Here is a 144,179-nt window from a genome sequence, read left to right on the forward strand (position 1 = left end):
AGTGGCTTGGAAATTTAGCAGTCTCTTTGCAATTCTGAGTGTGAACAGTTCCGTGTCCGTGTGTGATCTCAGTTTTTAGAGGTTTGGGATACAAAGATAAATCCCTTTACTTATTCTTTTTACAACACATATGAACTAAGGTAGGTATTATTAAATTTTTTTGAATGATGTTATCACCCTGGAAGAATACTAATTCAAGAAATCAGTGTTCAGTGTTCCTACCCCAAACATTTAAATTAGAACAAAATCAGTTGCTTCCTCCTAGTTAGCTACATTGAAACATAATTAATGAATGGTAAAATCTAAATCTGAATGGAAACATCTCCTGTTCCTAGGTTCCAGTTGAACCATTTTGAATTGCAAAACTGAGGATGTGAGCCAAGAGCCTTTCTAGCAGCATTACAGTGTTATCTCACACTGTGCTCTATCGTTTACTGCCTGGTCTCCCTTTAAATACTTGCTCCTTCGTAATTATTATCTGTGGTTCACCACTGGACTTTGAAACTGCAAACTGCTTTCCGTATCTTTTGCTGCCTGCGGTATATACTTTGAAATCATATGATTTGTTTTCTATCACTAAGATTACAAGTGACTTGAATTGAAAGGAAAAAGGTAGACAAAACGGAATGAAAACAAGAAGCTTTTTAACTGTTGTAAAATGTGACAAAGTGTCACAGCTCTGCAACTGAAAAAAAAGAGCAGCTGTACTCAGAACCTGGTGCTGATTCAGTGGTGAAAAGTAAAAAATAAGTGGAAAAAGGAGTAAACAAATATTGTTATGAAGTAGAAATTTGGACTATAACAATATCGATGAATGTTTCAGGGAAAAATCCATAGCTACAGTTCACCCAAATAAGTCACATTTTTCTAACTACATTAGTAAGAAAAGAAACCCAAAGTCAATTACTGGCTAAGAATATGCATTTGTTAATGATGATAAAGAAATAAAATATTCATAAATATTTTGGAAGTTCCATGTTTGGAGAGGAGTCTGATCTGCTTACATTAAGTGTGGGTAAAGAATTCTGCAGTTTATTAATAGCTAAGTGGTATTAGACAATATCATAAAACTTAGAATTTTTGAATCTGATTTGAATCTATGTACTCACACCCTAGAGTTCTACAAGAACTGTCTGAACAGATCTTCAGTCTTTTCTGTCAATTTGTAACAAATCCGGGAAAATGTTACAAGACTTAAAGAATTTTAACATTATGTAAATATTAAAGAAAAAAAAAAGAGAGAAATGAGATAATCTAGGTAAATACTGTCTGGTCAGCTTGACAACAGTTCCAGGAAAAACACGAAAAATATTGATATGGGATTACAGTCATAAAAGCTTGATGGAGAGGAATATAATTAATGTGACAATAGTTTTACAGAAAGTATGGGTTGTCAGACAAACATATATAAAGAGATTACACATTTTTGTGAGGCATATGATTTACTAGCATACAAGATTCTGATTAAAAATGAACACTAGGACTCATTCAAATGAATGGCATTTTAGGTCAACTAAGTGTAAAATGATAATGCGGGCTGTGTCCACATTCTGTAGACTGGCTCCTGGATACCCTGACTCAGAAAGAGGATTTAATGTTTATACTGAACAGCAGCAGAACAAGAGCTCCAATGTCTGATTCAAGAGAAAAAAAACACCAAACAAACCTAATGTGAATAGTAAATTTTTTTCAAATAAAAAAGGAATTAGAACACAGAGGTGAAAAGAAGAGCTACACAGGAGAATTCTGGTGTCTGTATTTTTAATGTGGAAATGGGGAAATACAGTAAAAAACTGAAACCAAGATAACCTGGTCTCAACCCTCTAGTAAGTGTTAATGAGCTTGTCTTGATAGACTACACAGAGGTGACCAGACTAAAGTGAGTATATTAGAGAGAAAACGCAAAGCAATACAGGCTCTTCAGCCAAGGCAAACACACATAACATGAACCAGTGGCTGGACGTTAAAGTCGGATAAACTCAAATTAGAATTGGGTACCCATTAGTTAACACTGAAAGGTATTAACCACTGGAACAAACTGTCAAAGTAATGAATTCTTCATTTCTTGATGTCTTCAGGTCAGGGATTTCTGCAAAATATGCTGTAGCAAAACAGAATTTATTTTTTATTGATAGACAAATAATTAATACATGAGTAACTGTGTGAAATGTAATAGCTTGTGATATCGGAAGCCAGATTGCACTCTGAATATGTGATTTCATAGCTTTACCGGAACTGGGCATGTCAGCACTTTGTCATCTGGAGATATTTACACACTGATAAGCAAAACTTAGCAGAATGAATAAAAAACTGACTCTTCTTTTGCCATCATTTTACAGAAGCAGATGTGTTGTTGTCCCCCCCTGCCACTTGATCCTCATCAGTGCTTCCCCCTTCTCACGAGCTTCACAGATGAAAAGCCAGCACCTTTAAGCCAACACATGCTTGTGCTCTTTGAGTGAAAAACTGCTCAGGCTCACTATTTAGCTCATTCTCTCCATTTATTTTAAGCAGTAGAAGGTATTACGTCTTTCCCCGATTCAGTGCTTCTTTTTTAAACATTTAATTTGCAGGTAGCGGATTTAACATCTATCAGTTTCACTGACAAAAAGCCACTTCATTTAAATAGGTATAAGATGAAACTCATAAACCTTCAGAAATCTCACAAAATATTAAAGATCTGAAATTATTACAGCTAGCTAAAAAAATATTTATCATCTCCTTGCAGAGATGATCTTGCAGATTTTTCCTCTGAGCATCCTATCTTCATACTTGGATTTGAGTCTGGGTGTATCTTTAGTCCTGTTTCCTTCCTAAAGAAATAAAGGTCTATTTACATAGGAGTTTTGCCATGTCAGGGCCCTTGATTAGCATTTGCATTCTGTGTTTCAGAGAGATCCTATTTCATCCTTTATCTGTCTTTTCCTTTTAGCCTACTAGAGGAAAAAAACAACAACTCACTTCCCTTCTACTCTTCTATTGTCTGCAGGATTTCACTTTTGCACTTATTTTACTTCATCAGCAAGTCCTCGTCTTCACCACTTTTTATAATTCTTTACAGATTTTTTTTCCAGGGCTAGATCCTATTAGGGAAAAGAAAAGCTCTATGAGACTACACTAGTTTATTCTGTAATTTTTTTGTGTGCCCTTAATTATGCTGTATTTTTTATTATTTCTTCACTTCCCTGTTGACTGCGGTATTTTTAGTCCTTAGAAATGGCTTCCTACACCTTGGGTTTTCTTTGAAGAACTTGAAACTATCCTGTTGTAGTTTTATTGTCCTCTTCATGTATGCGTGAATTCTCATGGGCAGCCGTAATAGCCCCGTTTTACACATTTCAAGACATCTTACGTGTAATTTTGCACGTAAGAGTTTTATACCTGCCCTGTAGAAAAACTTGTGTACACATTTTCAGGTCCATGTGTTGATCTTTTAATTCCCCCCCAAAAAAAGCATGTATATTGTAAAGTCACATGTGTGAAGTGTGCACAGGACCAGCCTGCTACCCTATTAGCTGGTACAGCCAAGAAGCACAAATTGACACCTACAGACCATAAAACACACAAGGCCACTGAAACTACACTTTGGTCTGGATGTCAGTGGAAAGCGGGATCCAGCTGACATATTTTGCAATGTTTGCAGGACAGCATTTGCCAATGTAAACCTGACCTGCAAATATATGGAGTTGCTCACTGTAAATGGTTTCTCTTTGCTATAAATGGTCCCTTTACTGAAAATGGTCTCTCTTTACCTTTTCATCCTGGACTATTTATACTGCCTGACCATCCTTTTCCTTTTTATATCACATGACTTCAGCTGCAGGAAAAAAATGACAGGCAAATAATATTATTCCAGGAGAACTGGAATATTATTCCTTGTAATGAACTAGTTCCTTTTATAAGACACAGAGTTATTTCCAATTTTGTTATATATAAGCTTATACTTTAATGGTCAAATGCAGATACTTTTTGCTTACTCTTCTACTTCTGGAAAAAAATCAAACTTTTTTGAGAAAGTAACCTGGCAAGAAATAAAGATAGAAACAAGACCATGAGAGAGATGACTGCTGGCCAACCTTACAGCCCAACACAGGATGCAAAACAGGAAGCTCTGTTCTGTGAAAAAGCTGGGTGCTCCTGATCCCTTCAGTTGCCTACGTTGCTGTATGGACATTGCCTTCTCTTTCAGGACACCTTGGCAAGAACTGAGGTCTGGCTTAGAGAAGCATAAACGGACTCTAAATTGCCCCAAACTGAATACTCTAATATCCCACAGAACATTTCCTTCCTTATCATAATATTAAGTCCTGCATGCCCTCAACTGCTCTTTGCTGGCAGCAAGGTAGTAAAGAAAAAAGTGACTGATAAAGGAAATATGATCCTCTCACAATCTGAATTTCTCATCCCTCAAATGAGAGAAATAACCGTCAGTTCTGTGGCATGCACAGAGTCTTGCAGGTAGGATTGTACAGTTTAAAATAACTTGTATGTAATTCTGCTTTTATTTTTCCTACAACCTTAGCAACCTATGCAGTTCTGTTCATTGGACTCTCTCATTCAGAGTGCTGAAAGCTCTACATACAGTTGTTGAAATTTAACCTCTTAAAAAAATGTTGCTAGACATTAATGACAATTTACACATACAAGTTTCACAGTGTTCGGATGCTGAATTTTGTTTCAGGCTTGGTTTCTCCCAATATATACATTTTAAGGTGCTTAGAAAAGGTATATTGTATTTGAAAAAAATCAGTAACTGTATAACAAATAACAAGAAGGGTATTCAGATTTAGGAAGTACAAGAATAGTTGTTTGCAGTCTCACCCAGATTAAGTATTATACCAAATATATTTCAAAATGCCATTTCTCATTTGATGAAAGAGAATGTCAGAGACTCTGCTGCTTCTGAACTGCTGTCCTCTGAGTTCAAAGAGGAACTATTAAGATGCCGATACGTGCCTGAGCTTTTTTCCCCTGGTATCATCAAAGGGTGTGATCATTAATCCCGCTTAAACAAGAAGTCAGCATGTTCCACAAAATCAAAGGCTGAACCAGGATTCAGGAGAGAGGTGCCCTGCTCCTGCATCTGCTGGTGAGGTGCCATGTCACTTACAAAGGTCACATTGGCCGGGCTTCTCCTACTTTTCGTCCATCAATTTGATACTAGCTCGAGGGCTGTAACTATGTCTCCCTACAGATTTTTCAATATGCTGGGCCAATGTAGCAAACACCACAAGCAACAGATTTTTACAGAATAAAGAGTGTATTTATGTATGTTATAGCTATATATTTATCATCTTTTCATAGTAAAGTGAGTTATTGGGAGCTTCTGCACAAACTTAAACTTTAGATGTCTAGTAATAATAAAGGTTCTGAAGGTTCTGAAGATCAATATAAGGTCAGTTTAAGACAGAGATGGAACACAGATGGCTGGCATAAACCGCGCGATCCCCGCAAAAAGCACCTTTAATTGAAGAGGAAAGAACTGTGAGGTGGAAGTGGATGCCTTGGGACTAGTATATCAAGTAACATAATGCTACAGTGAGTGTTTCTAGATGATTGCATGGTACATCAATATGTGGCAAAGGGCAGTGCACAGGACACCATCAAAATACTACTACACATAGCAACAAAAATGGACTGACAGAGAGCAACAATTTCAGGAGTGCCTACACCATTAAAGGAGACAAAATCCCACTGATCTTGAACACGGATTATTAGATCATGCCACTATCTTCATCTGATTGTCTCAATCCTTTTACTTGAAGCTGGCTCTGTAAATGAGCGAGTCAGTTTGTGCAGAGAGTGGTCAGGTCAATATCCACATTTGTGCTGGAGTTAAATGTGAGCGCTCTGTCCCATGCTCCATTTCATTGTGGAGACATACCCTCGAACTCCTTTGTTACTTACACACTTTGCCATCAAATGAGTCGTAGGAATCTTCAGCGGAATCTGAACTGCTGATTAGCTCATACTATGCCTGACAGCAATGATGGAAGAAATAGGATATTTGCCCAGAAAACAACTAAGCAGACATATGGGAATAAACAAATGTCAACTATTCAATAAGGCTTTACCTGCTACGCGTAATTTTGCAGAGAGATATGGAAAGAATGGAAAGGTTGAAAGGAAGGGCAACAAATGTAAGCAGCTTAGTTCTTCAGTTCAGTTATGAATGGAAGCCATGAAAACTATGGAAAACCATGAGAAGTATCTATTACAAAACAGGAATTTGCAGGTCTGATTATGTTGTCCCTCATAAGTGTGAAATTCTAGAACAGATGTCCCACAGGAAAGCTGCTGCAGGAAAGGACTTAATAGAGGGCATGAATGAAGTACTGTGCTTCAAGGAGCAAGGGAGTGAACCCAGCCTCCTAGGAATGTTTTTTTTTTTTAAATGTGAGATTCTGCTTGAAGAAGAAAATGAGTTTCCAGTCAACTGGAGCAGAATCAGTGATGATTTATGGGAAAGTTTGTTTTTTCCCCATGTGGTTGAGCAATGATTCAAAGGGACTGACATTAATAAAACAACTGGTTTGTGTTTAAGAAGTGATTAGGGGATAAAACTTAACAACCTATAAATTCAGTTTGGTGTGGGAGATGAGTATATATATACAACTTCATGTCTCCTGCGACTAAAATTCACGTTAAAAAATCTGAGTATTCCGTTTGTACTGGTATCAGGTGCTCACTATATGAGGAAAAAGTCTATTTGCTTTCTGCCTCAATAAGCTGCACCACAGTTGTAGTTTGTTTGGGTAGTATATGTTTGTTTCAGCCATCACTAGTGAAGACAGTAACTATGGATCCTGAAGAAGGAAACTTGTGTTTCTGTGCTGATCTTGGAAAAAACGCAACCCAGTACATTCTACTTCTTTTGTCCTATTTTCTTTTCACCTTGCACACAGCTCATGAACCAGTGCTCTCTTGCTTCATTAATGGAGTTCCAGCTCAGTCCTTCTTCTCCTTCCATCTGACTTTTACACTGATGATAATTTCTACTCCCATGACAGCCCTGCACAGGAATCACAGGTACTACTGCTGAGCTGGGGAACACAGAAGCACAGTGAGGTCCACACCTATATCAAACCTTGTGAATCAACAGCACAGGACTGGGATATTGTCCTCTTGGGATACCACAATGCAGGGAGGTCTGGCCATTGTCTTTAAGGGGCCCAGGATGGTAAGCAAAGGGCACTTCCGCTGCCACTGTAGCAACTCTGTATGTCTGCCTCTGCTGCTGCTACTGGTTGTGGTCAGGGACTGCGGAATGTCAGTGCTGTGTTCCCATTCCTCTTGCTGTCACTGACGCAAGTGTTAGGGTCACTGCCTAGGGGAGATCCCTATTACAGAGGTCCCTTTTGTCTTTTTTTCCCTTGACAGAAGGAATATTCTCTAGGTCCATACACTGCTGTTGGCAAAGGAGAAGGATGAGTCCTTTCATATCCTCGAATTGAGGCACCCTCTTGCTTGGGAGAGAGTTTCCTCAAACCCTACAACCTGTATATTCTGCAGGAGGCTTTGAAGCCACACTCTTGGATGTGGCCTAAATGAAAGCATGACTGCACAGAGCATGGAGTCATCAACCCTCCTTCAGAACAGAAGGGATGGAGCAGGGCTCCCTGGATTTTTCAGAGGCTTCCTTCAGTGGCCTCCATCCCTCCACAGAACCATGGAATGGCTGAGGCTGGAAGGGACCTCTTCAGGTCACCTTGTCCCACCCCCCTGCTCAAGCAGGGCCACCCAGAGCGGGTTCCCCAGGACTGTGCCCGGACAGCTTTCGAATATCTCCATGGAGGGAGACTCCATGACCTCTCTGGGCAACCTGTGCCTGTGCTCGGTCACCCTCACAGTGAAAAAGTATTTCCTGATGTTCAGAGTGAACCTCCTGGGTTTCAGTTTGTGCCCATTGCCTCTGGTCCTGTCACTGGGCACCGCTGAGAGGAGCCTGGCTCCGTCCTCTTCACACCCTCCTTCGGGTATTTGCAAACGTTGGTGAGGTCCCCCGGAGCCTGCTCTTCTCCAGGCTGAACAGCCTCAGCCCTCCCAGCCTTTCCTCATGTGAGAGGTGCTCCAGTCCCTCCACCACCTTCATGGCCCTACGCTGGACTCTCTCCAGCAGCTCCCCATCTCTCTTGCACCGGGGAGCCCAGAGCCGGACGCAGCACCCCCGGCACGGCCTCACCGCGCTGAGCAGAGGGGCAGGGCCACCCCCCTTGACCTGCTGGCCACGCGGTGCCGAGCGCAGCCCACGACGTCGCTCCCCTTCTCTGCGGCAAGGGCAGGCTGCTGGCTCCTGTCCCGCCGGGACCCCCAGGTCCTTCCCCGCCATGCCGCCCTCCCGCCGGCCGGTGCCCCCCCGGGGCAGCGCTTCGCCCTTCCCCTCGGTGAAGCTGCTTTCCCCGGGTGCCCCCTGCGCCCAGCCCAGGGCGGGCAGCGGGAGCTGCGGGGACACCCACCCACCGGCGGGAGGGGAGCCGGGAAGCGAGGGCAGCGGGAAAGCCCGGTCCCCGGTCTCCCCCCGCCCCGCCCGCTGCCCCGCACCCTTCGCCCGCCCCGCCAGACGACGACACCCGCCGGGGGCGGAGGGAGAGCCGCGGAGCGCCGCCAGCCCGCCTCGCCCCCGCCCCGCCCTCACACACGCTGCCGCTCACCGCGCACCCCGCCCGGCCGACAGGAGCCGGGGCCGCTCGCAGGGCGCCTGCCCATGGCTGACGGGAGCCCGGTCGAGGGCGCCGAGCCCTTCCCGTGCCGGGAGGAGGCTCCGGAGTGGGGCTACGAGGAAGGTGAGGAGCGGGCGGCGGCTCCGGCGGGGGAGAAACTTTGGCCGCGGCCGGGAGAGGAGGGGGCGGTGGCGGTGAGGAGGTTTAAGCGGCGGGGCGGGGGGAAATCGCCCGCCGGTCGCCCCGAGCCGCGGGGAGCGCCGGCCCGCAGCGGGCGGCAGGGCGGTCGCCGCCGGCGGGAGAGCAGCGGGGGGTGCGCGGCCGCGGAGCCGCCCGGCGGCGGTGGCCGGGGCCGAGGTGCCGCGGGGCAGCGGGTGAGGGCGGGCAGGGTCTGAGGGCGGGCAGGGTCTCGCTGGGCGGGGAGGCCGCCGCGGGGTGCCGGGGGTCCCCGTAACGGCTTCCCCCCCGTGTCCCAGGAGTGGAGTGGGGGCTGATTTTTCCTGATGCTAACGGGGATTATCAGTCGCCCATCAACCTGAACTCGAGAGAAGCTAAGTACGACCCCTCGCTGCTGGAGGTGCGTTTGTCGCCCAACTACGTGGTGTGTCGCGACTGCGAGGTGACCAACGACGGGCACTCGATTCAGATCGCCCTGAAGTCCAAATCAGGTACGCCGAAACGCGGCCTGCGCCTTCCCCGCGACAGCCTGTCCCGGGAGCTGCTCCCGGCTGCCAGCGCTAAGCCCGTTCGGCCACGGCCGGAGCAGTGCTGTCGGCTTCGAGTGGGAAAAGAACGGAGCTTTGCGATGAGGGCTGCGAGCTCCAGCGCCAAACTGGATGGTCAGTCAGGTTGCCTCGGAGCGTGTCCAGAATTTCCTCTTGTGCTGGTGTCGTCTAATTCGCTGCCGTTAACAGTTGTACGCGTTCAGGAGCGGTCCAGACTATCGCTTAAGACAGTGTGATGCCTAACTGTTTCGTACAGCTGTCAAAAATTGTCCTTGGTCCAAAGACCATGTAAGTTAAAAGAGCTTTTTCCATTAATTTGAGTGGGTTCTGAATACTAACTGTGGAACTGGGCAGCTTAAGGTGGGTATTCCAGTTATAACTGCGTACAATAGTGATGAAGAGCATATAGCAAAGCACTCCTCATTTCCTAAAGGGTTTTTTTGGTGTCATTCATCAAATAAGAATTAGAAGCAAATAATAAAAGAAACAATTACAACTTAAGTGAAATCACAGTATCTCGTTCAGACCTTTCACCTGGATAAACTATTCTGTATGAAGGAGACAACTGTTGAGAAAGTAGGAAGAAAAAACATCCTTTGTGCCTTCCAGCACTGTGGTAGTTCTTACCATGTGTCTGGAAGAGCATCCAAGTTATCCTAACCAATCTTAGCTGGTAACAGCCTTTTGGGGGCATTTAAACAGCTGAACATTGTCAGACCATGAGACGTTCTAACTTGTGTTTCCTTCTGAGATCCCAGTAGTCCTGGGAGCTACAGTTGTGCTGGGAGTGAGGGAGTCAGTTCAGTTTTGCTCTGAAATTTTTAAAAAGGAAGGGTTTGTTATTTTAATAATGATGCTTTCCTTTATAATTTCTTTTTCTTGATAAATTCCATGTATTATTGTGACACAGAACATTTATTTCCACATAATTTTGCAGATATGCAATAGAACAGAAATTTTATACTTCCAGTCGGTTTTACTGCCCTCATCAGAGACAAAGCTCTTTTCCCAAGGAGGAAGGTTCTTGAATTCTCCTGTGCATGAAGTGGGAGTGACCTCAAACAATGTCATCGCTTGCATGCCAAAACGCAGCTCCTTCAACCCTGCCTTTCCCAAGGCTAGTTTGTAACTTAGTAGCAACAACTAGTAAGATGGTCCAAACACACCTAAATGCGTATGCAAAACTGTTGGAGACTTGTGAGAAGGAAAGACTTCTTTTTAAACTTGAATGCAGTGGGATGTCAGACTCATGAGTCTTGAAATATGAGAAAATGTGAAATAGAATAAAAGTTAATGACGGAGGGATGGAATTATAATTTAGGAAATCTTGTTTTAGTTTCAGCTTTTCCTTATATTTCATGTTACATAATTTCCCATTCTCCATTTTAAACTGGGGATAATTTTTCCACGTTTGGGAGGGGGAAGACAACGTTTGTTATCACTCCCAAGAGGAGAAAAGAGTTAATAAGCTGTGTTTGGCCTAGTATTCTGGCCAGTTTTCAGGGATTGTGGAAACTCCTGCAGCTTGCTTTTCTCACAGGGGATCTCTGATGACAAATCCATTTAACCAGATTATTTTAATGGGAAGTGTTGAGCACTAAATGCTTGTGAAACTCTGTCCGATTAATGTGCAAGAGATCCTCATCTACTGTAATGTTAACAGCCAAAGAAAAACTTCTTTGTGGAAAAAAGTAAACTGATTAAGATAGATATTAGAAATCAATTTGTCATTACTTGTGATTGATTTTGTCCTTTAACTCAGGACACACAATCCATCTGGAATTCCCAAATCCTTCTTATTATTTAATTGCAAACATTTTCACAGGCTGCTTCCAGTTTGATCATCGTACATGTGTTATGCGTAAAGTGGAAGAAGCGTGACCAACTGTGTAAGGGAATTGTATCTTGAAAAATGCTTTGGAGGATACGCTACTAACAGAGAGACTTCTCTTCAGCCAGTAGTGGATTGCACAGTGGATGGTAGTTTCAGAATAATTTCCTAATGAGAATCAGAAATTGCTGAAAGGCAAAGCGAAGTTAAACATGTTTCATGCATTGACAAGGATCAAGATTTGATGAAAGGCAAAGGAAAGATAAACATGCTTCATGCGTTGCAGTGCTTTTATCATGGGATCAATAACTTAAGCCTCAGAAATAAACTCTTTGAAGCTCCTGCAGATCCAGAACTACATCATACAGAGAACATTTGTTCTAGTTACACTTTCTCCAGGAGCAATATTTTAAAACAGAGAAAATGCTCCGTTTTCCTAAGAAATAGCACTGATAGCACTATTTATCCAGATTTCCCAAAATACTTCGGTTGGTTGTTTCCCCCAGTGTTAACCTGATTTGTAGATCTTCCCTGTAGGATATAGGTATAGAAAGAAGATTAACAAAGGAAGTTTAAGAAGCAAATGTGAATCTGTAACTACATTTGGGACATTTCATTTCAGAAACCCTAATGGCTGTTAGATTAGTTATGAAGAATTATTAAAGGAGGATTAATTGGAATATTTTACTTTTTTGTCCCATGTAATTGCTTATGAAAACCATAACTGATAACTTTTCTTTCAGTTTTTTATAGTTAGTACTTTTGTTCTTGTGTTTGTACAGTTGCCATATGATTCAATTGCTACATTATGTTTTAGTATTACACTATGTCTTATGCTCCAAAATAAGGCCATTTAATTTACGTGTCAAAATAATGTTGTATTATGGAACTTTAATTCCCTAAAGCTGTAGGTTATGCAATTAAATGATCCTTGTCAATTATCAGAGATTGTAAAAGATTCATTCAAAGTCTCTGAAATTTAAGCTAGAATTTAATGGATTCTGGGGAAGACAGTGAATGCCCTTAAGTATAATCCAGCCCTGCCTAGAAGCCAATATTCAGTGATTTCAGTGGGAAGTTACCTACAGCCTGTGGAGTAATATTTGATGTGGAGCAGATTCACACATCCCTGGGTGAAATGTTCCTATTGATTAATTCCAAAGCAGATTGAGCCTCACAAGGTACAATTGCTTATTTTTACTACTTATGGTAGTAAAGGTATTGAGCTATTATGTAATTTTTTTGCATGTGTTGCACTTGTGGGTAGATGTTTTTGTGAAATTGTGGATGTTTAAGAGAACGAGGTGAAAAATACCATGGCTTCCTAGAAGCTGTTTTTAACTAAATGAGGTGTGTTGTTGCTCCTGTGTGTAGGTTTGATTATGTTTGGACATGGAGGCATTCTGTGTCTTGGAAGCCTGACAGGTGGTATATGGCTGAACAACTTCACCTAGCAAAATATTGGTGATCAAAAATTTTCTATCAGTTTCTGTGACTCGTAGCAAATATAGGTGATGGAGATGAAGCATTTGGACAAGATGGAGGTAGTTATCAGTTCAATTCAGAACCCTCGCCATCTGTTTAGAGCACACAGCTGCTGTCTTTATTAGAGCAATAAACGTATTCACTCTTCTGAGTGATAAAGGTAGAGTGTTTTTATTTTGTGTTATGACCAGCTGTTCTACCTCATAAAACAAAGAGTGCAGCATGACAGCAATTTCATTGATTGTAACTGTCTAAATTCGCGTGCAGTACTTCAGAAGTAAACATGTCAAGTCTGCCAACTTTACTCTTCTCCTTTTTGGTACCACTGATAATAAAGAAGCTTGCAACCACCTCGCCGTTGTATTTGGAGATTATATTCAGTGGCTTGTCTGCTTGGAAAGCCAACTTCCTTACCATTTGTCTGCTTTCCCAGTGTTAATAGGGGGGCCATTGCCTCGAGGACATGAGTTTGAACTACACGATGTTCGATTTCACTGGGGGAGAGAAAACCAGCGTGGTTCTGAACACACGGTTAATTTTAAGGCCTTTCCCATGGAGGTAAGAGTGACACTGCATTGTGTAACACTTGCTAAATGCAAAATGTTTTATTTTGTAGCCTGAATTCCTGGTAGTTCAAAAGAGAGTTTCCTTTAGCTTAGCATTTTATTGCTTTATATTTCACCCCCAAAGCTATCTTGCTGAAGTGTGCTTTTGTGCAGGTGATATGCATGTGGAATAGAGTGCCTCCAGCACTCATCACATTGTACGATTAATTGGTCGTAAAGTTAACTTGCAGAATTATTAACTTTGGTCTTAATATTAGTATTGTGACAAAATCTGCTGTTTCAACACTTCCTGTGTCACCTTGACCAACAGCTATAGATGGGAAGAACTAGCCACTGGAAATATTTCCATGGTGAATAATAAAAACTTAGGTAAATTTGGAGTAAGTGTAGAGCAATTTGTTCATGAATAGCTTTATATACCTGAAAATTGAAGATCATGTGATATTTTTGTGTCTGTTCTGTAATATCTTAATGAATTACGAAATTTTGAAACACAACCAGAGTGATAATGCAGTCTGAAAAAACTCAGCTGTTCATGGGGTGTCAGTTTGGGCTCCTAGGCAACCTAAATGCTGGGACCTGTTTCTCCTGCCCTCCAGCAGCTGTTCATCATAGTACTTCACTTCGCACTGTCCCATTGCTTACCCTTGTCAAGGAGTGGCTTGGAGTATCCCTTAGACCCTAGGCTGCAAGGCGACTTTTAACAGATACACACTGATGTTTGGTGACTTCAGCTTTGCATCTTTTATTTCATTAGTTGTGCGCTATTGGTTATAAAGAAACTCAAGATTTTTTCAGAGTTCTTTGAGTTATTTTTGCCTTATTTATCTTTTGTAATCCCTCATGAGCCTGAAACTGCTTCCTTTTTTTCTGTGTTGTTCAGTGCTAGGAAGTTTCTTATTGTAGCCTTATATTCACAAGTGCCAGACCACTGGAGTAGAACCGCTTTACGGAAAAAGATTTTAAAAGTATTAGAGAAACTGCTGCAGAGCTAAGTGTAATAAGCTTGTGGACTCCATCAATCTAATTCTTAGTGTTGTTTAGGTACTTTCTTTAAGAGTTGTGGGTCAGACCTTGGTCTCTGCTGTTTGCTATTTTGCATCGGTCCATCAAAATCCCCCGTATATAATGTGACTCACAGGGGCTTTGCAGGTTGATTTGAGGCAGATCCTCTTTGCAGGTTGGTTTGAGGCAGATCCTGGCAATTCAGAAGAATTACTTGAATGGGAAAGACTCATCAACTGAAGGGAAAGTAGAGGAATCACCTCTACTGCCTGGTTAATGGCATAATGTATACAACATCTTTTATAAGAAGGGCAGTAGGACCTTCAGGATACTGCAGTGTTCCCCTGAGGCAGGAAGCAGCTTGTTCACTATGCAACAGCTCTGCTTAGTGCTTTTCCTCAAGGCTGATCCAGCATGTGGTGACAAAGAAATATTGACATGAACTATGACAAGAACTCTACTTGGGAGTGTGTCAGGGTCTCTTGTTTATTAAGGATCACTTCTCAAACATTCTTGGTGGTATGTGGGAGCACTCTACTGATAATCTGCAGGAACCCCAGTATTCTCTACTCCAAATCAGTCCAGAGAAAAATATACTTGACCCAGAGATGCAAAACAACAAACTTAATCGGTCATGAAAGGACATCATTCTTCACCTAGTTTAAAGGCAGCACAGCAGCTGCACAAACAGAACTCTGGCACAGTTGAAGAACATCACCTGGAGGTGAGCAAGCTGGTGTTATCCTGTCTCTTGCATCTAAGCAGCTTTTAGCTAGACTCTGATCTCCAAGAAATAACTACTGATTCAAAACTTCTGTAGCAGAAAAAAAATTGATTTATAATACACTTTAAATACGTTGGGAATGTTTAATTTTGCAGACAGATCCTTATGCAGTTGAATTCTTCAGACAGAAAATGACAGCATTGCTTCTCGTATCCAAGGTCAGTTGCACACAGGTGTATTGGCTGAGCCAGTTCGTCACCTGCTGCCAATGTTGCAAGAAAGTGCAGGGCAATTCGTTTGACAGATGAGCTGCATTTCCTTCTGCTATATGCACAAAGAGCTGCTATATTAAATCCATCTCAAATTGTCCAAATTGAATATTATACTTGAGCCATAGTAAAACAGGTGCTTGTGACCACTATAAATGTTTATGAAGTAGTACACCTGAGACTCCAGAATGGAAGATTTTCTGTTTCCATTCCAGGGATTCCCTTGCCTGTTTTTTTTTTTGGGGTTGATTTTTTTTTTTTTTTTTTTTGTGGAGAACAATCGTTTTGATCAAGGGACCAGGAAATCTATTTTCTTAACTTCTAACGTTAGCATTGGTTTATACCATTGTTGGAAATCACCATAATTCTGAACACACATTGGGCTTTATTGTCTCTGGGTTTGTTAGTTACTGGACAGACACAGTGATGGGTGCCTATTTTGGCTATATACAAGCAGTCTGGAGTAGTTTATGCTTTCGTCCTGTACTAAATGCAAAATAAGCTGGCAGTAGTTTGTGCACAACTGCATGCCTAGAAATACATTGAGCACCAAATGCCTAAGTTTGTATCTTCTGCCAGTAGAGCAAATATAGTAGGACATTTTCCTAAGAAACTAGAAAAGATTTACAAAGAAAATGATAGGGATTTTAAATTCTCCTCTCTTTGTGGGAGGAAGACAAGTCAAGGGGATAAGCTGTAGTATGAAAACATAAGTGCTTGGTTTAAGTGGGTACATTGACAACACACAAACTAGGCCCAGATTATATACTCGACTACACTATTATAAAACCCAAGCAGTTCTACAGAAAGTTTGAAGAGATCGATCTGAGATGAGCGTCTAAGACTGTTTATTGACGGAAGCAGTAGTCTGGTGTTTTTGGAGTGAAGACTGTGAGGCTTTATTTTATTACATTGGACCAAACAGTTGTGGAACAGCTTTAGATTGTCAGCGTAATGATCTTTGTAAAGGATGACTGTAAAAAGAGTGTTATTTTTCAAAGCTTGGAAGAACACTTTTCTGTTACTTCCTTAGTCTCTTCACCCTTCATACTATAACTGCTTTTATAAAAACTAGCAATAGCCTGTATTAGTTAGGTAATATCCTGTGTCTCTTAGTGCAATAATCTATTGTTTCTTACTAATCAGCTGGGGGCTTTGTGCGCGATGACGATATATAGGTTCATGGTGAAATACATAAGACTACTAAGCTTATGTAACCTCTGGGACAGCTTCTTGAAATAATGCACACTGTCGAAAAACGTTTATGCAGCATGGAGGCTGAGTTCGTCACTATTTTTATTATTGTGTGAAATTCAGCAAAGATATGTTTTCCACGTTGCTTGACTGAAGAAACCAGAATGTTGACAGTAATATGCCAGTGTCATCATTTTCACTAAAACATCTGTGTTTGCAGTTGGTCAGGAAAACAGGACAAAACAATAAATAGTTGTCAAAGGTAAATACTGTAACACATCTTTTTTAACAAAGGAAAAGCAGAGGGCTGTGTGTATTGTTACAATACTCCTCTCCGTTCCATGAAAACAAGAGCATGAAGACCATTCTTGCCTTCTGGCCAGAGATTGGATGGAGACATCTGTGCAACCTTCTCCAGAAATCTTTCTTACCAAGTACTTCTGCACAGAGTGTTACTTTGCCTTTTGGCCAAAGCTACTTTGGCCACTGCTTGGGCTCAATATTTAGTAATGTCGTAACATTGAGAGACTGTTTCTTCGCAGCAAATGGAACAAGGTACCAAAGATTAGATTGTGCTTTACAGTACACATTTCCACAGAGCGGTAAAGTCCACAGTTATACCCACATGTAAGTTACCTGAATCGGATTGAGGTGTAAGAAAGAGAGGAACTGTTTGACATCTTTATTCCTCTCCTTCATGCCAAGAATATGGATTGGAGAAAAGAGGAAGAACAAATGAAAAACTAATGAAGCTCCAGCTCTCTCCCTTAACTTTGATACATGAGGGAGATAGAGGGGGACGGAAATAACAGATTGCTGCTTTTTATTTTAGTTATTAATAAAGTTAAAATAGGGGCAGCTAAAAATGGACGCCCATTGTGCCCGATCTCTGTATAAACGCAGCATACTATAGTGCCAGGCTGAGTCAACCTACAGCCAAAAAAGACAGTAGGAGAAAGTGCCATGTGATGGCATCAATGCTGTTTTATGAAAAAAAAACTGCTTCTGAAGTGAAGGGGAACAGGGAAAATTATGCCTTAAAGATGTCTCTTCCTCTTAGTTACTCAAGTGGTGGTGTGACCAAAGGCACAATCTGACCAAAAGGGAACAGTTGTTTCCAGGCCGGTGCTCTGAAATACAACTGTATCTGAGAAAATGAAAAGGTTCCTTTCACCACTTGTAATATGACCAGGAGGATAATTCTCTGTAATTCATCCTCTTTACACTGTAGGGTTATATGAGCTGTGAACCATGTGAAAGCTCTCAGTAGAAGAGGATTGACATAAAATCATTTAAAAAATGTTTCCAAGATGTGCAGGAAGATTAAAAACTGTATTATTGTCTGCCCCACAGTTTTTGGGTAAAACAAGAAAATGCAGTTGCCTGAAGGGCCAGAACCAGTTCTGTACAGGAAAAAAAGATGTTCCTTTCTCTTGTGTAATGAAGAGCAGAATAACTCATTCTGTAGACTCTTTCAGAGTTACTGAAATACCTGCCGCAATGAAGTTAAATATAATGCAAAACACGTACCCTGCCCTTGATCTGATTTAAACCACTAAGTTTTCCTTTGTTCATGTGAAATGGTGCCTGCCTAAGGATCTCGTCAAACTGAATTACAGCTTTAGGGCTTCAGGTTAGGCTGTTAAAATTACGCTTATCTGTTGACGTTTTTACAGTCTTTGGTGTGGGGATTTCTCTGTGCCCAGCTCTGAAATCAGATACCTGTACACTATGCATCGTCTTTCTGGCATGTCTTGAGAGGAGGTGTCATGCTTTCAACATGGAAATTTATTCTTTACCAACTTTTAATATTCTTTGCCAACGTTATTTAATCTTACTGTTTCTTTTTGTCAGTTTCTTATTACCTTGTTAGCAAATTATTTGAGTTAAAAAAATAAAACAGTATTTGTAATTGTAGTAGAAGGCCTGGGATATAGTGTGCATGCGAGTGTGTCCGACCCTTTTTAGGCAGAGACTTACAAACTGGAGTGGGACTGGGTGGGTGTGAATGGCAAGCAGCATTTAACCCATAATGACAGTAGTTTCTAATATGTGAGCTCAGTTCTGATGTCTGTGGTTTTTTGCCAGTAGCATTAATGGGACTATGATCCCAGTCGTAAACCCTGAAAGAAAAGGTTTTTAAACCAAAGAGAAATCCTGCGGCATTAGCTGATTGCATTGATGACCTGCTTGTGAAAAAAAAATTAGTTCGTTCCACTCACTTTGGCAGCGTAAGAGCTATGAATGAAGACTATCTTGCTTAGGCAGTCATAAATTTAACAGGAGGTAAAAAGAACAGATTCCAGAAGGGTTTACGTAGCTTCATGCTGAGGTCTGGAACTCTGCTCAGAAATCGTCTCAAGTTTTTTGGTGGAAAATTAACTTGTTATTCAAAGGCTTGGCCTGTTTTCTAAATTTTGGAATTACTGCAGATGAATGCTGTGAGCTGTGATTAAAACAACGTGTCTTATAAGGAAATGATGACATTCATGTAATAGCTATATCCTTGACAGGCTGTGAATAACAGATTAATAACAGTTTAAAGTAGATATGCCCATTGGACATTATCTAGTTTTTGAGGACAGAATTGTGGAAAAACACGGGAAAATCAGGCCAATGTCTAAGCAGATGTTTTCAGGTTTTTTTTCCAAATCTGCACTGATTTATACAGAAACAGAATCTTTTACATGTTATGTAGATGCCATTTACGGACATAACAATAATACTTAGCTTTATGCAGTGCTCCATGGGCAAAATTGGTCCTAGCAACAGTTCTAGTGCTGTCAGTGAAGTGTATTACCTGGGATCCTAGCCCCATATGTGCAGGTGTTTAAGTATTTTTCTGCATTTTTCTATATACCATGCATTCTGGTATCTAATTGATACGACTTCTGTTTGGGTTTTTTGTAGCGGTACAAAGCTGGGAGGTCTCCATCCCCTCTCAGTATATCGGGAAACATAAAACCAACCACAAGATAAAAACAAAATTATCATCATTGTAAAAGCACACGAGCACCTTATGACTCTTGAGATTGCTAGTTGCTAAGCTCTTTCAGTATTATATTTTTATTGTGGTTGAGGGTTAATTTGACCTAAATAGGTGCATGCAGTCTCTGAAGTATACTTTATTTCTGGGTAATTTGTCAATATGAGCTTGGACTGGCCATTATTTTGTTCAGTCACATATAGTTTGAGTTTTTCAAGGAATACATCTATGTGCTTTGTATTGTGGATTCGTGAAAAAAACGGGTGCAAAAGTAGGCTGATGTGCTAGCACAAACATGCTTTTATCTTGGTTAGTGCTTGAGAAGTGCTCAGGAGATTCGTTATTTCCTCCCTTTCCATGCTGGATGCTTGTGTCAGGACCAGGTCCTACACTGGCCCCAGGGCGTGAGTGAATACTCGAAGAGGGAGATAACAGCTTCCTGATGCTAAACCCCACATTTTGTGTTCTTTGTGCTAATGGTGCACACATGGCTCTTAAGAGGTAAAGGATAAAACTTACAGATCATCTAAGAACTGAAAACCTTTGAAGGCTTCCACAAGTATTTGCAGTCATGCTTGAGTGCTTTACAAGCAGAAATAATGTAATCCTTAAGACATCAGTTTGAAGGAGACAAGTTCTGCTATTGCCAGTGAACTGGTAGAAGACAAGTTCAAAGGGATTAAATTGTTTGGCTGTGGTCACACGTGATGCCTTTTTCAGAACTGACAGAGAACTGACTTATGATTCCTAGATGCTTGAATTCTGATAGGACTTTCTGACGCTGTAGTGCTGAAATACCTAACTTGTGTTGTAAATCACACTTCAGCAACTGAACCACAGGGCTGTCTGATGCCCTAGTCCATAGACCACGCTGTTGCCAATGAGATAGTCTCACTGGTCGTTCCTGCCTTCTCGCTGTGCCAGCGTTAAGCCACACAATGAACTGGACTGGGGAACAGTTAAAGTTTAACAAAATTTGGGGAGTTTATGGAACTATGGGAGATGAGAAAAGGATAATACCATTGGGCAATCTACAAACTTGCAATTCAAGAGAAAAGTGCTGGAGATGCATAACAAAGTTGGTTATGTCAATGGAAGCTTAGCCAGCATTAAAGAAAAAAACCTGACTGAGTTTCCTAGAGGAGTGTAGTGTGGAAAGGCAACTGCTCACTGGAGAACAGTCAAGATTGTGACTTCAGACGATAATATGCAGCTGCAGATTCTCAACTCTTTAGAGAGACCCTTAGCTTTGAAACACAAAGAACTGTGGGATTCAAATCAGTTATTAATAAAACAATAAAACTTAGTAAATTAGCAGGGAAGGAGTGTTTCTTATTCTTCCTTCATTAGAGAATCTATTACTGAAAATTACATCAGTGATTTAAATCCTTCTGCATACGAACAGTCTGGTTTTAAATCCAGGACAACAGATTGCAGCCAACACTTTGTGAAGTTGGACATGCTTATATTAAATGCTTATAAATAGCACTTCCAGACTTAAATACTTAACCCATAGCACTTTGTGTTTTCTGTCTTCTTGATGGCATTGCTAGCCTGTAATATCAACTGTTCATCAAGGGCCAGTCCTTTTTCCAAGCTTCGCTCTTTCTAGCTGTAGAGCTATAAAAGCGCATGCAGACATGCTCATACACCCACTCAGGTTGGCAAGAATCCAGTGTAAAAGCAGGATGGAGGGTCCGGCACTAAAATCCTTGCTTTTTCCTTTCTGGCCTTCACAGTTTGAGGGAAGGAAGAAGAAAGGCTTGAATGTGTATTTGTTCCTGTTAGCACAAGTGAGGGCAGAGCCAGGGCACCTCAGCCTACACGTTTGCTGGGGCCAGACGTGGTATCAGGGAACAATAACTTGCTCTGTGGTGCTCCTTGCTTCACACACCGAGCAGAAACTTGGCACAGGGAAGAGCCAGACCTATGAATGACGGTAATAACTGTGTAGCTGTTCATTTTCTTACTGCTGGGGTTGATAGTGAGAGTCAGCGATCTAGAAACAAAGGTGTTCTGCATTTTTCATTGCTTTTCTTAGCCTGTAGAATTTTGTTACAGTTGGAAAAATGGTCATTTTTTATTAATTCCTGTTTTCTTTTCATCTCCTGTGCGTGCCAGTAGAAATAAGCACTGCTTGTGCTTTCAAATGGGAACAAAAAAGAAATACAAATTACAATTACAGCATCCTCAGTTTCCCCTATACTCTTCGATGTTTTGCCAATGGTTTCCTAAGAAACAGGCAAGCTAATGTGATGTGTCAGCAGCCTCTGTGAGCAAATGAGGAGATATTTTGATTTTCTGTTCAAGGCCTGGACAAAACGGGTCTAGATGGCATTTGCAAAGCTTACTGCGGATTGTTGTCCTTCACAAAAACTTAGACAGGTAAAGACAGGTCAGCCTCCGTGTATCCCCTTTCTATTTTCTAACCTTGAATGCAGTGGTAATGAAGCCCCTCTCTGAAGAGTTAGTCCATCTCTGGTTAGAAGAGAGAAACAAGACCCATTTTCCCCTTTTTTATGAAGTTTAAATTAATTTTCTTTTTTTTAGCCTTTTAGCTTCTTTTGCCGGAAAGAAAGAAGAACACTCAGTTGGATATTTTATGGTTCCCATTATTTTTCTTTTTAGCTTACTGTTCACAGCTGTAGTCTTTTTAATCTCTTCATATACATGCGTACTTTGTGCTGTTAATTTAATTTCTTCAATGGACCAACAGGTCTTTGTCTTGTATGAATTGAGGCTACTGCATGTGATTAGACTGTTCAAAGGGAACACGGGTTCCTGGTTAATATTAGATGTTGCAATGTCTTTATTATTCTTCTTTTGGTATGGCTTACCAATATAGATACTTCTTTAGCACAAGCAATTTGTGACAGCAACTGCGGGAGTGTTTCCTGAGATGCTGTAAATAATTCAGTAGCCCCACTGTTCCTTACCTTTTCAGTGGCACACCAGAAGGTATGCCACACAATTGCCTCGACTACTTTTGCTTGGCTGGCTTTTTGGAAGAGAATAGATTTAGAAGGTGTCTTTGCAACCCTTCCTTTTATGATTGAACTAAAATAATTTTGTTTACAGCCATGTTATACTTCAGCCCTCTTTCAAAGACACTCATGGAGCGGAGAGCACCAGTCAGCAAGGATTCTGGACTACCCTGATATCCCAGTCAAGCATTTGTTCTGCATGTTTTAGCTGAATTTAGCTTTTGAACTGAGACGTATGGTATCTCACACTGTGACTGCAGAGTTGTTTAAACAGGATACCTTGTACTCTGCTCCAACTTGATTTGTTTGCACCTGGTTTCTCTGATTTTAGATTATGAACTTCTTTGTTCAGGGAATGTCATCTTGTTCTGTACGCACTTGGAGCCTGATGGTTAACCCACAGATTAGACCTGCTAGATCTTTAACACTTTCAGTAAGTTGTAACAGGCAGAAGTTCAGTAGAATCTGTGCTTTCCCTTCTCTCACATTATATTAATCAGGAGTTTTTTAACTCTAATGGTGTTGTCACCTGTGTTTCTTGGCTCTGCTTTCTGGCTGTCTCTCTTAGCGCTGACCTGAGCGTTGCTTTCAAAGATACGCACAGAGTTTCCTTTATGTCATTTTTTTCTGACAATGATCTATGTATGACATGTTAAAGAAGATTTAATTTCTGCTGAAACTCAGAGGAGTTTTGGCAGCTATCCACAATAGAAGCCTTGAAAAATTCAAGTCCACAAGCATAAACCAAGTACGCTGATTAATAACCTGACTCCCTTGGCTACTTCCTCATCCTCTTCTTGATTTTGCCCAGATTTCATGATCTAGTCATTTGCTTTTATTTGCATTTTCAAAGGAAGTGTATTTACCTTGACTGAACTGTAATGTTTAACCATGCAGGCTTTGTTACTGTATGAGTTTTTGTTTCTTTTTTTGTGTCGTGGAGTATGTACACGTACTCCTGTTTCTCCTAAGATACTTTCAAACAGCCTCTGTATCAATTCCATTAACTTTAATTTCCTAAACCTCTCCTACAGGCTGTTAATAACTAACTTTCTATTTTTTTTAATCACTTTTCTTGAAGCTGTGTGCCCTGGTCATATCGTTGGTTCAGTCCCCTTGTGAGGATTTGGAACTTAATTACTGTATGTTATGGTTACTGCCAGCAGCTTAGTCAATTGCTTCCTGAAACTATTCAGTGCCAAGTCAAGTATCAACTCACGAATTCTTGTGCACATATATAATAGCAAGACACAGTTTTTCCACATTTTGTCCTCATGAGATGTTGTTTACGCAATATTTGCGTTGTTGAAATTACATATCTTTATTGTACGACTAGGTTGTGTTGCCTTCCTTTATTACCGGCTGAAATCCTCAGCTTCATTTCATCCCTCTCAAACCAATGAAAAGACTTTATGCTGGCCCTAGTTAGGTAGCCAGTTTCCCGTTTGTACTGTTCCCTCTCCAGCTTTTGTGGCCTGTTGTGAATGGAACTGGAATATACTGATCTCCAACAAACCTGCGTGAGTCCAGGAGAACAGTTCTTAGCTCTACAATCATTAGCAGAGCAGCTCTGAAGCTGCTCTAATTTACCTTAAGGATATAGATTCATCACTGAGATGGTATTTACGTGGAATCAAAGCAGAGTGCAGCTCCACTCTCTTTCTCAGCAGTGACAGAAGTGTGACAAAAAGCAATATGCTCAAAATTTCCAGTCTAACGTGTTAGATGCAACTCTGGTTAAGATATGGTGATGCAGTATTCACCTAAATATTATTCTTCTGAGGTACAGCCTCTATGATTTGAAATAAGAGTTGGGAAGATATGAGAGCAGTAACATACTTCTCATCCTTAGATGCCTTCTGGTCCTGTAGTATTACTAGACTAAGCAGGCTTTTCTGGAGTTTGTAATTTCTAGTTGCACAGCTGACAAGAAATAGCTGAATAACCTAGATCTGACCAAGGAGCAAAGCTTTCCAGAAGATTGATTTACACATGATTCAGCATGCATTGAAGAAAGAAGCTTTTGTAATAATTAGCTCCTTAGTAAAGAGTAAGAGTGTAGAGAGGAAAAAGTACAATGGGTGATTGCAACAGCAACATAGATTCAAGAAAGTCTAGTGATGATAGTGTCACAATCTGATGTTCTAGTAGTTTAACCTGCAGATCTGAAAAGGAATTATTTTAAAGTGACAGTCTCCTGCTGTGTGTATAGTGCAAACAGGAGCCCGTTGAACAGAAGGATTCCCCATAGAATCATTCAGGTTGAAAAAGACCTCTAAGATCATCAAGTCCAGCCATCAGCCTAACACCACCATGTCACAGCCTCTTGCAGTGTGGGCTATGCTTGCCGATTAGGTTGAGACAGGACCTACAGCCATGCTGGGCAGGTGTTTCTTGTTGCCTCCTGCTGCCTCAGCTGCCAGTGGTTTTATCAGGCGAAATTTCTATGCAGGGCCTGGTTCTGGTGCTAGGGAGGTCAGGAGGAGTTCTGCTGTTGGTACATTTCCCCTTGACTCCAATGGGATGTGGGCTTGGTGCTTTGTTCCAAACTACCTGGCCTAGCCAGTGGAAGCACTGCACATTGAACAGTGTTTTATAGGGATCCAAATAACAGGTACAGTTTCAGCAGTTTAGCAGTAAGTATTCATGAAGAAAGCAGTTACAGTATATGGACTCCTTTTTATGGTGGCAAGTCATTCCAGATTGTGCAGGTTTATAGCAAGTTTGTAACACTCAGATCATATAAGAGTGGAGAAACGCTGGAGGAGAGTCTGTCTTCTACCCTTACCATTAATCAGATATGTTATAACAAAAGATGAGCAATGATTTATTTCAGAGTGTATCTTCCTATAAGGAATGAACCTGTCTTATGTTTGGTCTGGCACTTGGGTGACAGATGCATGCCAGCATGTCGCAGTAAGGGACAGAGCTAGTAGTGACTTCCCTGACATTGCAAGAGTAGGGTAAGCTTAGGTGAAAGTAAGCTTAGGTGAAACATAGTCATTCCGAGAGGTGGATGACTGAGAGGGTCTGAGAACGAGGTGTCACTCTGGTGGTCACGGGCAGTTGGTGCCTGGGCTCCTAAACAGAGACTCCTGGGTAGTGTGAAAGGGTGGGAGGTTGCAACAACAGCGATTCTGATTAGGTACAAGGAGAAAAAATTCTTCGCGATGAGGGAGGGCAAACACAGAACAGGTTATCCAGAGGGGTTGTGGGTTCTCCAGCGGAGATATGCAAAACATAGTCAGACAAGGCCCTGAGCAACCTGGTCTGACTTTGAAATAGTATTTAACTTTGAAGTCGGTGTTGCTCTGAACGGAGGAAGGAGGCGGTTGAACTTCAGAGGCCACTTCCAACATAAATTATGCTGTCATTATGTTTTTTTTTATGTGTGAGCTGGGAATAAAGTAAGGTCAGCAACAGAGCTTAAAGGATCATTTTTGTACTCAGTGGGTTTAGGACCCTGCAGGTTTCCACAGAGCAGCCAGTGCCTAGACAGGGGAGAAATGTACATATTTTTGTAACTCTGTTTTTTATTGAGAGAAACTGACTTCCAGAACTGATAAATGTGCTAGGTTGTATACAGTGACTCTGATTCCTGTCAGAATCTGTCATCCCATGGACTCTGATTCGTTGTAAAAATCTACCATCCCAGGCCTTTTCTTTTCATACTGACAGAAGAGATATTTCTGTGGTAGAGAAAGGAATGGATTTAAGTGTAGGGTTTTTGTTTGTTTATTGACTTTAAAGCCAGAATCTCAGGTCCTTACTCAGTTTTGAGAAAGTCTTGATTTGAGATGGGCCCCTTGTAATCTTTTGGTTGAGTGGGGACTGGATGAAAATTGAGAAGTTTATCAAAATTTCTTCCATACAGAATAATCCTTCTGTGGGGTTTGCTCTTCTGCATGGAAAAATTTCTTAATCTGTCCTGTGAAGGAGAATCTCGTCAGCTGTTCACAGAACAAATTAACTTTATCAGCAGTTCATTTAATCATTTGCCTTCATGGGTTTTCAGTTTATCTGATTTTAAGGAAGGCACTGCTACAATTCTTTGATTTACAGCTGGAATATTAAAAGGCTCCAATTATATTTTTTTTTTATCCAAGAGAAAAATGTATTTTTTGAGTGCTAAGGAGTTTCTCACAGCTTTCTGATTATTTTGTAAAAATATGCTGTCTGGCACACTGAGCCAGCCACCGATAATCAGTAACAGTATAACGGACTCATTTTGGTTGTACAGTACCGTAATAACTACCGAGTATCACAACATTAGCTAGCAAGTTGAGCAGAGCCTCTCCTGCCGCACTGACATGCGGCTTGTTTGCACTCCCTATGAAAACCACACAATGGTAAGCTGCCAATACACTGCAGCTGATTATTTAAAAAAACCCCACAAGGTTATGTTTGTATTGGAGACTGGCACCCTTTGTGGCTATGTATTTTTTATATAGCTGTCTCAAATCAATGTAAAACTGAAGGTTACCAAAATACAGAGCATTAATCTAATAAGCCTCTCTGGCTATTTCTACTTGTAAGATATAGATGCATGGGTGTGAAGTTGTCAATGTGCATGGGCATTATATTATATTGGCACTTTCAAGCGTTGTGAAGGCACTGGGATCTTTCCTCTGTGTGCATCTGGTTCCCGTAAATATTAACAAGAGTTACAGGCCATGTTGTTTGTGCACTGCATTCTCTAGAGTGCAAATTTTGTAATGTTTGTAGACTTTTTGCCATCTTTTTTTTTAAACTGTTATCTGGTGTTTTCATCTGATGTCATGTTACAAATAAAAAAAGAGCAAACAAAAGGCAGAACAGCTCAAGGGAACCACACAAATACATTTGAATGCAACACTTTACTACTAACACTCAGGCCTTACTGCTTCCTTGCTAATATTTCCCTTTCTGAATCACTTTTTTGGGTGCTTGCCCAGCCCCCATCTGAGCTACATTTTTCTTGCTCTGTAGAAGAATTAATTTGATTTGACTCCCATGTATTTAAGTGCATGTTAACATCTGTTTATTTACTTCAGTGTGCATGCATGGGTTTATCAGAGTTAGAGCAAGAGATGTGAGGCCTGTTGGCCTGTTGTTAGGAAATATTATGGCTTTAATTATTATTTTCCATTAGGTTACCTGTCTAATTTCAGTTTGTAAATCCCTAATGACAGAACCTTTTCTGTGAATAGCTATTCTGAATATCACCTTGATTCAGAACATGGGAACGTAATAAATACACTGCTGGATCAGGCCAGTGGTCCATACAGTACTCTGTCTCTTGCAGTGTCAGTAAGGGATGCTGTACAGGGAGAGCACATGAGCCTGACTGCTTTTTGTGGTACTCCCCAGTTATCTGACATCACAGAACTAGGAGTGCTAGAGGCGGCATCACTGCCTGTTCTCTTCAGTGTCTGTTTTTGGACTTGTCCGTAATTTGTCTAATCCATTTATGATCCTGCTGATGCTATTTGGCACCACAGTGTTTATGACAGCAAGTTCACAGCCTGCTGTGTAAAAACCAGATTACTAATCCACTGTAATTATCCTCTAGGAAGTAAGGCAGTAGCGTCTTAAACACAGACCAGAAGTCCATTCTACCTTGGGCTTTAGCAGCCCAGTACAAAATGATGATTCTTGTTCCAAGGAGCCTAGTATGTATTATAAGCATCTTTGAGCAGAACATCAAAGTTACTAAAACCTTTGGACAAGAAAGTGCCGAGTGCCTATTTCGGTATCTTTACTAATGTTGATTACCAAAGCTGAACCTAGTCTAGGCATGTCTACATTAGCCTTAAGTACATCCATTTTTTGTCTTTGTGTTATGTTTTTCTTTTAGTAGACCATTCTCACCTCTTTTGAGTTGGTGGAAAGGAAGGAGGCCTGGAGGGGATGCAGAGACCTAAAGATACACTTAAAATGTGTAGCCAACACTTAACTTACTCTCCCCATGACCCGTGGAGGTGTGGGAATAGGTGCTGGCTGGTAGGTATGTTCCTTGTAAGGCAGTTCCAGCTGCAGGGCGTTTTACACTGTGGTCCCTCTTTCATGCAGCAGCTAAGTGTATCTTGGCAGCACATCTTTCTGTCAGGCTGCTTATGCACAGGCTATGTGCTATGCTGCACAGGCTAATTCTAGACCTCTTAATGGTTTTTAGTATTACACAGAGGTTTTGGTGTCATCTTTCTAGCTGATATATAACCTTATCATATGAAGGTCTCTGCCCTGATGAGTCTGCTGCCTAAGACAGGACAGCAGTCTGTTCTGGATAAGCTGGGGTCATTGCTGGTATGGACTGAAGTGCTTGCTCATTTTCCTCTTGCTGAGGCTCAGCGTTTTCCTTTCAGATCTTCAGAAAAACCCGGTGTTGTCATAATGCCGACAGATGTCAGGTTAGACTACACGTCCACAGGAACGTAACACGCTGCCGAGTGCCACGGCAGCTTTAGCTGAGACCCGGCTGTTGACGCAGCCAAAGTCACGGCCTATTTACGTTCGGCGATGGCTTTCGGCGCGATTGTTCCCAGCCGCCAAAGGAGAAGCGTGCTTTGACGCTGCCAACCCACCGAGTGGCCGTGGCCGTGCCACGCAGGGGTGTTCTCGCCGCACCAAGGGCATGGCCAACCCCACTGCAGCCACCCTGGCCTTTCTCTTTCATGTTTCCTTCTTCCCGTCAGGATTTTGGGGAGGGCAGTGGGGCTCCGTCAGCCCCCTCCAGTGGACAGCGGGTGCAAATGCCATGGAAAATGGTCGTTTTCCTCTCGGAAAATGCGATGCTGTGGCTATATTTTCGTGGGTGGTGCTAGTTCTGTGTCTGCTAATGTGTACGTTGGGAGACTGGAATCTTGTTATATGACCCAGTGGTTTTGTTCCTTTAAAAGCTGAAGGCAAAACGAATGTGTAACAAAGATTTTTATAGATGATAAAATACATGGCACCAAGTAAATCCCTCAGCGATAGTGAGATAGCTTAGTTCTAACAGGGCGCATTTTTATGTCTAGAAGTTTTGTAGCCATGGGCAAGTACATTTGTATTAGTGTTCTCATGTGCAAATGAATTATGAAGTTTTTTAAGAAAAAGATTTCATGTTTTTAGTACAGCATGAATAGAATTATTTGTATGATAATTTGGAATTTAATTTGCTTTACAGTATGTTCATTTAAAATTTTGTATTGACTTTTGAAGTGACAGTCATCAAGAGGAGTGCCCAAGATTCTCATTGGAGATTAAATAAGGGAAGAGTGACCACATGTGCATCATGGAAAAACAGTTTGAAATGCATATTACGCCTCAGTGGATAGTACTGTCTCCTCCCTCCCTTGCTCCCTTCCTCCCTTCCTCCCTTCCTCCCTCCCTCCCTTCCTTCTTCCCTGCTTCTCTTTCTCTCTTTCTTTCTTTCCTTCCAGCTGTCAGTCTGTTTTCCAGCATTTCTCTCTTTCGCTTCCCCTCCATCTTCCTTCCCACCCTCCTCCTTCCCCTCCCTCCCCTCTCTTCCATCCTCCCTTTCCGACTGCCTGCTAGTCTGTTTTCCAGCACCTTTCTCAAACACCACTTCCCAAATCATGCTGTGACACCTCACCAGAGCAGACGTCGTCTTTACCATGCGCTGTCTGCTGCCTGACATGCATTCATGTATGAACTCCGACAGGCCCTGCTACCTGGTGGAAGAAAGCAGCTGAGGGCTTGTGTTTTACTCTTTAGCATCCCTTTTGGGTCTGCCCCTAAGGTGATCCTCCAGCCATTTTTCTCTGCTTGAGTTTCTCTGTGTTTAACCTTTCCTGAAATCACTTCTACCCTTACGATGGACATTTAGGTAATGACATGGTGATATGTGAGACAAGTGACATTAAGATAGTACAGTCAGCCAGTCAAAGGTGTGTTTGGACAGCCTGTGTCTGTAACCATACTCCTGCCTTGGAAGAGGGCTGGCTGGCTGAGAGGCAACACTGGTGGGTTTCATTAGCTGACATTACTTCAGTATTTAAAGTGAGGGAGTTAGTAAATCATCATTAGCATAGTTATTCACACCTTTGTTGTAGATATTTGGTAACTGGCTGTATGTCACTTTCTCTGCAGCTGACCTTTTTTTTCCTTGGAATTCCTGATGTTTATAATAGCAATCCACTTATATAGACATGCACAACCATAGGCATGCACATATGTATATTCATGCGTGCACACACACTTACTGAGGCTTTGTCAACTGACATTAGCTGCTGGTGTTTTTTACTGCAAAATGTATTTCTCTATTGGTTTATTTGCACTGCTTTGTTTTAGCTTCATCTAATGCACTGGAACTCCACACTGTACAGCAGCATTGATGAGGCAGTAGGGAAGAAGCACGGCATAGCTATTATTGCTTTGTTTGTGCAGGTAAGTTCCCTCTGTTGCACTTGTTACCATGCTCTATCATATGTCTGAGGAAAATGACTTTCTTGCCATTTTCTTTCATTTTTTAATAACTTCATAAAATAAACCAGTGTATGACTGCTGGTATTCTATTCGAAAAATACTTCTCAGTCATGTCTTCTGTGTATGCGCTAAGTAATTCTTGTTTAAACAGGGTATTGGAAGTATTTTAGTTAAAGAAGGGATAATACATAGTTGGCCATCTCTCTGTGACTCTGGGTTAAGCAGACATCCACTCTCCATTCCTCTGAGGACAGAATGAAGGCTGTCAGGAGGTACAAGTGCTTCACTGTATCTGTAATGTGTTTTTCTCCATTCCTGGCCAGGCCTGCTGTTCGGGGATTGAGGAAATACACAGAGGAGAGGAGGAAAGAGGGGAAAAAAGCCTACTAACCCATTGGTGCAGCTGAAAAGTGGTAGTAGGATTGTGCTTTTCTGAACACAGGGACAAGCGTGTTTCTTCAGATGGGATGAATGTGAAGTGGGGTCATATTACTTCTTCAGAGATGCCAGGCTGAGAGTGTAATGAGTCTTGCCACAGACCCTCAGAAAAGCCTGCAATGAGGAGGCTGAATGCCTGCCGGGATGAAGGTGCAATGCAAGCTGGGAAGTTAGCCCCACAATGAAATTGGTGTTGAAGATTTTTCAAGGGATGCACCTTATAAAGAAGATTTTCAGTTTTAGTCCTCAAACACCAGATTCTCATCCTCCTCATGAGAAATGGCAAACTGTTTTATTTAAATGCATTGGGAGGAAGAGGTTTAGAGTTCATGCTTAGAGCAAATGGATTTTCTTTCACAGTGACATTATTAATTTGTTGTATTTCATAATGAGTTTATGAGTGCCTTATGAGTTTTACCTCTGTTTGAATTTAAAGGTACATTGGTTATAGCTCCAACACTCAGATAGAACTGCTAAAAATGAAAGTCAGAAAGTCTTCAGTTTTGTATCCTAGAGGGCTGTGTGATAATTGCTTTGTAAGTCACCTTCTAATTCCGGCAGAGGTAACCTTCGAGTTAGTTAGAAAGTTATATATAAGTTCTTAAATAAATCTGAAGCTTTTATGATACATTTTCCATTTCTGGTCTCTCACCTTCATTGAAGTTCATAAGCATTCCAAAGGGCTTTTTCATTAGCCAAGAAAGGCATCATATAATTACAATTGACCAAGGAAAAATAGTATTTGTGCTGTTTATTAAAGGAACAGGGAGAGGAAATTTGGTGACCATTTTTTCCTGTTAAAGGCATGGAAATATAATAGTTTCACACCACAGTACTCAAACACATCATTTTAAGGTCAGTGAAAATATTTTCCCTGATTGAAGTGACAGCCCTTGTTGATTATTAATTTAGAAACAGTGTCTTTGAAGAGATTTAAATACGTTTTATGCACTTTGAAGATTTTGTTTTTTTAATTGAAATCCCATTCTGATACGAAAGAAAATCCTCTTAAATTCTTAGAAATAATAAAGTACATTTGTTGACATGCAGTTGTTTCCTTGCAGTGACTGCTGTGCCGTTCTATTCCAAGAGAAACAAAAAGCAAGCAAATTTTTCAGGGTCCACCTCTCCTGTTCTCACTCATGCCTGCTTCGTTCCTGACCTCGTATATGTACATGTTGGCAAAGAAATCAAGTGGAAGGCTGTTCTGTCTTCCTATGTTGACAATGTTATTCTGCAGGCAAAAACTAGGGTCCTAGGATGGGTCGCTTAGGTGAAAAGCAGCTGAAATCAGTGTGCAGAGTGAATGACATTCATGGAAAATAAGAATCTCGTATTTCAACAGTGGGTTTCTTTTGAAAGCCCCATCTTCTGTGCCTTAAAGTCACTCAGTAAAGGCAGTGCTGCAGGCTGCCGGGAGCTTGGCTTTCGCCGGCAGGATCCCAGAGATGCCGTGAGGTAGGGGATCTGCCATTCTGTGCTCTGCAGGCAGGGAGAAACTCCCCCAAGCTGCAGAGATACCTTCAGCCAGATTTGCAGTGCTGTGGGAACAAGTTCAGAAAGTGCATGTCGTGCTTGTTCAGTCTGTTCCTTTCTGTGTGCTTTTCTGACCAAAACTGGTAAGGACAAACTATATCCTTGGCATTTATATGCCATAATGCTGCATGATTTTGATTCCATATGCAGTATATGCTGCAAAACAGGGTTAGTCAAAACTTGCCAGACCTAACTGTGACTCTTTCTCTGGTTCTGTGACTTTCTGTCTCTGCTTTAAAGTTATTTACACCTCGGTTACTTTTGACTGCTGACTTTATAGTGATTTAATTGTTTGGACTTGCCATGTGTCAGTGTATTTGATTAACACAAGGTTGTGTAGCTTAACTAAAAACAACTGCAGACCTTACTGTTCTGGTTGACCTCTTTCTTGCCTCACAGTTTCTGAAATAGCAAAATACTGAAACTCATCTTTGCTTGCCGTGTTTCAGATAGGAAAAGAGCATGTAGGCCTAAAGGCTGTAACTGAAATTCTCCAGGACATCCAGTACAAGGTAAGGCATTGTCTGAAGAAATGTGTCCTTCACTGACCGGAGAGAGTCAGTAAGCGAAAGGTCTATATGAAGCCAAGAGAAGGGTTTCAGGTGCATCTGTAGTAAAAGCATGTGTGAAAGCCATCATTTGGTGGCCTGCATCAGAACCTCAGCATTTTTCAGTATTCAGATAGTATATGGTCTTTGTAGTTACTTTCTTTTCTGGTGGCCAGAAAGTTTGATGTTACATACCAGTAACTGAATGCAAATGCTGCCTTTTCAGTGGTTATCATGGAGTCAGCGTGAATGCAAGCACTGCAACATGCTTAGTGAACACCAGCAGCAGTATCCTCAGACTTACCTGGTTTTGTTTGCAGAGGAAAACAATAGATGAACTGAGCACCCACATTAACTTGGAGTGGGAAATCAGCAAGAACATAATGTTGTCTTGTCAGGTGGATTATGTGTGGAGATCCTGAAGGTCAAATAATAAGCCTAGCAGGACTGAGGAGATAAGAGTGCTCTCCAGAATGTTGATGCTGTCTTAAATGACTGTGGGCAAGTTACTTCCATCTGTCTGCTTCGTGGTCTCTCTCTGTAACATAGAAATAATCATACCTTTGGTTTTAAAGAATTTTGAGATGTATTAATGAGATGTTCTGTACTGGTCTGGAGAGATTAGCCTTTCACTTCAGTGGATGCTGAAGTGTAAAATATTAGAAGCTGTTATTAGAAGGGAGTTGAAAATCTTCTTTTACTCAAATAATGTATGGTAAGTTTCAGTCATGAGGTTTAATATTACAGTCTCATTGTTTACGAACGTGTCAGAGAAAACAATAGTGTGTGGAACTCTGTAGTTTCATTACTGAAAGGACAGCCAAGTAGAGGAAGGTCATGAAAGGCCTTGTCATTGTGAGTGTGTTATACTAATGACTTTCAGAGGGTCAATATCAAACATACTTTTGGCATACATAAGATTTTCTTGCATTAGATACATGGAATTATCTTTGTTTTATTAAATGTTACCCACGTCAGTCAAGGAAAAGCTCACTTTGGCCCTTGTTTTTTAAACTCATTTTGTATGGAACCCCTGAATTTCATGTAGAGGATTTCAAGGCTTGGACCTGGAAGGAGCCCAGGTACTAAAAGCAGAAAGTTAACAAATTGCTGAGATAATGTCAGAAGTAAAATATAAAATAGAATAAGAAAAGTGTTTGTGTAGCTGCAAGGACAAATGCAATGGTGATTAAATGGGGGCTATTAATGAGGTTGATTTGCACAGAAATTCAAGGCTTAATGTTATAAGAACACACAGTGTGTTTTACCTCTCCATTCATCATCACTTTAATAGGAAACTAGAGATGAGATTGATTTGTATTCATTTTTTCAGGGAAAGTCCAAAACAATACCCTGTTTTAATCCCAACTCTTTATTGCCAGGTAGGTGCCTTTGCTTACTTTTGTGTGGGTGGATTACTAGCTAATTGCAGAGGCTGACACAATCTTGATCTAAAGCATAGCCTAAGTGCAAGCCTGAGAGTGTGTCCCTTACGGTGGTAATGCATTTTGCACCTGGTGGTGCTGACAGGGATAGGGATGCAGTCTCTTTGGAACTCAGGATAGATCTGCACCTTCGTCGTGCGAGTGGGATGTGGTACTGTAGTCCCTGCACTGCTGGCAACACTGTGGCTAGCTTTATTGATTTATCATCCCACGTAGAGGGGGAGCTCTGTGTACGCCTTTCTCTACTTTGGCATAAAATAGGAAGCGAAAGGTTACCCAATTACCAAGGCAGCTTTTTGGCAGCATCAAAGGACAGTGCCATAATGCAGTGACAGTGGTATAGCATACAAGTAGTAGTGACAATGGGAGGCAAATTCAAATTCGTATAGCTAAAAGTTAAAAAGTAACAGTAAGAAACAATCACTTCCTCTACCTTGTCTTGAAAAAAAATAAGACTTTAAAAAATGTGCTTCTGCAAGATGAGTGTTTCTACAAGGAATCCTTCTGAGCTAAATTCCATGTAAAATCTTTAATTTTCCAAAGTAATCTAGGTCTACGTTAAACTATATTAATTATATCAAAGGAGTATTGTTTAGGTTGCAAAGTCAAGTGCTCAGCAATTAGGAACTGCAGGAATTAAGGCTGCCTGTACCACTTCATGCATATACATTACAGAACATCTTCTAGTTGCCTGACCGTAAGTTATTTTTCGCAGGACCCCTGCCTCACAGTTCCTGTTTGATGCTGATCAAGTCACATAAACCAAAATTTTCATAAGTCATCTCTAACTGTGTGTTCCTCATTTTTAGGTGCCCAACTTGAGATCATGGGGTCTGATTTGCAGAAGTGCTGAGTGCTTATGCCTCCAACTGAAGTCAATGGGAGCAGTGCTCTGACTGCATTAAGTCCTAGAGAAAGTTAACTACTCTGAGAAATCAGGTTCTAAGCATCTCATATTGAACACCTCAAGCGAATAGATGCATTTGACCTTAACTTGTCTGTGCCTCAGTTCCCCAGCTTTAAAATGTGGGGCTATTCTGTCCTTCCTCAGCACACTGGTGTGTTGGGAGGGTAAATTAATTGCTGTTTGTGAAGCACTCAGACAGTGAGGAAATGAGTGCGTTAGCAATCTGAAAAATGAGAAAATACGGTCCTTCTAACAAGAAGGATTTGAATAGCATGGGAAAGAGAAGACCAAGGACCACATACTGTACTGAGAAATCCAAATGTTATTAGGTGCTTTTTAAAAGAAGATGAAAGATTCTGTAGAAAAGACATATGTGATCATGTAACAAGGCGGTGTCACAAGGCATGCACAGGATGGCTGACTTAATTCTTGCAGTTCTTAACTTTTGAGTGTTTGATAATGCAACTTGCTTTCAATGAATTTGCTGTATAATTCCCTAACCGAGGAAGAAAATTACACCAACTAAACACAATCCATTCACTGACAATCACAGGCTTCATTAGCAAGATTCAATTCTACTGATATTCCTCTGAGCTAGTAGTGAAATGGTAGTAACAGGTTAGGTCAGCCAAACAAGTTTATTTGTCTGCAGTCTCCCATTCTGTCCTTGTCAAGCTAGTCACAACCTTCCCCCTAGCTCTCCATGCGATGAGTAACCACCCTTTGTCTCCAGTTCCTCTTTAGGTTTGTTTCTTGTCCCCTCTTTTACAGTCAGGCAGTTTCCTCTCTGTACTTCTTAAGCTGTGTCAGAGAGTCATTTGTGAGTAGGGCCTACAGCAGCAAAGGAAAGCCCTGTGTAGTCTCACTTATGAAGTGTGTGAATCTTTGAGAAATTAAAATTAAAATAATTAAAATCAAACACGTTGTATGTAGAGTTAAAACTCTGCTTGGACAAATGATTGTATGTTTTCTTGAGAGACAACTGTTTATTCTAACAGTTATTTAGTAAGCTATTAATACATTTGTAAACTTATTAAAATAAGTTTATTCTTAAATAAACCTTGATTTTTTCCCCTGTGAAGTTCAACTCACTTTTCCAAAGCTAGGAGGCACCAGTGCATCTCAAAAAACATGTCACCAGAACTACGAACTGATAAGTTTGGCTTGAGCTGTTTTCACTGATTTTTTTCTAAAAATTGAAATAAATTAATCCTTGAGACATACTCTAAATGTATAAGTCAGTTAAAATTTGATCATCAGAGCCTCATTGCCTTCAAAATGGGATGTCTCTTTTAGCTTTAGACACTAACAGGAGTTCTTTCCCACCATGTTATTTATTGGCTGTGTTAGTATAAGGAGTTGTGCTTGTTATTCTTCAGATCTATGAAGTGTCATTTTCATGTTTAAAATACTCGTCTGCAGGGGGAAGTTACTGTAATATAATGGCCACAAGCTGATGTACATTCACATGAGAAAGTAGTGGACAGTCCTTGACAGGTTATAAATTCACACCTTCTTTCACTGCATACAAACTTGCTCGTCATATGAGCAAACCCATGGCTATCATAAGCTGTTATAATTGAAAGACACAATTATTTTCCTTAATGTCATTAAAATTCCACATTTCTTTTAATTTCAGATCCTCTTCTGCGTGACTACTGGGTGTATGAGGGCTCTCTAACCATTCCACCCTGCAGTGAAGGAGTCACCTGGATATTATTTCGCTATCCTTTGACTGTGTCCCAAGTGCAGGTAACAGCTGTGCTTAAAGTGACCTTGGAATATGGTTATGAGCTAAAGGTTATAGTGTGCAAATATATATATCAGGACATTATATCTGTTCTGCTTGAAGATCCCATTAGATCAGTACATGGCTTTTCAAGTAAAGGTTAAGCCTTTTGAGTCACTGAAAGCAACGCAAAGGTCAGAGATGAAAAACCTTGTTATCATTTATCATCTACATTTAAAATAATTCTTTATTTAAGTGAAAGAAAAAGAAAGAAAGAAGTCAATGGGCAAAAGAAGTTCAATTCTTTGTAATTGTAAGCTTTCAAATATCACTGCTTTTTGATGTTAAAAGAACAAAAAAGCACAGGGAGACACTATGTCCTGAAGAATGAAAATTGGGAACATAGTACAGGCTAGCTATGTTGCATTGAACTATATTTAACTTATCTTGCTCTTTTTTAATTCTGTTTTATAATAAATGTCATATGGAAACTACCTATTTAAATTTGTTTTCACATATGTGTTTTATAGTGGGTTTTTATTTTGAATTATATCTAACAGTCATATGAGCCTTCCTATAGAAAACATTTCAAATCTGTATACAAAAAATCCCAGTAAAAACAATGAAAACTCCTGATGAATATTCTCACACAGTCTGTTAATCCCAGCTAGAGGAATGTGGGTTTACTTTGAGTGAAACTATCTAGAATCCCTGAAACTGAATGTGTTAATTTTCATTGCCTGCTCTGAAGCATGTGAAAACAGAAGGGAAAAAAGTATAAAAGGTGATAAATTCAGATTTAAATTATTTCAGCTTTAATAATCTAAAATTTTGCTAGTAATCTTAGCACAGTATTTTAACAATTTTAAATTGTCAGTGAATCTTTTCATGTGAAAGCTGAATTCTACTTCTAATCATAAGATAAAAGCAATAGCACCCAATAGGTTTATTTGTGTGGTAGCTGCAACTTAAATGTATCCCATCATGAATCTGGTATTTATTTGAAAAGGAGGAGTCTTATGGCTGCTTACTACTGAGTAAACAGAAACAGAACTCTTGTTGGCATTATTAGGTTCAGCATAACTTAAAAAAGGACAGAGTGCATTTTGTGACTTGGCAGCTAATTGTCCACATACGATACGGATAAACAAAAGGACTTAAACAGAAGTATAAAGACCATAGCTGTTACACTGAGACATTGTGTGTTATTTTATTTCATGTTAGTTGCAGATTTTAGAAGCTCTGTTTCCTTTTAATCCAGTCAATGTACAAAGGAGGGCACAGTTCAAGCCATCCACAGGCACAGTATGCGGGTGAGACTGGCGGCACTGGAGCAGAGTGAGAGATTGGAATGGACTTATGCCAATACCATCCACAATACTTTGTACTTGTTGTAGATCATCATCAATTAGAAAAAAAATTCTCACTGCTAGTTATGAGTGCAGTGCATTAAAGTCATGATTGTGCAGAAAAGGCTTAGTAAGAACATTAAGGACTTTTGCCAAGGTGGGATAAAAATTTTACTTGCATCACATACCGTTTTCAGATATCAATTGAAAATAAATATGGGGACAAGTAAGTGAGAGACAGTGATTCTTCAATTCTAAATTCAAAAGAGACCGAGAGTTCTACAGAATGCCCAAAATAAGATTTTGGGGGTGCCGGAATATTTTGCTATTGCCTAGACATCCAAGATTGTAACTTGTAATTAGCATTTTGACTGCAATTAAGTATCTGGCCTCTTTTGTGCACATGGGCATGAGTGCCTGTGAGAGATTCTGTTTCAGGAGAGATTAGAAATGCAAGGGCTTTTGTCTATGGAAAATAAGAGGATGTAGTATAGCATATACCATTCTGAATCATCCATGGAAGGCTGGTAAAGGCATTTAATTTTATTAAGACTGCTTGTAGTATTAAAGCATAGATTCCAGTGCAAATGCATTTCTAATGGATTTAAATACATCAGTTTTACATGTCATTAACTTGTAGAACTTTCTTCAGTGGGATACTAATGAACCCAGCTTATGAAACTTCAAGCGATCTGTATAAATACTAGTAGCATCTGTGGTTATAGCTGGTGAGAGACAAATTCACAGCTTTCTATTTTCATTTTTCAGTCCACAAAATAATTAACTTCTGAGTGTCAATGACAAGTAACAATAAAAAATGACACAGTCTGATACGGAATAGGTTTTATTGCCTTCCTCTCATGAATCTAGTAAACATATTGGAGACAAGATGTTAATTCACATTCTCATTTTCTGTAATTAACATAGCGATACTGATTAGCTTAACAAACAGTGGGTCGTAAGGGGAAAAAAGGAATAAAATTGCAATTCTAGTTCATGGTCACATCTATATATTTTCACATTTGCTGATTTTAAAACAATGAAGAAGTAGCTATTTTGGCATAGGCATAGTAGGCTGACCATTGCAAAGTAGAGAACCTTTCTCTGTTTCTCCTTGTCGTGGTTTAACCCCAGCCAGCCATTACGTACCACGCAGCTGCTCACTCACTTCCCTCCCCTCCCCCAATGGGACGGGCAGGAGAATGGGGAAAAAAAAAGTAGAACTCATGGGTTGAGATAAAGACAGTTTAATAGGACAGCATAATATAATACTACTACTACTACTACTACTAATAGAATATACAAAATGAGTGATGCACTAGACAATTGCTCACCGCCTGCTGACTGATGCCCAGCCCATCCCTGAGCAGCGATTGCTGTCCCCGGCCAACTCCCCCAGCTTATATACTGAGCGTGACATCATATGGTGTGGAATATCCCTTTGGCCAGTTTGTATCAGCTGTCCCAGCTGTGTCCCCTCCCAGCTTCCCATGCACCTGGCAGGCCAGCATGAGAAGCTGAAAAAGTCCTTGACTACTTAGCAACAACTGAAAACATCAGTATGTTGTCAACATTATTTTCATCCCAAATCCAAAACACAGCACTACACCAGCTACCAGGAAGAAAATTAACTGTATCACAGCCAAAACTGCTATGGTCCTGAAGACATTTGTAGATAGCAAAGTTCAACTGATGAGTTGATTTACTACTGATCTAAGTCAATGTTAAGTGAAAGGAGGTTCATCTCCATGTGCACCTCACCTCAGTAGCTGGGATCTGACTGTTTTGGTTATATGGGTAGCAAAAGAGAAAGCCAGGACTGCAGCGTCGGGATGTGCTTTCGTGGTGTGCAGTGCTGTTTCCTCACTGGCAGTAATGTTCTTTGACATGAGGCTTCACATCAGAGAGCCGTTTCCTTCACGGGTCTTCCTGTGAGGTCTGGATAAAGCATGCAAGTGACTCTTCTCCCCTGGAGAATAAGGGTTTTGCAAATCTGGTTCCTGGGAGTTTTATTACTGACCTCAGTGGAAAGGAGCTTGTCTGGAAAGCTGCACTCTGCAGTGCTCTTTTTGCATATTCCTGCCCTCCTTCTGTAGATTTAATCATACTCACTTGTCTTGTGTTGAAATATACAGCCCAGAAAGAACTGTGTTGTCTGCTTTTGTGAGACACCTTGCCCATGCATGTACACTGCTGAAATGCAATGAGAGAAAATAGAAAACTCCCTCCTATTTGGCCAGTAAAGAGCAGGAAATAATTGAAAAAGACTTGCTCATGCTTCTCTCCACTACATTTTTAAAAAATTGGACATTTGTGAATAATGTGCTTTGTGGTTTCCTGAAGCCCAGAACAAGTACATTGTCTAAGGCACTCAGAGTAGGGATTTTAAACAATGATGCTGCAAGGAGCTGTTGTTCTTCTGTACTCAGAGTTAACTGGTTTTGTATTGAATGGTGAGGTCTCCAGTCATTTTGTCTACCTCATTCAAAATCAAGGCTTCCTAAAGGACAGAAATAGTAAGAGGCACACAGAGCTGGAGTTGGAATTGTGCAAAATTCATGTGGTTTGTGAAATAAACACTCTGAGAGGATCACAGTAAGCTGTTCACTGGGAACAGATCTGCGTTCCTGGAAGGTGTCGTAGAAGCATGTGACATTTTCAAACAGAAGGATAATGCTTCTATTCCTCAGACAGAAGAAATGTTTGTAGAGGAAACATGCAAATTCTTTGTTTTGTATGTTTTATTGCTCAGCAAATGTTTAAGTGACACAGAAGAAAGCAGTATTCAGGATCTGAACACAGGGAAGTGGTAAAAACATGATTGCAATTATTCTACAAAATATAAACTAACTTTGTTTTTACACAGTAGAAATGCTAAAATTATCCATTTACCTTTTCACTGATGAGAATTAGATCCTGAATTTTGGTGTGAACAGGCCTGGGTCATCCTTAGTGTCTTCTGGACATTAGAAAAACTTTTATAAATGGCCATTCCTGTTAAAAGTGTGTGAATATCCAAGGGTGCTTAGCTGTGTGCTGCTGAAATACCTATTTCCTCGGCCAACCTACAGGATGTACTTTGCAGCAATGACTTGTGAGGGCTCGGGAGGTGATAGTAAATGGTTCCATACTAGAGGAAGCAGGAAGAGTAGGGCACACATGTTGTTGCCTTACCACAAGGAAATTTAATTCAAAAAGTAGCGTCAGCACAGCTAGTGTCCTTTTCTGACACCCGCTTCTCAAGAGCGAGGCAGACCACCGTGTACATAGAGGGTCTCTGTCACGCGGGTCTGAACCATGAGATGACAGACTGAACAAGGAGGCTTGTGGACTCCTCACGAGGATGGTGAGGGGACTGGAACATCTGTCCTATGAGGAGAGGCTGAGGGAGCTGGGCTTGTTCAGCCTGAAGAAGAGAAGGCGGCGCGGGGACCTTATAAATGCTTACAAATATCTGAAGGGCGGGTGTCAGGAGGATGTGGCCAAACTCTTTTCAGTGGTGCCCAGCGACAGGACAAGGGGCAACGGGCACAAACTGAAGCACAGGAAGTTCCGTCTGAAGATGAGGAAGACCTTCTTCTCTCTGAGGGTGACGGAGCACTGGAAAAGGCTGCCCAGGGAGGTTGTGGAGTCTCCTTCTCTGGAGATATTCAAGACCCACCTGGACAAGGTCCTGTGCAGCCTGCTGTAGGTGACCCTGCTTTGGCAGGGGTGTTGGACTAGATGACCCCCGGAGGTCCCTTCCAACCCCTACCATTCTGTGATTCTGTAAAGAGTAGGCACAGGGATCAGGTCAGTCCTGCTTTCTTGCCTGAAGAAACCGGAAGCTGCTTTGTGAGGAGTACCTCCTGGAGAAAGATTTCACTGTGGGGATCGGGGCAGAGCATTTGTGATTATTGTAGGAGACAGCTCACAAATGCCCGCTTGGCAGAGAGTCTGCTCTTGCCTTTCCTTCGTCTGTGTTTATCTGAAGTCTGAGGTTCTCAAAAGATCAAACAAAAGCGACGTTCTTGTAGAATGCTCCTTCCTAAACTACAGTTATTTCAGACTTTCCAGAGTTGATTCAGATGATGAAAGAGAGAAACTTTACAAGACCCATTCATTGATTTACCAGCACTTGACTCCTGAAGACTTTTTCAGTTCCAAGCCTGTAGTGGGTTTGTTTTCAGTTTGCTTTAAACAAACAAACAAATCTTCCAAACCAGGGTTCTGCCTCTAAAAGCACCTGCAAGGAGCTTTGCAGTTTGTTTTGCTTTTCATTTTTTCAGTCTAAGCTGTTGCCTGATATCTTAGCTGCAAGAAGCTGAGTGTTGATATCTAAGCTCAATGTTTTTTGAGGAAAATACAGCAGAGCAGAGCTAGCATCTAAATCAAGTAAATAAGTCTGTATCAATTCTGCTGTAGAGTGGAAAACAACAATGAAGGCAGTTGTCTTCCAGGTTGCAGTAAGAAAGTATTCTCTGCAGGCAATATAAGAATAAAAATGCCATTACCTGCGGTTTAATACCTCATTTCTTTTAATTCTGGCATCACACTTGCATTCTCTCTGTAATCCTTCATAAGGTGTTTTTCATGGAGAAATTCACTCCCCGCTTATTTCTTAGATGATAAAATGATTAAATACTTCAGGCTCCATTTTGCTTTCAGTGTAGCTTCAGTTTCAAGTTACAGCTGAACAGGATAGTGAGGCATCACGGGGTCAGTATAAGTACAAAGGCTCGGGCTAGGGGAGTCAGCCTTCAAGTAGATTTGCTGTATCCAGCTAAGATAGCTTGTCAATATGCCAAAGCAAAACCAAACAGTTTTTTTAGTAGCTGTAGCTACTTGTTTAAAATACCAGAGTCTTAAAACCAATACTGTTGAACAATAAGGTATGATGTTGCTGAGATATGCGTTGATTTTCTTAGGTTTTTTATCACACAGAGCTTGATGCCGGTACCAGGGATGGAGATGGAAGCTGCTCACATTCTTCCCTACACCAGATCAGATTTAGAAAAATCTGAAAACAGTCTAGAAACCAGAAGTGTATTTGGTTTGGACCAACTGAAATGTTTTATATTGATTTTTGACTGTATTTCATTTTCTAGGTATACTTAACATCTATATCTACAGAACTTTTGAAGTGGTATTTTGTTTTGATTGGACAAAACGTGTTTTTCCATATAAAATGTCAACAGACTTCCTCTAAAGCTGAGAGTTGGTTAAGAATTCTCCTGGTTTAGCAAATAATTTTTATTTAAATGAAGTAAGGATTGCAGGCAATAAATAAATCACTGGAAGAAATTCAAAACAATTTGTAGTCAACAAAGTTATTCCTGAAAGGGGCTTTCTTGTGGAAGACCAGAATGGTTACTCTCGTGTCGCAACTGTGAGGTTGATTCGTAGGACGTGATCTACAGTGTCTATGAAGGTTACAGATACCAAAAGAAGTTGCAAAAAAGTGAAGGATAAGTTTGCCAAACCATGTGCATAGAAATTCTTATTTTTCTCTTTATGTTACGGGTTTTGACAGTGCTGACAACTATTTTAAAATTTTACTAATGATATATATCAACCTCAGAATATGGTACCTGAACACTCCCAAGTTTCGAAGCTGCAGAAGTGGCTGGGCAAGGCTTATTCTGATCATTAGTCCCACAGTGAAGAATGTATCTCAGCTTCTGCATGTCTGTTTTTCTGCCTTTCAGATAGAGGAATTTCGTAGACTGAGGACACATGTTAAAGGTGCAGAACTTTTAGAGGGCTGTGATGGAATCCTAGGAGATAACTTCAGACCAACTCAGCCACTTAGCGATAGAGTCATCAGGGCTGCATTTCAGTAGCAGAAGAGGAAGAACAACAAAAATAAATCTTTATTCAGGTAAGTAAAAGCTTAGCAGAAAAATCAAAACATTGAAATAATTTTCATAGGGGAGATTTAGCTGAAGGAGAAAACGCACTGAGTTCATTTCAGCTAATGTTATGATATATTGTCACAACTGTGAATTTTGACAGTGTTCTGTTTTATTTTATCCTGTGGTATAATAGTTTGATTACTATTGATTCTTTAGTGGCTGTAATAGTTCGGTTACTATTAGGTTTTTTTGGTGGCTGGAATCTAATACACAGTTTGGTGAATTAAAATATTTGTATTGACTTCAGTAGGCAGTGGATCATGCACAGTTAGATCACAGTTACTTCTTGTGGCTTTAAATTTCTCCTACAGTGATGAGCAACAGAACAGCATGCCTAGGATATGTGGTAGGTTTCCCTGGTTACTGAGGTTCACTGGCTGACTTCTTACCGTGTTTTTACAAGACCAGTCGTTAGTGAATCTTTCCAGTGTTACGTGTTAAAAACCAGGGTGGTAATTCTGGAAGGAGGCCTTTAATTCTCAAAGGCCTTTTTTTTTTTTTTTTTTACTCTCTTCTCCCTGCTTTACAATGCTGTTCTTTCCCAACAAGACTAAATCTTGGACAAAACCAGTGCAGATACAAGAGGAATTAATTAATTTCTATCATGGCTAATTTTTTGTATTTCATTCATTGAAGTAGTTGCTGCTTCTTGTCCTCAGTGATGTTTTCAGCCTTCATTGGCTCACGGAGCAAGAATTAAGGATGACGTTGGATTCAGTGCATACGAGCTAATACACATGTGAACCTGCATTATCCCTGCTTCAGTTATTAAAACTTCCCATTTCATGTTCCCCTAGTCTCTGTCCATTACAAGATAAATTTCCTCAATGCTCAACAGTTACTCCTAAACCTCATTCTACTTAGTTAATCAATGTTTTATTAGAATGAAATGTCTGGTAATGAGTTTCTTAAAAGAGTTAAAAGAAAATTTTCTATCAATCAAGACAACTCGTTACCTTGAAAGTGGTGAGTCAAGACACCAATGTTTATGGTTCGTTTTGTAATGAAGGGGCCCCACTTTGATACAAACAGTAAGACAGCTAATCTGGGAATTCTTCAAGAAAAGAATGAATCTATTCACTTGCTTTCTTTAATAAGTCCTAGTACTTTTTCACATAGTAAAAGTTTGCATCTACTACCCTACAAAAAAAGTTATTTAAATAATAAAAACATTGGGTATCCCCCATTACCCTATTTTACTGGTAGAATCTATTATATAAAAGCATCATTTTTTCTGTCTGCACATTTCTTCAAAGCCATGTACTCACAAAAGAACCAATTCATCCAGAGTTTCACCTGGAAGCATGCTGCCACAAGTTTTTTGATACACACTTTTGGGTAAGGCCATTTATTTATACATTATATTCTTACTTTATCTAGGTCAATGATGGAACTCCTTAGTTCACATCAGGCTCTGTTGTGGAGTTAAGCCTCTGCAGAGCATGCTCTGGGTCCAGCCCCCAACTTCATATGAAGTTAACAAATGATCAGGCAGCAGATAACCCCTAAAAGAGATTAATAATTCAGTGCTTCCAAAAATGGATCCATTAAAACTGTGTGGGAAGATTATCTTTCCTCCTGCATGTGACAAAAATTATTAAATGGGCTGGGACAGTGGCCAGCAATTTCGTGGTCTTTCCATATAGTGTAAGCATTCAATATCGAGTATGCATCTAAACATTTTTTGAAGTGAGGGTTTATTTGTGTTCTATAACCCTGTTTGACATCTGCATCCTACAAGTTAAGCAAAGAATAGCAAAACATTGGTCCTTTTATTAATATTGTTTTCTCATTCCCGTATTTTAAGTTTGGGCACATCCCTAAGCCCAATTCTCAATTACATGGTTCTCTGCAGTCACCAGATGCCATCACTTTAATCTTGAAATGGATGTTTCAAATTCATCCCAGCTTCTGCATAAAAATTACCTGGGAAAATCATAGCAATATTAAAGTACAATTTTTCTCAGAGACTGAATAATGCCCTCAGGCCAGTGCAGGTAATTCAAGTCTGTAACAGTGAAATTACTTGACATGCTGAGTTTGAATTTTAAGCATGAAAGAGTTTCCTTGACAATACTGGAACTGAAATGTAAAAATTTCCCTTTTGCTTTCATGTTTGAAACTTTATTACATTTGTCAATACTTATAGTGATTTGTTTTAAATAATAACATTTATCTTGGCCATGCTTCACAAAATAATCTGCAGTTTTCATTCCCAAATGATGGAATTTTTAGTGTAAAATGGTAGACCTCACTGTAGGGCTATGCTAATTATGAACTCTAAAGCACTGAGAAAGAACTGTGACTCCTGGCCTTGTGTAACCCACAGAAGAAATGACACTTGACTCTACACCTGATTGAATTGTTTATCAAAAATTCATTTGGCCAGGTTTTCTTTTTAGTTTTGGGTGCATCAGTTCTAACAGTGCTGAACCAATCAAGGGTTCACAATATATCCTTGCTATTGAGTTTGGCTTTGAGGGGCTGGAAAAATGAAGTGTATAAAGGAGTCGTGTGGCTTTGATCACCTTTGTTCTATGCAAAGAGGGAGAAAGGGAAGAAAACAGTCCTGTCTACTTTGTAGTGATTTCCTCACACAGTTCTCTCCAGGAGGAAGGTGTTGAGGAACAGTAGGTCCTCACACAGACCACAGACATCCTCAGAAAAGACAGCTTCCCTCATTCGTAGGAATGGGTAATGGTCCTTAAGCTGGGACTGCTGACATCGGTGGAATATTGCTATGAAGACTCAATAGCAGATGGGGAGATAGTAGTGCGCAGGCTGGCATCTACACAGTGATCCAAGAGGGAACATTTCTTCCTTTCAAAGAGGAGATTACCTTTTATTTTGAAGCTCTGGTATGTCTTGAATATTACAATTACAAACACACTGGTGGACTTCTTTTCTGACATGATACCTCTCTGCCAAAGCAACTGGAACTCCTGTTGGTAGAGTTTTCAGTATTTTCTTTTATTCCAAGACAGTGTGGTACAGCCACTTGAAGAACCTTGAAGAACATTAGTTTGCCTCATCACTCTGTCAGGGAAAGGAGGAGACAAATGTTTCCGTAAGTGTTGTATACACAGGATTAGAAAGAGGTTGCTTGAAAGGTCTAATTAGTTTTGACTGAATTAGAATGCAGGCTCTAAGCATGCCATGCTCACAAATCTTCAGAGCATCTGCTCTTCAGCCTTGATTTAAACCTGGACAGAACTGAGCCCTTTGTGGCTTGTGATCAAATGGCATATGTTGATCTTTGATGCAACTTGTGCTAGTTTGTGGAATTGAAGGCAGAGCTGACACAAACATGATATATCACGGTGTGTGATCTCAGGTAAAGAACTGACTTTTTTTTTTTGTCAAATGTTGCTCTATCATGGGAAAGCCCGGATCTCAAACAAAGTACCCCTTTCCAGTTCTAGAACAAAGTTTGGCCAGGCTCTAAAGGGAGCCTGCAGGAGGACATAACAGGTAGAACTTCGTAGCTTCACTGCTCTCTTTAACCCAATGGGCTTTAGAATAAATTTGTTGCTGTCTAGTTGGCCTCTTTTGGCTCTGCTTTTCTGCTAAAAATGCATCTCTCTCCTAATATCCTGGGGTTAATGAGTCTTTGGGCTCTATGGTGTGGAAGTTTTTGAAGTACATCACTGTATAACAGCCTTTACCCTTTCTCTCCTCTAGTTGCCAAAGTTTTCACATGTTTCTTTCGAAAAAAGCATTTTTTTTTCCTTATTTCAAACTCTTTAAAACATATAGAACTATGGAATGCTTTGAGTTGGAAGGGACCTTTAGACGTCATCTAGCCCAACCCCTCTGCAGTGAGCAGGGATATCTTCAACTACACCAGGTTGCTCAGAGCTCCGTCCAACCTGGCCTTGAATGTTTCTAGGGATGAGGCATCGACTACTTCTCAGGGCAATTTGTTCCAGTGTTTCACCACCCTTATCATAAAAAACTTCTTCCTTATCTGTAGTCTAAATCTACCCTCTCTTAGTTTAAAGCCATTGCTCCTTGTCCTGTTGCAACAAGCCCTGCTGAAAATATTTTCCCCATCTTTCCTGTAGGTCCCCTTCAGGTACTGAAAGGCTGCTAGAAGGTCACCTTGGAGCCTTCTCTTCTCCAGGCTGAACAGCCCAACTCTCTCAGACTTTCCTCACAGGAGAGGTGCTCCAGCCCTCTGATCATCTTTGTGGCCCTCCTCTGGACCTGCTCCAACAGCTCCATGTGTTTACTGTGCTGGGGTCTCCAGAGCTGGACGCAGGGCTCCAGGTGGGCTCTCACCAGAGTGGAGTAGAGGGGCAGAATCCCCTCCCTTGACCTGCTGGCCATGCTTCTCTTGATGCAGCCCAGATATGGTTGGCCTTCTGGGCTGTGAGCGCACATTGGTGGCTCATGTCCAGCTTTTCATACCACCAGTACCCCCAAGTCCTTCTCGGCAGGGCTGCTCTCAATTCCCTCATCCCCCAGCCTGTATTGATAGCAGGGATTGCCCCAACCCAGATTCAGGACCTTGCACTTCACCTTATTGAAGCTCATGAGGCCCATGTCTCGAGCTTGTCCAGGTCCCTCTGGATGGCATCCCTTCCCTTCTGGTGTGTCAACTGCACCACTCAGCTCGCTGTCATCTGCAAACTTGCTGAGGGTGCAATCGATCTCACCAAGTCATTGATGAAAATGTTAAACAGCTTCAGTCCCAGTACAGACCCCTGAGGGACACCACTTGTCACCGGCGTCCACTTGGACATTGAGCTGTTGACCACTACCCTCTGGTTGCGACCTTCCAACCAATTCCACATTCACTGAACAGTCCACACCTCAAATCCATGTTTCTCCAATTTAGAAAGAAGGGTGTTGTGAGGGACTGTTGAAGGCTTTAAAGAAGTCCAGATAGATCACATCCATAGCTCTTCTCTTGTTCACTGATCTAGTCATGCCATCATAGTAAGACACCAGGTTGGTCAGGCAGGACTTGGCCTTGGTGAAACCATGCTGGCTATCTCAAATCACCTCACTGTCCTCCATGTGCCTTAGCATAGCTTTCAGAAGGATTTGCTCCATGATCTTCCCAGGCATAGAGGTGAGGCCGATAGGTCGGTAGTTCCCAGGGTCCTGCTTTCTACCTTTTTTAAAAATGGGCACAAAGTTTCCCTTCTTCTAGTCACGAGGGACTTTGCCTGACTGCCATGACCTTTCAAATATCGTGGAGAGTGGCTTGGCAATGACGTCAGCCAATTCCCTCAGGACTCTGGGATGCCTCTCGTCAGGTCCCATGGACTTATGTACGTTCAGGTTTCTCAGGTGGTCCCAAACCTGGTCTTCCGTTACAGTGGGAAGGACTTGGCCCCTCTGGACCCCATCTTGCAGTCCATCAACTGGGGAGTGGCAAGGGGATAGGTTGTCAGTAAAGACTGAGGCATAAAAATTTTTGAGTACCTCAGCTTTCTCCTCATCTGTTGATATGAGGTTGCCATTCTTGCTCATCAGGGGGGGTACACTTTTTTTAACTTTCCTTTTCTGACTCACATACCTGTAGAAGCCCTTCTTGTTATTCTTTGCATCCCTTGCTATTCTTTGTGTCCCTTGCCAAGTTCAGCTCCTGCTGTGCCTTGGCCCTCCTGACCTCATCCCTACACAACCAGGCAGCATCCCTGTACTCTTCCCAAGATGCCTATCCCTGCTTCCACTGTCTGTGCAGTTCTCTCTTACCGTTTAGTTTGACCAGCAGGTCTCGGCTTAGCCATGCCGGTCTCTTCCCTTCCTTGCCTGACTTCTTACACCTGGGAACTGAGAGCTCCTGCACTCTATGGAAAGCGTCCTTAAAGATCTGCCAGCTCTGTGCTGCCCCCCTGTCCCTGAGGACCATTTCCCAGGGCGTCCTACTGACTAACTCCTTGAAGAGCTGGAAGTTGGCTTTCCTAAAGTTTAGGGTCCTAACTATACTCCTCACCTTTCCCATATCCCTCAGGACTGTTAACTCCACCAATGAATGATCACTGCAGCCCAGGCTACCTCCAGTCTTGACGTCACCAATGAGCTCACTTGCATTGGTGAGCATCAGGTCCAGTATTGCATCCCCTTGGGTAGGGGTGTCAATTATCTGGCTTAAAAAGTTATCCTCAATGCATTCTAGGAATCTCCTGGATTGTCTACCGCTTGCTGTGCTGCTTTTCCAGCAGATGTTGGGGTGGTTGAAGTCCCCCAGCAGGACAAGAGACTGTGAGCGCAAAGCCTCCTGGAGCTGGAGGAAGAAGGCTTCATCAGTAGGCTTCCCTTGATCAGGCGGCCTGTAGTAGACACCCATGACCAGGTTCCCTTTGTTGCCTCCATCTCTGATTCTTACCCATAGGCTTTCGACCTGCTTGTGGCTACTCTTCACACTGTATTGATTTCTTGATGTAGAGGGCAACGCCTCCACCCCTCTTTCCCCGCCTGTCCCTGCTAAACAACCTGTGGCTATCAATAGCCATGCTCCAGTTATGGGATTCATCCCACTAAGTTTCAGTAAGGGCAATCAGATCATAGCTTTCTAGCAGCATGGTAGCTTCCAGCTCTTCCTGTTTGTTTCCCGTTCTGCATATGTTCATGTAGAGGCACTTCATCTGGGCTGTTGGCTGTGTCACCTTCACAGAGGAACACCCCTTGTTTCGCTTGGGATGTTTCACAAAAGCTTCCTTGTTGGCACCTACTACCTCAGGAGCTCCCAGTTCATCTCTGCAAGACTTTGACTGTGCTGCAGTGTCCCCAGCACTCCTCTGGGCAACAGGCTGAGGGCACGTACTAGCACTCCGTCCCTCCAACCATTGTGTATCACTGCATAGTTTGTCACCGGCAGGCCCAATGTGTTCCCCCTCCCCCTCCACATCTAGTTTAAAGCCTTGCCAATGAACTCTGCAAGCTCCTGAGCAAGAATCCTCTTTCCACTTTGAGAAAGGTGAATCCTGTCTGATGCCAGCAAGCCTGGTGCTATCCAGAGTGGTAGAACCAGTCAAGTATTAAGGATTTTGGAGGGAAAGCTCAGTACAGATTTGCTTTCAGACTTGGAAGGTGAAAAAATTGAGTTCCGTTTTAGACAGTGAAGAACAATAGAATCGCAGAATAGTTGTGTTTGGAAGGTGCCTCTGGAGATCCACTAGTCCAAGCCTCTGCTGAAAGCAGTGTTAACTACAGCGGGTTGCTCAGGGCCATGTCCAGCTGGATTTTGAATATCGTAAGGATGAAGACTCCACAGCCTCTTTGAACAACCTATACCTGTGTTTGATCACCCTTGCAGGGAAAAAAAAATTTCTTAATTTTAAATGAAGTTTCCTGTATTTCAGTTTGAGCCCATTACGTCTGGATACCACTGAAAAGTCTGGTGCCATCATCTATACTTGTTCTCGTAAAGTATTTATACACATTGAGAAGATCCATCTTGAAACATCTCTTCTTGAGGCAGTTCTCTCAGCCTGTCCTTCTACGACAGGTGCTCCAATCTCTTAATCATCTTTGTGGCTCATTTCTGGTCTCACTCCAGTAAGTCCATGTTTTTTTTGGATTGGGGAACCCAGAACTGGACCCAGTACCCAAGATGTTTCATCAGTGCTGAGTAGAAGTGAAGGATCATCTCCCTCTACCTGCTGGCAGTGCTTTTCCTAGTGCAGCTCAGGAGGCTGTTGGCTGCATTTGTCGCATGCATGCATTACTGGCTTGTGTTTAAGTTGTTTACCAGGAGTCCCAGATCCTTTTCTGAAAAAGAAGAGAGAAAGGATAGTATTGTGGCTTCCTTGGTGTTACCACTAGGTTTTTTTTGATACTTCATACTTGACTCAGACCTCTTGCTATGGGCATCAGGCTATTTCAGGATAATCTCAGGTGATCTTGGAAAAAGATTTGTAATTCTTATTGCTATACAGCAAAGCTTAACAATGGGGACAGCAAATGCTACCACTCCTAGAAATCAAATGAGAATAACCATAAATCTTCCATTTTATTTAAGGCTGTTTTTTTGGCAATATGAGTCTTGACTCACTATTTTTAAACACAGAAGCATAGAATCGTAGGTTGGAAAAGACCTCTGAGATCATCAAGTCCAACTATCCACCCAACATCACCATGCCTACTAAACCATATCCCGAAGCGCCACATCTACACGCTTTTTAAACACCTCCAGGGATGGGGACTCAACCACCTCCCTGGGCAGCCTATTCCAGTGCCTGACCACTCCTTCAGTAAAGAAATTTTTCGTAATATCTAATTGAAACCTCCCCTGACGCAAACATGTGAATTGTATTTCAGCAGGCTATTTTATTTTGGGGCTTGCCATCTTACCTAATGGATAAGTACTTTCTCTGTAGTATATTCTTCACTAAAGACAGCATCATTTGTGATTTCCTATAGATTTATTGCCATCTCCTTTATCATTGCCACTTTACATGTGACCGATTTGATAGACATGCCTTTCTGCTCTATTGCATGAGTGGAACAGCTTTGCCTGTGAATGAGAAAGATGTCTGATTTCAAAGTCTTGAATAGCAGTTTGAATTGACAATGATACTGAATTCAGTATGGCATGCCTACATGTCTTCATCCCTTTATAATCAGGGTGTATAAGCATGATTCCAAGCATAGGACAGTTAAAAGGTATTGCTCCCATTTACTGAGAGGAGGTCAAATAATTGCCTGGTACAGAAGTCATTGAAATCAATGAGATTCTTATAATAGAAGGCAGTAAGACCTAGTTCTGAAATATAATTTGCTAAAATAATATTGAAAGAATATTTTCTTTTAAAAATTATAAACTTTAATTTACTTTCCGCTGAGTATAATTAATAAACTAGAGAATTTGATCTCCAATGTGTTGTCTCAAAAGTGCACATCCTGGACACAATTTATTTTGTATTTGTAAGTAAAGAATTATTCTCCAAGTGTGATGATGGCTTACACCTACTCCGTCTACCTGTCTATATTACTCCAGTTCTCCTGAACCTTTTTTTTTGTGACTGATTCTGAAACTCCTGAAAAAGCGTCAATTTTTATGTACACAGATGCATGTACACATTCATACATACACATACATCTTTGGTAGACCTCAGATTGTAAGTAGCTGCAAGTTTAGCCAATGTGCTGTAAATTATGATAGCTGAAATTAATTTGGATTTAAAATCATTCTTGATATAAATTACCATTTTCCTAGTTGTGCATTCAAGATTAGAGGAAAAAAAATAAATGACATCATTAGATTACCAAGGTTGTGCTAGACCTGAGGAACAGGAAGGAGTAATTTAGGATGGGAGGAACAGAGACTGCATGCCTGATACTGCAGAGACTGTCTGCGTGATATTGAGAGGTCTGAGCAGACAAGCAGAAAATGGCACGGCATTAGTTTCCCAGGAAGGAGGGAGGGCAATGTGGTGACGGTATCCGGTGCGTTTAGTGAACGTATGGTGCAAATTGCTTGCTTTTGAAGCTGCTGACCTGCTCCTGTGGCAGCACAGCTAGGACATTGAACAGGGGATCAGTGTTGTCAGTGTGAATGAGCTGGTACTAAGCAGGTGGTGTTGCACTCCCCTCTGTGTGGCATTGCACATTGTGTGGTAACTAGATTATAGAATATGAAGGGAGATTCAAATTCAGAGTGAGCTATGGAGCTGTGCCTCGCCTTTGAGAAACGGAGGTAAGAGTGGCACAATGCTGTGGTCTGTATTTCTTTGCCTAAGCAGATCTCGGTGAACTTTGCACTTGAACGGAAGTTTATATTACCAGTCAGAATGTAATATGTGTCTTTACTCTGAGTTTACTAGTAGCCTTTGTAGTTCCTGAACTTCATAAACAAGTTGATCTGTGGAAGTTCCAAAACTTGGGGATTTTATGCTTTCCTGTTGTGTAGATCCAGAGCTGGAGTGAGCTTTCGGCAGCCATGCATCATTAGGCTACTATAACCATTCTTCTCTTTTTACTGGTTTAAAAAAGAACAATACAAAAATTATCAGCACTAGTTCTTTAGAAATACAAACACCAATTTCCTAGATTTGATGAAATATGAGTATTTGTGCTACTTCTCAGCAAGTGATTTTTCATCGGTCATTGTTTGTCTCCATGAGTTTAGGTTTTGTGCTTAACAGGTAGTTGACTTAATTGTTAGTTTTAAGTCTTTGAAAGATACTCAACTTCATGTTATTAACAAAACCGACCATTGTTCTCCTGTTTTTAGGAGCTTATGTATAGCACCCAGCACTCTGCTGCCACTTCAGAGTACTTGAGAGTGCACTTACATTTGGGTGCATGACTACAGAACAGAGGGCCAAACAGCTTTGGCTTGTGAGCCACACAGCAGAATCAGAGACCTACTGGAAACATACCAAAACTTTTGGAGCATTCAGGGCACCAAGAGCTTCAGGAATGGCCGAAAGATGGAGCCTTTTCAGGTTGCTTCCCACTACTGCGTTTTGATAGCAGAGAATGGAGTGGGCACTGAGATTGTAAGTTAACCCTGTAATGTCAGCCTAACTTGTTTTCCCGCTGCGGAGGATTTAAATTAGTGAGTAGCAAAACATCTTTGTTGCTGATGTGACATACCTCTGACACAAAAGCCACAGTTTAGGGATTTGGTAGCCACAGGCAGCCCAGAAGTCATAGACTGTTTGCTGCTGTAGTAGGAATTTATGCTGTGTCCAGGCCAGAGCACCAGTATAGGGAGTGATCAAGCCCTAAATGAGAAAGAAAATAAATTTTGAGTTATACTTATTTCCAGAATGAGTATCATACTGGAATTGTACTTGCTCCATCCTTTACTGAGCTCTTTGTAGAAATACACAAATATTGGTGGAGGAATGGAAAACAGTTGAAATCCTTTAGCATATAAAGAAGAAGCAAAGAAGCAGCAAAATACTGTGCTTCCTTTTCAAAGCTAAAAAACCCATAATGTAGCCTAGGAATCAGACCTCTGTGTACGTTTCAAGTAAGATACTTCACGCTGACAAGGGCTCCCAAATTTCTTGACCTGTGACTATCAGCATCACACATTATTTGCTATCCACAATGCACTGTTATCATCAGCTTTTTTATGAAAAGTATTTTGAGAGTAGAATTTCCAGCTGCTTACCATAAACCACATATGATTTATACACTGCTACTTGAGAAGTGATAATGTAGCTGGGAGGGCCTGTCATAAATAACACCCTCATGCCATGTTTATTGGCAATCTTAACACAAAAGCTAGAGTCTGAACACACACTGAAACTCCGCTGTGTTATTTTCACTTATGGGGAAAATGCTGCAAATTAATGGTAAGGCAAAATGGTAGGAAGCTTAAATCATCTTTGATAAAACTATATCTGTTTTTTAAAATATGGAGACTCTAGATTAGTAAGTGTAAAATATAGTAACGTAACAGCTCTCAAATGTCACGGATATGAGAAGGACGTACAGGTACATGTGTCTAACCACAGAGAGAGAAGAAAGCCTACAAAATGCATTCCTGCTTTGGCAGTGGTATAGATGTTATACAGTGGGAGTGCACTGTCACACAGAGATTTTTAAGCATAACATTATTACTCCATTGGAACTGAGGATCCAGGTAGTTACAGAATTTGTGGTTCTAAGTCTTTCATATGAATGAAAACAATGCAATTGAAGTATGTAAACAAACTCTTGCTGAGCAGACAGCAGTGTTTTGAAAATAAATAGCAAACAAAACTGACCAAGTTATTTGGGTTACTGAAAATGTTTTTGCAACTGATAATTGTCACTCAAGGAAGAGAATGCCAGCAGTGGTTGTGAGCAATATTTTATGACTAACACCACAGTTTATGACAGAGTAGTGCTACAAAGCAAAACTTATTGTAATTTTTAAAAGATTTTATGCATCCCCAGAGGCTCAAGAGAAACAAAGGTACACTTTAGTTAGCTAGATGTTGTTAAATGTCCACAGAACTAGATGTAGACTCAATAGATTGTGACCTTTTCACGGAAGGAATAAAAAGTGTTTAAGGAAAGATAAGGTTTCGTAAGGTAGTCAGTTCTTTTTTCTGAGACACTCTGAATCCATGTCTGACCGTGCTTTTGGGTACTGTTTTTGGGAAGGTATAGGATAATGGTAATGTGTAGTCAGTGTTAAGGTAATTTTCCTACCCGTGTCCTTTGATTTTTTTTAATCCCTTAAACTTTTTGGTTTAACCTAGTGTTAAGGAGGAGAAGCAAAGATGCTTCTATAAGGACAAAAAAAAAAAAAAAATAGAGACAATAATGGTAAGGAATATGGTAAGACAAAAGAGGTGGAAAAGGTCTCCAGAAAGCAGGTTGACTGCTTTTAAGTAGCAGAAGAAAGTTTTTGATCATGTGTAGTGATCCTGACCTGAAGCTGCTGCAGTGGCGTACCCTATTTTCTCCCCAGCAGATGGAAGGGCAGATTATTGTGGCCATCCTATTTCGTTTCTCCCTAGTCTGTTTATTTGCGGTTTCTCAACACTTTTGGAAGACTTTGAAAAATAATACTTTATACTGAAGTTTTCTTACATCTTCTCTTGTAAATGTGTTCTGTCTATTACTGTGGGAATAATGGGACCTTTGGTTCTTAAGAATGTACAAGCTTGTCGCTGTCTTTGCTCCTGTCACTGCTCCTTGTTTCTGAGATAAAGTTGCAGTCTTGCATTTGTCTCAGTTTTGTACAAGAAAATTAATTCTCCATGAAGAATCGAAGTACATAAACTTACTACATGAAAGAATTAGAAATAAATATTCTTGGAAACGTTAAGATTTTTTTTACAGTCTGAGGATGATTTCTGAATTTTGGTTGACCTTGTTAATATTTCTTCTTTATACACCATGTTTATTGTGATAATAGCTCTGAGATTTCTCAGGTATTTATACTTTATGGAAGTGATCCTGAAAGCTTTTCTTTGGGGATGGTTGTCTGATCTGTAGAGAACCTGACCAGAAGCAGTGGTACTCTATTTATATGTAGGACTCAACCCAAGCAAAGGAAATTTCAAAGGCAGAAATACAATCTATAAACAAGGCAGGCATCTAGACAATTTTATGATTATAATACACATGCCAATTTGTATAATTGTAGCTCAAATACTACATTTCCAGAAACTTTTCAGAAGAGTAAGAGAAGCAGGTATCTTCATATCTACATAAACCTTTAGCCTGAATAGTATGTTACTTGACCACACATATTATGGAACAGTGCTATTAATTTACCATGGCAGAAAAATTACTCCTAAACAAGAATAAAGGGTAAACATGAATAACAACACTAACAATATACACAATAAGTCTTTTTTCAGACAATACGTTAAGCATTTCTGTAACAAACACAAAGTATTTCTGTAACAAGCACAACTGAAATATTCAGACTGGCTGGTAATTGGGCTCGTTTCCAAAAGTAATCCATTAATACAATAGCTGCCCAAATCCCAATTCAACTTAATTTCACTGACTTTGATTTCTGGACCAAAAGCATTAAGTTTGAACTAGTGAAAGATGTACAAAATGTGCATTCAATTAAGGAGTAATTAGATACTCAATCACCCTTACATCACACTAGGGATTATGCAAGAAAGAAGAGAGATACTACTCAATTCAGTGTATGAAACAGTTTTGTTAATTAGTGTAGCACTAAATGAGATTGAGAAAGTGTCACTGTGTCACAGCATTAGTTTGCCTACACAGACCCTTAAGAACACGAAGTATTTGGCTTATTTTGAACTTCGTCACTCAGACTTTTCAGTCTAATTCCCTGATCCAGTATCTTCTGTCCAGGCAAGAGGAAACTTGCTGTTCGCTTCGGGGGGGGGGGGGGAGGTGTTGGTCCCTGTACCCTCGTATCAGTAGCCCTCTGAAAAGCATGCCATGAGTTTTTCCAGAGGTGGAGAATAACTTGTTATTGATATATGGTTCTTTTTAATGCTACACCTTTACACCAAACCTCGGGAAGAACTGGGAATCCTCTGTGCTGTTAGGTATAAGTGTAACAGTGGCTAAAACCACCTGCTCTGTGAAAGGCTTACAGCCTCCCTTAGAAGGCAGCTGGTGGAAGGTTCAAGTGGAGCATCAAATGGTCCTGCTGCCAGACACCATGACTTTTGGGGGTATTGGATGATAACCAGGGAGCACATGGAAATCATGGCATAGATTGCCTCGTGGTTAGACGCTGACTTCTTAACAGCACTGCTGGTGACTAACAACCTTTGTGCCCCCTTCCTCTTTAAGAAAAAGAGTGGGGCTCTCTGGGGATGGGTGGACTGTTCCTGCAAGCCATGGTAGCCCCAGGTGACCATTTGCACCCAAGCACTTACGGACTTTTTGTGTGTACGTACTGTGCTATAGTTAGCACCAAAATAACCTCAGGAAAAAACGAGACTATTAGTACAACAGAATGAAATGGTTTGATGCTTTCATAGCTGCTGCTTCTGAACCAGAGCACTGGGGCAACCAGAGCAGCTGATTTCCTGAGGTCATGCTGAAGCATACGAATATGTGTTTGCATGAAACCAAGTATTGATTTATCTCTGCTGCTAATGAATATTACTGCTATTAGGAGGAACAAATGGGGTGATTGCTTTCTATCTCCTGAGCCCACCTGACTCCCATGAGAGCAGCGTACTCGGCACTTCACTTGGTAGTGCCCCAAAAATAGTAAACAGTAGAAAATTCTCTGACTAGTGTTTTTTCCTTTCTAATTTACCACCATGCTCTCCACATTAGAATCAATTACCTGACTGATTCAGAAAGCCAGTATAAAGCTTTGTTTCAAGTTAATAATTTTACCACTGCATTTAACTTTGCGTTTTTATTGCTATTTCCTCCATTGCTAGTAAATCTTCCAGGACTGGCTTTACCCTAAAAGAGAAGAATCAGGGCCATTATGTCACTAGAAGTATAGACCCTAAAGCTGCCCCCACCTGCTGTCCTGGAATCCCTGCTTTTAGTTTTCCCTGTCTCCCTGGCTGGACATAAACAATCTTTCAGACCCACTGTGGAGGAATTTCAGTAACATAATTGTTCCATTCTCTTTTCAGAGAGAGGGAAGACAATGCTCCCACAGTGCCCTCGGATGAGAAATGGAAACTTTTGAGGCTGCTGCTTCAGTTGAACGACAAAGCCTGTATTGTTTGTCTTCATCTAATTCAGCCTTGACAGACAGCTGTGACAGTTGGCCTGTCCACACAGTCCAGTGAAATTCTAGGAATGGGGCTGTACATTAAAAGAATAAAACACATTAAATCTTCCGATTCACACTGTTAACTATTTTTAAATGGTAATTATCATTGCTTATATAGTTTCTTTACCGTGGCATTCAGTAGTGGTCTGTGATCCAAACAGTACTGATTTTAAGCTCGGTATGAGAAAATGTAGAAATGTAGAAATATATGTGGAAATACTCATTATTATTTTGAATGTTAGATTTAATTTTATTCCATATCATCTCTTGTGCTGTCAGTAACCATTTTTTCTGTAGAGGGGAGGTGCATTCTATAAAGCTAATAAAAACGTTGTTTGTTCACAGAGAGTATTACACAAATTCAGAATTAATTTTTGGGCAGAAAGGAGCACTTCTCTGCCAAGCATGTGCACTTAACGTGGTTTATCTGAATAAAGCCGAATGACATGTGCATTATTAGGATCCTTCAAGGTTATAAAGGACAACTTTGAAATAAGGAAAATTAACCGGTATAGCAATAAACAGAATCATCTGGATTATTTTCTTCTTGGTGAGTCACGGAACTTGGCAAAGAAATGTTCAGTTCAGGCAGAAAATGATCAGCCTTTGTTATCCTGTGAATTATGACAGTTCCATTTGCTCTGTACGTTGCTGAGGATGGTGGTCAAGGGACCTGATCTGCATGTCCTGAGCTCACTGCGCAGCATGGGCCTTGCCACTCTGGGCCACACATGACACATCTGACAGAACAGATACAGGGACGATAGTCTAAGCTGGCTAGTCAAGCTCGTAGCTTCTGATTCTGCAAAACACCAAGATCTGAAAGACGGAGTCAATAATGTTGTGGGCAGTACCTTTAGTCACCATAGCTATCAGTGAAGTCCACTTCTCCAGCATGAGGAGGGGCGGTTTATGCAGAGACCTGTGTGAGTGGCAGAATGCCAGAGGCACAGATGGTGAGCTCCAGGCCGGGGCACAACGGAGACGCAAACTGGGAGGTCACAAAGTGGAGGTTACTCTGCTGGAACAGATCGGCAAGTCATCGATCACAGAGTCATCCCCAGGCAATGGTAACTGCAGCGTCGGAAGGAGTGCTTCATCCACCTTGACAAGGGCTACGGGGAGAGCTGCTGCTGAATGACGAGTTACGAATTCGCTGAGACATTTCTGTGTGTATTAAGCATAGCAGAAATAGTAGGACAAACCCACACGCCGCATGTGAGCTGGGGCGTGTGGGGTGGATACTGCTGATACTGTGTGTACTACAGAAACCTGTGCAGCCTTTGGAGAGACACGCGGCTGCCCTTGACAACATGCTTTGCAATAAATGGGTAGAAAATGCACAGCAAGCATCCCACCATGAAGTCGTCTGGTTTTTTTGGGCTTAGCAGAGTAGCCATTGGCAAACTGCTCCTTAGGCCTGCAGAAATTTGTGTTTCTTAGGGTTGTGTTTAAGGAGTCTGACTCCACCTTCTGCCCGAATTTAATGCATTTTAACCCCATTAGCTAGTCAAAGGGTTCAGGATTTCAGTGATGGCCATACCCACGCTTTCCATCTACAACGTCCCCGGCACTTCCATCATGTCCAATGAGCAGCTTCGCTGGCTGCTGCCCCTCTGCCTTCAGCAGTGACTCCTCCAGCAGCTGCAGCCAAAGCCCAGCCCCAACAAGCTGGCCACCAGCGCCTGGTCTCGCGCTGCTCCACACCTTACCATAGGGCAGCAAGGAGTCTCTGCATGGTACCCTGCAATGGCCTCCAGTGCCTGGGCTGGGCTGTCGGATGGTTTTGACAGGAGCATGATGGTCTGTCCTAGTTGTCAGGTTTGGTACTAAAAGCCTGAAAAATAAAACCCCCAAACAAAGCCATATGAGGTGGAAGTCAACTGGTTTCTGCCAGTTGAAGACCTGTTCCTACCTCCTTGCATCCAGCAATGAATGAACCCTCCAGCAGCAGAGTCAACTGTTTTCCGAACCTGGCGATTCCCAGGTTATATGCACAGCTCATTTGGAAGATCTTTTCCCTTTACACACAACATATTACTGAGTGTAAACTGAGAGGAACTGTAGTATTAATACAGCAAATATTGACATTATGATGAAATCTGAACTAGATTTATTCTTGAAATTCCTTATCTTGGAGCTTGCTGATATTATTCTGCCTGTGAAATACAGACACATTGCAAAGTAAATGATGTAATGTCTCCACCAATAAATTGAAGGCTGTTATTTCCCTTTCCTGTGCTGCCTTCCTGTGTTTGCTTTGCCTTGTGCAGTGAGCTTCTAGTCATAGAAATACTACCACTGAGGAACTGAGGTTAGTAAATTTGTCTCAACATTTGTCAGGCCTTTTTTTTTCCTAGGCTTGGCTTTTAAAGACCAAAAAAACCCACTGGTAAAAATACTTATAGCTGTATTCTGTCTTTAGAACCAGATCTAATTATAACAACAAATTCATTCACAAAGCACACCCATTCTATGTACAGATTGGTCAACCCACATCTGAGGTGTGTTGGGAAAAGTGAAATTAGTCTTACTGGTTTTGGCAGGAATCTGCAGGGAGGAATATGCAGGAAGGGGTCTCTGTGTATTACTTCAGTTACACTGCACCCATGAGAGGTTTTATTGAGTGTGACGAGGCTCTGCGACTCTCCAGTTAGAGTTCCACATGCCTGCCTTTGTATTAACATTTTTAAGAAATCATAAAAACTGGTAAAGGGGTTCTGAAGGTAGTGTAAGGCCCTAAATTAATAATTTCCTCTTCAAGCCAACAGCTGCTAAAATTCTTCTGGATCAGATTGCTATCTGCACTGCAAGTATTTTGAAAGGTAAGTATTAATACGTGTGATGCTCCATATAATTTTAAAGATTTATTAGAAATGTGAACTGTAAGTTTCCAAGAGGTGTTGAGCAGTTACACACTTGTTGATCAAGAAATAAGTGACATAATACTTAGAAGCAGCTATGTGCCTCGTGAGACAAAAGCTGACTCTTCAGCCTTCTGGTAAGCTTTAGGTACTGGGAATGAGGAGAAATCCAGCTCCTGGGATGAAGCAGGTGAGTTGGGGCAGGATGTCTGCTGTCAATGACCTTCCCTCTGCAGGTGATGTGTTCATTGGGTTCCTCTGTAGTTTTCTGGAGCTCCCAGGCAAACTTAGAGGCTTTAAGCTCTCAGCTTGACTTTAGACTATGGTGCGATGTGCTTTGCGCCCTGGACTGTGATCCTGTGCTCCTGCCTGTTCAGATCGGAGGAGCCTCTTAGAGAGCACCATCCCTCCCTACAGCTGTCTTCTGCCCCGGTTCTCACATTTCCTTTGTGTGAAAATCAAGGCACAGTTGGAGCAATAAAGAATGCTAGGCCTGTCCCCAAAATACACCTGGGAGGTCACCAGGCATAAATTGGTGTGGGTTAAAGGATAGGCTTGATCCCAGACATTACGGTGGCAAGCACGGCATGGTAGCTCTGCATGGAAACAGGTGCGAACCAGGACACAGAGTCTACAAGGAGGTGAGGGTGGCCCCTGGCCAGCACCCTGTCTGTGTCCTGAAGGTCAATTCATTGGTGTTGCTGAATCCCAGAGAGTGTTTGAAGGCTACCATTGCTGAAGAGTTAGAAGTGCTTAACAATAGGGCAACATAAAGAAAAAATAATTTTACTGAGAAAACTGCCTGCAGAAGCGATGAGGAGGGGGAGATCCAGGCACAGCATGGATCATTCACCCATGGTGAATGGTGGCTGCAGAGGAAAAGGGGAAAACCCTCTCTAACGTTTGAGGGCTGGAAAGAGGACAAATTTTGGCCCTCATTTTCCTCCTTCGTTGGGTTTCATGGTGGCATCATCAGCAGTGGAGTCAAACTTTGAGATGTGTTCTTCCTTTACACACCAGTGCTGCCTGCTGAAGTGTCAGGCAGCTTTAGAACCATCCACCACAACTCCTGAGGCTGGACGGTGCAGGATGTGTTTGGAAGTGTTTATGTGCACATTTATTTATGAAACCACAATGGTCATTGTAAGCACACGTCTCTATGTATATTTGCATCTTTAGAATGCTATACATAGAAAAACTGTTTTTAAAACAAGGACTTTTAAAAATGAACTTTAGAACTTCTCGTTAGAGCTAAGAAATTCCAGTATCAAGACTGTGTGCCTAACATCAGTTCACCAGCACTCCACATATACTGTTGGTATCTGTATGTTTCCCTTTGCTTAGTGAATATGTGTTAAAGTCCTGTTCCTTCTCTTTCCCCCCACTGTTCATTATTCAGTCCCAGGTACTTTATACTGAGGGCTGTTCAAGACTTGCTTTGAAGGCGTAATCATTTATTTTCTTCTGGGGCTTTCTCTCTTACGGTATTTGTTTGAATGCTTCAGATGTATTAATGAACTTCTCTCTCTTTACACTCACTTTGCAAATGCCTTCTCCCCTGTATCACCTGAGGGATATTTCTCTCTGGTCGTAGACTGACTGTCCGTATGACGCCAGGAATAAGAAAAAGACTGAGCAGTCAGCCATTTTAGAGACAGACTCTTCATATTGCCCTGCAACATATATGTTACTTGTCCAGAAGAGCTTGTTATGACCTTATCTGCAAAGTTAAAAACTCAGCATTGACTCAGTAGTCAGGTCACGTCTTCAGTCTTCTCCTTGATAGAATTGCTGAGATGATGACTTCTGTTGCAATGTTTGTTTTTCATTGCTGGGTCATTTTTCGTGACCCTTCTGTCCAGTACATTCACATCCTTCTCACCACTGTTCTTACCATGCTGCAGAGGCATTGGAAGGTATTTATTTCTGCTTAGTCTGCTACAGATCCTGACCCCACATTGATCCAAAGAGGCCCTGCTCCCCAGATATCAGGCAAACAACTGAAGGTAGGGCCTGAGAATAAGCAATCCTCTGTTAGATAAACTTGAAAATAACTTGCCCTATAAAGTACACAATGAGCTATTTAAGCCTTGAATAAGAAACAAATAAGAAAGGATAAAGACAGGATAAAGGCAAACTAAAGCAAAAACAGCATAAAAAATTTCCTCAAGTCTCCTTTTCTGTAGCAGGGATGTGGCTGGAAATACACCTTCTCTCTTTATTTCCATCTCGACTCAGTTGTGTTGGAAGTGGTCCATTCCAGGTTGGATAAAATCAGCTGACTAACCCACAGCCAGCTCCCAAATCAGTGATTAGAAACCACATCTAGCAAGCCTTATTCCAGAGTCTGCTGCTCTCCTGCCCTCTCCCACCAGTGCCAGGGAGCTGGCTGCTCATCCTTGGGCAGCACACACCAGTCCTTATCCCAAACCCTGACAGTTCACTGCCTTCCCTGTGTTGGGTTACGCCCCCCACCCCTGGAAGACAGTAAAGAAATAAGGTCATAACACAAACTCCGTTCAAAGTGCGGCACTTGAGAAAGCTGGAGCTTCAAGCGCATAAGCAAGTCTTGTTCTTGTTGTTTAACACGATGTTTGTGTCTGGGATGGAGACAAAACCGTCTTGATCTTACATAGACATAAACTCCATGCATCCCTTAGGCTTTAAGATAAACATACACTACAAACAGTGCTTTCTGAAGTGCCTCCCATGTAAACATCTAACAGTGGTGAGCATGAAATGGATGAAAGCTATGATAAGTCAGTGAAACACGTACAACTGCATATGATTCACTATGTCAGCTGCATTTTAAATAGCAGGTATAAAGAAATTCTGGAAAACGTGTGTTTAATCTCATGTGGTGAAGATATTAGATTTTTTTGATGCACTATAGGTCAGTTGGAAGTGAATTGCAGTATCTTGAATCATAATTAGAAAAAAAGCTTGGTCTCTTTAGTTGGATAATCATATGTGTGGCTAAGCAAGAAGAAAAAATTGCAAACCAAAGGTAGCGGGAAGATTTATTCATGGCTTAGAAACATGTAGTAATTCACACAGATAAGGAGATGTTTACTCAAGAGATAAATCAAAAACAAACACAAAAAGCCCTGAGAGCTGTGTGCTCCTGGCAGGGAAGCCAGTAATGATTATCAAGTGCATGAGCCTCAGTGTGAAATTATAGGCTGCGATTTAGCAGATGTGCTGCAGCATTTTGAACCTTCCTGATTTCTTGGCATTGCACATTTTGACCATCCCAGTTCCACGCAATTTAAAATGAAATCCTAGAAACACATGAGGACAGAGCATCTCAAAGTAGCCTTGACTAGGGCCATAATGAATGAAAAAAGGACTTGCAGAGCCAAATAATCTGTTTTAAACAGGACCCAAGGTATCTGTCCTTCAAATGATGATGTGAACGCACAAAATTTTTACAGGTGTCCTGTGAAGATGTTTAGTTGCACTATATTATCCAGCCACTAGATGTCTGCGTACTATAGAGCTTCAGGCAGTGTTTGTTCCCCAGCATAAAAGGCAAACAAAGAAAATTCATATCTGTGTACGTCTCTTTATGCATCATAATGTGGCATCTGTTTTTTCTGATCTATGCCCTTGTGGGGCATAGAGGGATCTGTGGGCAAAGAGATATTCTGCAAGAAAAATTACATGTATTATAATTGAGGCTGGTTTCCATTAAAAATGGAAACAAAACTGTAGATTCAGCCATTTGTCGAGATCACATCTACTCAGACAAAATTTACAAATTAACCAAATCCAAATTGCCACTACATACGTCGCCACGAATTCCAGTTAATCAGGTCATGTGGCACCACGAAGCAGCAGTAACCCAAAATGAAGTTGTGTCAGGGGTGATTCAGATTGGATATTGGGAAGAATTTCTTTACTGAAAGAGTGGTCAGGCATTGGAACAGGCTGCCCAGGGAGGTGGTGGGGTTACCATCCCTGGAGGTGTTCAAAAAATGTGTAAATGTGGCACTTCAGGACATGGTTTAGCAGGCATGGTGGTGTTGGGTGGATGGTTGGACTCGATGATCTTAGAGGTCTTTTCCAACCTTAATGAATCTATGATTCTGTGATTCTAAAGACAGCGGCTAGTCGGGCTGTGGTAATGACGTCCAAGGAGTAAGGGTGGCTACAATATCAGTCCTGCGGCCTCAGTGGGTGCTCGGTGTGCCTGTGGCTTGGGGCACCACTCTCCCAGCATCACTGCATTTGCATCGGAGGTCTTTGTGGTGCTGGGGCTGGCCGCAGCAGAGCCACCCGTGGGTTTGATGTCACCGTACGTCCCGATGCTGGTTTGCCTCCAGCTCTTCAGGGAGTCCCTCTGGTTCTTGCTGATTCTTACTCACAAAATGGAGCTCATCTCTTTGACTTTAATGTAGTTGGTGCTGTTAGGAAACGCAAAGCTGAGAGCTGCGAGCACCATGAACCCAGCTATAGTCCCCAAGGACTTCCTTTGTAATAATAAGGATAAAGTAATAATTTATTATGTTAAAGGAACTAACCCATTTTTCCTGAACAACAGGACAGTCCAGCCTAAGTGTGCACTGCATGGGCAGATGTTTACACACCTGCATGGCATAAACACTTTTCTCACAGGGTTTACCCAAGGCACGGTGGTTGGCAGCCCTTTCTAGGTGCTTGCTGTGCTGAAGTGCCGAAAATGGAATGGGGAATAAAACTCCTGTGCTTTCAGGGCTTTGTTGCTGCCTGGAAAGCAAGTGTTGCTTGAGTTTAGACACCTAGCTTTGGAGGTCCCTGTTGGTCTGGGGATAAGTGGAGTTTGTGAAGTTTTGTGAAAATTACTGGTTTACATGAGGCCATGCCTGCAGTGCCTCAAATGAGCGCCACTATAGAGGCAGACTAACCATGGCCTAGAACCCTTAAATATGAACCCTTCCTCCTCCCTCCAAGGCCTGTTGACACCTGTATCGTGTTGCTCTCATTTCCTTGCTCCAACATACAAACTCCTCTTCCTTCTTCTGATCGGATGGTTTGCCTTCCTGGTGCACATTCTTTCCCAAAGGCATTTTGTAGTGGGTGGCTGTGGAGTGCAGCTGCTTTTTGTGTGCTGCTTGGTATTATAGTATTTACCCTTTCCCAAAAGGATCTGAGTCGTGTATTATGTTCAGGCTTTCTCTGCTTCTTTTAATCTCTTGCTTTGTTAATCAAGTAACAGTTCTTAAATCCAGTTTCTCATTAACAAAATTAAATCTAGTATTAAGGATTCATTCTCATTTTAGAGTTGATTACCATAATTCTGGTTAGTGTTCCATCACAATTAACTTTGGTTTTGATCACTAAAAGGCTAACAAGCTCATTTCACACGCTTTTCATTTGGAAATGCAGAGAAGGAAGATCTGATTGGTGTCTTGTTGTCACAAGCTGAAGAATCTTTCTTTTCACTGTCCATAACAGTGAGTGTCAGACTCGTGAAGCTGAGGGACAGCGAAGAGGATGGTTTTCTGTTTTTAAGAAGTGGAGGTGCAACCGCTAGGTTGCCATTGCCTCTTCTTTTTGAGTTAGAACAGAATCCTGTTGTCATTTATGTGAACACTAAATTGTGTCATTCATTGCATTCCTGCACAAGTATCCTTTTTTTTTCAAATTCACTAAGCAACTGAAATTATTTTGGGCAGGATGATTTGTCTTGAGAAAAGAGCCTACCCTGTGCACAATCTTGCGGTCTAAAAACTAAGGAGCCATTGAAGCCCTTGGAAGATGTTTTTTTTTTAAACCTGCAAGGAAAGAAATGGCCTTTTTGACATTTCTAGTATTTCACTGAACCAGACTGAAGTTTTAATTCATGTCAGAATACCCTAAATTATCGGGATTTCAAATTTCAACCAGTTTTAGTCACACTCTCTAGGACTTCTGTTATACCATCTGAATTTCTCTTTTCATTTAGCCTCCAACTCCTTTCTAGACCAACCTGCATGCTACCTTTGTTTTGTTAAATAATTGTTTTTATTTCTCAAAGAGAGAGAGAGAAAAAAAAATGAATACTCTTTGAGAAAGTGTCTGGCAGTTGTCCTGTAAATGAAGAGAGTGATAATGTAGGGTTACATTACTATGCCTAAACAGGAAAGACTTTATGATCTCAAATGTACCCCTCTTCTTGCTAATTAGGCAGTTAGAAAAGAGCAATCTGGTACTACTTTGATAATCTTTTTGTATTGAAAGACATCTAGCTACACGTAGATGAGATTGGTGTTACAGCTTTTAATAATGCTGCTTTTTCACCAATTTCTAAGAAGGAAGAACCCAAATATCTTCAATTTTGGCAGGCTCTTTAGGCAACAAGAGACCAGGTGATGAGATACCCCTGGTCCCCCCACTTTCCTTATGCCTTTCCCTTTCCCTAGGAGCTAGAAGCTGGAGAAAAAAAAATCAAAACGTGGTCTCCTTCCCAGCAACGAATTCCAGCTGACATTTCAGCTGTGATGGTTGTCTATGTGCAGGAGTAGAGCTTTTATCATCCAAAACAAAGCAGTCGCACCTGTAAGAGGAGGACATTTGGTGAAAGGAAGGAAAGGAGTCAGAAATCTGTCAAGTCTAAATCTGTTCTCAAGAGTTTTTCAACTACTAATTTGATGAGATAGTGTGGTATTTTTTATCTCCTTAGTCTCTTAAATTGTCTTTCATTAGATTTTAATGAGGTTTTCTCTGTCTTCTCCAGATAGAGTCCTCCCATTTTATCAGTGCATTCTTCCTGTTTCTTTCCAGCTGTACAGCCTTACGTTCAGAGCTGTAGTAAAAATGTATTCAAGTCCATATGTGCAATCCAGACTGCTTCACCAAAGTGACTTGCAATTTCTTACAATCAACCAACATGAAAACGGAAAGGTTCATTTTACTTGGCCTGGTCTTCATAAAATAGACCACAGATTTTCACCCAATAACTCCTTCAAGTTGAAAAGCTTTCATTGACCTTCTGCCTAGTCTTGAATTACCTTTAATCCATATTCTCAATGCTTTACATCTGGTGCTATGTGTAACTGTATTTGCACTACATGTAATTTTGTCTGTGGTTTTCACATCTTCTGTTTCACCTGTTTCTTTTTTATTTTTTTTTCTTTTAAATTCAGATCTCATTCTTTTTTGCTCATCAGCTTTCCTCCAGCTTTTATACTTTTTACTCTCTTCCTATATTCTTTCTGTCACGTACCATTTCTGTTAACAGGACACACGTGGGCTGTGCTTCCACATCTGTGTGTTCCTGGATCATCCCGTGGTAGAAATCTAATCTGAATGAGGCACGGGCATATTTCTGATGAATTAGCCAGAGTTCAGGGTATGGATATATGCCAGGATTTACCCCAAATATGGGTAAACAGATGATGTGTATTCGGCATAAAATTAGAGTGGGCAGGATGAGCTAAAAACTGATCTGTCAAGACAGATTGAAGTTGTACTAAGAATTCAAAATATTTGGAACAAATTTGAACTGACAGACTGAAGTTGTTTTAGTGTTTTGTGTCATGTGGCCACAGGGTTTTTGATCTTGTAATAAGCATCTTAAAACAGGTTTACAAATTTGTCTAACTACAGCCTTAGTAATAGCAATGTCAGCAAAGTAATAAACTTTCTGATATTAAGACCAGAAAGAATCCTTCTGGTAATTTCACCTGATCCCTGAACAACACAGACAGTAGAATTGCCTTCATTAATCCACATTGTGTTCAATAACCTGCCATTGTTCTTTAATACCAGGGCCCCATGATGGAAAATATACGTGAAGCATCCAGTAATACAATGTTGTTTGGCCAATACAGTCAACACATCATTTAGGCAGCGTGTGTCTGGGATTTGTACCTCAAGTCGCTCTTTCACTCTGCACCTAGGCAAATCTCTTTTAGCTTAGAAACAGCCATCCTCAACCGGAGCCTTGGCACTCCCTGAGCTCCCTCTTTTCAGAGGATATTTAGCCCAGCACACTGATCCATACTGGGCAATGGGGAGAGGCTGGAGAGACACACTTGCCCTGGGATGTTGCTCCCAGCTGCCTTTCAGTTGCTACTTGCAGCTCACCCCTGGAGTATGGTACGAAAGGGCTCTGCTGCTCTTTCCCTTCTGGGAAACTGCTCGCTAGAAAACAAGCGGTGCTGGCACTCTGCTATGGATTGAGGAGGAGAAGTCACTCGTTTGGACCTCACCGGGAGACCATACTGCCTGTTCTTTTCTGCCAGCAGAGATAGGGCAGAGGGCGAGTGTGCTGCTTGGCTTGGCTCAGCAGCCCTCTGCTCCCCTGAGGCTGGCAGCCAAAGAGCCACCAGCAGAATAGATAGAGGAGCTTAGGCAAGTGCTGGTCTTATCAGGGAGAGGCAGGCATCAGCATCTGCCCGTGCTCAACCTGTCTGTGAGAGTGCTCCTCTGCTATTGCTGTGCTATGAGATGAGCAGTGCGGCTGCCAGCGTCAGCCTGGCTGGGAGATGGGAGCTGCCTGTTCTGCCTCCCACATCTGGCCGGTGTCTGTAGCTGAGAGTAAGGCACCAGCCGTGGGTGAGAGACAGCTGTGGCGGATGGTTGCCACACTGGATAACTGCGTTGCCTGCTGCTTGCCAGCTGAGATCTGCATTTGGCCATTGGAGGCAGACCACCCTTGCGAAGGGTTAGCAGGTTTGGCACAGGCAGGGCTCGTGTCTCAGCCAGGCACAAGATGGAGATGCAGTCGAAGAGAGCACCGCTGGCCACAGAGACTGCAGAAGAGAGCAACCTAAGGAAAACCTCCTCCAGTCTTATCAGGGGAAATCCAGGACTGATGCTGAACTCTGAATTTTAAGAGGTAGAAGTTGTCCCTGCTCATTTGTATACCTGCAGATTAGGTATATAATTAGGGGGGCAGTGGAGTGAGAAAATGAGAAGGATAACAGACAGGACACAAATTAGTCAAAACAAATACAGAATCTTTTCCTTCACTGCAATCAGATGATGGATCTGATGAGCCAAAGAAGGGTGCTGATCACTTCTGACAGGGACATAGGAATCTCTTTGTGGATGCACTGGGAGTGACAAAGACCTTTTTACTTTTAATAAAATGATAAAATGGGGGATTAATGACATGTAAAGGAGTTCATGCACTTCTCTGGAAAAATATTTATCCCTTCCAACCCACCTCAGTGCATAAGACCCCTTGAATCTCATGATATATGGATTGCATTTGGCCAAAGTGTAACACTTTGAGTGATGAGTCACCTTTGTAATCTAGTAAATAGTCTACCTCTTGTGCACATTCAGGCATCACCTGACAGATATAAGTTTCCACTCTTTCTCACTCCTGTAAACCCTTCAGCTCCAGCTGCAGGACAAATGGGTCTGTTTTCTTTTTCTGAGTCACAGATCTCCAGGATACGTGTTTTTACACAATAAATATCTCTTTATTTCCTGTTTTCCAGGTACTGGAGAATGACTAGTGGTTGTCCAAACGCGTATCTTCTTCAAAGCTCTGTTCAGGACCTGTCTCTTACATGGTACCTGAGGCAAATCATCTCTGAGCTGTAGGAGATGGCCTGAAAGCTATTTATTGTCTGCTTATCATGTTTGTTATATATTTGGACTTTTTTCTCTTGCCAGAGCTGTAGTAAGACATTCTAGTACCCAGAGTAAGAGTATCTAATAGTTTGCCCTTCTAATAATGCAGGTTGAATAAATATTTGTTCGAATACTTAAATGCTCAAATAAATAATTAAATATTAGATTTGCAGGCACTACTTACTGGTTGTTCACAGCAAGTTACTACAAAATGTCCTCAGTTCTGACTAGCCATGTAGTCAGTCTCTTGAGAACGGTATTGCTGGTATGGCTGGAAATGAATGGGCTCAATGGCACCTGTAGTCAGATCACCTCTGCTTTGGGAGAGAAAGGCAGAGTCACCCCCGTGGCCCTGATGGGCCTTTTGGAGGTTTGAAGTTTTTCGCTGCTGGATCCAGACGCTCAGGTCTTGATCTGGAAGGACGTAATGAAAGTGCTTGATCCTTCCTGGGTCACTGCAGGAGGGTTGTAAAGGAGTAGCTAAAGAGATAATTCATCTTCCCTCTTATGGGCCCTACTTAGGTGAAGCACAATGGGGCACCTTCAAGCAGGCTTGACAGGAGCATTTCCTCCCAGAGGAGGTCTCTGTTGCCTGGGCCTGACAACCTGTCCTGTCCCACCACCTCAGACAGGAGCAGCCAGGGGAACTTGGGAAGTCCCTGTCCCCGCATCAGGCACCTCCCTGGGGACAAGGACAGGCCTGGCAGCACCCTCCGGCAGAGACACAGAAATGTGTCCTGTTCCTAACAGCCTTTTACCCACCTCAAGGTTGTGATCTCACCTGCCAACAGTCTTCTCCTCTGAAGAATGCCTGGTGCCCACCTCTGCCATTTTCTGCACTGGGCACTTTGTTTTGTTTTGTTTACTCTGTAATCTCCGTGGTACAGAGAAGCCACCATCCCACTTGAAGATTGCAGTGTAAGTGACGACCAGATGCCACCGATCCCACCAGGCACCACCTCCCAATGGTTCCTGATGTCCCTCTTCCCCGTCCTCTCTGCCTTCCTCCCGGGGCTCAGCCCCAAGGACAGAAATCCACCTTCAGCGCAAGCCACTCTCTGGGACTGAGAAATCTTCATGACTTAATTTCATGGGCCTCATCAACATGTCTTGGGAAGAAAGCAGCTGATCAAGTAGTAACTAAATCCCCTTCGCTGTTACAGTGAAAAGTAGTAAAGTAAAACATTTTGTATTATGTCCATCTCCTGAAGTTAAAAGGGTAAAAAAGAAGAGAAGCGAATAACTATGTTTTGGGTAAAACAGAAAACCACCTGATTAGAAAAAGAGCTATTTACAAATGCTCCTCAGACAATTGTGTGCTAGCCAATTTTAAATTAATACAATTTCACACCTATTTCTTAATTTCTTGTGCACGTTATCAGCGCGTAAGTGACACCATCTTGCTCGCTGGCTTTCAGCAGTGAGGAGAAGCACTGCCTGGGCTGTCTGAGAAGAAGCAGCAGCAGGTAGAGGAGAGGGGACCTCATGGTGGTGGTTCTCAACAGCCAGGCTGTCACCTTCTGCTCAGTCAGGCTTGTCCATCCTAGTAGAAAACTGCTTCAATAATCCTTACTTTGTCCTGTATGCATTAAATAGAGGGCTGGGAGTATGTTGTTATCTATATTATCTCTTTCCCTGGCGTGAGGTTTTGGTGCCGGTGCCTGCCCTGAGTGCCAGTGCTTTGACATGGCTACTGTGGTTTCATCAGGCATGAGGGGCACTCCATGGAGAAGAAAGCACAACCAAGACTTACAAAACTTCGCTTCTGTTCTGTAAAAATGTAATAGTTTGAGGTGGCAGGATGGCATGGAGGAGTGCAAATGGAGAGCTGTGGTGTGGTCATGCCATCAGTCCTCCAAACTTGTGCAGTGGACAGCCCCATGGCTGGCAGCCTGTCCCAGGGCAGCCAACCCTGGGACAGAAGTGGCCTTCTTCTCTCCAACAGTGCCTTCTGGACACTCTTGCCCACCAGGTCTCCTCTGCCTAAGCGGGGAAAAGGTGGCTCTAATACAAGAAGACAGAAACTGGAGAGTCGGTTCTTTGCCCACCCAAATGATGTTTCCAAGTGTTGCCACCAGAGGATGTACCAAGCACATTTTGCTGGATCAACCTATAAACAGATTAAAATAGCCAGATTCACCAGCAGAGGTAGCATAACTTCTGCACAGACACAGGAAATTGCAGTGTAAACAACAGTTCATGAAAAAGAGAATACATAGAAAGAGTCAAGGAAGTTATGCACTGTATTTTCTGATGCAGTTATCCCACAAGCTCTTGAACTGTTAACATATTAAAAGGTAAATGCATTTCTGTTTTTTTTTAATACATCGCTAATACAGGGAAGATCTAGGCTAGGCCACTTCCACTCTCTAATGCAGTTTCTTGAAAGACAGCAGCCATTTTGATGGCTGAATATTATCATTATGCAGTAATTTGACTTCTAGATGTGGGGTAGTCAGCAATTTTGGCACTGGGCAGAATAATGAGTGTTCAAAAAGACAATGGCTACTAGACTAACTCAAAAGCCATCTGAAAAATGGTTACTATAAAAAGGAGTGGTAAGAGCATAAACTGTAGATAACAAGACAGCATTTAAAATTGATGTTTTAGAGAAAGATCTGTAATCTTCTCAAAGAGAAATATCAAAGATTACTTAGCAGTTGCATCCTGTATCAACAAGAAGGTACACACTTCTGAGTAATTTCCTCCCAGCATTTTTTTCCCTTATTACAGGCACCAAATATTTCTAGGAAGCCACAGGTATACTTCAAAATGTACATTCTGAAAGTGTCTATAGTAGAGAAACATTCAGGAATATGCATTCTGCATTAATTGTTTTCAGACTTCTTTGATGGTCTGACTCTTAACGATTCAGTGTCTGATTCAGTAGTAAACCACCCCAGTCAGTGGAACAGGATCAAGCCTTTAAAAATATATTTTTAAATTAATTATTTGTTATTATACCCTGAAATGAAAATTACTCTTTACAGGAGTTTTATCTTCCACAGATAAACTGAGTTATGCGGTTGTGATCCCTTCCTAGAACTGACAATGACTGGTTAACTTATTTATGTCTCTGTGTTTGTTTAGGCACAAAGTCTCATCTAATAATTGAGAACTTATTAACTATGTAAAACAGCCTCTTTACTCAGTACATGTCCCCTCTGTATTATGATAAACAAACATGAAATTAGATGGATTAAGAAAGACTCACTGGTCTATGTTGAAGTCTACAGAGAAGCGTTATTCTGGTATATAGTAAATTGCAGTTTTATTATTTATTTGAATGGGTTTGCCAGTATAAAAATTAGCAGAATAATTTTCCTTCAGTTGCAATTCTCACAATGTCTGCAGTTGCTGTAGTAGAAAGCAGTGGATAATCAGATTCATCTTCTATGTTGTAAATACAGTCAGGTTCTTTCAGCTAGCAGTGTACTCGGGTTCATTTACTAACCAATCATACAGTTTCTCAGTTATTGGTACTATCACTAGCCACTTAATCCTGTCAATTTGAACTCAGCATGCAAGTGGTAGGAAGCTTGAATGTTGCAGTGAATTTGTTTATTGAGCAGCCAATTATAAAATGAGTGTTTTTGTTACTTCTTCCTAATGGCAAACAAGCAAATCCTGAATGCTTTTCCGTACTCTTGACTTCCCATGGCTGGTGTTAAATATCTGTCCACGGCTGCTGGAGCCCCTGGCAGATCTGTAACTCATCCCTCTGAAAGTGGAAAGTCACTCTTCACCCTCTGTCTCTGCAAGAACAGATAGAGAGGGAATTTGGAGCCCTTGGCAGCACAAGTACCTGCTCACGCTTTGGCCCATGCAGTCCACAAGCTGTCATCAGAAGCTTCTCATGGTACATTCATAAAAATCCCTTAGCTCTGAGAAGTTAGGATATAACATCCCAACTTTTGACTGCCTTTGAATCTTCTCTGTTTCCTTTATTTGAATAATATGCAAGGAAATCAAACACATCATAGGAGTCTTATACATATAAGTACATACAGAAGTTCAACAAGGGGAACTGCAGGGTCCCGCACCTGGGGAGGAACGACCCCATGCACCAGTACAGGCTCGAGGCGGACCTGCTGGAGAGCAGCTCTGTGGAGAGGGACCTGGGTGTCCTGGTGGATGACAAGTTGACCATGAGCCAGCAGTGTGCCCTGGCTGCCAAGAAGGCCAATGGGATCGTGGGATGCATTAGGAAGAGTGTGGCCAGCAGGTCAAGAGAGGTTTTCCTCCCCCTCTGCTTTGCCCTAGTGAGGCCCCATCTGGAGTACTGCATCAAGTTCTGGGCTCCCCAGTTCAAGAAAGATGAGGAGCTACTGGAGAGAGTCCAGCGGAGGGCTATGAGGATGATGAGGGGACTGGAGCATCTCTCCTATGAGGAAAGACTGAGGGAGCTGGGCTTGTTTAGGCTGAAGAAGAGAAGGCTGAGAGGGGACCTTATAAATGCCTATAAATATCTGAAGAGTGGGTGCCAGGAGGATGGGGCCAGACTCTTTTCAGTGGTGCCCAGCAACAGGACAAGGGGCAATGGGCACAAACTGAAGCAGAGGAAGTTCCGTCTGAACATGAGGAAGAACTTCTTCACTCTGAGGATGATGGAGCCCTGAAACAGGCTGCCCAGGGATCTTGTGGATTCTCCTTCTCTGGAGATATTCAAGACCCACCTGGACAAGGTCCTGTGCAACCTGCTGTAGGTGACCCTGCTTTGGCAGGAGGGTTGGACTAGATGACCCCCGGAGGTCCCTTCCAACCCCTACCATTCTGTGATTCTGTGATTCTGTGATGCTGTGATATGTATCCACAACTGAGCAAGCAAAATTCAATCAACCTCTAAGGTACAGAGAAAGAGCACAGTTCAAATATTAATACTTTTTTGTTGTTAGAGCCTGAGCATATCTGCCCTCATTCATGTACAGATCCCAACATGCTAGTGCAGGGGAAAAAGGTATCCTTTGGTATCCTTTGGACTCTGTGCCCAGCTGTACCCCAGGCAAGACTGTTACAACCAGAAACAGTGGGTAAGCAGACACCAGAGGCTTCACAGGACAGCTTTGTGAAGAGATTGCTTCTGAGATCCCTGTTTATGAAGACACGAGAGAGCCAGGCACATCTGGTCTAGTCCAGCCATCCCTTGAGATGAAGCCGTTGTTTTTTGCTGCCACCATGGACCCAGCCCGCAGTTCCACACCTCTTGAGTCTCCACCTGACCCTCAAAGCAGCACAACCTCCAGAGCAGCCTTCAAGCAGGGCTCAGGAAACTTGCAGCCCCCTCCTCTCTCCTACTGAACCATTTCTACACCCAAAACAAGATCCAATTAATTGTCCTCAGGAGCACCTGGTGCATGTCTTTTTTGGCCTTTTATTAGCACAGTGTCCACGAGGTGTCATTTATGCAGCTGAAGAGTAGGAAACTCCCCACAGGATGCAATAGGTAGGACAATGCCTAAGAAACTCCATCACTCAGGTAAACAGTGCAAGATACAGCTGTGTAGAGCAGCTTTTCATCCTGGCAGCACTTTTAGTTCTGGGATTTATGTATATGCCTCTAAAACTGAATTTCTCTCACAACTGTCACAACTGAAGGTCAGAAACCTTCAAAGCGTTTTTAGTTAGCTTGTAGTGGGACATTTCAGTGGTACTGCATATGATCTGCTCCTCTGTAGTGGACATATCTGGAGCCAATTTCTGGTGCGTAGCTTCATCCAAAACCTCACAGTAATCACTAGCATTTCTGAGGCTCCTTGGAAGGGTGGCTGACAGGCAGCTGCCTGGTTACATGAGTTTTAACACATTTTTCAGCTAACTCTGAGACTCAGATCCAAAATCTGCTAGAATATGCAAGGATATCATGTGGATTTATGGTATTTACTTCACAACTTTGCAGTCATAAACCAATGACTGGATTACAATGAGATAAATACAGTGTTTTTGTCTGCCAATTGCAATTCTGTCCTCATAATTTTCATTACATTATTTCATTGAAAGCAACTCCCACGTTGCTCAACCCAACAATTTGAAAGTTTAAAAGATAAGCCACATCTCTTTCTTTGAATATACTGTCAAATGCATTTTAAAATAAAATGCTCAATCACAATGTTAAGTCTGCTCCTTATGTTTGTGGGTTTAAAATGTTAAACCTAATTATACTCCTTCTTTGAAACCGGGCCAATCCTGCTTCGCTTGAAGTCAATGGGAATTTTGCCAATGACTTAAATTAAAGCAAGGTTTGGGCCTATATATTAGCTTTAGGCTTTAGGACTCCACAGGAGCCCAGCACTTCCACTTTCTGGAAATTAAATATTTCCAACTGCACTGAGCTGTCTCATTTCAAATTGCTGCCACATCTTCAAAAAGCATTAAAATGAACACTGACAAAGAGTGAAATTTTTTTTTCATATAGCTGCCAGATTCAGAAATTTTAAAGCAACAGTGATAATCTGGAAATGTGTCCTGGAACAGTTGCATTTCTTAAAGACATGAGGCACAGCACCAGTCCCACAGGCAGATACACACAAGGAGAAGTGCAAAGCACAGGTACCGTCTGCTTGTCTTGAACAAGTCTGTGCACAGCCTGGGAGCCCACCTACACAAAGTAACTGGGTAGCAGTAGCTGCTGTAGCTACTTCAAAGAGTTTTTGAAGAACAGTATCTTTTAACAGATTATTAAAAAATTATGGATACATTTTTGTTGTGCCGATCTTTCTTATTTTTACAGAATGGTTCAAAAGGAAGGAGAAGAAAGTTTTAAACATTTTTGTTGTCAATTCTAACCAAACTAATTTAATAAAGTCTTTTTCAGTTATTATGAAATCCTAATAAACTCAGTAGACAGATGAAAGATGGAACAGGTAAGTTTAACTTGATGTAGAGAATGAGCAGTTCTTTCAGCACTCTATTCTTTTGAATGAACAGTCAATATAGCTCATGGAAAATAGTTTCTGCATTTGAACCAGCAATCTATAAAACCTCAAGTTATTTCAACCAGTGCTGTAAGTATGGTGTAAGAATGCAAGCAAACATGAAGGAAAGCAAGAAAGAGACAGAACCAAACACACTACCTTACTTATTCATCAAATTTAAGATGTCAGCCTCCCTAGACACCAAATTAATCTGGTTTTGGAGACTCTTCCTCCCTTTCTTCATTTAGTAATCAGAGACCTCAGAGACAAGCACTGCAGCTCAGGTAGAAGTCAGGTACCTCAGTGACAGTGTCACTATCACTGTGTGCCTGGTTTCCTAGAACCGGCACACCCACAAGGCTCAGGCTGAGGGTTTTTCTGCAAAGAAGTTCAAAAAGTTGTGAAGATACTTCAGAAATCATAGAATCACAGAATGGTTTGTCTTGGAAGGGACCTTTAAAGATCATCTAGTCCACCCCCCCCCGCCATGGATAGGTACGTGTCATAAAATACTATGTTTTATCCATGTTTTCTTGTTTTTGTACATGATTTCAGCACAGAGGAAAGCTAAAAGTCATATTCTGGTTGCTGTGACATAGCACAAGACATGGTCTGTCTCCCTCTGCCCCACGATCTTGAGGAACTAGTTTATCCACCACTTGGAAAAAATCCCAACATTTTTCAAATAACTTTGAAAATAAGCTCTGCACCCTTTGCAGGGAAACTGAGAGTATTCATCCTCTTCTTTCCTTTACTGATATCACTGTAAGTGGGGCCTGATTTAGAGACTCAGAACATCTACAGATCCAGCAGACTTTGAGTACATTTAAACAGCAATATGTCCTGAAAATGAGCATAAAATATCTGTGCAGAGTTCTTTCCACAGCAGGATGTGCATTTACAAGTTCAATTTGAAGCATATTAAAGGTGCGTTATTACATCTTTCTATGAATTATATGTATGCGATAGTAATTCCATCTTACTTTGGATGGATAATGATGGATTTGTTTTATTTGTATGGGAAAGATGGAGTTTGGGGTACAGTGTAGTGGCTAAATAATTGCCAAGTCACCATAAAGACATTACTCTATTTAATGTGCACAATCGTACAGTCAACTGACAATACAAGCCAAGCAGAACTAATCAAAACATTGAAGGTGGGTGCTTGCTGCCAGCATCTCTCCTGCATTTAGCAGACGAGCTGTTTACAAACCGAGAATGTGAGCTACTTCACTGTGAGTGAACTGAGTTTTAAAAATAAAATGTAGCTAAAATTAAATAAAAATGTTAACTGAGAAGAGTTAGAGCTACAGGCTGTCTACAGATTGGGTTTTTCAGTAGGCATATCTCTCACCAGTGATAATATCTTCATTTTTAGGCCGCTCAGTGTCTTTCTACAGCCCAAATATCCATTGTTAGTGAAGAAATGGATGTTATCACTAGACTTCCCAAAATCTTAGAAAACAGAGCTGAAAATAACCTCCAGAATTCGTTTCCCCACTTCCTCAGCAGGATCAGCTATACCTAAACCTTTGCTAAGGGGTGTTTACTCAGTCTGCTATCAAGTGTCTCATGTTGTAGCCCGAGACCCCATGAGCTGGCGCGGATCTCTGCAGATGATTCCTCCAAGCTGGCACTGGAGGGGATCTCTTTAGGTGATCTCATTAGTTCAAGTATACAAACATAAATGTCTTTTTTGCATGTGTGATGTCATAAAGAAAAAAAGGTAAAGGAAATCTTTTAGTGAAACCCACTGACATAGAAGGAAGATTATCAGGGTTAGTTAGATCTACAGACCTGTTTAGCTTTTAGTGACAATCTGTTGCCCTTTCGTTTTGGGCAGCAGTCTGTTGGTCCCCGGGTTTTGTGGCTCTCTGAGGAGCTGGCATGTGCTTGCGTACAGCGATGGAGCGTGTGGAGCCCACGGCCCTTGTGCAGTATTTTTGCTTGTCACCCTTGGCAGGTAGAGCACCTGCAGGTGTTCCCTGCAGGAGATGAGACCGGGGGACCCGACATATCTCAGCGTTGCTGTGCAGGCTGGGGTTTCATATTTTGCTGTCTGCCAAGGGAGAAATAAATAAAGAAGGTAGGGTTTGAGAGTAACAGCATGTTATTTTTGGCCTCATTCATAGAATCATAGAATCATAGAATCATAGAATGGTAAGGGCTGGAAAGGACCTTAAATATCATTTGGTTCTAACCCCCCTGCCATGAGCAGGGACATCTTCTACTAGACCAGGTTGCTCAGAGCTCCATCCAACCTGGCCTTGAACACTTGCAGGGAGGAAGTGTTCACTGCAGTATGTAAGAGCCTCACAGTTCCTTGTGCATCTGCCCTCAGAGTAGTGAGATGCAAGGACAAGTATAATTGTCTGCATTTGGTATTGGTAGAGCCTGGGTGCCAGGAGACCAAATGACTTCTGTGAGGTCACAAATAATTGAGGCTTCTCATATCTTTGGTCTCCTGAAACATATGGATGCTTGCTTCTACATACGTGTGAGAGGAGAGTTCTGCTTCTTCGTTAGAGGAAATAGTTTCCCTCGGCCTCTGAAAGCAGTGGATGTTTACTGACCTCCTCAGAAGCAAGAATAGATCCAATCTGAATGTAGGAGGTAGTTTTGTTTTACTTACTGAAGCTTATTTCTGTAATTTGTAGAATCTTCACAGAAGATTTCAGATTTGTTACTTCCACCGAGACAATTTCTAGACAATGTGTCATTCTTTCAGAGTTGCCTATTTGGGCTCAGGGATATAACCTGACCAGTTTTTTACCTATTTATTGTCTTCTTATATACATGACAGCCAGTGTGAAAAAGAAAATAAAGAAAGACTTGTGGGTTTTCTTGATTATTCCTGTTGGCAGAAAATTTTTTTCACAAAAAGTAATTGGAAAAGTTTGATTAAAATTTCTTCCCAACAATTTAAAGCAAACCATTCCTAAGCACAAACTAATTAATAATTCCCTTTAAGTGAGTCGATTCCAAAATATGCTTCCAATTTTGTCTTAATTACATGAAGAGTACCTAACTGGTGTCACAGCAAATAATTTGTTTATTCATCAGGCCTATAAGTTTGTACAATAAGTTTATACATTCTTCTTATGTGTTCCCTTTTCATTTAAATAGTAGTCTCCTAGTTTCGTTTATTGAGTAATCACAAGCAGCTCATCAAGTTTTATTTCATAGTAACACTTAGTGGGATAGATACTTCACTGATGCCAGCTCACAGTTTCCCCTGAAGACTTCTGTCATTCCACTCACGAACGGAAGCTGAGATAGTTTATTCAGAATCCCCTTACTCTCAAATCTTATCCACATTTCTCTAGAGTGTAACAAAAATGGCTTCTCAGAGTGAGAGCTAGTCAATATTTTGCATATACCTGTGGGTTAACCTTGGCTGGCTACCATGTGCAAACCAAGCTACTCAATCACTTCCCACTCCTCTGCAGGACAGGAGGAGAAAATACAATGAAAAAGCCCATGGGACAGGGAGATCACTCCCCATTTACTGTCTTGGGCAAAACATACTTAACTTGGGGAAATAGTTTGATTTATTGCAAATTAGTTTCAGAATAGGTTAGTAAGAAATAAAACCAAAACTAAACCCACCTTCCACTCGTACCCTGTTCTCCCCCCACCATCTTGCCAGGCTTATCTTCACTCCCAACTCTTCTACCTCTTTCCCCCTGAGCAGCATAGGAGGATGGAGAATGGGGGTAACAGTCATTTTATAACTCTTCTTCTCTGCTGCTCTTTCCTTCTCATGCTCTTTCCTTGCTACAGCATGGGGTTCCTCCCCTGGGATACAGTCCTTCACCAGTGGGATCCAGTCTTTCACCAATGGCTCCAATATGGGTCAATCCCATGGGCTGATGTACTTCAAGGATGGTTCCACCAGGAGTCCATTCCACAGATTACAGTCTTTCAGGAACAGACTGCTCTGGTGTGGTTCCCCCATGGAGCCACAGGTCCTGTCGGAAAACCTGCCTCTGTGTGAGCTCCTCTTCACAAGCCGCAGCTTCTGCCAGGAGTCTGCCCTGGCATGGACTCTCCATGGGTGCAGCTTCCTTCAGGGCACATCCACCTGTCCGGTGTGGGGTTCTCCATGATCACCATGGTCTTCACCAAGGTCTGCAGGGGAATCTCTGCTCCAGTACCTGGAGTAACTCGTCCCTCTCCTTCTTCACTAACCTTGATATCTGCAGTTGTTTCTGTCACATTTTCTCACTCCTTTCTCACAGCTGCCATACAGTGTTTCTTACTCTGTCTTAAATATGTTATCACAGAGATGCCACCAGCATCTCTGATGGGCTCAGCTTTGAGCAGTGGTGGGTCCATCTTGGAGCTGGCCCGAACTGACTCTGTCTGACATGGGATGGCTCCTGATGTCTTTGCACCGCTGCAGACCCCCTGCTACCAAAACCTTGCCACATGCAATACCTAGTACATTCCTTACAAGATGGCAACTTGCCACCTTTTCTGCAGCTGCTGCATGTTGAATCAAGAAGTTCAATATTGATTAGAATTATGCTATTTTCATGCTCTTTAATTGTTAGTTTCACTCAGTCTGATGTTTTCAGCATTTTTTCTGCATTGAATTAGTCTGAAATCTTTCACTTTCCGTTCTCTGTGCAGTTTAACACAGGCGATGGTTTAGCTTTCTGCATAATCAGTAATCACCAGTCAGCGGTACTGTCTTTGTTTAGCTCTAGGTTCTTCCAGCAATACTCACTACTTCGTCCTGAGCTACTCAGTGATGTTCTGCTACTGCTTTGCAGCTCTGTTGAAGCATGCACGTCATAGCTGAGGTACCAGAGCAGCAACACCTCCATGAATGCCTTATCCAGAACAGCTACTCCATTACTATTTTGTAATAAATGCTGTATAGAGTTGAAACAACGATAGCTCTGACTTCTTGGAATACACTATATTAGTAAATCCTGAGTCTTTACCATAAGCAAAGCATAAGTGTGCGCACAGTTTGCCTGTATTAACTCCATAGTTGTTTATACACTTTTTTGCACAGGTATGGAGACACTAACCTTTTCTTAAGAAACTTTCGCAGCTATGAGATCTTTTGCTAGTCTTTTCAGTAGTAGCATGTTTCCAAAGATCTTATGGAGAAAAACCTTCCTGGTAGACCCTGTTACATTTTCTATGCTAAGTAAAAATCTTGGCCACACTAAAATTATTTTGCACCATTTTGCACTATGTACTTTATACCATTATAGTACTTCAAGCTGCAGGACATAAAAATGAGGGATGAATAAAGTAGTGCAAGATATAACTTGCTTACTAAAGGACCTTGATTCTGAAATATGCATGAAAATATCAAAGTTGTAATATCTGAAAAAATATCGTTGTTGTCTATGCCAAACTCATTTGGAATCTTAATATTTGGTGGGATAGCAGAACACATATTTTGCTTATAATGTGTATGTACATCATGTACTTTAAAACCCATGGTTTTAAATTGAATATTATATATTTAAGTGATTAATGGACTTAGGACTGCTACAGAAGTAGTGGTCTTCATTTCAGAATTTTCTAATTTCTGGGTGCTTAAACATGGAATGTAGTAATCCCTTATCTTATTTTTATTCAGGAATATCTCTCTCTAGAAAAAGCCAATATTTAAGTATGCCATTGGTGTTAAGAGTTAGAAAAAGGTTTTTATCTATCTGAAAAAAATGTCAAGGAAATAGATGGGAAGGTGGAAATACAGCACTATTGCAATATCACCATATATGTAGGCTTCATAGAGCTGCTAACAATTTATGTATAAACCTTGACATTTGGTTTCATTATTTGTTTGTTGTTTATTTATATTCCTCAGCAGGCTTATGGATGTTCTCTAGTGTATATTTTCATCAGCTATCTTTCTTCTTAACCTGTAAAAGCTCATTTTGATTCTCCTAGACAAAGCATCTTCATCTGATATCAGGCTTCTCATATCGGTAATTCTATTTCCTTCTGTGAAAGGTCTGATGATCTGTCTGCCTGGTAGCTACCATGATTATCTGACACACACTATATCTATACTTCTTCTTCATTGCTTTCTACCGTTAAACCAGAGGGGAAAGTGATGTCAGGAGACAAGAAGATGAGAGAATTATTTTGCATTAATAAAACCCACAGGTATGACTGACTGATAAGGAACTAAGAGGTGATCATGGAAGTATAGTTTCATTCTCTGGATGGATGGAAGAGAGTCTCAAGATCATTGCAGCAACTCCAATTGGTCTTAATCAGGCATATCAGTACATGATAAGTGAGTGGTTTAGCGAAATGCTGAGTGATGAATCAAAATGGTCAACATGTGCCTTGTGCATTTCATTTCTCAGTTACATGCAATTGAGAAAGGTTGGCACTGAAGACCCCATCCCTCTCTTCGGTTAGGAGGTTCTCTTAACCAGAGACTAGGCTGAAGATAATAAGCAAATCTCTTTTTTAAACAGAAATAAGACAAATGTTGGTAACGTGAGAGACAAAAGCGCAGGATTCCCCATGTTTCTGATAGGCAAGTGAAGACTTCTTGGCTAAGTGCCACAAGCAGGGCCAGGCACACTTTTTGTTTCACATTGACTATAGCAAGATTAATTTTTCATGAGAAGAGGAAGCTATCTGATGATTAAATAGTAATGGCGGGTTTTTTTCATATTGCAACCAGAAATGGGCTCCTTAAAATAGGAATTTTGACCACACTGGCTATGTCTTGTGATCATGGCTGGGACATTCACGTGGTCTGTGCCTAAGATGGGGAAACGAGGACTGTTTGCTAGCTTGTGGACATGTATGTGAATCTAGGCTGTGTCCTAAATTCAGCTAAGTCAGCCAAGATGGAGACAAGGGCACATGGACTGCCAACAACTTGTGCTGTGGTTAGGTCCCCAATCTAGAAGGCTGAGACCCACCTGCATGTGTGCCCTTCTGACTTCTGTCTGGTATGGCCACTGATGCAAATCCATCAATACTTTTGATTTTATTCAGACGTAAGAGTTACGTAATTTTGGCTGTGTGAGTGAGCCAAATATTTCTTATGGTAGTATGTCAGCTTTCTGTAATTTCTGTTTGTAACAAGAGTTTGAAACAATACCCAGAATACTTTCTGATCTATTCCCCTGCAGACTTATGTTTATATTTACCATCTACTCTACAATTTTTTGTTTCTTTAGACCTAGCAATAAATACAGCATTACTTAGAGGATGACCTGTAATGAATATTGAACTAGTGATTCGGGCAGTCTCTGCTGAGAGCCTTGGTGAGAGCAGACGAATTCTCACCAGGAAAGGACATAAAGCCACAAATAAGTATTTAGCTAAGAATAATATCTAGCTTGTAAAAGTTTTTAGGTTAAAAAAGCAAAGAAGGAATCCAAAATATGTTGTCACAGTAAATCTATTCTTCTCATCTGGTCCTGATTTAACATTTTTGCTTGACAGATTAAGAGAGATGTGTAGCATATGGATTACTCTGCTATGAATTATTGCATATCATATTCAGACCTAAAGTACATAACTCTTTTAAAATGATCTACAATGGAAAATTGTTAATAAACTTTTCCTGCTCAGGTCAATGTTGATATTAGTGGCAGGCAAATCAGTTGAAGAGTCAGTTAAACCCAAAGTTTCTTGAAAATCTTTAGCATATGGCTAGTTTTATTAATTTAATTCTTCAGCTTTCTAATTTCCAGTGTTCCTGGTTACAGCTCACGCCAAAACAAAAAAAAAAGTACCGAAAACTGCAGAACCCATCCCCCAGCCCTCCAAGAAAGGGTTTCACGTGCTGTTTATAGCTAAAATGGCAATGAAATGTATTTTCAATTAGACACAGATGCACACTAGACAACACTGTGACAGTTCAATTACCATAATACATTCAACACAGAGTGCACTTGTGAATTTGTGACATTTTTTTTTTTAATGACCCTACTGAGAGATTCCATAATTTTAAGCAATATTTACCTAAGGTCCTGAACAGCTTTTACTAGTGGTTTTAGACACAGTGCATGAAATCCAGGCCTTGTGAAGTAAATGCAACTTTTACTCTTTAGGTAGTGGGCCAAATATCTGCATATTCTCATTCTCTCTCCCTAATAAACTATGAAGACAGACACTAAGATCTTATGGGACAATTGAGAAACGTCCCTGGCACAATCCAGAGACTCCTTCACACACTTGATAATGGTATTTTAGCTCTTTATCTCAAGAATCTGATGAGGCTGCATCTTTATTTAAACTCTCAGGGATGTCTTGTCTTTCAGCATTACACTTTCATTTTATTAATTTCTGAATTTTCTGACTATGTTTATTTTAAGCTCAAAACTAATAAAAACTATTGAGTGGGTGGTCAGAGCTGTGTTACCAGAATTTTCCAAGCAAAGCCTATATTTAAAAAAGAGTATTTTTAACTGAGTTGAAGAGAATGAATTTCACAGCTATGAAAAAAATCCCTTTTTGATATGACTCATGGCCATGATGGCAATTACAGTCATCACAGAATCACAGAATAACAGAACGGTAGAGATTGGAAGAGACCTCTGTGGGTCATCTAGTCCAACCCTCCTGCCGAAACAGGGTCACCTACAGCAGCCTGCAGAGGACCTTGTCCAGGTGGGTCTTGAATATCTCCAGAGAAGGAGACTCCACGACCTCCCTGGGCAGCCTGTTCCAGTGCTCCGTCACCCTCAGAGGGAAGAAATTCTTCCTCATGTTCAGATGGAACTTCCTGTGCTTCACTTTGTGCCCATTGCCCCTTGTCCTGTCGCTGGGCACTACTGAAAAGAGTTTGGCCACATGCTCCTGACACCCACCCTTCAGATATTTGTAAACATTTATAAGGTCCCCTCTCAGCCTTCTCTTCTTCAGCCTGAACAAGCCCAGCTCCCTCAGTCTTTCCTCGTAGGAGAGATGCTCCAGTCCCCTCACCATCCTCGTAGCCCTCCGCTGGACTCTCTCCAGTAGCTCTTCATCTTTCTTGAACTGGGGAGCCCAGAACTGGACAGAGTACTCCAGATGAGGCCTCACTAGGGCAGTGTAGAGGGGGAGGAGAACCTCCCTTGAGCTACTGGCCACACTCTTCCTACTGCACCCCAGGACGCCATTGGCCTTCTTGGCAGCCAGGGCACACTGCTGGCTCATGGTCAACTTGTCATCCACTAGGACACCCAAGTGCCCCTCCACAGAGTTGTTCTCCAGCAGGTCCGCCTCGAGCCTGTACTGATGCATGGGGTTTTTCCTCCCCAGGTGCAGGACCCTGCATTTGCTTTTGTTGAACCTCATCAGGTTCCTCTCTGCCCAACTTTCCAGCCTGTCCAGGTCATGCTGAATGGCAGCACAGCCTTCCGGTGTATCTACCACACCTCCCAGTTTGGTGTCGTCAGCAAACTTGCTGAGGGTACACTCTATCTCTTCATCCAGGTCATTGATGAAGAAGTTGAACAAGACTGGGCCCAGTACTGACCCCTGAGGGACACCACTAGTTACCGGCCTCCAACTAGACTCAGCGCCGCTGATGACAACCCTCTGAGTTCTGCCATTCAGCCAGTTCTCTATCCACTTCACCGACCACTCATCCAGCCCACACTTCCTCAGCTTCCCTAGGAGGATATTACGGGAGACTGTGTCGAAAGCCTTGCTGAAGTCTAGGTAGAAAACATCCACGGCTCTCCCTTCGTCTACCCAGCCAGTCATGCCATCATAGAAAGCTATCAGATTGGTCAGGCATGATTTCCCCTTGATGAATCCATGCTGACTACTCCTGATAACCTTCTTTTCCTCCATTTGCTTGCTGATGACCTCCAGGAATGTAAAATCACTGTCAGTTTTGTTTGCTGAATAAAAGAAACAGTGAAAAGTACCAGCCTTCCTGTGTACATATGTGGGTTTTTAATGTTTTTAACCCATATATACTAACATGTTATTTTGTTGATATAGACTGTTTTAAAAAATGTTTAAATATCAGGGTAGATCTGAGGGTATATATTGCTGGACCACATAATTTTTGGCCTGATTATCTCATGTTGGCCTGTATTCAGACACAGAATCTATAAAAACTCATGCATGTAAGGCATCTGATTATTGAGAAGAATACGGCCTCAGTGAAAAAATGAAGTATGTAATAACTACTCCGGAGTGTTCAGGCCAGATGAAAGAGAACACAAGGATGCATGCATAGATTTCTGGTTGAATACAGGTTGAAAATGCATGTAGAATGCTTTTGCAGAGCCTTAGATACATTAATACCTCTATCCATAGACTCATAGAATCATAGAATGGTAAGGGTTGGAAGGGACCTTGAAGATCATCTAGTACCATCCCCCCTGCCATGAGCAGGGACATCTTCCACTAGACCAGGTTGCTCAGAGCTCCATCCAACCTGGCCTTGAACACTTACAGGGAGGGGGCATCCACAGCTTCTCTGGGCAACCTGTCCTAGTGCCTCACCACCCTCATGGTGAAGAATTTCCTTCTAATATGTAATCTAAATCTGCCCTCTTTTGGTTTAGAGCCGTTCCCCCTTGTCCTATCACTTCACACCCTTGTGAAAAGTCCCTCTCCATCCTTCCTGTAGGCCCCCTTCAGGTACTGGAAGGCCACTATAAGGTCACCCCAGAGCCTTCTCTTCTCCACGCTGAACAGCCCCAACTCCCTCAGCCTCTCCTCACAGGAGAGATACTCCAGCCCTCTGATTATCTTCGTGGCCCTCCTCTGGACCTGCTCCAACACGTCCATGTCCTTCTTATGTTGGGGGCTCCAGAGCTGGACACAGTACTCAAGGTGGGGTCTCACGAGAGCAGAGTAAAGGGGCAGAATCACCTCCCTTGACCTGCTGGCCACAATCCACGTTAAGGTGAGTCCGTTATGTGAATGAAAATTGTTTAAATAGTAAAAAAATTGTATGGTTAAGTTCACATGCTAACAATTCTGGTATTTTATTCTTCCTGTACTTTCTCATAAACATTGAAGATTAACATCTGTCTCTTAAGCATAATAACTTTCTGAAAAAATGCATTTTGGAGTATACAACAACAATAAAAAGTTAGCTTAAGTCAACACTATATATTTGAAGTGCTGCTTGAAGTGAAATATCACTTGCGAATATTGTGTTCATCTGTTGCATCTGAAGTGTGTTACAAACTTTGGAAATCACATCGCCTCATTCATACAAAGCTTTTAATTTTCCTTCCCCCAGAATAAATAGCTTGGCTTAAGTGGCTTCTTTTAGTTACATATTTCTTCCTTAAGTAAGTGAAATTTTGTGTTTCTCTTACCGATGCTGATACTTGCAAACTATGAAAACCCTTTTGCCTGTTTTTTGGAAAATTCTTTTCACAGGCCTCATTGCTCTTCTACGGATAGACATATTGCCCATTTCTGACATCAACAGATGCAGTGCTTTCAGACTCTACAGAAAGTAATGGAGCCTGACATTTCTAGGGTGAAAGCCTCTCTTTGGTTTCAGTGCTAATGGAAACAGACTTTTCATCTTCTTGAAAATCCAAAGCCAGCATGTAAATGGCTATGCAGTAAACAGAACAGATTTTTCTTTTTAATCTCAGAAAATAAAGGAAAATAGTAAAAAACCACCACTTATTGCAGTTATAGCAGAGCTTTGAAAAAAACAACTTTCTCTCCAGATCTTGCTTTCTTTAATATCTATTAGATATCTATTCATATGGAACAACTGTCAATATTTATACTTTATACATTCGACAATGGCATGCATTACATCAGTGGCAAAGTACTTACGAATGAGAACAAACCTCAGACAGATTGGCTATAGTGATTCACAGAACCATTTTATGCTAGGATGGTGTGTTCAAATAGCTTACACTAAATGAAAATCTGAGTTACTTTGAATTAGTCTTACGGCAGTTCTGAAGACTAGATTCTCTACTTTGTGAAAGAAATCTGATAAATAACATTTTATTTCTGATCGTAGGAGCTAAGGATCCAGTGCAAAGAATTCTCAATGGTCCAAAACAGGAAAAGAAAAAAATGAAATATTTTAAAGGATAGTTTGAAGGGCAGGGATGTTTCATAACAGAAGGTTTCCTAACAATGGTAAAAGCCTGTGCAGGCTTAGCATCTGGAAAGTGATATTTCTTGAAAAATAAGTACTGAAAAATGATCCTTGGATATCATCGAATTCCTACAGTAACATATTTCCAGTGTATAAGGTAGTTTCTTTTGAATTCTTGCTTCAGGCCTGAAAAATCTATGATTTTCTCAGTGTTTGATTGCCATCATATTTACGTTAAACTGAAGGAGGTTGCTAAAAGAGTGCTATTACTCAAGACACTAAAGCCTCAACATCCCAACATACATATCCATTCTGCCGCATCTGTATAAGGCATATGCAACTGAATGTAGTGGGATGCATCCACCCTTGATGTTAACTGCATACTCTGGTCTTTGTCAGACAGTGGCCTAAGTCCATAAAAGTCATTGATTGTCAAGATTTCAAGCTGACCAGGAAGTCTCAAGTTTTGTTGAGGTACTAGATTTTGCACGATACACTCAGCTTTATGTCACTGAGATATTGCCCATCTTTGTCAGCCTTGTCATACTGTCCTATGGAAAAAATAGTTCTGCAGAGACCAGACCTTAGGAGCAAGAGGGGTCCAATGTTCCAAAGAAATCCAACAGTTTTAAGAAGTTTTTCAAAAGAAATGTTTTAGGTTCCTCAGTTCAATTAAATATTTCAGTCTGGGCCATATGAAACAATTCTCAATGAATTTGGAAGACATAAAATCTAATTGAAATACCCTCATGGAGCCTATTAATTTATAACAACTGCATGTTTTATCAGAAAATTGTTCTGAAGGAAAAAATTTGTGGATGTCCATTTGAAACTTCACTTCATGTAATATGCAAGATATTTCCTTCCAGGTTTTGACCTCCTAAGAAACCATGTATTAACATCTTAAACTAGAAGCCACTGATGTCAGGGGAATAGTTTGGTACTATCAGCAACTGTTCTGAGATATGAATTTACAGGCATAAAAGAAGCAGACTCTGAACAACTAATTTCTTGTTGGTTGTGCTCTCCTGGAAGTTCCAAAACCACGCGAGATCACTGGGTATGAAATATCACTAGCTTCTTTTCAAAGCTAGCAGTCAAATGCGTTATTTTTTTCACTTAATTTTTCTCTTTTCTCGTTTCCTCTATCCTGTTTCCTCCTGGCCTCCATAGTGCAAAGAGTCTCTTATGACAAATTCAAAACACTGAGTCCATGATCATCTAAGTCGCCTTGGTCTGTGTAATGACTCTTTTAAATTCTGAATCTCTCAGATGTTAATGCCGTGCCTGATAATGTTTGGCGGCATTTTTAGAAGACCATAGTCCAGTTGTCCAGCCATGGAAAGAATTGCCCTGGATATTAGACCAGCTGCTTAGCCTCTCTCCTGCCTTTACCTTCCCCATTCACTAGGTTGTAGGAACCAATTTTTCTGGCAACCTTGATTGTGTCAACAAAACAAGGAGCTAAGCTCAACTAAGTAGCTTCTTATATGGACGTGCACACACTCAAAGTATGCAGTTGAACGAAAACAGGAAAGTTACACATATAGAAAGCCATCAAACTTCTGAACACAGTCATTAATGCAGAATTACATCACCCACTTAGGTCTTGATTTTGATCTGAGTTATATTTGCCATTTCAGCTCTCAGACTTTTTAGTCTGATCAGCTTGCATGTGGCAGTTTATTGGTTTGCATTTGAGTGTTTTTGCATTGTACTTTTTTTTTTTTTAAACGCTCTGATGAAATTCCACCAAGGAATTTCATACTTCCACTTCCTGTTATCATCTGAGCACAGACCTCTTCAAAGTCAGCAACCAACAGCTGGACATAGTCACTTCAGACCTCACCAGGAACAGTGACTCCAGAAGGTGGTGTGTTCTTGCTGTAAAATGAAGACTCAAAGCTGAATGAAAGGTTACCACTAGAAAAGAACTCACAACACAAAAAGGGGATATATGCACTGATATATATGTATTCCCCAAATGGTCACCCCACCTTTGTGCAGCCTGGTAACAGCAATTCAAACTCATGTTTTATGTGAAAATAACATCTCCGACACTTGACAAGATTTTCTTTTGTATGAAATGACATTCAGTGGTCCCAGAGTGATGTGACTACTAAACACTCAAGCATTTCAGTACTTTCAGGGGAACAGAAAGACAATCAGGGTCTTTACTCTGGCAAAGCACTGCAAAATGCAATGGCTAGAAGTTAAAACAGTTAAAGTGAAAATAGAAACAGGGCAATAATTTTTAACGGTGAGATAATTAATTTCTGACATAGATTACCAAGAGAAGTTATGAAGATTTTGAAGGAAGATTTTGTTCCCTTCCAGACAAGTTTTAGTATCTACCTCTGGAAAAACCCTCTTTCAAGCACAGGAATGTGGAAAGCATCCTATGCTTGATTCAGGAGCCAGAACGTGAGTGTCTAATGCCATCTGAGATGCTCTAGAAGGTATGATTTGGTTTCCAGGTGCTGTGCAAGTACAGGTGTCCACGATGGTGTCACAGATGGTTGTCCAGGGTGTGTGTTTCACATCCTGGGGCATCCAAAATGGTACTTCATGCTTATGCCTGAGCACCTTTCACAATCGGAAATGAAGTGGATCTGTTAATATTTGGCCTTCCTGTATTAATTCTCACCATTTTCAGAAAGAAATGAAAAACAGATTGCCATTTTGTTTCTTCTGTTCTGTAACATCAAACCAGCAAATCCATGGAGAGAAGCCAGTAATCTTATTCTTGGAAATTTGCAGGAAAGCATATGAATTTGTTTGTTTTCTCCGAAACATTTTTAATGGGTTTGCTCTGCACTGTCTCATAACAAAGGTAGGTTCATGTCAACAGCAAGCAATCACTTAAAGCTTTGTAGGGTCGATACTCTCCTAAATTTAAAATGGACATGTGTATGAAACTGTTTGAATCCCACCTTTATTGTTGTCTTCCAGGCCAGATCAAAAATCCCTAACTAACTAGCTGTCTAATGAAATAACTAACTGACTAAATATCAAGGATGGACACATTATTTTCCTGTTGCAATTTTTATCTGGATTTTTTTATTCATTTCTGAGTAATGTTATTCATCCAGGAGAGCTCTATGAAAATGTAAGTGCAAGTGCTCCATATTGTGAGCCAGGAACAAAGACGTAAGCAGCAGATTCAAGGCTTTTTGGCTATAATGTGCTGCTTTCTAGATAATGGGCTCTCTTGCTGTTATAATGAAAAGCAAACATGTCATTAAGAAAGAGCTCCATAAAAACTGCCTGTCATATATCTTAAGCTTCATTAGTTTAGATTAATGACTTTCTTGATATACATGACAATAGGTGAAGCAAATCTTTGTTTATTTATTGACAATTCAATGTAACAGTGACATGCATAAACAGGCTTCCTCCTGATTAGTTCCATGCTTTAAAGTAACTTTGTGTTATAAAACTTGTTAACTACAGTATCATTTTATTGAACTCTGCTCTGTGAATGATGGGATCTGCATTGAAAGGCGTCAATATTACAGCCATTCCTGGCAGGCATTGGAGCATTATGCACACAGATTGGAGTAGATATCTCATTGTATAAATCCACGGACCCAGAAAATGTCCAGTTATTGAGACTGCATGGAGAGGACAATGTTCTATTCATAGAAACTCCAGTGCAAGGTTGGAGAATGAAACTTGAACTAAGTGTAAGGTTCAGATTAGTTTCACGGTTTTGCAGAGGACCTCCCTGAAATTTAGGACTCTGAAATCACCAATCCTTTCCCAGAGATCCCTGGCAAGAGTTCGTAGCACACAGTATAGCATTCGTATGAATAAGTAGTTGGGGAGCGATTTCCAGTGTGAATCTCAGCAAGACAGAGAAAGGGAAAATGATAGAATGGAAGTAATATGAGTCTTTTTTTGGAAAATACTTGTGGAATGATGGTACAAAGATGTTGAATTTTGACATGTTTTTTGCTTGGATGAAATAATTTGTATTTGGAATCCATTACAATTTGGAAGCTATTATCTCAAAGCACCATTGACATCCTGTGGTTTTGCCCTATTGATGCCCTTGAAAGCACATAGCTAGAAACAAGTTTCTTTAACAGTAGCAATTTTGGGCAGAACTGGTGGTGTTGTCTCTTATATGACAGTTATATGCTTTCCATTATAAAGATCTGTTTTCAGTGACTTCCAAAGTTCTTTTCCAGCTCTGTCATTTGTTGCCACAGGACAAAATATTCTCCAGTTTCTTCTTTTAAAAAACCTCAAGAGATCACACATAAAAATGCACACGAGGAAAGCTAATAAGATCACAAAATTAAAACATTTTATTTCTCCTAAAACAGGAACAAAAAGCCTTCAAGAAAATACTTGGGTCCAATAGTCGATCAAGATGTAAAAGGAGCATTCACTAAGGTAATGCTATTGGACAAAAAAAATCTCAAAATTTTTTCTTTGTGTCAACATTTGTTTCAGAAGAGGTCAGAGAGATTCCTACCCCCGAACTACTCTTTTCCATTGGATAAGCCTACAGAATTTTTTCCCTGAGGAACTCTTAAGCAATTGAAAGAAGTAACTGGTGAACTGTTAACTGTGAATAATAATCTGTCATTTAAATGAGTTGTGTTACCTGAAGAATGGAAAGTGACAAACATGACACCGATATTTTATAAGATTTTCTAGATTAAGTCACTCAATTGCAAACTGATAAATTATATTTGTATAAGAGCAAATTTGTAGGAAGATTCCATTCTGAAAGAACAGATTAAGTAATAAAATAACAAAATACGATATTCTTGGGAAAAGACAACATAGCCTGTGCATAGAGAAGTCATGACTCATGTATCAGTTAGACATCTTTAGAGGAGTCACTGAGCATATGGTTCAGGTGATGTAACATACAGGCGTTTTCACAAAACTTTTGAGAAAATCTTATTGCAAAATCACTGAAAGACATTAAGCTGTCATGGGATAAAAGAGAATGTCCCATGGTGGATTAAGAATTGGTTAAAACATAAGAAACAGATGGTAGGAGTGGGTAGTTGGTTTACAGAAAGAAAGGAGCTCAAACATATTCTACGTATGAAAAATGTGCCATTCAACATATTCATAAATGGATATCACTTGAGTGATAAGGAAGCAAAATCTGAATGTGATACAGAATTATTTGGGATTATCTAAAGCTGATTGTAGAAGTTGTCAAGGAACTCAAACTTATAAGTAGATTATAAAAAGGTAGATGAAATGAAGTGCTAGAAAGTGGAATATAAAGCCTAGGAAAAGAAATAACCTACATGTATTAATATATGATGGCCTTCACTTTAGTTACCATCATTTAGGAAAGTGATCTTGAAACCACTGCAAACTGCTCTTCAGAACAATAGCTCGGAGTTCAGCAGTGTCTACAAATGTAACTAGAATTTGAAAAATAATCAGGAAAATAATTAAGAGCTTAACAGAATGCATAATCATGTCTCAGTGTATATTAAATATCTATTAATATTTCAAGATTATCAATATTTCAAGATGAGCCAGCAGTGAACCCCGGGCTGCCAAGAAGGCCAATGACATCCTGGGGTGCAGTAGGAAGAGTGTGGCCAGTAGCTCAAGGGAGGTTCTCCTCCCCCTCTACACTGCCCTAGTGAGGCCTCATCTGGAGTACTCTGTCCAGTTCTGGGCTCCCCAGTTCAAGAAAGATGAAGAGCTACTGGAGAGAGTCCAGCGGAGGGCTACGAGGATGGTGAGGGGACTGGAGCATCTCTCCTACGAGGAAAGACTTAGGGAGCTGGGCTTGTTCAGGCTGAAGAAGAGAAGGCTGAGAGGGGACCTTATAAATGTTTACAAATATCTGAAGGGTGGGTGTCAGGAGCATGTGGCCAAACTCTTTTCAGTAGTGCCCAGCGACAGGACAAGGGGCAATGGGCACAAAGTGAAGCACAGGAATTTCCATCTGAACATGAGGAAGAATTTCTTCCCTCTGAGGGTGACGGAGCACTGGAACAGGCTGCCCAGGGAGGTCGTGGAGTCTCCTTCTCTGGAGATATTCAAGACCCACCTGGACAAGGTCCTCTGCAGGCTGCTGTAGGTGACCCTGCTTCGGCGGGAGGGTTGGACTAGATGACCTCCAGAGGTCCCTTCCAACACCTTAACATTCTGTGATTCTGTGATTCTGTGATTCTGTGAAAAAATGTGCACACCTTACAATGGCAACCTGAATTCCGACATTTCCTAACTACTAAGGCTTGATTTGAAAGCCTGTTTTTTTGAACATATGATTTATGTGTCTGTAATATAAACCAGGAGGTTTATATCAGCATTGATTGTTAGAAATTTTGTATGATCTATCCCACAGTTTTACTGTAACATTTTTATATAAATTAAATATAAGCATAATCTAAGGCAATTTTAGAAACATTCATGTTTTATGCTTTAGCCAGTCCAGAGTAGTGCTAGATTTCTGTGTAGTAATATCATCACATTCAAAGGAAATAGAGAATTCGATGGTGGATGGGCTATTGCAGATCAGTGAAAACAGAAAGATTGGTTTTCCCCTTCATATAAGGTCTATATTTAGTAGACTGTGACCATGCCATCACAGCATACAGAAAAAACGATAAAGCAAGGCTCGACACCCAGGCCACTTATCTTAAAAAATAATTTACCCTCTATTATACCAAAGGGGTGAGAATAATGTTTTCTGCGGATTTTTAATATTTGGAGACTATACTTCCATTTCCAGTCTCTTGGGCAACAAGAGCACATACTCTATTTCAACAAGTAGAGTCTGAATAATATTATTCATGATTTTTTAAAAAATAACAAGTAGTAAACCAATCACAGTAGCCCACGGCGGAAACTACAAAATCAGCTTGTAATTCACTATGGTTCACAAGAAATTGCCCTCCTGCTATGACATGCTAGAAGACTCTGGCCCAAAGTTTCAAGACAAGGAGATTAGGACAGAAAGATTTAAAAAAATCCTTCAGCTCGAAGATGCAATGAGAAGAGTGGTCATCTGCTGCGTTTACTGCTTTCATGTCATGTTGATCTGAGGGAACTCGAGCCCTTAACACTTCTAAAGTTTCTCAGACAGTGTAGAAAAAAAAAAAATCTATATTCCTCTGTCCTTCAGATGACAATTCTGGAGGAAATTGTCTTATCCCTGTAGGAGATTGTTAATGAACTTGATGGAGGGGCAGTGAACATGAATTCTTATGTGTTGTGTGTAGGGTGGGTTTTTTTTTTTTGACTTAATAATTGCAATTTATCCTTTCTTTCTCTAGCCACCTTTTATGTGGTTGCTAGCTATTCTGTATCAAGCATCTGGAAGATAAATGTTCAGAGCATGAAAGATTACCTTCATCCCCTACCCGTGCTGCAGATAATACATCCAGGTTAATGTTAACAAAAATCATCTGTAGGTAGACTTGAGGAAGCAATCTGCAGGAACTACTTTTGGGTCAGGATCTGATAGGTGCTATTTTCCTTGAAATTTTTGTATGGTGAATCACTTCAGCTGTGCAGCATGGGTACAGAGGTTTTGCCCCAGGATTCTTGGCCCTTCCGAGTCATGCTGATTACTACCCACATCAGATATGATGTGCTCTTTGCCGTATAGCTGTCCTGCTTTGAGGCAAAATGTGAACCAACTACCTTCATCGAGCTGCTGGTATACTCTTTAGCAGATACCAGCACCAGCAGGAAGGTGCAGAGTTCCCCACACGGCAGCAGGGCAGAGTCCCCGTCCAGAGGAAGACAACTCTTTCTAGCTCCGGCAGCTACAAATCCACTGACCTCCGAAGCAATAAGTTGTATATTTCTTTCTAACTTAAAACAAATCCTGCTTAACTGAATTTAAAGCACAATTACCTGCAGTATAAATGCAAGCTCCTTTTCAAATCCTACTAAGTCACTGGTCTCAGTGATTTCCCTGGCATGGGAAGAGCCAAGGGAAGCTCAGTGCAGATTAGATGAGGACCCCTACTGTGAAAGAATGATCTTGGGGACCAGGCAACTGAGACAGAAATGTGTTAAAAGGTCGAGCTCTTCTCCCTGTCTGGTTTGGGAATGTTCCTGTACCAGGGTGGCACAGGAGAAGAGATTAACTAGATGCCTAAGACTTCTCTGTTGAGATGTCTATAGACAGATATTTTGCCCTACATGGCCCAATTCTGGACAAGTAAACCAGTTTTCCTTCAACTCGATAACCCCATAGAACAGGACATTCATGAATATCCGTTACTCTAAAAAGAAAGTGAAGGTTGGAAAGCTCAGCCCCATGGAGGTGTAGGCGCACAGCGAAACTTTGTAAGCTCAGCTCTTCACTGGCTTAAATCAGCATGGCATCAACGGCTTCAAGAAAACAACGTCGAATATCATTAGCTAAGGATTCAATATCTAGTGATATATTGAAATGAAGGGAGGTTCTTCCCCATCACTCAGGTGCCTAAATCAGCTACCAAACTGGGAGAAAGGAAAATCTTCCTCCTAAAGGGTGACTCTAAATCTGAACTTGACCTTGCTGTGCCAAACAGCTGCCTGAAGGAACCTGTTCCCATTCTTTTGTTGGATCTCAGGGAATCTGATCAGCTGCATGGGACACAGTAGCTACCTAAAACTCAGGGGGCTGATTTATCCAATAAGAAAGGTTTTTAACTGGAAATTACATTAGAGCATCTTCTTGGTCAGAGGATAAAAATATACATCAGCCAAAGAGAGACCAAATCTTGTAGCCTGTAATCACATGAATAACCATACTGAAATCTACAGAGTCCTGCAAAATGGCCTACTGGATAAAGACCACCATGTTTAATAAATTTGATATACATTTTTTTTCCCACTGAGAAAGAACAATAGAGTACATCTAATTCATTTAATCTGGAAAATGAAAGAACACCTCAGAAGCCACAAACTGATTAGCAAACAGAAAATGGAGAAAGACCTCCGAGTTGTAATTTGAGACAATATTCTACAGTTAATCTCTTTGAAAAATAATGGAACCAGACTTTAATATTAACCTGTCAATGCACTGCAAAAAGATCCAAAGAGGACAGTAAGTAGTATCAATGAAGTTAATCTAGTGACATTTTATTGTTGCCACAGACTAGAAATCCAGAGATCCAGCAGACAAAAGGAAAATATTCTAGATTTTCTTACTAAACCATGCATTTGCAACACTTTAATAGATTATAGTGTAAAGTAAAAATTGTGTCATTTCAAATTAAAAAGCCCAATTTTCATAAAAGCCCTGTTTAGCTTAGTTGTGTGATCCTTCCTTGCTGCCAGAATAAATTTCAGCAGTGCTCTTGTCAAACAGGAGTCTCAATACTCTTCACTACACTGTTAAAACTTCCTGCCACTAGAACACAGGCATATAAGAAGTGTGAGATCCTCAGAAATTAATCCAAAGCTTTTTAAACCCTCCTTATATTATCTTGAGTTTGTCTTCATTAAAAATATAACATTTCTTTTATAAAACAACAATTAGTCTTCTAATATAATTTAAATTATTGTCTCCAAATAGGAAGCTAAAAAAAAATACATCATTTCATTGAGATGGTGAATAAAAACAAATCTCAAATTGAGAACAAACGGAGGTTTTATCCCATGAGAAAGAGTCTTCTGAATCGATCTGTTATTTCGCAGCTTGAAATGTGCCACTATTGTACTTCCACTTGATTATGAGTCTTGTTATCAATTCCTCCAGTTGATCCAAATTGAGTGCTTCTGACATTTGCAAAGTTACTCACATATTCTGCTGCACAGCAGGGAAAACCTTGTTAATAAAGAAATAACAAGCAGAAGAATTGAATAAATATTTAGTTGATTGTAAAGAGGTACAGTTGCTGGTATTTAAATGCTGAAAATAAAAAAACTCAAGCCACATTAACACGTTTGCTCATGTCCTCTAAAAAGGGGTGCTAGTGGTGTTTCTTTCCATGCCACAGGGCACTTTCATTTCCTGATTCCATTATATACTAAGTGTCCACCTGAACCTGCCGATGAACTTGTTCTGCTGTGTTTTTCTATTTTTAATCCGAAAGGAGTAAACACATTTCTCATCAAATGTGTCATACACTGCTCTACATTGGTGAGATTTATGGTGTCACTGAGTTATTACAGAACCATTCATTTATAAATAGGTGTCCATTCTTCAGGAAATCATAACTGATAGGAGTATTTCCACTGTTTCACAAAATCTGTGCTGTAAGAAGGATGCCCATTTGTGTTTCTTTTTAACTGTATTACACTGGTGTAATTAGTTTTTTGTCCCTCCCCCCTCACCCATTCAAGGTTTTCTCTCGACTTTATGCTCAGCCAGATTCATGCACTGGGTGGCTAACAGTAGTACATCAAGGAAAAAAACAACTATTTCAATACCAATTTACAGAAAGAAAAAAAATCAAAAAATGTTCTTTTTAACCAGCCAGGCTTGCAAACTCTGAGTCAACTTTACTGCTCTGTATAACTATTTTCATGGTCTTCAGAAGTTGTTGTGGGGGTACTCCTGATAGGCACTCTACATTAAACACCTACCAAGTTTACTCAGGAGTGGATATGAATGCAACCATAGCCATTTGACAATGATGACATCTTTTATGATCTCCAGTTGTATTTCTTACTTGGGAAGAATCTTTCTCTACTGTATCATTAGTGGCACTTTAAAGTAACTTGAGAAAAAACCTGTTCTTGCTAATCATGAGGAAAACTAGTCTGATAGAAGGATTGCTCCAGAGACATGACAAGCAAAAGCAAATTATAGAGTACAATATACATGTTTTAAAGAGTTCAGGAACAGCAAAAAAGAAGAAAGAAAAACAAAGTATCAGCAACTTCTAGTTTTACAGTTCTTCTAAATATCATTTGGGATATTATGGCAACGTAATTAGGTTGCATTAAAAAATACTGGAGCTTTATTTCCTGGCTTATTAATCTTTTTTAACATTCATTTGGCACTTCACTCATTGTGTCACATGTTTCACTATTCAGATGTTACTTTGACAATCACCAGCAGGAGAACCTGGAAGAAAAATGTTTGCTTATCTTGTTGGATGTCATCAAGTGCTGGGTATTTCATCAAACCATCTAAGCAAAAAAGAAGTGTCACTTTCCTCACTATGCAGGGGGGGATTGGGTTGTTTTTTGTGTGTGTGTGCTTTGTTTTCAGTGAAAAGGTCAGGGGAAAACCCAGAAAAAACCCACTTATCTTTGCAGATGTCAGATAATTTCCATTTAAAAGTAGCTTAATGTGATGGTAATACTCCAGTTTTCATTTTCATTTTAAGATAGAGGAGTAGGAATGGTACCTTTTAGCAACTTGTGTCCGTCATCCTCAGCAAAATTATGATTTTGTTCTGACAACAGGAGCTTTGTTCCACTTCTGAAGTCCTTTTTCACACATATAGAACATTGTGTTAGAAAAACAAATGCCTTCACTTTGGAACCAGTTTCAACAGCCAAGAAATACCACGGAAATCAATGTACAGACTCCAAACAGCAAATGCGATTGATTGACACATGTTTAAAATAGATCCCTTTCTGCACTATAACTGATTTCTATTCCCAATCTTTGAAGTCTAAGCACTCATGAGTATAAAGTCTGTGTGGGCTCCAAAAGGAGGATTGTGTCTGCATGTGTGGTGTGTTAGGTGAGAACTTCCTATTCACCTTTGCAATGCTCTACCCTTAGATACAGAAGGATCCTTGCTCCTTATGCTGAGCTGCCTTTGCAAACTGATGCAAAAATTTATGTTGGCAAACAGCTTCCAAAAACATTAAAAAGCTCTTTGGATCTGCTGTAGACATGTGGGTTGACAGAGGTTCCTTGGACTATCTGACAGCACAGCTAAAGGCACAAAAGCCTTACTTAATCAAATAGATTTAACAAAAGGCAAGAAGGAAATTTTTTTCTGATTCATCCATCCCCCATTATGAAGCTGCTCTCCTCTTCAAGTCTTCCCACCAACTCCTATTCCTTGCAGAAACTGTAGCGCTCTCTTCCACTGCTACACTGCTGTGTCCCTGTGCCTCCAGTTTCTCTGCTTCTCTATCTCCATCTTCACGTTTAGCTCCACCTATGCATTTCTATTCTTCTCCCTTTTGAGAATTTTTTTCATGCTGACCTCTAATAAAGGGGTCCCTTCTCAGCCTTATGCATGAAAATATTACCTTTTCTCGGCTCATGTCCCTCTTAAAACACTCATCTCCTGCACTATCCAGCAGAGCTGTCAAAGATCTGTTAAAACAAATCAGCCAGTTCCAATGGAAAGGTGCACTGGCACAACTAGCTCTCAGCTTCAGGTGTTGGTCAGCATCCAAGAGGGAAACTCCACTACGTTCATCTCTCTTTTTCTATGTCTTTGTTATTCTACTTTGAAGACAAGAAGGTAAAGTGCCAAGAAGTATATCAGAAAAAAAACCTATAGAGGCTCCTAAGCATTGCTGCATTAAAGGAGCAAGCCAGCAGTACCTTTAGCCTGAATCCAGCTCTTCTTAATTGTTTCATGTTGTAGCCGGGAATAGATTTTAATAACATCTAGATCTACTACTTGCTTTTCCAGCAGAACATATACCAAGCTCCTTTGGGCAAAGACAAGTTTCTTGTTCTGTATAGATCTGCTCAATAAGTAAATAATAAAATGGCCCAGGGACATTAATGACAATCAGTGCTACCCTGCTTTTAATAAGATGATATCAGCTATGTTGTGGTACTGAGTTAGATACGGGCAAATATCAGAGTCTCTTATCAGTACTATCTGATAGATTAGCCTTTGCTCAAAACATATCTGGGAAAAAGGTGACCCAGTTTTTTTGTGTAGAGGGTATGGCATTTCTGAAGTTTGGTCTGCCCTGTAGTTCAGTAACTGACACCTGAGGTACCAGTTGCTCCCAAGGAGGTTACTTTCATCTGTTATTTCTGCTCTCACCTGTACCTAGCAGTAGTTTGCATCTAGTGATGAGGTGGTGATACGAGGTTTTGCTTTTAAATTTTCCCTCCTGACCTTCAAACTTCTGAGAAAAACAAATAGCTTCCTTCTATTTTATGGAGTAACACCTTTCTAACTGACACAAACTCCCTGGGGGGAGCAGGAAGAGTTGATAGCAACCCAGGCCAGATTTAATCGTGTGGTGCTGAGGCCTGAATAGAGTATCTTTTGTTATTATAGCAATATACAAAAACAACGAACTGGGTACAATAGCTGTGACCCATAGATTGCGGTGGCAAGTAATTTTTTCAGGATACAGTGAAAACTGAGTAACTAGCAGTGTCTTATTTTCTGTGCCTGTGGGCACATATAAAACCTTGTGGGTGTGACTCAACAGAACTAGTCTGTAGTTTAGAGAATTAACCCAGATAATTAGAGAGCATGGTGCTTTCTGCCATGCCACATTTCTCTGCACGGAGGCAAAATTAGTATTTTAATGGATAACCTGTGAGAACAGGATTCATGTGCCAAAGTATTACAGATAATTTAGATAATGTATAGCTGTCTTTCAAGCCAGTGTCCACCAGGGTTAGGAAGCATAAGATGCATGCTGTGTTGGGAATGATGGTCTTGTCATTTTTTGATTATTTTCTGAAGAAGACACAGATCTGCAAAAAAGAAGCATCAATGTCAGTATTGATGATACCATGCTATGGTCCAGTATCCCTGGCAGCAGATGACCTTACATCTGCATAGTGACGGTGTTGCAGGAATCTCACAAGGAGCATTGCAGGCCATCTGACTGCTTGTCTTTTTAGTTTGCTTTTGCAGTCCTAGACATTTCCATTAAAACTGACATGCGAGTGAATGAACGGAGGGCTTTAAATCTGATGTGTATTTATACACATATGGAAAGAAGTTTGATGTTATTTCTGCTTACAAATGTTTGCAACTGCACCAAAGCAGAGGCAGAAAGGGAGGGATTACAAACGAACTGCAGGTTGTGGCCACGTGTCTAACAGTGGAGAGCACTTATATTGTGTTGTAATGTGGCCCCAGAGAATACTGCAGCATCATTGCAGACACTGTGTGTGACTCACCCAGTGTTTATGGACGTCTAAACTATGTGCAGTGTAATTTATTGAGGAAGTTAACCATTCAGCCTACTGGAAAAGAAAAAAGTCCATTATAAGAAACTTGGACTTGAACAGCGTTGGGACTGAGTCTGAGCAGACAGCTGGCAAGATAATCAAGTATCTGCTTCCTTAGGTCATCCACAATTCAGGTGTACAGGAGTCTACAGAAAGTTATGTTCTGCAGAAGTAATATATACTGTAAATAAATCAAGCTAGAATAAATTATTTAGTTTCTTTCTGCTATTTAGTAGTACATTGCCCATCAAATTTAGTGGAAGTGGCAATCACTCAGTCTTGGAAAAACCTGACTCTTCTCTAGCTCAGCCTGTGAAACTAACTGTATCTGAATTTATGTATGTAACACCACAAACACACAGCTGCTTTTTTTTTTTCCCCTTCCCTAAAGAAATACCTTTCACCATACGTAAGAAGCATCTTCAGTGGAAAACCCTGAGATTAGGAATTGCAGACTAGGCCACATTGGCACCTCTTTTAAGATGTTTTTGCATTAGGAGGAGAGAAGGACACAGGATGCTTTTCCCAAGCCTGGTCCTAGCAAGGCACACGCCTTGAGGTTTGGGAGCAGCCCGAACCACTGCTCGGGGACACCAGCCATGGGCCGCCTGAACTCGTTTTTTCGCTCTGGGATTTAAAGGGTGGGTGGGGGAAAGGGGTGGATGATGTACTGCTGCCATCTGGCGACCACTACCAGAGAAATTAATCTCTAGAGAAACCACCAATAAAACCCTAACAAATGTAGGCTTTAATTTGTCGGTGGGTGAGGAAGGGACGAGGAAGCCGGGGCAGGCAGCCGCCAGGGGAGGGGCAGCATCGGCCGCTATCCCTCCCTCCCTCCCAGCCCTGGGCCTGGGCTGCCTCTCCTCGGAGAGAGGTGCTGCGCAGGGCTGAGTTTAAATTTGATTATCGGTAGAGCTCATTCATTGAGGCAGTAAGAGAACCTGAATATGCAGAACATGGGGTTTCTTTTTTTTTCTTTTTTTCTTTACAGAGTGGCTTAAATACAGTTTCCATGGCAGTTAATCCAACTTTGACCCAAATTAAATTTCAATGTCTAAAAATTTATTCAGCCAGAGAAGGACAACGTTTAGCCCTCTCTGAAGCAGGCACAGGGCTGTGTGAGAACATTACTCCTCCTTTGTTTTGCTCTTTGCAGCGGGAACCTGTATAATGATGAAGACAGTTGGCACTGGTGAAACACTTGCCTGGGTGCAGGAGTCCCCTCCTTAGGGATCCTGCTCCTAAACATGGCCCACTCGGGGACTAAGGATTTGGTGGTGTATCACAGCCTCATGAGGCAATGGTAGGAAAGGCAATCGTTCAAAAATATCTTATTGCTATAAGAGACTTCTGTGTTCAAAATGAAGATGAATCCATTTTGTGTCCTTCCAAGAAAATAATATCCTCATTGATGTTCATTCTCATAAAACACTATTTTATGACACTATCGCTACAAACCAAGTAATTTAGATATTAGAACAGTATTTTGGATGATACCTAGTATCAAAGACTCTCTCACTGTAATGGTGGTGAAGCACAGTAGAGGTTTTATAATATAAAAAGAACTTTCCCTAACTGTTATCATGCTGAAGGGGACATACTCCCTGTTTCAGTCCTGCCCATAGTGGCAAATTACTTTTAACATACTATATATTTCAATGATACCTAGTTAAGATTTCATTATGAGATCTCTGTATAAAATACAATGTACAATTTCTACCATGTTTTCCTAAAACATTACTGTGGGTGAGATTTTTCACATTAACCACAATTGCAGAAATGACTGATGTTTAAATCTGAAGACAATTCTAGTCATTATTAAACTTCATTATAAAATAAAGTACGTGGGTGGAATTGTGGTTTGATGATTTTGTAATTTGCTCTACCTTTTCAATGCACTTTTCAGTTACATTAACTGAATCATTTCATCTTATAGATGCAAAGATGAAGGAGAAGAACAAAAACATAGCCATTAACTGAAGCAGTGCAAATGTGCATAGTTAATGGAAACCATTTTGACATTTTGTATTTGATTCCATGGTGTGTCTACTCAAACAATTTCAATGGCATATTAGAACAAAATGCTACATTGTACTCTTCACTAAGAATGCAAGTAATAGACTTCAAAAATTACCTTTTGACTGAAAGTATTATCTGTTGGAAATGAAGAAATGTTTTATATTATGAAAGGCTAATAGCAGTAAGGGGAAGCAATGGGCTGTAATGAGAATTCAGGCAGAGAGGGTTTTTTGACCCTGTGTTTCCCAAATGCATGTGTTTTTACAAGTTATGGTAGAATTGCTTAAATAGTGATATAAACTCATGTGTTTAATGGCAATTATTTCACTATGTTACAATTAAAGGGTTCTTAATGCAAGATTATGTTAAATATTGTGGCAATAATATTTTTTGTCACAAAACAGATAATTGATTGCTTTTCCAAAACCAGTTTTTTTTTTTTCTCATGATTGAATCAGTTCAAGGACCAGATGCAGTCCAAAACATATTTCTACTCTGATGCTAGAGCAACATTTACCTCTTAAACAAATTCTGCATTTTACCACAGGATAATTTATCTATTGGTAAGCATATCATAAATAATTTTTACATGCATTTAAGCCCGATGAAAGTATTTCCATTTCTTGTCATTTTCAGGCCAGCTGAAAATTGCCGTGTCTTAAATTTCACAGTTGAAAATTCATAGAGGTAGCATTCTTTGGATTGCCTCAAAAATATTACCTCATAACCACTTCTCTGTGGCAATACACTTGGTATACTTAATAATAGCTGAACTGCAACTCTGGAATGCAACTAGAAAAACAAAAACCTTTGCATATACATTTCAGCTAAGTGCTGGTTTTGGCATTTCAGTGAAATGTTTGGCTGCAGAATTTTGCCTCATTCAGATGCACGATTGAGTGTTTGGCTGATGGATAGACTGCAAGCCTCTACAAGCCAGTTCAGTTTAACAAGAGCTTAGGCTATGCTTGCCTTCCTTCTGTCCTGCCTGCTTTTCTGTGTCAGGTTTTATTTCCAGATGATGTCTGGAAATTCCACAACTGGCATCAAAAACTTGTTATAATTTCTAGTTGTTATCCTTGATTCACTCCAGGTAAGAAGGGTGTCTCTTTCTGGCTTCACTTGATTGGTCTACTATATAGGTACCATTTCTGGTGACTATTACAATCTTTTACAAGAATAAGATATCAGAATTTCAGCACTCCTTATGCATTTCAAAAGAGAACTAAACCTCATTCCCGTTAGCTTCTTAGTCTTCTCTAGTTCACTCTTACGCAGTCTTTGCTCTGTAAGGCACTTGTGCCTGACAGACACTCAAAAAGTGAAATTTTTGCAAATTAAACACCCCTCCCCCCAACTTCTATACACATTTACTTCCATGCAATAAAGAAAATAAACAAGTTGAATGAAGGAATACAGAAGCAAGAGACAAACAGTGAACATTTAGGCTAACTCTTACTGTATCGGTGCCAGCTGAAAGGTATAGGCAGGAACCAGCCACTGATTCCTATCTGTGCCTGCCTGCAGGCAGGGATGTCTTCCTTACTAATCAATTTTTATCACAGAGTTTATTTAATACTCCTAATGCTTACATAATTGTCAGTATTGTTACTATAAAATATTTGCAAGTGAAAGAGTAGAATTAATATCTTGAAAGAAAGGGGAGTGTTACTTTTGCTTAAAAAGTTGAACATGTTATCTACCCACTTTTGACCCACCATCATCAGGATTGGGATGAAAGGTAGTCTATTTATTTTTTCCTTAAAAATTTAAGCTATTCTTCAGCTGAAAAAGGAGGAAAAATATCTGCTTTGCTTCTTACAGATAATTCCTATTAATTGAAGATGTAGTTCTCTGTTTTTACTGGCTGATAACTTCTTTTGTATATTTTAAAACCCCGTGGAAAACGTTAACCATGAAACAAAACATCACATATTTAAAAGTTTAAGGCTTCAGTGCTATTGGTGCTTAATAGCTTTTCTTTCCTCTCTCTGTTTATGCGTGTGTATAGGCTATTGGAAATATTACACGTCTTATGTCTTACAGTGTTGAGCATCCTGATTATGAAAAGACTTGAAAATAGAAGAGCTCAGAGCTAATGTATCTGCACACAGGGGGTATAATCTCAGAGACTGATTCACCTTGTTGTTATTCGTTTTGTACGCTACTGAGATTCTATTGGCATAAAACTGGACTAACAAACAGGAAAATTAGGTCCTCGAACTCTTTTTATACAGGCTGAGCTGCTTTCTTTTGTTATCCTCCTATCCAGAGCATAAAATATGTATGGATTTTGCAGTTTCTGTTGAGTCATCATGTTGAAAACATTCTGTTAACTCCAGCCAACATAAAGATTTGCAGTGTTTCCTGGACAAAGGTGGAACTCGAGGTCATGGCACAGGTGGGCCTGTGGGAAAAGACTATAAGACAACGTTTGTGGGAGAGAGGGGAAATATTGCATTTTTATTCTTACTGAAGTGAACAGCAAAGCCAAATTCAAGTAAAATTATGAGAAAAATTATCATAAAACAGAAAACAAATTAATTTTACATTAAACTGCTAGGTATAACTCTTACCCAATCCTCAGATGCAAAGTCACAAAGAAGTCCCAGTGCACCTGACAGTATAGGCAAATACATCTTCAGTGGAGAACCCTTCTTTCACCATCTGATTCTTAGTACAAAGCAGCTTTAATACAAAGATTCCTGGCATATAAACTTGATTTGTCAATCACCCTCTGTGCCTGTAATTTTTAAACTGTAGCCTATTCATTTTTGTGCTAACCCTAGCCAAAAATTTTGGTCAGTCTTAACTAGCAGAGGTGCAATGTTCTTTGCAGCTTGTGCTCTTGTCAATGACTAGATATTTTTATAATCTTTCCTCAAAATTTAAAAGCTTAAAAATCTTTATTTTTAAAATATTCTAACCTTATTAACTAAAACTTCTCCAAAGGTCTGTTAACTTTTTCATCTTGTTTTCTTTTTTGTTTACTATCAGCCTTTGTCTTAGGATCTGTCTTTGAATGTTCTTTTTAAAGGCAGATAGGATAAGATGACCCAGATATATGACTTGCTCTTGCTGATGCTAAAGGCAAGGTAGGCCAGGAGGAATAGTCATCAGAGCTATGATGCCACTTGAGCTTATGACCAAGTTCCTGGTAGGCAGTGAGCGTAACTGAGCACAGCCCATTTTCCAGACATCCATTCCGTTATTGAACTAGGTGGCAAATCACCCATTGGAAAGCAGTGAAGTACTTACAGACCTGTGACACTTTAGTTTAATATTGGCAAGTCCACCTCTGCTGTAGTCATCCCAGATTTGTAATTTTACATTTTGACTAGTCAGCCTGTGGGTTCTTTTTGGTTCCTGTTCTCTTCAGTGGAAAAGACAGGGTCTTGATAGATTAATTATCTTCTCTCTCTTCTTAAAGCAGTGCTACTGTCTTTACTGGCATTAGTACTAAAATTCCTAGATATTAAATTGTTACTATCTTCTTCATGCCCACAGCCAACACATGACAGGCCTTCCCAAAATACGATCTTTGGCAGGACAATGAAGTTATCCTAGTTTTAGGTCACCCCATACTGGTTTCATATTTAAGCCTTTCATATTAACAGCAGTTTCAGTTCAATAAGCTAATAACAGTACCTAAAAATCCTACATATCAGCAGAAAGATTCCTCACAGTTGCAGCTATCAGGAAAATCCTGTATTTAACTGTTTATACTGTGCAAGAATAAGTGACAAGGAAGCCCATTCTCAATAACCCAAGATTTTTGTCATGTGTAGGGCCATTTTAGCTGAAGCAGCATTACGTCACGGTATTGGGTGTGTTATGGCAGTGTTTTTAGCTGGAGTATCATTCATGATGCCTGAATGTTCTGGACCTCCAATCAAAGAGAACTCTATTCTTGAGGCATGCTGCATTTCAAATTTGCTGTAGTTTGAGCAGGACTTGTCCTTAAGTGTCCGCCTTAGAGGAAACACACCTACACTCAGAAAGAAGCGTTTTTCCATAACGGGGACATCTGTTGGGATATTGGACCATGGCACGAGGGCACAATTTCACCCTGGGCAGACTGGTGGGGTAGGTCTTTGTGTACTTAGAGTATGCTCCAAGGGTAGAATTCAGATGTAAGTCATGTTAAACGATGCTGAAAGGCTGAAAGTTAGGTGCGTTTTGTACTATGGAAAGCACTGGAAGTGTAACTGATCAAGAAATCATGCTTTGGGCTTATCTGTGCTTCTCTGAAAATACCTTCTAGCTGAAGACCTTCAGGAGACATAGAAATCCCCCATTTCTGAAACAAGAGCGTACTAGATGGAGAGCTATTCAGCATAAGACAGGTCTGATGACACAGTTCCTGGGGGACTTTAAATGAAAGAGAAAGATTAGGCACCTCTGGTATCAGGTGTTGGCTTACTGAGGTTTTTCAGATCATAATTTTGAGTAGAGGCATCCTTCACTGGCTATCAATAGTCTTCTACATAAACATAACAGGTTCTGCATCTAATTCTTTAGACTCCATTAGGACTTACAGCACATGAGATTTCTCAAAGAGTGATAGATAAGTGTATCTACAAAAATGTATTAAAAAATCCATAGAAAGGTTATTATACGCTGTTAAGCTCCACTGGACTAGCCAGAGGACTGTAAGTAATAGTATTTCATAGATACAAAGAAGAAGACATAAAAATAAGGAAAAAAATCTGAAACTACTCTTGGCCATTGTGTATACAAAGCCTGGGCTATTTGTATTTTGTCCTTTTACTTTTGCCTGATGGTACATGTACGTTCAAGAGAAATTTTTTGGGTAAATGTGGTCAGACATAACTTTGGTGCCTCCTAAGTTTAAGAGTTCATGCATGAAATGAATAGAGACCAAAGATTTTAAGTCATTAATTAATCTTTCTGTATTTGTGGGATAGAGAGCTTCAGCTTCTTTTCTGGTAACCACTTTTTTTCTGGTTTTATTCCAAAACAGAATACTTATAAACGAAACACATGACCAATCAATACAGTTTATTTGTTTAATACTATGCTGCAGTTAATTTTTCAAGAAAAAAGTAAAAGATTAAGCATTTTTGAAAATTATTAAGTTAAATATTTGCTTCTGAGTTGCTTATAAAGACAAATATACATGATTTTTAAAAGAACTATTATTTTGGGAATCCTCAAATTTTGGCTTTCCACTCTCATATGTGTAAGAAGGCTTCATTATCATGTTCACATCATTAGGCCCTTTCTAACAAAGCAGTTCCATTAGGAAGATCCAAACTGGCATTTGGAAATGTGAGGGGAAAAAAAAAAAAAGTGAGCTTCTCCACAGTACGAAATATCCAAGGACTACCTAAAATTTATCAGGCCACCACTCTAGAGAAGAGATTAACTGCAAGGAGATCCAGTTTTCAGGGCTTTCTGTGTAGATGTGACATTTCTGTGCAGTGCTTTATTAGAATGGTTTTGCTAGAGCGTCAGAGCTGTTGTTAGCAGTAAAGGAGAGTGGACGCGTTTCTTTCGCTCTGCCTTTCAAGCTCTCTGTTTGTTGGTTTGCCTGTTAAAGACTCACTTAGTTTCAAGCTCCAGCAGAGATTTCTCATTAGACAGTGCATCAGAACACCACAACGGTGTAACTTCCCTATCATTAAATCTTTGATGCATCTGTCAAGACTACCAACACCACCTGTCATAGCTGTGAAGAAGATACTCGTCCACAGGAAATCTGAATAGCACTGAGAATTTCTATCATGCAGGTCCTTTTACAACCATTGCTTTTGGCTGCCATCAAAGATAGGTCAAATGAAGAGCTGGATGTGAAATATCTTGGCCTGTTACATTCACTGGAAACTCAAATCCAGGTTAAACTATAGCCCTGAACATCAAAATACCCAAGTCCATTTGTGCTCAATGCACATCCAAGGGAAATGTCTCCTAATTTAAACTACAGGACTAGCAGTCGGGTCAGGAGGGATTTAATCCATGTCCTGATGTAGCTTTTCAACAGTAAGTTACTTGATTCTTTCCTGTGTAACAGTTTCTCTATGGGTTTTGAGGTGCATAAACTAGATTAACTGGTTAATTGATATGCTTTTTATATTTGTAACACCTAAATTGGGAGAAAACTTGTCTACCCTTTTTTTTACTGTTGAATTTCCAAACTCATAGATTAGCAGTATTATGGTTCTAGTATTATGCAGTATGTGTTGATTTGATATTGATTCTGAGATAGTCTCAGAAGCAGCACAGTAAAATTTATTAATTTGTTTAGCACTATACTATAAGACTATTTTCAGAATATGAAAAATTAGAGAACATAGGAAAGAACTGTATTATAACTAAAATTTACAGAATGTTCACCTTCATCTAGTACTCAATTGGAAAAACTCTATGGTTGAAAAGATCATATAAATTGCATACAGGACAATGGAACTAGAGCTGGGGAAACACATATTCCTGAAATGAAGGGAGATTTCCACTAACTTCAGCATTTGCAAAAACACTCTTGGCCTTACTCTGACATACACTGTAGAACAGCATCAGCCAAACCAAGATGGAATAATCTTTGAGAAATGCAAGATGGTGCAAGAAAGGCAGTGCTGCGAAGAACTAGCATCTGTCTCAGAGTCTGAGCCCATGTCCTGCTAGAGGCCACCCAGGGTACAGTCCCAGGAACTCTACTGAACATGGAAGCAGCTTACACTTTACAGGCATAAGATTTTAATGAATTAGGGCCATGTATTTACATCTACTGTATTCCATAGTTAGTGTGGAGCTGGATTTTAAAGACACTTCAACAAATAAACAGCTGCCCTTTAAAGCAATAAAACTGCATGGACACAAAAATGTTCCTTCATACTAAAAAAGGGCATTTCTCACATCTCCCTGAGGGTGCATCTACCTGCAGTGGCACAGAATTGATTCTGATTCACAGAGAATTGATCCTGAAACAGTTGTGCCTTTTCTGTATGCCCCAAATTTCACACCTTCAAGGCCGAATCTGCTATAGATTTAGGATCTCTTTGGACAGATTCTAGAGTTACTAGACTAATACTACTGTGTACAGACTTCTTACTGGAGGAGATATAGGAGTGCCACGTTAATGGTGCCATTCTGCTTTTCGTTCCTGGGTGCTGTTCTGCTTTTTGTTCCTAATCTGCCTTTGAGTTCTTTGGGGTATCCTTGTATGACACTGCATTGTACCAGGCAAACGGTATCTCCATGATTAAGGGCTAATTCCACCAAGGTGTTTAGACAGCTAACCACCTCTACTTTGCTTTTTGAGATAGAGTACTAGCAATTATCAGTACCCAAGTGTCTCTTCTTTTTTATCATATGAATGCAGTTATGGATTACATTTTGGCCCTCAGAGCTGGACGTCATATCTATGAAGTCTGTGGCAGTTCTTCCACTGAATTATGAACATTTTGGATTGGACCTTTAGGAGCCATACTGATAGGCAAAGCATATATAGATGTAAAAGAATCTACGTACAAATCCTTCCTATGGCATACATTATGAATAGGACATGATCCCAGCCCATCCTGTCCTGCTATTCACGTGTCCCTTTAGTTAAAACCTACTAGTTTTTCCTTTCACAATACCATTCAGCAGGAGCATGCTTTCACTCATCCATTTTGTGTGCTGCTCCAGCTGCCATGACAGATGCTGTGACTAATTGCAGACCCCAGCTATTTTTTTGTAACTTTTGGATAATTTAACAGTGAAGGGAATCAATGAATTACCTGATAAATCTCAACATTTGTTATAAATTTGCCCTTGTAAGTTTCTAGTTCTTTTCCAATAGTAAGTAAATTATGACAGTGGGTTATTTGGGCGTTGTAACAATGGCTACAATTTCTTAGCCTAGATGTGCAGAATTGCCGTCCTGCATCATGGTCCACCACATGTAGCATCCCATTTCTATGAAAGATTACAGAAAGTCACATGAGATCACATATCTACAAGCGAGATCTCTCCATGTGTTTCTTCAGAGTTTTAAAGGAATTGTAGCTGGAAGCATATGAGGCTTGTACTGAGCTAAGTGGATTTATAGTGATATTCTCTACAGGGTGGAGGTGGGACTAGAAGAAAGAGCTAATCTGTGAAAGGTTATGAAAGGTTACAGAGGTCATGTGGGCAGGCTCAGCTGTTCTCAGACTGTTGAGGAAAATTTTCATCTCTTTCCCACCTCTCCCCTTTAGCAGTTGATAAAGGGCATAAAATTCAAGATTTGTGTCAGGTTTAATAGTGGTTTTTATCACTTAACTCCTAGTTTTTGGCACAGAAGTCATTGACATTGTGGAGTTGGTCTGTTTCATTTTTCCACTTATCTTGAATGTTTCCACTCCATATAAGCTGCTCTGGAGGAAGGTGGAAAACCCTTTGCAACTGACATTTAAACATCAGGATTCCCAGAGAGGTTTGCCTGTAAGTGCAGCATGTTCTTTTCTTTTGGCCTGACTAATTGGGTCCCAGGAAGAAAAAGAATGAATTCTCAAACTCTTACTGGATCTTCCTGAAAATTTTAGTTTCTGTACCAGACTGAAAGCAAAGATTTTCCTTATAAGACTATTAGTATATCTAAAATATTACTACCAATATCTACTGCATATCTGCACATCAAAGTGCTACCTTTTCCCCCAAAAGGTAATACCATACTGATTGCCCTTCTGTACTTTGCCAGGAAATCAGGATTGTTTGATCTGTCGGCTTTAGAGAAACTGTGGGAGACGTTAGATGTAGATTCTGCATCATGTGAATGAGCAGTAAATACATAGTCGAAAAAGATACATAGGTATGATTACAAACCATTTTCAGGCACTCTAGAACAACTTTAAGAATGAAACTTAAATATTATTGTTCCTCAGAAAGAAAGTAGAAGAGAATTAGGACTACATGCCCCCACAAGGACAGTTTTCTTTAGTAATATTTCTCCACAGATCCTAGGAGCACCCCCTATAGAGGAAAGCAAAGATAATATCATGGTCACTTCCATGTGAATCTGTGGGAAAATTGCCTTCTCTTCTTAAAGCTAGCAACTGGAGGGTATAAACCCCACCAACGGAGCGGATTATATAAAAAAAGGAGAATAAAAAGTTGTGCTTTTTTTCCAGGACTGTGTATAAAACTAATTACTAGACTAATAAAAAAGTCTATACACAAATGATGACTAAAACTCCATTTCATTCCCATTAAAGGTGGGTAACGACCTGCCATCCTCCGTACACACCAGGCACTATGGCTTTACCCATGCTACAGACTGCAGCTTTGATAAAAATATGTCTAAACAAAGGAGTTAATAGCCAGCACAGAACTCAGATGAGTTTATTTGACCCTAATACATGTTTCTTTTTTGCTTTTCTCAACCCTCTGCAAAAGTTTATGCTTTCCTTTTCACACAAAAAGTTAGTAAGCTTCCTTATTTATTCATTTTTTAAAAATTGGTCTACTTTTCCTGGTCAGTCCCATCAACTGTTCCCCATTTTTGCTGACACCAAGGCAGAGTATATGTCTGTTTTCCCCCATGCAAGAGAAGTGGAAGCTGGGGCAGAAGATCCTCTGGATGTTCTGGAAGATTTCCTCTTTACGTTGTGTGTGTCTCTCATGCAATGGATGAGTGCAGGTTGGGACAGTTCGTGATGACAGCAGCTCCTCAGACAGAGTGAGAGGAATGGGCTTGTTTTTCACAACCAAGACCCAAAAGGGAGGGAAGCCCTGTGTGGGGATGACATGCTGAGACAGGCTGGTAGCCAGGAGCTTTATGACCACTGTAGCTGTGGGGTCTTCCCAGAGGCAATGGGTGGAGAAGGGTGGTACAAGGGGCAAAATACCTCTGCCTGCAGAGCTACAGAGCAGCCTGGTTGAACAGGCACAGATCTTGGCTTGATACTAAGTGACAGTGTTAAGGACAGGAACATTATGGGCCATATGGCGAGCATTTTTGGTTGATAATAGGTGTTTATACATTTCATGCTGTCTCTCTGGAGGTATGCCTAGAAAGATGAGATGACAGGTCCCAAAAGAATAGTAGTTCAGATTTCTGCCTCATCATTCAGCTTACCTCTTTATTAAAAATATGATCACATTCAACACTAGTATACAAAATACTCGAGATGCATTGAAAAATTGGCTAAGTCAATGAAGTTACATTAATGGCTATGAGCATGGATTTAGATCGCTATTTCGAGGACAGAAAATCTGTATTTACAAAAGATTTTCTTCCTTGAGCATTCAGATGAAGTGATATTTGGACCCGTCTGGGTTTTTTTCGTTTTTATTTAGTATGACTTCCCCCATCCTTTTCTATATGTTTATATTTATCTTAATATCTAACATTATTGAAGCAGGTGATGCATAATTTATGGAAAGAATGATCTTCATTTAGCACTTAGAGAAGTGAGAAAGTTCGATGCAATCACCTTTGCTTTTTCATAGTCATGCAACAAATATTTTTGCATTAAAGAGGCTACAGTAGGTGTGTTGCTTCCAAAGCAAAGGAAATGACTAAATAGACAACTCCACCAACCTTTGTCTCTGGGTTATCTTTTGTAGCCCGTTCTCTCCCATCATATAGTGTTTCAGTATGATTGTCTGAAACTGGATGGATCTGAGCTGCCAAAACCACCAGCAAGGTTACATCAAGAAACGGATAGTTGTATCATCTTTCTCAGCCTACACGCTGACTCATTAACAAGTTTTTTGAAGTCCTGGGAGCTCTATCAAGAAGTCTGGGAAGGAATCTTCAAAAGGGAAACTACTGGAGATAACCGCTGAGAAAATGTGCAAAGCAAGTACGTATTTGGCAGACTGGCAGAAACTATAGAACGGTTTCTTCCTAGTTGCTCAGATAACATAATGCAATTCAAGAAACAATACTGGAATAGAATGCTATAAAATAAAGACCATGCTTTTCAACTGGAAAATAATTTCTGAAAAAAAAATTTTGACAGTCCATAAAATTTTTGTAAATAGAAGAACATCTACCTTGCTAAAGCAAGATGGAAAGAGCAAAGGCTGAGCTTTGAAACATACAAGAAGCAGATGAGATTTCTGTATTGTCTTTGCAATGTTTTGTTGTACTGATTTTGGTGGAATAAATAGGCTTCAAAGATGTTAACAGGACCAACAATAAACAATCAAATAAGGTTCAAATTTTAATTACAGCGGAATTGACCTGTTTAGTCCCATGACATACAATTATCATTTCAAGTATTTTAGGCAAAGTTAAATATTACACAAAAGATGGAACAAGAGACCAAGCATTTGTAATACAGTGTAGTAGTGTAGTCTTTTATTTTAACAACATTCTTTATTCCCATTCCTTTCAACACTAGAGAATTTTGGAAGGAAAATCATTTGATTGACAGGATTTCAGATGGTTTATGGAAAAAAGAAATACATTCAAGGTTTGTCTGCTTTATTGATGTTAGAGTCATGAAGGCGAAGTGAGATGAGCAAATGCAGAATGGGTAGAAAAGAATAGCCAATAATGTAAAGAAAATATCTGTTTCTGGTTCACAGTTTAACTTTTCAGTCTTACCTCCTGAAAATATAATCAGCATAACATAGGTTCTTGCTAACTGCTCGTATATCTGGCAAAATCCATACCAACATGAGGCTATTTAAAGACCTCGATATTATCATGTCTTTATTCACAGACTTATTCATGCTGCCAACATGTAATAGCTGGCTAAGTCAGACTTTCACTAAACAGCAGCCAAAAGAAAAAAACCTGAGTACCCAGTTCCAAGTTGTAGATGTTCTTCAGGACTGAATATACCAGGAGAGGTGCTGATGCCACCTGAATTGTTCTCTGTAGCTCAGTATGGTCAGACTTACTATGTAAAACAGTATGACGGAGGGCTGAAGATGCATAGTGGAGTTTAACACCTTTGAGAAGGAAGATAGACTTCTCTTCTTACTTCACCTGTTCCCAAGGCATTATTGACAAATCAAGGACTCCTCCAAAAGTCAATGAACAGAGTATTCTACTCTCTCTGTATTTTACCCATTAATTATGCTTAATTTCTAGAATACAAATTTTGGACCATACTTTTCCAGTCTTAGGCTCTTTTGTTTATCATCTGTCATTTCAGTACAGTCCTTGGACTGCATCAAGAACATTTCTGTTTGCTTTGTTTAACTCCAAGTTTCCATCTTTAACTTCTGGTGATTTTTGTAAACTTTTTTATGTAACACTGTGTTTTATGTTTTTGTTGCTGTGGATAGCAAAAGGATGTGTTAGATTCTATGTGTTAGCCATCTATCCTTTTGCATCAGCATGATTTTCCCTGAAGTTGCTGATTATATATGTCCATATACCACTTCTTTTGAACAAGATGGGATGCATGCAATTTACATAATCAGCTCTGTGTATTAATTAGAGGAGCTGCTATTTTCAACATCTTAGAAAAATGATGCCAGGCTAACACAAGGATATTGAAAGCATCTGCTTCTCTAATTAGTAGACAAGGGGCTTATCTTCCATTTTTATTCAAAGTGTTAAAGTGTCAAAGTGTTTTGCTACAACAAAGAGTAGTAAGATTTCGTCTAGGAAGGTCAAAAATAAGATGTCTCAACTAGTATTGCATAGAAACTGTCTTTTATGCTTTACAAAGTAAACAAGACACCATGCCTATTTCACCTCCAAAGAATAATGTCGTATACAGGCCATATGAAGCTGCAGAATATAGTCATAAAGAGATAATCCATATATAAATATTTTTGGTGAAGTATTTACAGGAATAGTTAAAAACCAGCATACTAAGAGTTCTGTGATAACAAGTAGGTGACATAAAAATGGAGAAGCTGCCTCTTCTTTTATTCCAGGCTTCTATGTACAACAGATTTTCACAAAATTTCTGATATTAATTTCTTTGTCAGGAATTGTCCTTGCTAATCCTTTATCTCTGTAGTAAGAAGTTCATGCTCACTGCTTCCTTCCACAGAAAACACATAGCGTACCATAATTAGGTGACTGCAATGTTATTACCATTTTTTTAAAATCAGACTTTTTAAAACATTGACCACAAGACAATTTCTCTAGACATCAAATAATTTGTATAGGTGTTTTCATAGAATCATAGATTGCTTTGTGTCGGAAGGGACCTTGAGAGGTCATCTAGCCAAATCCCTCTGCTGTAAGCAGGGACATCTTTAACTAGATCAAGTTGCTCAGACCCTGTCCAGCCTGGGCTTGAATGTTTCCAGGGATGGGGCCTCCACTACCTCTCTGGGCAATCTGTTCCAGAGTTTCACGACCATGTTTTCTGCTTCCTCACTATGTCTTTCAGTGCTCCTATGAACGACACAGCTCTACTCAGGATTCCAGTATAAGTTTCACCAAAGTCATGTGTAGAGGAAGCATCTCCACAGTTCTAGGCATGAGTCCCCAAATTATTCCCGGAGAAACACAGAACTTGTTCTTACCTTCGTATTTCGCATGGAATTCAAATGATGAATATAATTCACCTGATAAACAGAGACCTTGTGTAGTGCTGTTTTTGGTTGTTTCGCACTCTAAGTCTTTGCAATTTACCAAGTAGTGCGATTTACTATGCCTGTTTGCCTTTATTAGTATTTAATATTCTGGTCAATCTCTGAATCCAGAATAAAATTTATTACTTACTTTTGGCTAATTTAAGGAAATATGAATAGAACTGGTTTGGTCTAGAGAAAAAAGGGATAAATATTTTTCAAATATGTCCTCAGAATGCAGTCAACCTTATTGAAAATAATGGGTCAAGATGTCACTTTATGGTCTTCTTTAAACTGTAAGAAAAAAGATTTCTATAGTCATCTAAGTCTCTTTCTTAATGAACTTCCTTCCCCTAACAAATAGAAACAGTGCGTTCATCATGTTAGCTCAGATAAAATGCTTGATGTGGGGTAGCCCTAGAGACTGATGATGGGGTAGAACACCTTTCACCTTGTAGTCACCAGCCCAAGATTTCACTTTTTTCCAATGGATAGAAGGAGTTTCCCTCTGCAGTGAGTTTGCGTTTCACTTCCAGGCCAGCTAAAATGCAGTTTTATGCACTCCGTAAAGTGTTCACACTTCTCTTTCAGCAGTCCACCCCAGGAGCTGAGCCTGCCTGGGAGATCACAGTCCTCACTGCATAGAGGGACCAGGCAGCCCCACAGACTGGGTAGTGTAGCTTGCTTATGGGAGCAGGTAGGCACCAGCAAAGCTGTAGCCCTCAGTCTGCAGCTGTACCTTGCCTTTCAGTACTTAAAGGGGCTTATAAGATAGATGGGGACAGACTTTTCAGCAAGGCCTGTTGAGACAGGACAAAGGATAACATTTTTAAACTAGAAGAGGGTAGATTCAGAGTAGATAGAAAGATAGCAAGAAACTTTTTATGATAAGGGTGGTGAAACAGTGGAACAGGTCACCCAGAGAAGAAGTGGAAGCCCCATCCCTAGAAACATTCAAGGCCAGGTTGGACGGGGCTTTGAGCAAACTGGTCTAGTTGAAGATGTCCCTGCTCACTGCAGAGGTGTTGGGCTAGATGACCTCTGAAAGTCCCTTCCAACCCAAAGCTTTCTATGGTTCTATGATTCTATTCTATGATTCTATGACCTATAGCAGTTTGCCCTCTTTGTGTAAAGTACGATATGAAAATATTTATGATTTTTTTTCAGCCCCTCTTCTGCCTCCTCTCTGAGTCTTATCCAGACTGGAAGGAGGTAGAGGAGGTAAATGCTCTCTTTCTGCTGGAGCAGCTTCACATCACTCCGCTTCTACCAGGCTGCAGGTTTTTTTATGATTGTGATACAAAGGTAGGAGACAGACTTCTCTGCAAGGCTTTCAGTTTAATTAAAGGCCTATTGTGGCTGAGTTAACTTTCTGGTTTTTAAGGAGAGCTCTGTTTAAAATCAGGGTAATAAGTTATTGCAATTCTAGAGAAGAACATTTGCAGAGAAATATTTTGCCGTGGTTAAAATTTTTGTGGAATACCGCAAATACAAAATAGACCCCTTAATCTCAGTGGCTATCTTGAAAACTTATTACTAAAATATATATAAATGTGTAAGTACTATTCATTTTTTTAATGTTGACATGTTGTAAAATTCTGTTTTCTTTTCATTTCATGCTGTTGTAAATAAACTGAACCTGTACAGTAGGTTTTTGTCAGACTCCCAGAAAGACAATTTTATTTTATAGCACATCCTAGACTGACAGCCAGAAACTGTTCTGCACCACCTCAGTACAAACAAAATTAGCTTCTCACAATATTTTTTCAGATGTTAAAGGTCATTAATAGAATGAAACCAGATGACTAAAGCAATACATTTGGAATGATTGGGTTTTATTTTTCTCCCCAGCTAAAAGACACAGAGTCCTCTTTTCTTGACTACTTGGCTGCATTTCAAATGGATTTTTTTCCTTTTTTTTTTTTTTTTTTTTTTTTTTTACTATTTAATGATTTCCAAAATCATAAAAGTGAAAGTAGTGGGATATGTATTTCTTGGCTTATGCAACTTCACTTGTGTAAAAGATTTGGGATTTTTTAAATGGAGATGAATATAATATTAACTGTTCAAACTACACATTCCTGGAAAACTGCCCAATCTCCACATTTTGATCAAGGTCACACTTTTGCATTGATCAAAAGAAAGACGGCTAGCAGATGCAAGAAAAATAATCTTCAGAATGCAACAGTATCCAGGAATAAAAAGAAAACTCCCTTTAAAAATGAAGATAACTCTATAGATTTTGAAATGTATTGTTTATGTGAAAGCTGATATTGATAAGAACTAAAAATTAACCTTTTTCTTTCCTATAGAACAGCTATTTCATAGTGTGATTACTGTTCTGTGACTTCTCTAGCTGAAAATGAAGAGCCTTATTTGTCTTTTAATTTTAAAATATTACTACATCATATTCAATACTATACCCATCAGTTTAAACTATCTTAACCTATTTATATGCTTCCAGAATGAAAGATAAATAATATTTAATTGCTTGTCAAGCAATAGCAATGTCTTAAATGCTTTTAAAGACATACAATATGTCAACTCTGTCCAAAAACTTTGAATACAAATTGAAAGGTGCAAATAAGGCCCATGCTGAAAGCTGAGATAAGAATGTTTATGTCCCTACTTTGGAATACTTATAAAACAGGTGTGAAAAGAGAGAAGTGAGGCTACTCAACTTGTGCAGGAATGGATATTATCAGGACATGATGAAAGGCAAAAGGCAAGAAGGTAATGTGAAGGAGTAATAGAATGGGTTGCACTGGCCAAATGTAATGAAGAAATGTCGATAAGATAGAGCAGTCATTGCAAGGCCCAGACATCCAACAGGGGGAAGTGGGAGAAGCTGTCCTGGGTGAGGATGCCTGAAGAAGACTTTGCTTTCCTTAAAAAAGGTAAGAAAAACCTTTCTTATGCAGAGTGCATAGTATGAGCCAGTGAAAAAAGATACAGTTCAGGCAATGAGAGAGAAAGAGAGATTTTTAAGTTACTGGATGAAAGAAGTAAGGCTTGAAAGTAAACACAAAAGAAGAAGTATGAAGCATTAAACTATTTATGAAGTAGGATGAGGAGCAAGATCATAAATGTATTTGAAACAGGAGAAAAGTGAACATGCAGACTGGGCTTTGGTGAAGCAAGGCAAAAAATTTCATCTTAATATGTTCTGTTTGAGATAGAATTGGAATATTTGGGTTGAAAGCCTGGGGAGATAGCCAAAGAGGCTCAAGAGAATGACTAGAGACGTGGTTTGGCACAGAGAAATAAAGCTGCAATTCGTCAGCAGAGGACTACAGAACTGATAGTCAAGTCTTGTTACTGGTTAGGTTAGAAAGGGGCACTACAGAGGAGAGAATGCCAAGAATTAAAAACTTTGAAAAAGCTTTGGAAATCTGATCTTCTTTAAATTGAGATAGTTGAATGTACGGTGTGAGAATGCATAAGTTAAGCACAAAACCTAAAAAGTAGCCTGGTGAAGCAGCAAAAGAAACAAATAAAAAGAACAGTAGATATGATTCATTCCCTTTCTCAAGAATGAATAGAACAATGTGCTATTTACCTGTCTGTTGTAGTTTAACCTGACAGCAGAGCAGCAGACAGTTTCTCACCAGCAACTAGATTCATACAGCAGCACATTTACTCCTCCCGCCCCCCACAGTGGGATGGGGAAGAGAATGGACAAAAAGTAAAACTTGTGGTTTGAGATAAAGACAGTTTAATGAGACAACAAAGGAAGGAATCCTAATAATCACAATAACAATGATAACCACGTTAGTAATAATAATACTATAATAATAATACAATAATAAAGAAAATGCAAAAAGAGTGTTACACAATACAATTTTTCTCACAGCCCAATGACCGATTGCACAGCCTATTCCCAGGCAGCGATTGCAGAGCTCGTGCAACTAAGGGATCTTGTGGATCCTTACCGCCTGGCCAACCGCAATTTATAAACTGAGCGAGACATCTATGGTATGGAAGATTTCCATTGGCCAGCTTGGCTAGCTGCCTGGCGGTGCTCCCTCCCAGCTCCTGCACACCTGCTCGTCAGTCAAACATGGGAAACTGAAAAAAGGTCCTTGATTTCTTAGCAACAATTAGAAACATCAGTGTATTATCAACATTCTTCTTGTACTAAATGCAAAACACAGCTGCTACTGGGAAGAAAATTAACACTATCCCAGATGAAACCAGGACACTGTCTAAAACAAACAAACAAATAAAGAAGCATTTTTCCCCATGCCTTATGGGCAAATGCTGGAAAGTTGGCAAATAGGGAGTAGATGGTTCCAGTACCTTCAAATATCAAAGTATGGCAAATTTTATATTCTATTTACTACAAAAGAGTTGCTGTGTGTTTTGTGGTGCATACCAGCACCAACCTGACCCTCAATATTTTTGTTAGCAAATAATCCAAAAAGACTTTTTCTTTCCCTCTCAAATTGCTTTATTTTTCTTAGAATCTATTAGGAGGATTGTGCAATGCTTTTGTCTGACTAGATCTGACAAACAGCTGGGCTTCATGGCAAATACAGCAAGGAAGAATAACTGAGGTGGGTAGGGGGAAACCTTTAAAGGTTAATGCAAATTATATGCAGAAATTTTATGAGCCAGACCTTTTAAATACCATTGCTCTTTGAACAGTTCTGGCATAGGAATACTTCTTACAGCAAGTATATAATGAAAAAAATTCACGTATTAAACCAGTGGGTAACATTCCCCAGCACCTTAGAGATGTGGCAGGACCCAACAGATTGTCTTGCTCTCCTCAAAGTGTATGTGGAGAGCTAGATGAGCTGCAAATGCAACCATACCACCACTATTCTACAGGAAAAAATGATGTGGTCAGTTTCTATTCTAGCTAAACAAATTTAGATGGATGAAAACCTCAACCAAGAGCAGTTAACTTACGTCAGAGTATATAAATTACAGAGGAACTACCTCTAGATCACTGATAGAGTTAACAGCTAACCAATCTCCGAGGGTAGGATTAGAGAAAAGCCCCCTCAGAAAGCAATATTTTTCACAAAGGCAAACTGATGAATAGTAACAGAGTCAATTTTCTTGTCTTTTCTTTTTGTTGAATCTCATGGAAAACTGTTTTACTTAAGTCAGAATGTTGTCACATGCCCCTTAATCTACTTGAGTATTTGTATATGCAGATATACAGGACCCACGTTTTGCTGGTAACAGTCTTTATCCTTTACCTTTACACAAAACTCTTCAACTACAGATTTTAAAACACTTCCTTATGCAAAGGAATGAATTTCTCAAGCATCTCAGTTAGTGTTTTCATGCTTATCCTGCAGATCAGTTCAGTGCTGCATTCTGGAGTCACATGCCAAGGTCACACACCAGCAGAGCACTCTGAGTCCTATCTTCTGCAGACCACTGAACAACAGTCAGTCAATGTAAAGTGCCCTGAAGGCAGAAAGTCTACTGCATGTAGTGCTAATGATGAGCAACAAGTCTAACAAAAATCTGGCTATTATAGCTGTTTTTTCTTTACTTTGAACTGTCAAAGTGAATCTGACATTCTTTTAAAAGGATACAAATCTAACCTATCAGCTCTGAGGCACTGGCTAAACCCTTCTGTTGTGGTTTCCTTTAGAAAGTCCGATTTCCATTAAATATTAATAATTTTACAGTAGCTTTCTACTCAATTCTGAATGGGAGACATCTATGGTAGCTGTGTTAACTTTTGGCAAATTCTGACTTGTTAAGTATCTTCTTCAGCTGCCAAACAACAATATACACTATGATACGAAAGTAGTTTCTGTTGAAAAGCAAACAATTTAAATATTATACTTTGCATGTGTGAACAGGATTCCTATAATCAATTACTGAATAAAGTAAATATATTTAGAAACCATTGAAGGTAGACAGGCTTCATTTTACTCGTTTTAAACAATGCACAAAAGATACTTTATACAATTTTCCTGTATACTTAGGTATATATTCCTACACTGTATGTACACACTAATTTTCTTTTAACTTTTAGAGTTATTTAGCTAACAAATTAATTCAGCGCAATGAGCTCATGCTGCAAAACTCCATGGAAATAGAGTATTTACATACGCTAATGATTTCCATTTAAGAAACATGCAAATAATTGGAAGAAAACAAAATTAAAACACTGTGCTAATAACATGACAATTACAAGGAAAACTGCATTATGCAAGACTGCAAACATAATTGCACACACGAGGTCTATTTGACTGTATGGGTAGCTAATACAGAACATGCACCAAATTGTCACTTACTACAGTTTTGACAGACTTCTTACTGTAGGACTACAGCCTTTTTAAGTACAAAGTGAAGTGGTGGGTAGCACATGGGGGTCAATGACAGAGGTAGGATAAGTATCAGGTCAGGAAATTCATCATTATGACGATATTTCACTGTTCGTTCCTGGTGTAAGAAAGAAGTGGGACTGGAGACGGTGTTTTGAGCTGTTGAACTAAGGTAAGCTGAGCAGAGCAACAGCAGCTGCTTGGTAGTTTGTGGTGATTAAGGATTTTCCCTTTCACAGAAAAAAAAGAATTTCCTTATAACAGAAGATCATCATTTCAGAACTTGGTTTTAATTCAAATTGTGATGGGCTGTGGAAATTTAAAATGTCTCAGTAGAAAGTCATCCTGAAAATAGAAATTCTGTTTTGAAAAGTCAAAATGTTTCCTTTAACAAGGTAGAAATTTGTTTTTCGATATTGCCACAACTTTATAACAGTTTGTGGGCTCATAGTATATTTCTACCACTATAGACGAATGCCATTTACTTAGTTAGCTATAAAATCTGTGTTATATAAAGTGAGGAAGTAATTCTTACCTTTCCCAAGGGAAAATTTTCAGTCCTATTGTAAGAAAAAGGGAAACCCTTTAGAAGTGAAAAAACCCTAAAACAAACCCCAGTTCCTTTTCTTACCTTACTTAACAAGAATTTGGTTGTTGGCTGTACGTAATCCAGGGACACATCTTTTTCAGCAGACACATTTCAGAGAGATTGCATTGACTCTCTTCCCCATGCTTTTCCCGTCTCGCAGATCCAGTAATTTTTGTGAGCTCCAGCTTTGCTGCACAAGCACTGAAACAAGGATACCTCTTCAGGAACAGAGGTACAAATTCTTGTATGATACTAACTGTGAAGGCTATAGCATGCTGATTCAAAGATGTACTCAACTTTTTCAGCATACATCATTGGCTATGTATTTCTTGTGCTCCAGAAAGTATGGCAACTTCGCTGCTAACGATAAGGGTGAACCAATGCAGGAAGGGAGAACCTGTTTTTTCCTGCAACTTCTGTTATTGTGATCTAGTTTCTATAGTTTGTGTTCAGACTACGTGCTATTAAGTCTGTCAGTTTTTACAGATGTTTAGGACTCCAATACTTCAATGGATGAGACTCATCTTTGTATTTGTGTTGCCAGATTCTAACCCTGCATCATATTCTATCTGTCAGAAAATAATTTTTAACCTTACAGTAAATGCATGACATTTTCCCAGCAGTTATTTAAAAAAAATCTCTTGAATGATAATGCCAGTGATATAGGGCTACAAAAATAATCCGAGGGCTGGAGCACCTCTCCTATGAGGACAGGCTGAGAGAGTTGGGCTGTTCAGCCTGGAGAAGAGAAGGCTGTGGGGAGACCTGATTGCAGCCTTTCGGTACTTAAGGGGAGCCTATAGGAAAGATGAGGACAATCTTTTTAGTAGAGACAACAGAGACAGGATGAGGGGTAATGGTTTTAAACTAGAACAGGGTAGGTTTAGGCTACATATAAGGAAGAAATTCTTTACAATGAGGGTTGTGGAACACTGGAACGGGTTGCCCAGAGAGGTAGTGGAGGCCGCCATCCCTGGAAACATTCAAGACCAGGTTGGACAGGGCTCTGAGCAATCTGATCTAGTTAGCGGTGTCCCTGCTTGCTGCAGGGGGGTTGGACTAGGTGACTTCTAGGGGTCCCTTCCGACCCAAAACTTTCTATGATTCTATGATTCTATATAGAAGTAGAACAGAATTTAGTTTTATGTGTCACTTTTAAGACTTCAGGAACTTCAAATGTATTTGCATGTTGTAATGATGATGGCAGTGGTGACTGTGACTGACATTCCAGCTGGCAGGCACCTTAGCTTGCGTACCATCTTGAATGTTATAGAATCATAGAATGGTTTTGCTCAGGAGCGGTGCATCCCCCTGAGAAAGAAATCGAGCAAAGGAGGCAGGAGACCTGCATGGTTAAACAAGGAGCTTCTAGCAAAGATCAGGTGGAAGAGAAAGGCCCATGGAATGTGGAAAGAGGGGCAGGCCACTTGGGAAGAGTACAGAAACGTGGTCAGAGCGTGCAGGGATGCGACAAGGAAGGCCAAAGCCCACCTAGAATTGAAGCTGGCAAGGCATGTCAAAAACAACAAGAAGGGCTTCTTCAACTACATCAGCAGCAAAAGGAAGGCTAGGGACAATGTGGGGCCGCTGCTGAATGAGGCGGGTGTCCTGGTGATGGAGGATGCAGAGAAGGCAGAGCTACTGAATGCCTTCTTTGCTTCAGTCTTCAGTGCCAAGGCAGGCCCTCAGGAATCCCAGGCCCCGGAGGTAAGAGAAGAAGCCCACAGAGAGGACGACTTTCCCTTGGTCGAGGAGGACTGTGTGAGGGATCGCTTAAGCGATCTGGACATCCACAAATCCATGGGCCCCGATGGAATGCACCCACGAGTGCTGAGGGAGCTGGCGGATGTCATTGCTGAGCCACTCTCCATCATCTTTGAGAGGTCCTGGAGGACAGGAGAGGTGCCCGAAGACTGGAGAAAGGCAAATGTCATACCAATCTTCAAAAAGGGCAAGAAGGAGGACCCAGGGAACTACAGGCCGGTCAGCCTCACCTCCATCCCGGGAAAGGTGATGGAACACCTTATCCTGGAGGTCATCATCAAGCAAGTGGAGGAAAAGAAGGTTATCAGGAGTAGTCAGCATGGATTCACCAAGGGGAAATCATGCTTGATCAACTTGATAGCTTTCTATGATGACATGACTGGCTGGGTAGATGAGGGGAGAGCCGTGGATGTTGTCTACCTTGACTTCAGCAAGGCTTTCAACACAGTCTCCCATAATATCCTCCTAGGGAAGCTGAGGAAGTGTGGGCTGGATGAGTGGTCGGTGAGGTGGATTGAGAACTGGCTGAATGGCAGAACTCAGAGGGTTGTCATCAGCGGCGCTGAGTCTAGTTGGAGGCCGGTAACTAGTGGTGTCCCCCAGGGGTCAGTACTGGGCCCAGCCTTGTTTAACTTCTTCATCAGTGGCCTGGATGAAGAGATAGAGTGTACCCTCAGCAAGTTTTCTGATGACACCAAACTGGGAGGTGTGGTAGATACACCGGAAGGCTGTGCTGCCATTCAGCATGACCTGCACAGGCTGGAAAGTTGGGCAGAGAGGAACCTGATGAGGTTCAACAAAAGCAAATGCAGGGTCCTGCACCTGGGGAGGAACAACCCCATGCATCAGTACAGGCTTGGGGTGGACCTGCTGGAGAGCAGCTCTGCAGAGAGGGACCTGGGTGTCCTCGTGGACGAAAGGTTAACCCTGAGCCAGCAGTGTGCCCTGGCTGCCAAGAAGGCCAAAGGCATTCTGGGGTGCATTAGGAGGAGTGTGGCCAGCAGGTCGAGAGAGGTTCTCCTTCCCCTCTACACTGCCCTAGTGAGGCCTCATCTGGAGTACTCTGTCCAGTTCTGGGCTCCCCAGTTCAAGAAAGATGAAGAGCTACTGGAGAGAGTCCAGCGGAGGGCTACAAGGATGGTGAGGGGACTGGAGCATCTTTCCTACGAGGAGAGGCTGAGAGAGCTGGGCTTGTTTCAGCTGAAGAAGAGAAGGCTGTGAGTGGACCTAATATATACTTACAAATATCTGAAGAGTGGGTGTCAGGAGGATGGGGCCAAGCTCTTTTCAGTAGTGCCCAGCGACAGGACAAGGGGCAATGGGCACAGACTGAAGCACAGGAAGTTCCATCTGAACATGAGGAAGAATTTCTTCCCTCTGAGGGTGACGGAGCACTGGAACAGGCTGCCCAGGGAGGTTGTGGATTCTCCTTCTCTGGAGATATTCAAGACCCACCTGGACAAGGTCCTCTACAGCCTACTGTAGGTGACCCTGCTTCGGCAGGATGGTTGGACTTGATGACCCACAGAGGTCCCTTCTAACCCCTACCATTCTGTGATTCTGTGATTCTCTGGAAGGGACCTTAAATATCATCTAGTTCCAACCCCCCTGCCATGGGCAGGAACACCTTCCACTAGACCAGGTTACTCAAAAGCCCCTTCCAACCTGTCCTTGAATACTTCTAGGGAGGGGACAGCCACAGCTGCTCCAGGCAACGTGCTCCAGTGCCTCAGCATCACCCGGAATGTTAACACTTTTCTTCAGAGAGGAATCATTGGTTCCCACTAGGTTTTAAACTTGGCAATTCACATTACACAGTAGTTCAGGCATTTTTGCACAGGTTTAGATACCTACCAGAGTTATTGTTCTGCCCTACCAAATGGTCCTTAAAACCTCTGGAGGTTTCTATACTAAATGTATAAAAGGCCAGAGGAATAAAGGTAACACTGTAAGACGCTACTGCACTATAGTCACAATACAAAGAAGTGTTTAATAAGAATGCTTACAACCCTATTCCTGGCACCTCCTTTGACAGGTGTAAAAAATAAAAGTCAACAGCAGTTTATATTACTACCTTTGTCTGGTCAAATAGCTGTTGGCTTTGCTTGAAGTTGTGGTCACTGAAAAACAAATCTGTCCTGAATTAGTGATGGACATTCTTCAAAAAGTTCAAAGTTCTGGTTTGATTCTGATAAGCTTATCCAAAGCTTGTCCAGTCCTCAGGTCTGCAAAAGTGAGCTGGAAATAATGCAGAAGCATGCCTTCTGATGAGATTTAAGGTACTTCTCTTTCCAGCTGAAATTACTGCGAACACGGCCTCTTGCATGGAACTGCTACACTTTTATTCTGTTTAGAACAAAGTAAATATTTCAGAACACTGCATGAGTGACTAGTTTTAACTATCCAAACAGCTACATGAACCCATCAGGAAACAAACCATATGTCCTACAAATCCAATCAAAATTAATCAGCAGATCCAGAGTAATAAAACTCACAGCTGATGAAAAGCAATGTAGAGAGCAAGAAATAGTAATAAAAAACTTTGGATAAATATTTTATGCTTACTAATAAGAATGAGAAAACTTCATATTCTTTTACTTACCCAACTGTGAACAGCAAATGTGACTAGAGTAAGTCCTAAAACCCTCACACACTCAAGGAAGACTGCTTTGATCCCTAAATATCCCTCTGGCTGGTCATACCCCTGGTTTCCAGGTCCTCTGAGGCTTTGCCTTGACCGGAGAGATGATAGCAGATTTTGATCATGGTTGAGATAATTCTGAACTAGCCTGCGTACGGACGTCATGTCACTGGAGATGCATTCATGTCATCGCTGGCCCAGACCATGGGGCTTCGAGGACGTACTCAGCATGTTGATCATCCTGTGGTTACAGCCGCGACCTCTGGACAAACCTCTCCCACATTACCTTGTGACATTAAATGAGTCTTAATCCAAGTAAATAAGCTGTTCGTGGTACATGGCAAGTATGGTTAGTCATGTGTACACCTGACCATTTGACAGAGTTTGCGTAAGAAAAGCACTTGGTCTTTCTGGAAATTTTGGAAGGTCTTGATCCAAAGTCCTCTGAAGTCAGTGGAAATCTTTTGATACGCATGTGGTGTTGCTGCTGGAAGAGCTCTGTGTAGACTGCCAATTTTGTCAGCAGCTCATGCTGCTGCTGAAGACAGGATTCAGGTTCACTAATCTTTTTCCCTTTTACTTGTAACTCAGGGGTGATTCAATTTCTAAAATGAAAACATTGACACATTTATTTTTTTTTTTAGCTAAAGGGCTATTTCTATTATATATTAGGTATGGGTCACCCATCAAAATATTTAGCTGATCTGACTGCAGGTATCATTATGTCTATTCCTGGTAGAAGTTTTCATCTTTCCTTTCTTTGCTCTTTTCCTCCCTACAGCATCCAAATTTTATTTTATCCTATTCCAAATAATTTCTGTGTAATTTTTTCTTTACTCTCGTTTTGACTACCAATACTTTTTTTCAGTCTTAAGCAGAATGGGAGGTCTACAAAGCATGAGATTATTTCAAAGTCACTGTGTTCAACCACATTTGGACTTAGGCATCTTGCTCAGTTCATCCGCTATTTTGGCAGTCTCCTGCTGTTGGTCAGCCAGTGGAAGAGGTCTCTGAATTCTGAGTAAAAGTGAACAACTGAACAACCCCTCCACCACATACCTTTTGACCAACTTATAAGTTGAAAGAACAGGCAACGCAAGCAATTGAAATCAGAATACTGAAACACAGTGTTGTAAAAATTGTTCTTCTCAGACCATATCTCTTTAAGAAAAAAATGAAGTACTATTTCCAAGTCTCTGCCACTGATACACATCTGAGTAGAATATACCGAATCAAAAGGAAGACATCATAATCCAGTGCTTAGCCTTTTCTTTCCATGTAGTGGCTTACTGATGTGGGGAAGTAGATGTGCATCTTGTTTGACAGGCAGACAGGGGAGAAACAACGTGAACCAAAGGGTCTGCAACGTGCAGACCACTTGTGGGATTAGAGCTCTTTGAGGAAATCTCTATAGCCATGCAGTCTCCTGGTGCCAGCTGTGCTCCCTACAGAGCACAGACATTTGATTTCAGCGTATGATACAGAGAAGACATACTGTGAATTGGAGATGTAGCAGATAGATGTCACTAAACATAGCAATTTCGTAAGATGATGCATATAAGCGAATGTATAACCAGGTACCAAACATATTGAAGGACCACACTCATGCTTTCTAATGTTTTCATTGTTTGATTATTTCCTTAATTGTTTTTTGAATATTCTCATAATTCTTTTTTTTTCCCCACTTAAAAGGAAGTTGAATGAAGGATGGTGATGTGTGGGAGGAGAGCAGGGGCTGGCAGATTGTGTTCAGCATCCTCCACATTCCCTTATTAGTTTATTCAGACACATTAGCTCACATTATGAGAAACAGATGAGAAGCTGCTAAAACTTACATTATGAGAAACATTAGGAGAAACTGCTAAGCATACATCTAAATAATGTTAAACCAACAGCGTATCCAGCTGAGAGCCAGCTGACTCACCAAGCTCTGTAAATCTAAGTTGTACAGCGCTCACCCAGTGTGCATGTTCCCACTAACCATGGGACAGGTTGAGTTGTAATGCTGAGTAATCATTGCATAAACCTTGTGTCAGAGAGATGAAGGAGGGCAAAAAACAGAGGCAGCAGAACTTCAGTGAAGGGAATTGATGACAGCAGCGACCGTGTCTACATTATACCTGTTCTTCAGCACAATACACAACTTTCAGCTACTCCAGATACTTTGTTGGGTGAATCACACCACCTTTCCACATGTTTTTATTTCCCTTGAGTTTTCTTCTTATGTTGTAGAAAGGCCAGTTTGCATTCTGTGCAAGACAATCAGGTAGAATGAGTCAAGTGTAATGAAGTTCTTAGGAAATATAAAAGAATATTTCATAGAATCATCCGTAGAAAATCATCTATGGCTTGGCTGAACCTTTGGAATACACATTTGTAATTTCATGACTCATTTTTATTTTGAGCTGACCCGTGGAAGGCATCAGCAGGACTGGTGTGATAGTCAGCTCTGCTAATATTTTGACTATTTCATTTAGCCTGGCTTGATGCTCAGTTCTTAGCAGAATGGAAGGTGCAGTGTCTGTGTGAGATGAGGTCACTCCACGTCACCCAGAATGATTTTTCCATAAGTCTTTTCTTACACTGGGATACCTCAGACATTTCCAAACATTTGAGTATCTTTAGGCAATAAATTTTGCAAAGCTTTCAAGCAGGATGGCTCAGATCTGGACCCCCCAACATAAGAAGCACATAGAGTTGTTGGAGCGGGTCCAGAGGAGGGCAACAAAAATGATCAGAGAGATGGAGCACCTGTCCTGTGAGGAAAGGCTGAGACAGTTGGGGTTGTTCAGCCTGGAGAAGAGAAAGCTCCGGGGATACCTTATTGTGGCCTTTCAGTACCTGAAGTGGGACGACAAGAGAGCTGGAGAGGGACCTTTTACAAGGGCATGTAGTGACAGGACAAGAGGTAATGCCTTCAAACTGAAAGAGGGCAGATTTAGATTAGATATAAGAAAGGAATTCTGTACTACGAGGGTGCTGAGGTACTGGAACAGGTTGCCCAGAGAAGTTGTGGATGCCCCTCCTTGGAAGTGTTCAAGGCCAGGCTGGATGGGACTTTGAGCAACCTGGTCTAGTGGAAGGTATCCCTGCCCAAGGCAGGGGAGTTGGAACTAAGTGATATTTAAGGTGCCTTCCAATCCAAACCTTTCTACGATTCTATGAGTCAAGATCTGTGTGCAATACTGCTAAAAACAAGACAAGTTGTTCTTCTTCACACAGGCATACTCATGCCAACAATTTGATTTCCAGGAAAATTCTGTCTCGTATACACATTTTGCTTTTGGCATTCCACGGAAATTTGCCTATGATATACTTTAACTGCAGTATTTTTGTTTTTGTTAATTTTTTTTTTTTTTTTTTAAGGATGACAGAGGTAAAATATTTGATTTGACTTGTCCTTTTCAGGCACTTTGGAAATGTCAATCATTGTGTGATAACTATTGCCAGTAAAGAATAAAATGTTAAGTAAGGTATTACATTTTCCCTGTAAAATGCAAATAAATATAAATATGACAAATGTATAGCCTCTGGTAGCAAATGCTGGCTTTTTAATAATTACTAAAGAGAGACAAATCATTCCTAATAAATAATGTACACTATGCAGTAGACAAATCCCCTAACAGGATGGCAATAATTTTGAGTGTACATGTTGTGTGCAAAATCAGATATCTTCCTCTTCCAAAGCAACCAGAATTAGAAAGCAATGTGGGGTCACCATTCTCCTGGTTTTGGCTCTCTCTTCATTCAAACCCATCTGGCTGTATTGCTGCATGTAGTACCTCACCAGCTTGTCTGCTTGCCAGTGCTTACCTTTACAAGGCCTTGTGGCCTTCTACTGTCTATCTGTCTTACAAATTTTCAGTTGTTGACATGTTGTGCCTGGATTTCACATACTTTTTCATTTCTTTTAAGATCTTCCTGGTTTCTGCTTACCACTGGTGGAAGAACTTTCTCGCTTACTGTACCCAGCCATGGTTTCCAGCCTGTAGTCTGGTTCTGTTAGCATACTGGTTTCACCGGTTTGAAACACGCACGATACATTGTGCTCCAAAACAGAAAAATTTCTTAAGGCTGAGTTCTTAAAGCCCAAATGGAGTCTGGCTGTACCATGTTCTTTAGGCAAGGAGTCCTCTCCCATGAGCGTTTCCCTCAGATTTCTTAACTTCCTTGCTACCCCTCCATGGATGGATGAAGTTCATTATTTTCACTTTCTTCATTAAGACTCATGAACATAGTATGGACTGGCATTTGCTGTTTTGTGTCTAAAATATACTGTGCACCAAATTACAGGTGATTGCAGACTGTTTTGCTATTATATTTTGAAAAATTCAGCAAGGCTAATATAGAAGGTGGAAGTAGATTGCTAGCTTTGCTCCACATGTTTTCCTCCACGTTTTAAATGGGGTTTGCTTCAGCCATGCTTGAACATCCTCTGCATTGATTTTCCATTAGCTCTCTTGCTAATGAGAAAACACTGATACACATGTAATTAAAAAACAAATTTGAAATTTCCACTTGCAAATATTTTCACCAAATATGGTTGTGTGTAATAGGGAAACAGACAATGACATGTGATTTATTTAATAAATGATGACTGACTAGCATAGACCAAATAGAGGTTATTAAACAGAAAATAATTGCAGAAGACTTTCTGTGTTTGATCTGCAGTTAAACTAAATGTAGCCAAAAATGTTGCTGGTTAATGCTGAGCAACAAGTGTAGTTGATGGAGAAAAACCCTTTTGTTTGTTTACAGATCCTGCACAGACAGAATTTGGGGTTAAGCAGGTTAGGTAAATAATTCACCATGAATTATTTGCTCAGCAATAATACAGCTTCACTTTTTCCTGTTGTTGTTACCTTTAACATTGCCTCCTTTTTTTCCCTTCTCAATTCTTCTGCAGAGAGGCAAAATTGATAGCTGCATAGAAGGAGTAGCTGACAGCTTAATGAACAATTATGAGTGTCTGAGGCATATTTTCCAACAGTTGTTCATGAAGAGATGGGTGGTGTAATCCACTGCAGTGTTTAAGTGGAGCCTCTTTTGTCAGCATCCGCTATTAGAGAGTGTAACACTCGATGGGACTAGAGCGTTTGCATCTCTTTTTAGGGAATTTGCGGTTGTAGGTGGCTGAAAGCGAACTGCAGCACAAATGGGACCTTGCTTTCTGTCTCAGTGGATACAGACTGTTTGGAGGAACCAAGCATTGGCCCTGTTTTGGACAGATTTTTGAAGTTAAATACTGTCTCAGCAAACACTGTCTCAGCTAAATACTGTCTCATTTAAAAACAATGGAAAATGATGGTGGTGGAATAGTGTAGGATTTACAGAATGGCTAATAGCAAATATTGAGAGACTCTCAGAATTCACCTTTGTAATTCAAACCTGTTCTCTACCTGCAAATGGTCAAAGCATCAGAAGAAAGTGGGAATTTTTCTCATTTACTGAGTCACAGTTGGTAAGGGTTTGGTGTTAAGAGCAGGAAAAAGTAGCTCCGTTTTTTCAGTTAGCCCAGGAAGTAAAAGAGCTTCATGGTTAACTGTGAATGTTATTACCCAAATTGTAAGCTAAAAGGGCAGAGACTGCTTTTTCTTATATAGTCCCATCTACTCTTCCAACTGAGTAGCTTGATTTCCAAGATTGTCCTGGTTTGGGTGACATTGATGGAAGCTGTGTGCTGTCAGGTTTGTAGTCTGTTAGCCTGCAAAATTACTATGAGACACATTTATCTTTGTCAAGTTAATTTTACGATTGCTGCGAAGACTCTCAAGACAAGGTAAATCAATATCCTATGTAGCCATGTGTAAGGTCCATGAGAAAGTCTTAGAATAAACTCTTCATTTAAGGCAAAGGCATTTTCTCTGGAAAGCTAAAATCTGGGATTATTACTTACTTTACAGTCCCCTCTTAATACTTAGAGGGTACTCAATGGAAGGATGAAGGATCTGCATTGATTTCAGCATGGTAGACTGCAATAGTCACAATTACCCTGTGGACTTTTTAATGTATCTACAATGAAAATGAAAGGCAATCAGAACTCCAAATATGTTTGTCAGAATTAACAGCATAGGAAAAGATGGTCCAAGTACCAGCCAAGAAAGCTATTTAACTGTAGAAATGAAAATAGAAACAATATTGAGCTGCATGATCACCTTACATCTGGTGAGCTTTAGCTAAAAGAAAGTGTTGTCTATAACTATAGTTAGCAGTAAATTTTACTTTGTTTGCATTTAAATAATGATATTATAGTAATTATTATAATATTTTTTTAAAGAAAATTCTAGCTATTTTATAAGCTATCTTCCTAAGCCCAATGCTTAGCTTTGGGGTAATGAGCAATTTTAATGTATTTTTTCTTAAATAGCATCTTTAGGAAGAATACTTCCAATAAAATGCCTTATTTGTTCCTCTGGTAAGAGAACAGCACTGCACTTTTCTTGGATTAGGAATAAAATCAAAATAAATACAGTGTATGGATGTTACAAGAAATGTCATCCTGCCAAAATAAGAGTTAATACTGCAGCATCACAGTGATCGAGTTGTCAGTTTGTATGAAACAGTGCTTCGTATAAAAGACACTGTTTGGAAATAACACTGTACCAATTATAAAAGACAGAAACAGAGCCCTGCCATTTCATGATTTGAAATATTTATGCCTTAACTCAAATACATGATGAAATGCTAGCTAGTGCAGCAACAATTAAAACTCAAAACACAGATAGGACTTAAGAAATAAAATGTTAAGGTGTACCATGTTTTGTCAAAATTGATATATACAAAGTAAGTGACAACGGTGAGAAGAGATTAAATGGTCAGGATTGCCATTTGTATAGCCAGATAGAGTTCCAGAGCATTTTTATTGAAGTGGTATGCCTTTTTCTTCCCCGAAACAAAGACTTCTTTACCTAATTCTGTTACTTTTAACCTCATCTGAACTGGAATTGAAGAATTTAGAATAATTTTAATTATGTGACAGCAGCAGAGAAAGGTGAGGTGTGGTTTAACTAGGAATCATAAGTATTTTTTGGTCACAGGGGAAAAGCTAAAAATATCACTGGAGAATTTCTAAACTTAATTCATGGTGCAGTCTCTTTCTCAAATTTCTGATGTTATTTACTTTAATTCCAATAATATATTCCATGTTCAGAAAAACAGTGTTAGATATGTACAGAAGGTTAAGTTTTACCTTAATTTTCTCTTGTGTCAGTGTTTCGTTTTAAGCATTTTAGCTGACATTAATACTTTTTTTATGTGTGGAGTGACTGTTCTTGCAAACTCTTGAGAGACGGAAAATCACTCTCAGTCTCATTTTCCATCAAAATCCTGATTCATAGACAAGCTGAGATTCCTGCCATAGGTTACATAACAAGGGACAAATCTAGTAAAATCTGTTAAAATGTGCCCAAGTACAATAACACTGAAGTCAGAGACAGATCCAAATCTTAAGGACTGATCACCAGGAAAATGTAATTTCCCTTTAGGTGCTTCAGGAATGGATGCTTGTGGCTGGTTGTACTGGCATGAAAAATTTTGAGATGTGAGTTTAAAAACTGAGTATTCTTGACAAAAGAGATTTCCAATGGAATGGGTTAGACCTTAACTAGAAATGTGGTCCAAATGTAAGTCAAGTATATCTCACTTAATATTTTCGCTGAGTTACAAAAGTGTTTTCCTGCAATTCTGTCTTCAAACTGGGATGCAGAGCTGTTGATGTGTTTATGAAAGGACAAGGTGTAACAGGGGAAATCAGGTCATAAAGGCAGAACTGTGAAGGTCCATGAGAGCGAACTGTGATCCTCACGGCCCAGGATATCTTGAGTGCATCTTCCTGAATATTTACTCTTGAATAGTTTCAGCATCACAAAGGTTGAAGTTTTGGACCTGGACTTCACTGCACTACATACAAATACCCAAATTCACCCCGTAGTCAGTATACCACATTTTTTAATAATTCTGTGTCTCTGTACTTTCTCCTTACAATCCATGGCATGTCTTCAGTAATCCTTTTATAGGGTCCTTCAGGATCACAGGGCACAACTCAACATTTATGTTTAAAAGGCAATGGATTGTTCTCTTATATTTAGTTTATTTATCTAGTGATCTCAATTTTTTACTGATGAAAAACAGATTTGGTGATCTGAAGATGTCTCAGACCTACAGCAAACATCCAGAAGTCGCACCAAGAAGATCAGGAAAGAAGACAATATTTTGTAAGAGCAGATAATTCAAGTGTAATAAGTGTCAGCTGATGAAACTGATTTAGATTCTCTTTTTCTCAGTATGATCTGACTATCTTCCTGCAGATATTTGTAATTTTGGCTTTTTCATCCAAGGGCAGTGAAATAAATTTAGTAGTTTAATTCCTTATCTCTACCAGCACTCCATTAAGACTAGTCACGATCTGCACTTGCATCTTCTATTTTACTCATATCAAATAGTTGTGGGTTTTTAGGAAATTGTAATTATTTTTCTGTAGCTCATGAACAATTGTATAGAAGTTGTATTTATCCAAAGAGCTGCTTATAAATGGAAAAAAAACAAATATGGGAATACTTTTTAACTTAATCAAATTTGTTTGTAAGCTTTATATGGTCCTGATGTTTTCATATGTCATGGCTTGTATGGGTTTTTTCTTTATTTGAAAACTTCCCTTCATTGAGTTCAACAATTTTTCAGGAGCTGTCTGATCTACCGAAATTATTGGGTCATTTAGGGTTGCAGGCAATCATTCTTAAATAAATGCTAAAGGTCATTGTGGATATTAATTAGGAATTTTTGGCTCAGTATCTCATGTGGATGCTCTCTGATCACGTGCCTGCAGTTGCATAGCCTTCACATTAGAGATAACAGTCAAGATGAAACCATGAAGTATCTGCAGGAGACATCCCTTATCCTCTTCTGTCTCACTACTGAGATGGTACCTTCTGGCTTCAGAATTACCTGTGAGTTTCTGTGTGGTTTGACTATTTGGCAATGGTTGCAGTGGTGGAAGGAGATGCTCATGCACAATCTAAGTTCAGATGTTTGCTAAAGGCAAATGTCAGAAGTACCCTGTCTCTCACCTTGGAAATCTCATCCCTGGAAATCTCATCAGAAAATTTTTAGGACAAATCTCCACTTTTCTTTTCCTTGTTTTCCTGCTATGAATTCGGAAACTAAGCCTTAAAGGTACTTCCCGCAGATGGTAAAACCTTACAAGGTGAGATATGACAAGCTGTCCTTGTCCCTTTTGTATATTGCTGTGGATCAGACTAAATGTTAAAGGCTGGCTGCATTATGCAGAGAAATTGCCATTTGATCATTGACAGGCACTGCTGGAGCCTTATTGTAATTATAAAATAATTCCATGACATTATTAATTGCAAGAAGTAGAAATCATTGATTTATTTAGCACTTCATTGAGTTTTATCCAAGTTAAAATCACATGTGCAATAACTCACTATAACACCAACAGAGACTTACACAAGACCTACTTCTCTCCAATTGTTCTGCCAAGAAACAGAATTCCTAGTTAAAATGGATTGAAATGAAATGTAAAAGTAGGTTAAAAAAATGGCTGATATCTTTCTCTTCTTGTCAGATTTCCTGAGCTTTTTCAAACTCTTTTGAATACCTCTCACTCCCTCCTGATCTGTTCACCTGTTGTTCAGCCTTTTACTCGGCGCTGGTCCTGCCATGTGTAATATTCTTACTCAGTCTCTGCAAAAGTGTGTGGGACCAACTGCGTGTAACTCAGTGCAAACTTCTCACGGGATCAGGCACAAGAATCAGCTGGAAAATTTGCAAGTTGATATGTAAATTGAGCTCACATGGCTTTGTCCTAGATATTGAACTACCACAGACATACTACTTGAAGATACAGAGATGGTCTTTTCAGAGGGGAATACTTCTTGCGTTAAGCTGGTAAGTGAGATCCACTTTTGCTGATCTTCATAATGGAAATTACATGCCTGTTAAATGAGAAGTCATGGGGTAGGCTGACAAAGAAAGACTACTGCAGAGTGACACAGCAAGCAAGGGCAGAGGTTATCAAAACAGGTTACTGTGACTCTCCATGCCTGGAACAGAGGAAATCCTCAAACTGGTTGCTGATTTGCTCTGACATTTCCACTGGGCTGATCTTTTACAGGCTCAGGGATCAGTCACTTATGGCTACGGTTATGCTCTGAATCTGAAGAGGTAAGACAAAACCTTTGCCTACTCCTAAAACTACCACAGCCTTTGAAATGGTGTTCTTTTATTCCTAACATAATGTCTGCAAGGGCAAAGATGAATATTGCCTCACAAGCTCAGGTGAAAATTCACCTCTGTTAGGGGGGCAACCCTTAGTAGGGCTATGATAGCAAGTGATCACCTCATGGACCAGGGATGGCACCCATCACACTGAGTCAAGGCTCTCTGGAGCACCTCACTGACTGAGGGGCTTACAGCCTAGGATATGGGGCTCGTTAGAGGATAAAGGGACAAGGACTTCAGGATTACACAAGACATGCTATGGGTTGTTTAGGACAGGAACTAAAAGCATGGAAAGGCAGGGATCTAGGTGGTTTGGGGACAAAAAAGCATGAGAAACTTGTGGCATAAGGGGATAAAAGTAGCCTGGGTGGGTGTGAGCAGGTTCCTGGTCAGCATGTTTGTCTGGGTGTGCCCTGTGCTTGACCAGCACTGTCTGCCCTGTCTTCTCATTAAACTACAGGTCTAAGTATTTTTGTGGGTGAGGGACTCCCTTCTCAGTGTGTGTGTGTGGAGGTGGATGTGTGTGCCAGCAGACAGAGTCAGACCATGGGTTGGGGGACCCGTGTGTCCATGGTGTCAGAGGTTGGAGGGGACGAACATTTGTAGGTCAAAGCATGATCGCTAGCAATATATATATGTGTATGTGTGTGTGTGTGTATGTCAACACACACAAACATACAGGCATATCTACCACTAGTGGACCTCCATCCCGCTCAGCCAGAGAGGGATGCAAGATGAGGTCACTGGTGCTGTTTTCGTGTGAGTGCTCTGGGTGTCTCTCAGTGTTGATCTGTGTGGCCATTCATGTACATATGAATGTATGTGGTATATATATGTGGTATGTGTGTATGTGCCTGCTGGGAACACATGCTCAGCCTTGCTGCTTGTTAGATCTGGGGGCATGGAGCTTTGGCAACCTCACGTCTGCTGGGTTGCCAGATTTGGTAGCCCCAAACAAGTAATACATAAGTACAAGGTGGGCTTTGTTGTAGTTCTCAGTGAGAAAGTTAATTTTGTTATTACTGTGTTGAGGCAAGGTACCATACATTGAAAGAATTGATCACGAAATATTTAATACTAATGGAGAATACATATAATGAGAAAGTGTAATTTAACAAATAAATAATAATGAAATTAGAAAAGAATCAGAAAGAGTACAAGAAAAAAAAAAGATGCCTCCATACTTTGTGTAATCTGGTTTAGGGAAGATCTGTTGATCTTTCTGCCAAATTTCTAATATTTTGGTAGCAAAAATTTATAATCATGCCACTAATGGGAGAAGGCCTAGACATCATTTAAATACCACTTGCTTTCTCATTGAAGTGCATGAGTAATTACATTAAAGCAATTAAAGTTGCTGCCTTCCAACGAGATGAAATTTCACTTGTGAGTAAATGATCAACTCTTTCTTTACAAAAATAATTTCAAAAGTTAAAAAACCTGTCCTTCATAATTTTATTACATTCTTTATCCTTGTGTGCAGATCCTACTTTCTGTGATTGGAAAACAGAAAACACACATTCTGTACTTAAAAGTGAAAGGAAAATGACCTGGCTCACCACACATTTCTCAGTTCAACATTTACTTTATTCCAGCTGTGGAAATAACATTTTGAAGAAGAGACTCATTTAAGACCAGGGCAATAAACGGAGATGATTTTATAATGAAACACAAATTTACAAAAGATATATCGTGTCAGACTGAACTGGCATCTTTCCCTTTTTTAGATAACATATTTTTCCAACAGGAAGGTCTCAGTGGTACCAATGCAGTAAAGTATTTGATGTGGTACAATACGGAAAATTATTAGTTACCTTGGAGTGGGCAGAGTGGAAAGACCATAGGATGGCTAAGGAGCTAGCTACAGGAAGGATGACAACAGTCTGCTAGTGAAAATAAAACATTGGCCAGA

The 144,179-nt window shown here is 40.5% G+C and overlaps 1 protein-coding gene across 2 annotated transcripts; it reads left to right on the forward strand.

The window, feature by feature from the left end:
• The first annotated feature begins 8,614 nt into the window (after positions 1-8,614).
• CA8 (carbonic anhydrase 8) lies at positions 8,615-62,064 on the forward strand. Of its 2 annotated transcripts, none has more exons than XM_075416099.1 (9): positions 8,615-8,783; positions 9,137-9,328; positions 13,135-13,259; positions 30,704-30,799; positions 33,262-33,324; positions 34,694-34,742; positions 37,352-37,464; positions 44,478-44,650; positions 59,687-62,064. In XM_075416099.1, the coding sequence occupies exons 1-8, from the start codon at positions 8,705-8,707 to the stop codon at positions 44,610-44,612; spliced, it is 852 nt and encodes a 283-aa protein (XP_075272214.1). In that variant the 5' UTR covers positions 8,615-8,704; the 3' UTR covers positions 44,613-44,650; positions 59,687-62,064. The 2 variants fall into 2 exon arrangements, with proteins under 2 accessions (XP_075272214.1, XP_075272215.1); XM_075416100.1 differs by lacking the exon at positions 59,687-62,064 and adding an exon at positions 48,749-48,939.
• The last annotated feature ends 82,115 nt before the right edge of the window (positions 62,065-144,179 follow it).

Source organism: Opisthocomus hoazin, chromosome 3, assembly GCF_030867145.1.
Source record: "Opisthocomus hoazin isolate bOpiHoa1 chromosome 3, bOpiHoa1.hap1, whole genome shotgun sequence".
In the NCBI taxonomy this organism is placed as follows: domain Eukaryota; kingdom Metazoa; phylum Chordata; class Aves; order Opisthocomiformes; family Opisthocomidae; genus Opisthocomus; species Opisthocomus hoazin.

Bases quoted from the DNA above. Each gene is read 5' to 3' on its own strand.
- CA8 (XM_075416099.1), top strand. From the start codon at position 8,705: ATGGCTGACGGGAGCCCGGTCGAGGGCGCCGAGCCCTTCCCGTGCCGG. The intron at 8,784-9,136 runs GTGAGGAGCGGG...CCCGTGTCCCAG, and splicing joins GGAGTGGGGCTACGAGGAAG to GAGTGGAGTGGGGGCTGATT. The intron at 13,260-30,703 runs GTAAGAGTGACA...GCTTTGTTTTAG, and splicing joins TTAAGGCCTTTCCCATGGAG to CTTCATCTAATGCACTGGAA.